Source organism: Phocoena sinus, chromosome 19, assembly GCF_008692025.1.
Source record: "Phocoena sinus isolate mPhoSin1 chromosome 19, mPhoSin1.pri, whole genome shotgun sequence".
Taxonomy (NCBI): Eukaryota; Metazoa; Chordata; class Mammalia; order Artiodactyla; family Phocoenidae; genus Phocoena; species Phocoena sinus.
The window spans coordinates 832,250-976,428 of record NC_045781.1 but is presented as its reverse complement, the minus strand read 5'-3'; the positions used below and the strand labels follow the sequence as shown (position 1 = coordinate 976,428).

The 144,179-nt window shown below is 42.5% G+C and overlaps 6 protein-coding genes and 1 long non-coding RNA gene across 10 annotated transcripts; 1 reads left to right on the top strand and 6 right to left on the bottom strand.

The window, feature by feature from the left end:
• Window positions 1-11,409: 11,409 nt before the first annotated feature.
• On the top strand, window positions 11,410-18,720 carry LOC116744171 (zinc finger protein 154-like). The gene is made up of 3 exons (XM_032613551.1): window positions 11,410-11,870; window positions 13,393-13,519; window positions 14,875-18,720. The coding sequence occupies exons 1-3, from the start codon at window positions 11,838-11,840 to the stop codon at window positions 16,206-16,208; spliced, it is 1,494 nt and encodes a 497-aa protein (XP_032469442.1). The 5' UTR covers window positions 11,410-11,837; the 3' UTR covers window positions 16,209-18,720.
• Window positions 18,721-39,564: 20,844 nt separating this feature from the next.
• LOC116744170 (zinc finger protein 211-like) lies at window positions 39,565-68,726 on the bottom strand. Of its 4 annotated transcripts, XM_032613548.1 has the most exons (5): window positions 68,461-68,726; window positions 52,209-52,299; window positions 46,172-46,496; window positions 43,737-43,863; window positions 39,565-42,460 (listed from the first exon to the last, which is right to left on the bottom strand). In XM_032613548.1, the coding sequence occupies exons 3-5, from the start codon at window positions 46,202-46,204 to the stop codon at window positions 41,163-41,165; spliced, it is 1,458 nt and encodes a 485-aa protein (XP_032469439.1). In that variant the 5' UTR covers window positions 46,205-46,496; window positions 52,209-52,299; window positions 68,461-68,726; the 3' UTR covers window positions 39,565-41,162. The 4 variants fall into 4 exon arrangements, with proteins under 4 accessions (XP_032469439.1, XP_032469441.1, XP_032469440.1 ...); XM_032613550.1 differs by lacking the exon at window positions 43,737-43,863; XM_032613549.1 differs by having other exon boundaries at window positions 39,565-46,496; window positions 68,461-68,723.
• A 15,897-nt stretch (window positions 68,727-84,623) lies between these two features.
• LOC116744173 lies at window positions 84,624-87,252 on the bottom strand. The gene is made up of 3 exons (XR_004346979.1): window positions 86,997-87,252; window positions 86,322-86,360; window positions 84,624-84,670 (listed from the first exon to the last, which is right to left on the bottom strand). It is a non-coding gene; the product is annotated as an uncharacterized LOC116744173 (long non-coding RNA).
• Window positions 87,253-101,951: 14,699 nt separating this feature from the next.
• Window positions 101,952-115,370, bottom strand: LOC116743914 (zinc finger protein 286A-like). Its single transcript, XM_032613051.1, has 3 exons — window positions 115,096-115,370; window positions 113,715-113,841; window positions 101,952-107,473 (listed from the first exon to the last, which is right to left on the bottom strand). The coding sequence occupies exon 3, from the start codon at window positions 106,206-106,208 to the stop codon at window positions 105,456-105,458; it is 753 nt and encodes a 250-aa protein (XP_032468942.1). The 5' UTR covers window positions 106,209-107,473; window positions 113,715-113,841; window positions 115,096-115,370; the 3' UTR covers window positions 101,952-105,455.
• On the bottom strand, window positions 106,243-115,128 carry LOC116744024 (zinc finger protein 211-like). Its single transcript, XM_032613310.1, has 6 exons — window positions 115,096-115,128; window positions 114,959-115,051; window positions 113,715-113,841; window positions 106,885-107,473; window positions 106,489-106,802; window positions 106,243-106,376 (listed from the first exon to the last, which is right to left on the bottom strand). Exons 1-6 carry the CDS (start codon window positions 115,126-115,128, stop codon window positions 106,243-106,245), a joined length of 1,290 nt encoding a protein of 429 aa, XP_032469201.1.
• Window positions 115,371-132,289: 16,919 nt separating the features above from the next.
• Window positions 132,290-133,735, bottom strand: LOC116744023 (zinc finger protein 135-like). The gene has a single exon (XM_032613309.1). The coding sequence runs from the start codon at window positions 133,733-133,735 to the stop codon at window positions 132,443-132,445; it is 1,293 nt and encodes a 430-aa protein (XP_032469200.1). The 3' UTR covers window positions 132,290-132,442.
• Window positions 133,732-134,470, bottom strand: LOC116744022 (zinc finger protein 154-like). The gene has a single exon (XM_032613308.1). It carries the CDS (start codon window positions 134,449-134,451, stop codon window positions 133,732-133,734), a length of 720 nt encoding a protein of 239 aa, XP_032469199.1. The 5' UTR covers window positions 134,452-134,470.
• Between the last annotated feature and the right edge of the window lie 9,709 nt (window positions 134,471-144,179).

Sequence of the window (144,179 nt, the reverse complement as noted above, 5' to 3'; positions counted from 1 at the left end):
CTTACAAGGTTCTTTTACAATGGTTCCCATGTGACACAGTCACTTGATATAAACATTGGGATAAGCCAAGTTGGAAACAAAATCAGTCAGCTTTTTTTTCAAGGACTGTAGCTTTTCAGCAGAGAAATGGTTTAATCCAGCCTGAAAACAGACAATAACTAAAACATAGTCAAATTGCATGGAGGGTAGAAGCTGGATACAATCCATCTGAAGGTGTTCAAATTCTTCTTGGTGGTGCCTGGGCAGGCAGGTCATGCATGCATTCCCCCCATCACCGCCTGGGGACTGTCCACTGGGGATCAGGGCTTAAGTAAGAGCCAGCTGTAAACCCCATCCACCCCCTCACCCCAACCCCCAGCCCCAGTGGCACTCGGCCCCTCTCTCCAAAGGCACGGCTGCCTCTATGCTCCCCTCCCCTCAGGACGATCAGGACTCTAAGACTAGCTCCTCACTCCAAGCCCCTTCCCTAGGCCTACGAGCTATTAAGCATCCTCCAACAGCCCCTGAGGCAGGTCTGCTCCCTCTCCCCATTTCGTACTGGGGGAAACTGAACCTGGGGTGGGGGTTAGAGGGAGAGTCTCTTGTTGCAACCCCCAGCGAGGGGTGGGGATCCAGGAATCAATCCCAAGCCCACAACCCAGTGTCTCAGGGAGTCTGACCCACTGTGTCCCCCTTCCCTCCTGGCCTGTTTCCACCCCAAGAAAGCCCTTCCTTCTGGTTCCCTCAGGCTCCTCTGAGTGTCCTTCTCAGCCTCCCCCCCTCCCTGGGGTGCCCTCAGACCTTCTCCTTCCTGGATGCTGATGGCCCCTGTAATAGTTTGCTAAGGTTGCCATAGCAAAGTACCGCAGACTGCGAAGCTTAAACAACATTTTCTCACAAACATGGAGGCTAGAAATCTGAGATCAAGGGGTTGACAGCATCATTTTCTCCTGATGCTGCTCTCCTTGGCTTGTATATGGCCATCTTCCTCCTGTGTCTTTACATTGTCTTCCCTCTCTGTGTGTGTATCCTAACTTCCTCTTTTCTTTCTTTGGCTGCATTGGGTCTTAGTTGTGGCATACGGGACCTTTCGCTGTGGCACGCGGGCTCTTGGTTGTGGCGTGTAGGCTTCTCTAGTTGCAGTGCGCGGACTTCTCTCTAGTTGAGGCATGTGGGCTCAGTAGTTGCCCTGAGGCATGTGGGATCTTAGTTCCCCAACCAGGGATTGAAACCGAGTCCCTTGCGTTGGAAGGCAGATTCTTAACCACTGGACAACCAGGGAAGTCCCTAACTTCCTCTTCCTTTAAGGACAACAGTCACGTTGGATTAGGGTCCACCCTAGTGACTTTATTTTACCTTTTTAAAGACCCTATTTCCAAATACAATGACATTCTGGGGTACTGGATGTTAAGACTTCAATATATGGATTTGGGGACATACAATTCAGCCCATAACTGCCTGCACCCTTCTTTTCATAGGGAGCTAACATTGAGGAGCTGTCCTGAGGAGTTCCTCATTTACCAGCCCCCAAATTATCCAGCAGAGGAAAAATTTATTACTTCCACTTCTCAAAGGAGGGAGCTGCAGCTGAGAGAGGATGACTTTGACAAGGGCACACATCTGCCAAGTGGCTGAGTTAGGGAAGATTTAGTGAACACTGCTCTGATTCAACTCACCTACTTCCTTTGTTTTTTCGTTTTTTTTAAGATTTTTAAGTTTTTACAATTTTTTATTTTTGGTTGCGTTGGGTCTTCGTTGCTGCACGCGGGCTTCCTCTAGTTGCGGCAAGCGGGGGCTACTCTTCGTTGCAGTGCACGGGCTTCTCGTTGCGGTGGCTTCTCTTTTTGCAGAGCACGGACCCTAGACACGTGGGCTTCAGTAGTTGTGGCATGCGGGCTCAGTAGCTGTGGCTCGCGGGCTCCAGAGCACAGGCTCAGTAGTTGTGGTGCACGGGCTTAGTTGCTCCACGGCATGTGGGATCTTCCTGGACCAGGGCTCAAACCCGTGTCCCTTGCATTGGCAGGCGGATTCTTAACCACTGTGCCACCAGGGAAGCCCTCACCTACTTACCTTGTATCCGCTCCCTGACAGAAACATCTGGGGACTCCAGCCACACCCCCAGATACCTCTCCTGTGAGATCATCTGCTGAGCACTGAACCATCACACCCCGACATTTCAACCTGAGGAACCCGGCCCCTTCCCCATGGGCATGCAGTGCCTTCCCTGTAAACTCACTTCTCTCCTGTGAATAGTATTCTCATGGACAGCAGCACCATCACCCTGGTATCCCTAACAGGGTCATCAATGTCACCCCACACACATCACTGGCCCTCACCTGAAACTAATATTGTAAATCAACTACAGTTCAAAAATATATATATGAAAAATTTTCACTTCCTAATCATTTCACATTTCATTATTTTCTATATTCTTGAGGTTATGTGTGGCTACTGAATTAGTATGGTGGAAATAGACTACATTTGTGTGCTACTGACAACTTTTTCCAACTCCACGGTCAGTGAGTTCATATTGACAGTTTTAAATTGGCCACTGATGGGAATATATACACCAGAGAAACTGGCAACACTACAAAGTATGGCTTGATTTATGGGGGTTTTTTGTTTTTTGCTTTTTGTTTTTTTTGCTGTGAAGTTTGCAGGATCTCAATTCCCCTACCAGGGATTGAATCTGGGCCACGATGGTGAAAGTGCGGAGTTCTAACAACTGGACTGCCAGGGAACTCCCTTTTATTTATTGTATTGTTGAATATTTAGACTTAAAGTAATGGAAAATATATTAAAAATGCAGATTAAACTTAAAATTAGCTGTAAGTTATATGGGGTCATTGTGATGTACCAAAGAAAATAAATAAATAAGGTAGGGTAGATATCTTCCAATATTCCAGAATAGTAAATACAATTATTCCTTAGTTAAGAAGTCACATCATTGAAGAATGAAGTTGCAACATGTGTTTATTGTTTCACTATCTTCTAATTGGTTAATGAAAAGAAAAATAGCCAAAATTCATTTTTAAAAAACAGGCAAAGGATATGAACTTTCTTACCAGACATACAGGTGGCAAATTAACAAATGAAAAATGCTCAACATCATGAAACATCAGGGAAGTGGAACTAAAACTACAGTGAAATACTGTTACACACACTTATTAAAAGGGTCAAAATTGAACTTTGGCACAGTGGTTAAGAATCCACCTGCCAATGCAGGGGAAACAGGTTTGAGTCCTGGTCCAGGAAGATCCCACATGCCGCGGAGCAACTAAGCCCGTGTGCCACAACTACTGAACCTGCACTCTAAAGCCCGCAAGCCACAACTACTGAGCCCGTGTGCCACAACTACTGAAGCCCGCACACCTAGAGCTCGTGCTCTGCAACGAGAAGCCACTGCAATGAGAAGCCCGTGCACTGCAACAAAGAGTAGCTCTAGCTCACTGCAACTAAAGAAAGCCCGTGTGCAGCTACGAAGACCCAATGCAGCCAAAAATAAATTAATTAATTAACTTTTTTTTTAAAAGCTTTAAAAAAAAAAAAAAGGGTCAAAGGGCTTCCTTGGTGGCACAGTGGTTAAGAATCCACCTATCAATACAGGGGACACAGGTTCGATCCCTGGTCCGGGAAGATCCCACATGCCATGGAGCAACTAAGGCTGTGCCCCACAACACTAAGCCTGCGCTCTAGAGCCCGCAAGCGACAACTACTGAGCCTGTGTGCCACAACTGCTGAAGCCCGCGTGCCTAGAGCCGGCTCTGCAAGAGAAGCCACGGCAATGAGAAGCCCGCACGATGAAGAGTAGTCCCGCAACTATAGAAAGCTTGTGCACAGCAATGAAGACCCAACGCATACAAAAAAAAAAAAAAGTCAAAATTTAAAAAGTCCCGCCATACACACCATTGGCAAAGATACGGAATAACTAGAAGTCTCTCACTTTTGGCAGGAATACAAAAGGGAACAATTGTGCTAGGTCACAGTTTGATTCTTCCTGAAAAGTTATACATTTATCTAACCTGTAAACAAACGCGCTCTGAGGTATTAGCACAAGAGAAATGAAATATATGAGTATTGAAGAATTGTACTAAAATGTCTATAGCAATTTTGTTTGATATAGCCAAAAACTGGAAACAATTCAGATATCCAAAAAACAGATGAAGGAATAAACAAATTGTGATATATCCAAGTATATAGTGATATACTCCTCAACAACATAAAAGGAATGAACTACCCACATAAGAACCACTGCTGAATCTCAATAAATACACTGCCTGAGGAGGACACCCGGGGGAAAAAAGACTAAATATTTTATAATTCCATTCATATAAAGTTATAGAAAATACAAAATATTTTATTATAGAGTATATCAATGCTTGCCTGGAAGGCCAGGGAGGGCAGAGAGAAAGAGATTATTAAAGGGCATGAGGTAAATACTGGGTAATGCATAGCTTAATTATCATGATTATTTGATGGTCTCATGGGTTTATATGAATGTCAAAACTTATCAAATGGTACAGTATAAATATGGACAATTTATTATTTTTTTTTGTGGCTATTTTGAGTCTTTGTTGTTGCACATGGGCTTTCTCTAGTTGCCGTGAGTGGGGGCTACTCTTTGTTGCAGTGCACAGGCTTCTCATTGCAGTGGCTTCTCTTGTTGAAGAGCACGGGCTCTAGGTGTGAGGGCTTCAGTAGCTGTGGCACGTGGGCTCAGTAGTTGTGGCTCCCGGGCTCTAGAGTGCAGGCTCAGTAGTTGTGGCGCACGCGCTTAGCTGCTCCGTGGCATGTGGGATGTTCCCAGACCAGGCTCGAACCTGTTTCCCCTGCGTTGGGAGGTGGATTTTTAACCACTGCACCACCAGGTAAGTCCCAATTTATTGTTTATTAACTGTACCTGAAAAGCGTTAAGAAACAAAAAAATTCTTACTGTTTTAGAAAAATAAAGTTTAGCAAGCCTATGTTAACACCACCATATCCCTTGTAATGCCCTGGGATTGGTGCCTAGCCTCAGTAGTAGCAAATATTGGTGAGCAATGAAGACCATTTACAACTGAGTCAGTAGGAATGCAGGCTGGGTCACAAAGGCCACATCATCGGACTAAGAGATCTTCCGTCATTCCCTCCCTGTTTCCCTGTCTGTGCAGCAATGGCCTTAAGGTGAACAGCCCAGAGAAGCTGGGCTGTTTATAGGAATCCATAAAACCATTAGATTATTTTCTGAGAAGGCCCTCAGCTATACAAGATACACAGTTCTGAAGGTCCTGAGAATTTCTGCAGTTTCTCATCCTTCAAAATCATGGTGCCTGGAACACTGTGGATACCCTTTTAAAAGAGGCATATTCCAGCCAGTTTGCTGCAGTCTTCTGTGATCTCTACTAATCAGCTGTTCCTGTAACTATTATCATTCCCCCTATAATCTTTCAACCAGGGATACTACCACACATACAGAATTCTGGATGTTAGGGCACATGGCTCCACTGCAGGATCTAGGGAACAGACTTCCCTCACTAGTGCTGAGCAGGATGCAATATCTCCTGTGAATAAGAGAACAATTTCATGTTGTTCCCAGAAGTACTGGAGGTTGTCACAACTGCTCCCTCCTCAGGATAAGCTCTGTCACCACAAAAAATACTAGCATTCAGCCTCCAAATTAGGACCAAGCAAGCAAACCAGGCCCAGACCTGCAGGAGCACTGCCACCATTCCATCCACCCATGAGGCATACGAGGGTCAGGATCCCACAAAATCTGTTTCTTTTATTCTGGCAGAACCCAGTTGTTCTCAAACTACCCCTTAAAGGGAACAGAACCCTTGAGATTAAAAGTGACGGAAACCTTAATGCCTTTGTTATAGCAGAAAACCAGAACAATGTAGGCAGGCTGTTCCTGGGTCAGTGACTTGGAGGCTGGAAATTCCATCACAAGAGTCATGTGAGACCAACAAAATCCCCAGAAAAGGTAGTCCATCTTTACAAGTCACCAGCAGAACTCAAATGGAGTCCTCTTGGTCACAACTGGGTCAAGCCCCTGCTCTAAATAATCAGAGAGAAAGGAGAGTACTCCAGCTTCTCATGAAGTCCCTGAGAGAATGAGAAGACACTGAGGTTTCCTGCCCCAAACACACTGGGTTGGGTACATGATGTACAATCTGGGCACCTGCCAGGTGGTGGAGGTGAATGGCTTCTGCCTTAGATCTGACAGGACAGTAATCTGACAAGAGTTCCAGTAATCTTGAAGGTTAAAACATGAAGTGCGCCTTCCACATATCTGACATTTATGTTGATGTTTGGATGTATGAGGTTCACTTCAGGCAGATGGCACCCTCAAAAGGCACCTCCTTGAGTGTTGTTATACTGAAGGAGGACATATGACGTTTCTGCATGTCTAAGTTGCTTTTCCTGTGTGAATTTTGTGGTAATCAAGAAGGTAAGGCCTTTGGCTTATGGCTTCCTCACATTTAACACACCCATAAGGCCCAATCCTGTATGAACTCTGGTGTTGAGTGAGGTTGGAGCTGTGGCTAAAGACGTTCCCACATTGGTCACACTTATAAGGTCTTTCTCCTGTGTGAACTCTCTGATGGTCACTGAAGTTGGAGTTTCAAATATGTGGGGTTTTTAACACCAAGCAATTCTCTGCACATGCCAACTGGGTGTCCTACAATTTAATTCAGTTCTGAAACTAAGTGCTCAGACTTAGCACAGACCCCACAGCTTAAGGGCTCCATCCTACAAGACTGCCCAATCCAAGGTGGATCCCTAGGTTACCCACACTTCTGTCCAAATTGACTACAAATCAGGGGGTTCCCATGACCAGCCTACCTTGGTTTTGATAATCTGCTAGAATAGCTCACGGAGCGCCAAGGAAACACTTTTACTTACTAATCTGTTTATTACAAAGGCTATTTCAAAGCATACAAATGAACAGGCCAGACAATGAAGTACAGAAGACAATGTCTAGGAAGGTCCCAAAGCAGAAGCTTCTGCCCTGAGAAGCTTGGTATGCGCACCCTCCTAGCCCATTGATGCATTCTTGCTTACCAACCAGGAAGTTCTCTTAACCCCATCCTTTAGGGGTTTAATGGAGGCTTTGTTATCTAGTCATGATTGATTAAATCACTGACCATTGGAGTTTAACTGAAACTCCAGGTTCTCTTCCAGGAGGTGGGGGGAGAGAGGGCTGACAGTTCCAAACTCTAATCACAAAATTGGTTCCTCTAGCAACCAGTCACCAACCAGAGCTTTCTAGGGGCCTTTGAAGGGGTCTCCTCTTTATCATGCTCCAATATGAGAGGCTTGAAATGTTCTCTTCAAAATATCATCAGGTTATTTTTATCCGCCCAGAGTTTGGGAAACATAACTCCAGGCCACTCAATGTGATGATCTCACACTTAGTTTTGAACCACTGGTCATAAGAAACAAAAACAGCATGAAAAGCTTCTCCAATTACAGGACAAATTCCACTTCACTCTGTTATCAAAGCTACAACATATAGTAAATCCCACACAGTAGATTGTCCCAGGCCCCTTACATGTTTGTGACTAAATCAGTAATCTGAGGTGGGCAGGAACATTAAGGGCATCATGCCTCACAGCAAGTTCTTACAAAAGGATTGCTCCAAGATACATAGTTTTGTTTTGTTTTAATAGTATAAATGCTCTTACATATGGAATCTCATCTCTTTTCCCTGCTTTTTTTTTTTAATAAATTTTTAAATTTATTTACTTTTGGCTGCATTGGGTCTTCGTTGCTGCGCTCATGCTTTCTATAGTTGCAGCGAGTGGGGGCTACTCTTCCTTGCAGTGAGCAGGCTTCTCATTGTGGTGGCTTCTCGTTGTGGAGCATGGGCTCTAGGTGCACGGGCTTCAGCAGTTGTGGCATGCGGGTTCATTAGTTGTGGCTCGCAGGCTCTAGAGCACAGCAGGCTCAGTAGTTGTGGCACACGGGCTTAGTTGCTCCGCGACATGTGGGATCATCCCAGACCAGGGCTCGAACCCGTGTCCCCTGCATTGGCAGGTGGATTCTTAACCACTGCGCCACCAGGTAAGTCCTCCAAGATACACAGTTAAGTGAGAAAAGCAAAGTGCACATCTTTATATGAAATATGACTTTATTTTTACTAAGAAAAGCAGCTTGTATAGGACTATATTTTAACATATAGATAACACACAGATAGCAATCCATGTGCAGAAGCAATCCTAAACTGATCCTATACTGCAAGCTTTGTTTTTCCTCCAAGAGGTTTAATTATCTGACACTTATGACATTCTATTTTATAATTGTATATGGTGTAGGACATCTTCATAAACACTACAAAACATTTTATACTTTTCTTTTTTTAGGAATCAAATACGTACTGATCCAGTTTTTTTTTCCAACTTCAGCTAAAAAATCCTACGTATTTTGACAGAACACCTGTAAATTGCAAGAAATGCAGGTATATGTCTCTGCAGAATACACAGCAGAATGATACATATTTCTTGAGCATGTATCATTATCACTTGGAAGCTTGTTAAAACACAAATTCTTTGGCCTGGCCCACAGAGTGCCTCATTCAGGTCTGGGTTCAGAATTGAGCATGTGCATTTTTTTTCTCTTTTTTTTGTGGTACGCGGGTCTCTCACTGTTGTGGCCTCTCCCGTTGCGGAGCACAGGCTCCGGACGTGCAGGCCCAGCGGCCACGGCTCACGAGTCCAGCTGCTCCGCGATATTTGGCATCCTCCCGGACCAGGGCACGAACCCGTGTCCCCTGCATCGGCAGGCAGACTCTCAACCACTGCGCCACCAGGGAAGCCCCATGTGCATTTTTAATGAGTCCCCTGGTGACACTGATGGTGAAGGTCCTGGGATCAAACTCTGAAAATCAGGGTTCTAGGAAAGGTGAGCATGCCTGGTTTCAGGTCCCAGTTCAACATAGTGGAAATTTTCAAGCTCTGAGGGGCAGAGCCAAGACTTTCTACCCACATGCCCTGAGTGTCTCTGCAGTGAGCAAAGGAGAGGAATGGCCAGCTGGGCTGGTGTCCTGCACTCTGCACTGCTGAGGAGACCTGTGAAGCCTCCACCCACTGAACAACCTGGTCACCTGCTTCTTCTCCCCAAAATTTATTGCAGAAGTACCCAGCGGGCTCATCTCTTACGTCCTTCAAGTGTTTTCTCAAAGGCCCTCTTATTAAAAAGATTTCCCTTTCTGTGCTGTGTAATATTATACTCCATACTGTACTTCTCAGGATACTCACCTTGCCGCCTTCTCCCAATTTGTCTGCCACATTATAACATATTATACAATTAGTCTTTTCTGTTTCTGGTCTTTCTTCCTTGAGTACAATGTAATTCCTATGAATTCAGGGTTTTTTGTCTCTGTTATGACCCAATGTCTCCCATGTACCTACAGTAAATACCTAAAACCAACTGTTTGCTCATTGATCATTAGTGAGACCAGGGACTAAATATGACATCTCAGCTTCCCTGTATATTTTTACAACTCTGGTTATTCTGAATGTCTCCTTTAACTCTCTCCTTCCATGCTGGTATTGCTCAAAAATTTCAAGAATAAAAGAGTCAGGACTTCCCTGGTGGCGCAGTGGTTAAGAATCTACCTGCCAGTGCAGGGGACACAGGTTTGATCCCTGGTCCGGGAACACCCGACATGCCGTGGAGCAACTAAGCCCGTGCGCCACAACTACTGAGCCTGCATGCTGCAACTACTGAAGCCCATGCTCCTAGAGCCCGTGCTCCGAAACAAAGAGAAGCCACTGCAATGACAAGCTCACACACTGCGACGAAGATTAGCCCCCGCTCACTGCAACTAGAGAAAGCCCACGCGCAGCAACGAAGACCTAACACAGACAAAAAATTAATTAATTTTTAAAAAAGAATAATGGTAGTATTTAAAAAAAGAATGAAGAAGAGTCACATTTTGGAGATAAAACCTTCAGAGTGACCATTCTAGTCATGTAGTCATAGGCTCAGCTTAATTCTATGTCTTCTCAGACATCACATGTAAAACTCTTGAGGCCTGACCTTTTTCCATCATCCACTGATGTTTCACCAAAACTATTTCTGCTACTACTTTGAATCACTACATAGACATTATGAATGGCTATTTGTAATTTGCAATTTACAACTATTTTTCTGAGATAACATCAGTTCTTCATGCAAACAGTCCCTGCATCAAAAAAGAAATGATAATCATTTCCCAGCAATGAAATTGTAAATTTAAGATACTCCCAGTATCTCCAGGGCAAGAGTGACCTTTGTATACATCCTCCAACTGTGAACACTGCAGCCATTGTACAGTAAAAGTAGCATGTTTCTCATTGTCCTCTTTTTGAGATTGATGGTAGATTCCTAAAAGGAACTGAATATATGTCAGCATATCAAGTAAGAGATATTAAATGGTTAAAAGTGTTGTTCAATGTATTAGACAGAATAATTGACTCTAAAGGCAGGAGAGATGTTTTCTTTGGAAACCACAGACTGATCTGTTAAAGAAAAATTACTCAGACGCTTGTAAAAAAGTTGGGATTTGTAGCCAAGGAGGAAGGGGGGTGGTGTCAGTGGATAAAAAATTACTAAGAGAGCAGGGAAATTCTTCCTAAACTGACCTAAACAATTCTTCCAGAAGGTGTAGGTCAGTGTGATCAGTTATTACCTGTGTGATGGTGAGAGATGAGGAAATTTCATCAGATATCAGTGGCTATCAGACATTTAGGATGGGAAATTCTTGCCAAACCCACTTAGCAGAATTCTTGCTTTTGAGGACAAGGCCCAAAGACTGGGTCTAATAAAATAAAAAATAAAATAAAATAAATAAAGAGAAAAAGCTTAGAGGGGCTTCACTAAAATTTAGTCAAGGAGAGGCTCTGTTAGATCTATTTTTGTACTCCTGATTGAGGGTGGCCCAATATCCTTCCTCTGTCTTCCTTGACAGAACACGATCTGGAGTATTTTCTCTCTTGCCCCTGACCAAATGTACATAGACTGGAAAACTAACTTTATGCTTTGGAGTGCATGAATTTGAATTGAAATAAGATAATGTTTATTAGCTTCCGCTGACAAACACATTTTGTGTCTGATTCTATAAAAATATGTTCGTTTGGTTTTGTAGCCTTTGGGGCATCTGAAATTGTTTGAATCTCTCTTCCCCACCCTCCCCCACCCCACCCCCGCCCCCGTGCCGTGCCCCGCGGCTTGCGGGATTTTAGTTTCCCCACCAGGGATTGAACCCGTGCCCTCAGCAGTGAAAGCCAGAGTCCTAACCACTGGACCTCCAGGGAATTCCCTGAAATAGTATTTTTAGCTTCTGGGAGCATGCCAATCTTCACCGAGTACGAAACTATAAGTCTCCAAACACTTGGGTGATCAGCTGCAGAGAGCATTTGGCAAACATAGGATCACGATACCTTTAAAGGTGGGGTGAAACTCACCTGGATATATCTTTTCCCAACTCCCCTCCTGGCAAAGCTAGTCCTTTCCAGCAGGAAGCCCAGTCTCCTCAGTGTGTGGATCTGTTGGGACTACATTACCCAGAATGCTCAGTATCGAGCGGCAGGAACGCTACCCAATGAACGCTTAGAGACAGGAGGCCGCATGATGTCAGGGCGGAACTTCTGGCTTCCTTTTCACAGCGGCCATGTTAGCTACTCTTGGTTTTGTTTGACCAGTGTGAGATTTGGGAATTGTGGGTCCATCTCGAGGTGACGGAATTGAGAAGGTCCGAGAGGAGGGGCTGTCTCCGCGGCATAGAGGCGGGTCTGAAGTTCGGCGACGCCGCCCGGGGGCCCCGCGCCAGGCCCAGGAGAGGGTCCGCCGTCCCTGCGTCCCGCCTCTCCCGGCCCCGCTCCGCCCAGAGTCTGATGGCGGCGGCGGCGCTGAGGAACCTGCCTCAGGTAAACGCTCGTCCTCCGGCCCTCACCGCCCTCACCGCGCCAGACTAAAGCCCCGAGTGCGGGGCGCTTGCTCACGTGCCTGCAGCCCAGGCCGCGGTGTCCGGGATGGTGGTGGGGCGTGGGCAAGTGTGACAGGCGGAAGGACACCTGTTAAAAGGAGAACCGATCACTGAGGAACAGAGGTTGAATAGCTACCCTGAGTCCCAGTCTTCAGGGTCAGGCAGGGGTATAGGGAGGTCTGAGCCCATCGAACCCCGCCATAGACTCATTCCTCAAGACTTGGCTTTTTCCACGTTTCCCACGGCTGCAGAGGCGTATTTTGGAAACAACACAGCCAAGTGGAGGGTGCCCCATTCCCTCACTGTCCCTGACCTCCACCCACATGTTCTCTGGATTGTGGTTTCTTGCGACTCGTAAGTGCCGTGCCCCCAGTTTGGGGTCTGGAAGCCCTGGAGAAACCCTAAGGCCAGGGTTATGTGAAGGTGTTTCCGTTTCTGGCAACCATTGTAAACAGGTGTGAAAAGTTATCCTAGAAACTGGTAGCACATGTTTGAGGTAAAACTTAACTGGGAATTTCCAGGAAAGGAAAAGTCCCTTTTCTTTCAGGTGGGAATAAAGATCAGGGGACAGTAATTAGGACTGGAATGACTGCTGAGAAGTTGGTGATTGATGGGAGGTTTCAATCAGAGGGGGGAGGTAGTATTACCAACGTCTTAACTGGCTACATCTGGCTGTTGCATGAAGTATATAGACTGTGGGTTAGAGGAAGGAGTAAGGAAGATGGGTATGGAGGCTACTGCCATAATCCAAGTGAGGGTCAGTGGACCAGAGTCATGGTTTAGGAGGTATGATTGGATTCTGGATGTGTGTTTTTGAAAGTGACAACTATATTTTCTGATGTGAACCATAAGGGAGTAAAACAGGACTCAGGGATATTCCTAGGGTTGTTTTTTTGTTTGTTTTGTTTTTTTAGCAGGTGTGGGAATAGAAGCTCTATCAACAGAGATGAGGAAGTTGGTAGTAGGAGTAATATTCCCCAGAGATATCAGGAGCTTCTGAGATGTTTCCTAGAGCATTAAGTGGAGGCATTAAGTGAGCTGCTAAATACACAGGTCTGGAAGTCTGGGGTGTGGGACAGTGAGGTGGTGACCACCATAGTCATGGGCTGTGGGATCCAGTCTCAAGGGTTATGCGTACTTGAAGAGGGAGTATGCTTGATGACCCCAGGGCCCTGGTATTGAGACTTTTGTGACCTTGGCCACACCAGTGGAATAGCCTGGCATGAGTGTGTGGATCCATCTATGCCAGGTCCACAGCTTAGATACCTACTTGCCAACGCACCTCTTGTTGATGGCTGGTTCCAGTGATCAATGGGACCGTTTGAAGACAGTGACACCAATGGTTGCCAGGGCCTGGTTTCTCCTCTGAGTTGGAGAGCTTGGGAGGAGAGTGGGCATGGGGCATGGATTGTTGTCCCTGAGAAAGGGGCTGTTTGTGGTTTCATCTGTCTCCATCTTGCCAGGGCAGTGTGACCTTTGAGGATGTGGCCGTGTACTTCTCCTGGGAGGAATGGGATCTCCTTGATGATGCTCAGAGATGCCTGTACCACAACGTGATGCTGGAGAACTTGGCACTTATAACTTCCTTGGGTAAGGCTGTCAAACCTGCCTCTGTGCCTTGAACTAGTCTCTGCCCTTCCTTTTTTCCCCAGGAGCAGTCTGTCCTCACATCAGGACCATGGGCACTGCTTCCTTCCTTAGTTCCCTGGGTTGGTGCTGTGGTTCATTGGGCTGAGGTTTGTGCACTTCCCTCTCCTTCCTTTAGCATGCCCAACATCATCTTCCCTGTTGACTTAACAGTTCTTTTTTTATTATTATTATTTTTTAAAAATTCTTTATTTTCCATTATGGTTATCATAGGATATCGAATCCCTTGCTTCTTGTATCATTAAGGTGCCATGTATTTGATCAGTGAGGGAGCGGGATTGGGTTGGAGAGCCCACAGAGGTTCACAGTATGTATATGAATCAAGCAAGATGACTTAGAGGGAGCCTGGTCCTGCATAGAGGGCATGATGACAATGCCGTATTCAAATCATGCCAGAAACTTACTGTGTTTGACCAGAATTTTGATGCCAGTGGCCACACTTCATTTCTGTCTTCCTTCCCCTTTCTTGACACTTGGCCAATTCGTCATTTCTATTGTCACTGCTACTATTAATTTCCAACCTGAGGTTAACCTCACATCTCTGGACTCCTCTCTCACCCGTTTTTCTCACTACTCCAACTGCAGTGGCCCCTATGTATTCTTTTTTTTTTTTAACTTTAAAAAATTTATTTATTTATTTTTGGCTGTGTCAGGTCTTCATTGTGGCGCACGGGCTTCTCTCTAGTTGCGGCGGCACATGGGTTTCTCTCTAGTTGTGACGTGTGGGTTTCCTCTCTCTCATTGAGGCGCGCAAGCTCAGTAGTTGTGGCGTGTGAGCTTTGTTGCTCCGTGGCATGTGGTATCTTAGTTCCCCGACCAGGAATAGAACCTGGGTCCCCTGCATTGAAAGGCAATTCTTTACCACTGGACCACCAGGGAAGTCCCCCTATGTATTGTTTCATGAGGTGTGCACACATTCTTAAACAGTCCTTAAAGACTAGCTGCCCTACTATAGTCGTATTTTCTTGGGTCTTGGCACAACCCCTTTATACAGTGTTCATGTGTCCCCAGCAGACAGGTTCCTTTTCAAAGTTCTTTGTAGAAGAAGGAATTGCAGACCCTGTCTCTTCTTTTTATGTCCACCACAAGGTTGTGTCCTTCACCTCATGAGACCTCTCCCATTATGTGATCTTTATAGCTCAGTAGTGCTAAGCAGCCCCATCCTCAACTGGAACCAACTCCTTGCTCCTGCAAACAATCCCATGGACAGGTTCCTAGGTTTGTTATACACACTTTTGTAGTAGCTGTCCCCTCCGACCAAAGTCAATGTGCACTTCACCAGCATTACTTGCTTTCAGGTTGTTGGCATGGAGCAGAGGATGAAGAGGCACCTCCTGAACACAGCATTTCTGTAAATAGAATGTCACAGGTCAGTACTCCCAAGGCAGATGTGTCCACCCAAAAGGCCCATTTGTGTGAGATATGCGGCCCGGACTTGGGAGACATTTTGCACTTGACTGAGCACCAGAGGCAGAAACTGTATGATATTGGGGCATGGGAGCAGCAGTTGTATTTCAGTGCAAAACTTCAGCACCAAAAGCAGAACATTGGCGAGAAATGCTTCAGAAGCAACATGGACAGAGCCTCATTTATGAAAGACTGCAAATGTTTTGTGTCAGGGAAGTCCCTTTCCCATGGGGAGTCCACATACACCAGGGAGAAGTCAAACAGGGGAACTGAGTGTGGAGCTGCCTTTCACAGGGGGAAAACTCATTATAACTCTGGAGAATGTACTGAAGACTTTAGTTGCAAACACATGCTTTTTCAGCACCAAAGAGTCCCCACTAGAGAAAAATGCTACATGTGCAGCGAATGTGGGAAATCTTTTAGCAAAAGCTACAGCCTCAATGACCATTGGAGAGTTCATACTGGGGAAAAGCCTTATGAGTGTGGGGAATGTGGGAAAACCTTTAGGCAAAGCTCTAGCCTCATTCAACACCGGAGAGTTCACACTGGAGCGAGGCCTCATGAGTGTGACGAATGTGGAAAATTATTTAGCAACAAATCCAACCTCATTAAACATCGGAGAATTCATACTGGGGAAAGGCCATATGAGTGTAGTGAATGTGGGAAATCCTTTAGTGAAAGCTCTGCACTCCTTCAACACCGGAGTGTTCACACTGGAGAAAGGCCTTATGAGTGCAGTGAGTGTGGGAAATTCTTTACCTACCACTCCAGTCTTATAAAACACCAGAGAGTTCACTCTGGATCAAGGCCCTATGAGTGCAGTGAATGCGGAAAATCCTTTACTCAAAACTCTAGCCTCATTGAACACCGTAGAGTTCATAGTGGAGAAAGGCCTTATAAGTGCAGCGAATGTGGGAAATCTTTTAGCCAAAGCTCTGCACTTCTGCAACATCGGAGAGTTCACACTGGAGAAAGGCCTTATGAGTGCAGCGAATGTGGGAAATTCTTTACTTACAGCTCCAGTCTCTTGAAACACCAGAGAGTTCACACTGGATCAAGGCCTTATGAGTGTAGTGAATGTGGGAAATCCTTTACTCAAAACTCCAGCCTCATTAAACACAGGAGAATTCACACTGGAGAAAAGCCTTACGAGTGCAGCGAATGTGGGAAATCTTTTAGCCATAGCTCCAGCCTCATTAAACACCGAAGAGTTCACACTGGTTAAAGGCCTGATGAGTGCAGTGAATGTGGGAAATCTTTTACCCATAGGTCCAACTTCAGTGACCACTAGAGTGTTCATATTGGAGAAAGGCTTTAGGTGCATTTGAATGTGGGAAATTCATCTCCAGACTCCTAAAACACCATAGTGTCACATTGGAGCAAAGCCTTATGAGTATGGCAGATGGGGAAAATCCTTTGGCCAAAGTCTAGCCTCAGTACACTCCAGAGAATTCACAGTGGAGAAAGGCCTTATAACTTATAAATTCAGTGAGTGTGAGAAAGCCTTCCGCTGAAGAACATACCTCATGGGATACCACAGATTTCAAATGGGAGAACTACCTTCAATATGCAGGTATATATGATTTCTTTGTTCAGTGCAACAACACAGGAGGAGATCCCTTATGAAGATGCCATTTGCCTGTATCGAACCAGATACATCCAAACATCCACTTAAATTCCAGGTATGTGGGAGCTGCATTGCACTTTTTAACCTGTCCAGGGCCCTTGCCAGATTTATGTCACTGCCAGTTCTGTAGTAGAAGTCATTTCACCTCTAACCACCTGGCAGATGCCCATAGTGTGCAACATTCACCCAACCTAGTGTGTTCAGGGAAGGAAACCCCAGTGCTCTCCCACTTGTGGGATGATTCATGAGTAGCTTGAACACTTAGTCTTTCCCAGTTTTTTTTCCTCCCTTATGAGTTAAATCATGGGCCTTACCCAGTTTTGGCCTAGAGGACTCCGTTGGTGATTAAAAGATGGACTACATTTTTCAGTAATATTATTGATCTCATGAGACTCTAGTGATGGGATTTTCCACCCTCCAAGTCACTAGCCTGGGGAACAGTCTGCCTCCCATTGCTCTTGTTTGTATAATAATAAAGGTCTTATTGTTTAAGACACCATTAATCTTAGGGGTTCTGTTCACTGTATGGGGTGGTTTGTTGTAAACTGGGTTTGTTGGCTTGAGATGAACTGCTCTGGTCAGGATCCCAAACTGTGTGCCTCGGCAGGGACAGTATGACGACAGAATATGCCTCTCCAGTTTTGGCCTAGGTTGCATTGCTGCTCAAAACCTTCAAGGAAAGACTGCAGGGCTTTGTGGTGTTAATTTTCAGACGGCATACCATGATGTTTTGTAGGTTCAGAGTTCAAACTGAGGAGGGGGCTGTTTCTGGTTGCTGTGACAACCTTTAGTGCTTTTGAGAGCAACATAAACTTATTCTCTTGTTCACAGGCGACATTTCATCGTGCTCAGCACTGTTGAGGGAAATCTGTTCCCCAGGTCCAGCAGCAGAGCTATGTGCCCTGATGTCCTGAATTCTGTAGGGTAACATCAATGATTTTAAGATTAAAGGGGCCAGGGAAGTGATAATTGTTACAGAAACACTGGATTAATAGAGAGTGGAGGAGACTACAACATAATGGTTAGAATGTGCCTCTTTTAAAAGGTCACTCATGACGTTTAGTCACTATGGTTGTGAAGGATGAGCAGGTACAGAAATTCTCAGGACGTCCAGAACTGTATATCCTGTGTAGCTGAAGGCCTTGTCAGAGAAAATCAAAACGTTTTGTGGGGCTTCCCTGGTGGCGCAGTGGTTGGGAGTCCGCCTGCTGATGCAGGGGACGCAGGTTCGTGTCCCGGTCCAGGAGGATCCCACATGCTGCGGAGTGGCTGGGCCTGTGTGTCCAGAGCCTGTGCTCCGCAACAGGAGAGGCCACAGCGGTGAGAGGCCCGCGTACCAAAAAAAAAAAAAAAAAAAAAACGTTTTGTGGATTCCTGTGGCTTCTCTGGGCTGTTCATCTAAGGCCATTGCTGTGCAAACAGGAAAACAAGGATAGAGAGAAGAAAGATTCTTAGTCTAGTGATATGGTATTTTTGACCCATCCAGTATCCCTGTTGAATGAAGTGGAAATAGTCTTTGTTTTCACTTCAAAAATTTCCCACTTATTTTTGCTGCCCCTGAGGCAAGTACTGAACCTGCCCATTGAGTCAGTATGGTTGCCAAAACTGATTTTCTAGAGTAGGAAATCCAGAATTTTAAGTTGAATCATATTTTTAAAGTTTTAATAAGGTATAAATTATATGCAGTAAATATCTATATTTAAACTATAAAAGTTGATAAATTTTGATATCTATATAAATCCATGAAACCATCAATCATTATAATAAACGTTTCTGTCACTTCCATACTTATCTTTAATAATCCTTTAATAACCTCTTTGTCCTCCAAGCAGCCATTGATTTGCTTTTCGTTATAACAAATTAGTTTGCATTTTCTAGAGTTTTATATGATTGAAGTCATAAAGTCTTTTCTTTTTTTTCCTTGGGTCCCCTCATGTGGCATATTTATTTTGCAGTTCATGGTGCTTACATGAGTAGTTCATCCTTTTTATGTTATTGAAAAGTGTGTTGTATTGCTATTGCACTATTTATTTATTTATTCATCTGTTTATAGATGTTCTAATTGTTTCCAGTTTTGGCTATTGCAAATAAAAGTGGTACAGAAATTGGATACAGTTCTTCGTATTGACATATTTCCTTTCTCTTGTGTTAACACATCAAAATGCAATACCTGAATCATAGTGTAGGTAATATATAACTTTTAAAATTTATTTTATTTTCTTTGGCTTCATTTGGCTTTCGTTGCTGCGCAGGCTTTCTCTAGTTGCAGCGAGTAGGGGCTACTCTTCCTTGCGGTGAGCGGACTTCTCATTGCGGTGGCTTCCCTTTGTTGCAGAGCACAGGCTCTAGGGCCCGTGGGCTTCAGTAGCTGCGGCACATGGGCTCAGTAGTTGTGGCTCACTGGCTTTAGAGCGCAGGCCCAGTAGTTGTGGCACATGGGCTTAGTTGCTCTGTGGCATGTGGGATCTTCCCGGACCAGAGCTCAAACCTGTGTCCCCTGCATTGGCAGGTGGATTCTTAACCACTGTACCACCAGGGAAGGCCCTATAAAACTTTTTAAGAAACACCAAATTGTCCTCTAAAATGATTGTTTCCTTTTGTATGCCTATTAGCAGTGTATGAGAGTTCCAGTTCTCCCATATTCTTGCTAAAGTGGATATGGTTAGCTTTTAAATTTTTGACTTTTTTAGTAAATATATAGCATTATGTCACTGTGGTTTTAGTTGCATTTCCCTGATGTTTCATGATGAGCGTAGCTTGTATACAGGAAATATGGAAGAAGAGTGAGCATGTTAAACATTTTGAAAGACTCAATAAACCAAATTTAGATTGTGGCAAATTCTAATGAACAAATGGCTTAGCAGCTTCATCAAGTGAATAATATGAATTTAAAAATGGTAAGTGGTACATAGAGGTTAAAAAACATGCAAGACACACCTAATTATTGCCTAAGATAAATTTTGTATCCAGATTGCAATCAATCTGCATCAAATAATACAGTTGACAAAATTCAGCACTTACAACAGTTTATCATAATTTTAAGTATTTTGATTTTTTGCAACAAAGTTATTGGAGTTATATAAGGGCCTTTACATTTTAGAAACACATCCTGAAGGGGTTATATGTGAATTGACATGATGTCTGCGATTATAAATAAACCACTAAGTGCATTGGGATATAGAGAATAAGAACAACCATGAAATAATAAATAATGACAGAATCATTACTTCTTACTAGTCTTTTCCATTCTGGAATATATTTGAAAATAGCCATTACAAAGGGTAGAGTATGTGCAGGTAGGGTAATTTCATATGGTGAGAAGGATAAATTTTTTTTTTTTTTTTTGAGAAGGATAAATTTAAAAGGCCAGGAGGAAACTTTTAGTTTTGATACTCTAAGTGGATATTTTAAATATGAGCAGTTTAAGTCAATCGTGTCTGAACTAAACTGTTTAAAAAACAAATCTTCAAAACTTGTCACTCCCTAATCTTTTTGTTTTCCTTTTCATAGATATTTTTGTATGTGTGTCTGTGTGGCCATATTCCATTTTATTTGATCTGATATAGAACATCCTACATAGGTTCTTTTTGTTTGTTTTGTTTTTTTATGGTACGCGGGCCTCTAACTGTTGTGGCCTCTCCCGTTGCGGAGCACAGGCTCCAGACGCACAGGCTCAGTGGCCATGGCTCACGGGCCCAGCCGCTCCGCGGCATGTGGGATCTTTCTGGACTGGCGCACGACCCTGTGTCCCCTGCATCAGCAGGCAGACTCAACCACTGCGCCACCAGGGAAGGCCCTACATAGGTTTTGAGGGTGTTTGTAACTTTAAAATAGAAACAATTAGCATTATCCATAGAAAGTTAGAACAGGAAAAAACCTTAGATATCATGAGACCCATTTTTCTTCTTTCGCAGATAAGTAAATTAGGGCCCAGGAAGGGGAAGTGAGTGACTTGCACAGCTAGTTAGTAGCAGGATTGGAAGTAAACCCAGGTTTAGTAACCCTTTGGTCCAATGTTTTGTTTTGTTTCATATTTACATTTTTAAATTTTTACTTAAAGACTTTATTTTTTAAGAGCAGTTTTAGGTTCATAACAAAATTAAGAGGAAGGTGCCCTGCCCCCACACATTCATCACCTCCTTCATTATCACCATCCCCTACCAGAGTGGTACTTTTGTTATAATCTTATAATTGATGAACCTACATTGATACATTTTTATGACCCAGAGTCTATATAGTTCATATTAGGATTTACTGCTGGTGGTGTATGTTCTGAGTTTGAACAAATTTATAATGATATGTTGCATCACTATAGTGTCACACAGAGTAGATTCACTGACCTAAAATTCCTCTATTCTCTGTATTGATCCCTGCTTTGTCCCCACATTACCTGGGAACCACTGATCTTTTTTACTATCTCCATAGTTTTGCTTTTTCCAGAATGCCATGTAGTTGGAATCATACGGTATATAGCTTTTTCAGATTGGCTGTTTTCACTTAGTAACATGCACTTAAGGTTCCTCCATGTCTTCTTATGGCCTGGTAGTACATTTCTTTTTTAAAACTGAATGATATTCCATTGTCTGGATATGCCACCATTTATACATTCACCTACTGAAGGAGACGTCTTGGTTGTTTCCAAGTTTTGGCAATATGAATAAAGCTACTATAAACAATTATGTACAGGTTTTTGTGTGAACATAAGTTTTCGACTCCTTTGGGTACATACCAAGGAGCAAAATTGCTGATAAAAGTATGTTTGTTTTCTAGGAAACTGCCAATGTCTCTTCCAAAGTGTCTGCACTATTCTCACCAGCAATGAATGAGAGTTTCTGTTGTTACACATCCTCACCAGCATTTGGTGTTTTCAGTGTTCTAGATTTTGGATTCTAATAGATGTGTAGTGGTAGTTCATTGTTGAGGATTTTTGCATCAATGTTCATGAGCAATATTGGTCTGAAATTTTCTTGTAATGTCTTTTGTTTTGGTATTAGGGTAATGCTAGTCTCTGAAAATGAGTTAGGAATTATTCCCTCTGCTTCTAGCCCCTGAAACAGGTAGTAGAGAATTGGTATAATTTCTTCCTTAAATGTTCACTAGAATACACCAGTGAACCCATTTCAGTATGGTGTACTCTGTCAGGGGAGGTTGTTAATTACTGATTCAATTTCTTCTGTTGCTTTATCTTTATCTTTTCCCGTTATTCCTGTTACTCATAATTTCTAGCTTTTGTAGTTGTCTAACAGTTCTTGAGTATTCTGTTTTGTTTTTCAATCCTCACCCCTCCCCGTTTTGGGGGTTTCTATTGAGATATCCTCAGGTCAGATTCTTTTCTTAGCTGCGTCCAGTCTACGAATTAAGCTCATCAAAAGCATTCCTCATTTTTGTTACAGAATTTTTACTCACTAGCATTTCTCTTTGGTTCTGTTTTAGAATTTCCATCTCAGTTTACATTGCATGTCTGTTCTTGCATGCTGTCTACTTTATCCAATAGAGCACTAAGCATATTAATCATAATTGTTTTGAATTCCTGGTCTCATAAGTCCACATCTCTGACTTGTCTGAGTTTGGTTCTGATACTTGCTCTGTCTCTTCAAACTTTCTTTTTCTTTTTTCTCTTCAAACTTTTAAAAACATTTTTATTATACCTTACAGTTTTTTCTTGATAGCTAATAAGTATGATGTGCTCAGTAAAAGGAACTGCTGTAAATAGGTCTTTTAAGTGATTTTAAGGTGTGGGGAGAGGGGAAGTGTTCTATAGTCCTATGATTAGGACTCAATATTTCTTTTTCTTTTTGCATTATAACTTCCTCTTTAACCTATTAGGTCTTTAGAAATGTTTTCTTAAAAATTTCCAAACTTTGGACGTTTTGTTTGTGGTTTTAAGTTTTCTGTAAAAAAAATATTTAAACTTGACACATAATGTAGGACCCAGTGTTTTAGTGAGGTTCTCCTACTGGACTGTGAACTTCACATGTGCCTTTTCAGTCTCTCCTCTATCTTAGGTGGAAACAGGATGGCTAGAGTGGGCTCGAGTTGGGTATTTTCCTTCCCCCCAGTCATTTAGGGTCTGATAAAACCTAAGGCTCTGCTTTAAAATTTTCTCCTGGAGCAGACTTTGCATAAAGAACAGAATGCTTTGGCATATTTGAAAATGGTTCCTTTTCCTTTCTCCCTTCTGGGAGTATGACAGGATTTTTCTCGGATATTCACTGCGAGAAACAGGTAGAACTCTAGGAGATAAAACTCAACAGAAGTGTGGGTTTTCTTCCCCATGACTGGGCTCCCCTGGAGTTCTTCTCTCTCAGATTTGTCCCCACTGAGAGGAATTTGTCAATTACAGTTCAGGTTTCCCTGTCCTGGCATTGGTTACCACAGTGATTTCAGCTTGTGGGTTTCTGCTTCAGTAACTTGTGATTCTCTGTGTTACCCTTTCAATCTCTCCAATTTGGGGACAGTGGTTTGCCCTGTGACCACACTTCATTTAGGAATCTAAGAAGAGTTGTTTTTTTTTTCAGTCTGTTTAGGCTTTTGCTTGTTAGGATAGAGTGGCAAATGCCAGCTTTTTATATCCTTGACCGGAAACCAGAGGTACCTTCCTACCCTTTTTATTTCATCCTTCTGAACGGACTAAATTTCTGATGCACTGGCACTGCTATGATCTGAATGTTTGTGTTCCCTTCAAATTCGTGTTGAAATCCTAAGCCACATAGGTGATGGTATTGGGAGGCTGGGCTTTTTGGAGGTGCTTAAATCATGAGAGTGGGGCTTCCCTGGTGGCGCAGTGGTTGAGAGTCCGCCTGCCGATGCAGGGGACACGGGTTCGTGCCCCGGTCCGGGAGGATCCCACATGCCGCGGAGCGGCTGGGCCCGTGAGCCATGGCCGCTGAGCTTGTGCGTCCGGACCCTGTGCTCCACAACGGGAGAGGCCACAACAGTGAGAGGCCCGCGCACAGCAAAAAAAAAAAAAAAAAAAAAAAAAAAATGTAAAAAATCATGAGAGTGGACCCCTCATGAATGGATTAGTGGCTCATAATAGAGGCCCCAGGGAGATCCCTAACCCCTTACACCTTGTGAGGACAGAGCAAAAAATCAGCAACATTGAAGAGGACCCTCACCTGACCATGCTAAGCACCTTGATCTCTGACTTCCAGTCTCAGTACTGTGAGAAATAATTTATCTATTTACAAAACATCCAGGCAGTGATATTTTGTTATAACAGCCAGAACAAACTAAGACACATTCTATCTTTTGTTACAGCTATTTTCAAATATATACAGAAATGGGAAAAACTATATCATGACACCAAATGAAGGCTTCCTCAATCTTCCACCATTATTTATCATTTAATGGCCATTCTTGTTTTGTCCATCTTCACATACACTACTGGATTGTTTATGATCTCAGACATTACATCATTTAATGCATAACTTCTTGAGAATGCATTTTTTTAATGTGAGGGCTATTTCATAACCCCAATAGCTACCACACAAAAAATATTTTAAAATATGATAAATATGTTATCACTGCTCAATTATCTCAAACGTTTTGTGTTTCCTAAGTCAGATTAATCACAGTTAGGATCCAAAATGTATTATGGCTTTCAGAAGCTGTCTCATAAGTCTCTTCACCTATAAGTTCCATCTACCTTTTTTATTCTTATTATTTATTTGTTGAAGTTGCTGAGTTATTTGTCATTTTCTAGGTGTAGTTTGTTGAATCTCTGATTCTGTTTAATGATCACCCTTTCCTCGTATTTCCTGTACACAAGATATTGATGAGATGAGTGATTGAGATTTCATCCCAGCAGATAGATTGTGATGGTGAATGTTGGGGAAATAAAAACAAAATCTCCCAACCCACAGATCCTGTCCAAAAAGGTGGTAGAGACAGAAAACACTTTCATTGTTTGCAGTGTGTGTTTTCTAACCTCACCAAGCAATCAATTCTGACATTATCTCCCTGGAGGTAGCATGAGATCCCACAGGTGAAGGACTCAGTCCCACAAGTCTTCCTCCACTTCAGATATCTTTCAAAAGTCCAGATTGTTACCTCTGCTTCTGAGAGACTGGCTATAAATCAGAGGTTCCCGTGACCCCCTCCTGGAGTTTGATTATTTTGCTAGAGCAGCTCACAGAACTCAGGGAAACATGTACTTAAATTTAATAGGCAGATGAAGAATTATATAGGGCGAGTTCTGGAAGGATCTGGAGCACAAGAGTGTCTGTCCTCATGGAACTGAAGTCTGTCACCCAGTACGTTTAGAGACTTGGAAGCTCCTTAAATCTTGTTCAAGAGTTTGTATAGAGCTTTAAACTCCAGCTCTCTCCTCACACCCCCTTCCTGGAGGTCAGTGGGTGGGGCTATTTAGGACCCCCAACCTAAATCACCTCTTGAAGCATAAATTCAGTTGTGCTCAAAAGGGACCTCTTGGGACTTCCCTGGTGGTCCATTAGTTAAGAATCCGCCTTCTGGGCTTCTCTGGTGGTGCAGTGGTTACGAATCCGCCTGCCGATGCAGGGGACACAGGTTCGAGCACTGGTCCAGGAAGATCCCACATGCCGCGGAGCAACTAAGCCTGTGCACCGCAACTACTGAGCCTGTGCTCTAGAGCCCGCAAGCCACAACTACTGAGTCTGCGTGCCTAGAGCCCTTGCTCTGCAGCAAGAGAAGCCACTGTAATGAGAAGCCCGTGCACAGCAATGAAGAGTAGCCCACACTCGCCGCAACTAGAGAAAGCCTGCATGCAGCAACAAAGACCCAACGCAGCCAAAAATAAATAAATTAAAAAAGAATCTGCCTTCCAATGCAGGGCACACGGGTTTAATTCCTGGTCAGGGAACTAAGATTCCCACATGCCGTGGGGCAACTAAGCCCACATGCCACAACTACTTGAGCATGCAAGCCACGCCTAGAGAGCCCACGTGCTGCAACTACAACAACAGAAGGGACCTGTTATGAGTGACAAAAGATATTCCTGTCACTCAGGAAATTCCAAGGGTTTTAGAAGTTCTGCCAGGATCTGGGGACAAAGGCCAATTAAATTTCTCATTATACCACATTATTGGGTTAGTATTAAAGCAGGATGTGATGTGCATCCAAAACCATCTGCTAAGAAATTGCAAAGACAGAAAAATAACCAAAAAAGCCTCCCTTATATAGACAAGCACATAGAACCCATTATTTACATGTTTTCAAGATAAATATAACTAGTCTTCAAGTAACAGGACTTGACAGCATTGTGAAAGATGAAATAAAATCGAGTCGCTTATGTCAAGGGGTTTTTAAACGGAGCTGAGAGGCCATTAAAGAAGTGGGTCTTACGCACATCCTCACCAGGTGAAACGTGACCTGGAATGGGCCAAACCACAAGTGTTTCAAGAACTCTACAAAAGTACCTTGCTCCAGTAACATTTTTGCTTAGTGACACCTTTAGCAACCAAACATGCTTAGCCAAGACTAGCTTTCTGCCGCCAGCAGCAATCAAAATACTTTGAATTATGTAGACATTCCGCTTTTTGTCTTTAAAAACCCGACTTTCACTCCCTAGTAGGACACTATTTGGGTTGCTACCCGAATCTGTGTATCCTGAGTTGCAATTCTTTGACCCAAATAAACGCTTCTGCTTGATTTTGCCTCAACATTTTCTGGTTGACAGCATCATTTGTCACAGATTGTTTAGCCTAACTATACCTGGTAATTGGGGTGACCATCTGTGTTAGCAAATTGGCTTTATCTAGAGGAAAGACAAACTACTTTGGGAAGTTTTTTCAAATTGGAACAAGGAACCCACCGAGGTTAGGCTCCTACCCTCCCTCGGGTACCGGGAGATAGGTGAGCTAGCTCCCTTGCTGTTTGCATTTCAAGAAGCTGGGTCTAAAGATGTTTCCATTTTAAAGAAATGGCTCCTAGGTTCTTAAAAAAGACTATTCTGGGTCATGAATCTGAAAAACAAAACAGCCCAACTGACAAAAGTCCTATCTAGTATTCAAATAGATGCATTTTAAAGAGATAAGGATGTGCTTAGAAGTTCTCTAAGCTAAATGCTCTGACAAAAGACAAGGGAGAATCTCCCCATTTTCAACAGGAAGAATTAAGCCTCATAATTAATTTGTATTTCACACATGGGGAAACACAGTGTAATTGACATTACAGTGTAATAGATGTGGATTGAAACACAGTGTAATAGACATGGATCTGCCTAACAAAATACCCTTCGCTAAAAATTCAGGGAGGCAGTCAGAGTCCAAATGGCATTTGGAATCCTCTTCATACGAAGTATAGAGAGAGGGCCATTGGTTAATCAGATTTTTATCTCTTTTTTGTCTTGAAAATTTAAAGTATTACAGTGCCCACTTAGGGAACTATGGCTTTATAAGCTTAAAACTTCCTCACTAGGGAATCCGCCTAAAACCTGTCCCCCTTTGTCCTGTTTGTAGCCCTCTCTTCCATTCTTTTGCTTCCCTCTACAGTATTCTTAGTTGGCTGAAATACCTCAGTGTCCCTTGAGTTTGCAACTTCCTTGTGAAGGAGACACATTCCTGGATAATGGATGTTCAGCCTGGCTGTGTTCAAATTTCTGACATTGTCAGACTTCTCAGATTCCAGATGGGAAAAGAAAAGTCTGTTAAATCATTCATTTTTCTCCTGTGCATACACAGTTCCATGGATTAGTCACTCCATCTTTTGATTGAACCAAGAGTTGCAAAACATGGTTTGAAAAAGTCTGCTAGACCTGAATGAAATAGATTTGGAGGTTAACAAAACTCATTTAAAAAGGAAACAATGGGACTTCCCTCGTGGCACAGTGGTTAAGAATCTGCCTGCCAATGCAGGAGACATGGGTTCGAGCCCTGATCTGGGAAGATGCCACAGAGCAACTAAGCCCATGTGCCACAACTACTGAGCCTGTGCTCTAGAGCCCACGAACCACAACTACTGAGCCCACCACAACTACTGAAGTCTGTGCGCCTAGAGCCCGTGCTCTGCAACAAGAGAAGCCACCACAATGAGAAGCCCGCACACCACAAGGAAGAGTAGCCCCTGCTCGCTGCAACTAGAGGAGCCGTGTGCACAACGAAGACCCAATGCAGCCAAAAAAATGATAAATAAATAAATTTTTAAAACTTGTGAAAAGTACTTATTGATAATATCTGGGAAAAAATTGTCCTAACGTAGGATGAAAGAAAGATAACCATTAATCTTCTAATGCTTTACAGAGGTTTGGCTCTTTTTATTTATCCTTTATTGAAGTACAGTTAGTTTACAGTGTTGTGTGGTTCTGCTCTTTATATTGCTACATAAAATCTTGGTGAAAGGTGTTTTTGAAGGAAAAATTGTTGAACTGTGATTTTGAATAATGGCCTTGACTTTTAGGTTACTAGATAAGAAGAAGGAGAGCCTCAGAGATTTGCTTTCAAGAGACTTTAGACATTTGATTTGTGTATGTAGATGTTTACAAATTATATGTTTTTAAAATTTGTATAATGTCCTTATCAATTTGGCTTTTTGAACAAATTAAATTGATTGAATAATTTTATTTGTGAAATGGAATTACATCTTCTTGCTGATTTTATCACCATGTAAAAAAATGTCATCACAGTATTGTAGTTTAATAAGACCTAGGATTTAATTTCTAATGACTTCGAATTTATAAATTGAGTACATTGGATTTATGGGTCAGCTAAGTTATTATTTCCACAAATTATTTCTTTTTGCTTGTTTGTTTTTTGGTCGTGCCGCACAGCATGCGGGACCTTAGTTCCCCAACCAGGGATCGAACCCGTGCCCCCTGCACTGGAAGTGCAGAGTCCTAACCACTGTACCACCAGGGAAGTCCCTCTACAAATTATTCTGTCTCCTTAGTTCAGAGTCTGGACATGAAGTATCCTTTATTGTGTCTCAGCCCCTTCTGTCTTTCCTGAGTGTTCACACAGCTTCCCAGCACCAACCCTTCACAAGCACTTCTCTCTCTCACTGGAATATTCTTCCCAGAACTCAACATATAGTAAATTACTGCAGAATATGTTTTTCATAAACAGAAATACATTCTCAAGGTATCTTTTCTTGAGCCTTCAGACTAGGTCAAGTCCAGTAGTTGTATTTGGTCATAATCACCTAAACTTGATCTCCCAGCATTTACAGTAATTTAAGTTGTGTAATAATTTGTATAGATGTATGCTTAAAGACTGTGTCCTGGCTAAACTATCTTTTTTTTTTTTTAAACCAAAGCTAAGATACCACCAAGTGTAAAACAGACCATTATTTTATAGGCATTTCAGAAAGAAAAGTGCCGTGATAAGGTGCCTTAATGATAGTTTTATATGATACAGAAGTCAGTCATAGAGTCCTTTGTTACTTTCAAATTGCTTACATTCTGAAGGATTTGGCAACTTCTGCTGTGATTTGCCACACTCAGTTGAAGCACTAGGACTAGGATGAAGCCTATGAACTCGATATCACAACTGCTCAGCCACAAGTATAAGATGCTATTCAGTATATAATACCTCCCAATTTTAGAGCTGTTAGAAGGAAGAAAAATGTGTGTCCTAAGATCATTGAAATATATCGCAATCCCTGTGAGGGCTGGAGCTACTGGTCTAATTTAGGTAATTGAATTACCTAATAGTACTTGGCCCATAGTAGAGGCTTAACCTTACCTAGTGGATGAATGGACATATGAATATTTTGTAAAGAACAGAAACCGTCTGGTCTTGTGACAAATCTAGAGAAAATTACCTTTTGCCCCAGCAGAGGAAATAGAGCCTAGAGACAGAGTTGTTGTTATTGATGAGCACAAAGGGAAAACATTGGGGAAACATGACTCCAAAAATGTAACAGTATTTATCAGACATACCCTTGGATTATCAAATAGCACCATGCAAAGAACCAAGATGAAGGAAAGCAAGTAGAAAATGACAAAGGTGCACATCAGGATCAGGATGGTTTGGGTGGCTCTGGTCTCGGGAGAATCTGGGGCAGTGCTGGGTGCTGTGAATATATCATACTTGCCTCTTGTGCCTGTAGAAGATGCTCACTGTGGAGCCGTTAGACCAGGCCGTAAGGCCCAGACACACATCAGTGAACACATGTTATATTTTTATATCGTGAGGAGAGAACAGTTATCCCTGAGAAGAGGGTGAACCAAAATATGTCACCTCAATTTGGCACATTGATTTTTTTCTTTTTTAATATATTTCTGGCCATGCAGCGCGGCATGTGGAATCTTAATTCCCTGACCAGAGATCGAACCCGCACCCCCTGCAGTGGAAGCGAGGAGTCTTAACAACTGGACCGCCAGGGAAGTCCTTACATTGATTATTTTGAGTTCAAGGCACTTAAGCAACAGCAGGCGCAAGGACACTCTGACTCTTTTTCTTCCTTAAAGCAGGACATAGAACTCCCACGTGGATGTTATCTTCCCTAGAGAAGAAGGAAAGAAGACATTCTTATCAACCCAGACATGGCACCAGAGGAATCTGCAAACAATACCTTACTCCATTAGTTTCCCTCCATATATTTCCCTTCCCACAGTTTGCCCCCTGTGGAAGCCTAAAACTGCTTTCCTCTCTCTTGTCATTTCTCTATGACTTTATTGTTCTTTGTTGAAGTTGCTATAAAAGCTGGAGTTCCGAGCCTCCATTTTGAGTTACTTCTAGTTTAGGTTTCTCCCACAGGGTGTGCACTGCACTCATTCATAAATTGCTTTTCTCTTATTTTTTATAAATTTATTTAGTTAGTTATGGCTGTGTTGGGTCTTTGTTGCTGTGCGAGGGCTTTCTCTAGTTGCGGTGAGCGGGGACTACTCTTCATTGCGGTGTGCAGGCTTCTCATTGTTGTGGCTTCTCTTGTTGCGTAGCACAAGCTCTGGGCACGCAATTTTCAGTAGTTGTGGCTTGCGGGCTCTACAGCTCAGCTTCAGTAGGTGTGGCGCACGGGCTTAGTTGCTCCACGGCATGTGGGAATCTTCCCGGGCCAGGGCTCGAACCCGTGTCCCCTGCATTGCCAGGCGGATTCTTAACCACTGCGCCACCAGGGAAGCCCCTGTTTTTCTCTTCTTGATCCGTCTTTTTGTTACAGCCAAAAACTCAGAAGGTTCTAGAGGGAACATCATTTTCCTCTCTTACACATACTAAATATGGACATAAACTCCAAAATTCTTCTCCCACCCACCCCAATCTTAACCTCATTTGGGTCACACACAGTCTGCAGACATGGACACCAACAAAAGATCTGGCAACAGGCTCAGTTACTCTGCAAGTTTCCAAGCACTGCTTGACCCAAGAAATTACACATAATTTGTAGTGTAAATACTTTGAAAGGTGGACAGTGTATGCTTTTAAATGCTAAAATTAACCCCTACCTTTCCTTTTTGAATTATAGCATGTCCAACTACTGTCTTTTACAATTTTTATTCACCTCAAGAGGAAGAAAATATTTCTATTTGCTGACCCCTGGTTTTCCACACTGCCAATGACTCTGATAGACCCAGGAACTCCCTTAGTCTGAGTCAGGGAGAGGGTGTTCTGTTTTGAATTGTGGTTAAAAATATGTATCACATAAAATTGATCATTTAGTTATTTATAAGTGGCATTAAGTACATTCGCATCCTCCTTGTGTAAACTCATATTAGTTTAGTCTTTAAAACAACCCTGGGTGGGGGCGGGAATTCCCTGGCGGTCCAGTGGTTATGACTTGGTGCTTTCACTGCAGAGGGCCTAGGTTCAATCCCTGGTTGGGGAACTAAGATCCCACAAGCTGGGCGGCCCAAAAACAAAACAGAAAGTAAAATTAAAAAACCCTGGGATCACAACTTAGAGTCACAATTTGCCCAAAGAGAGCACCCGTCTTGATTCAGGGGTGCCATTTGTGGGGTTCAATCATGTTTATCTATCTTCCTTCTTCTTTCTAGTGGTGACGAGGTGGTGTGTGACAGCCAAAAGTGGCTAGATGATAACACTGTAAATTCAAAGTCCTACACACCAAATCTGCCGTACACATCCAGAAATCTTAGGTTCATGTGCTGGAGACCCCGGCATCTATAACTAATCTTCTCCATGTTTTTCTAAGCTTCACTTTCCCTTTTTACGCCTGGTATCTTCCCTGATCGTTCATGGAGAAATTAGATCTCAAACAGCAAGAGTCATATTCCCACCACATAAGAAAGGAATATGCATGGGCCTGCACCCATCTTATACTTCAGCCTCCCCAGCCCCATCGTTTCAGAAAAATGTCCCTCTTTCTGTCAAAAGCCAAACATGAGGTAAAAGACATAAGTGTAGGAGGAACTAGTCTTGTTTTGAGCTACAGACAAATATATATATATATACACACACACACACACACACACACACACAGCCGCCGCCGCCAAAAACAGCAGAAACCTGCACGTGGACATTAACGGTGGCCTTTTTCATAGCTACCAGGACTGGGAGGCAACCGAGATGTCACTCAGGAGTTGAACGGACACAGATGGATACATTCGTGCAAAGGAATTATTTGGTGCTAAAAAGAAGTGAGCGAGCTATGGAACTGTGAGGCGACAGAAGGAGAACCTTAAATGCATATTACTCACTGAAAGAAGGCAATTTGAAGAGGTTACATACCTTATGGCTCCAACTATGTATGACATTACAGGATAGGCAAAAGTTTGGAGAGGGTAGAGAGATCAGTGTGTTGCGAGGCGTTGTAGGGGGTTGGCGGTTGGGGGTGGGGGTGAATAGGGAGAGCACAGGATTTTTAAGATGGAAGTTATTCTCTATGATACTATAATGGTGAGATAGATTGGTCAAAACCCACAAAATGTACATCAAGAGTGAACCCTAATGCATGTAGAGTCAACACACTGATGTGGCATGTTGATAGGATAGTAGAGAAGGGGAAGGCTCTGAGGTCACTCTCTCTCTCTCTCTTATTTGTGGGGTTGGTGGGAATCAGCGATGGCAGAGGAGGGGGCATATTGGAATAAACTGTACTCCAGTTTTGCTCTGAACCCAAACTGCTCTTTAAAAAAACAAACAATAAAGAGTTGAACTTTTGTGAACACTTGTCTGTTTAACATATAACCTTTCAATATCTTCACCTCACACCTCTTTATTTCACTGTATACACAGTTTCCCACCAGATGGCTCCAAATACTGCTCTCTTTTGCCATGGACACCAGTGACTTCTTTGGTGAACATCTAATGCTCACTTTCCATTTATCACCTTACTGGACATTCTAACAGCTGTAGGGAAGGGAAAATTCTCCTCTTCCCTCTTTTTAGGGTCTCTGACTGGGCCTAAGGTTGAAACTGACAAAAGACAGATTAATAGAAGAAGAGCACACACATTTTATTAAATGTTTACATGTACATGGGAGATTTCATGAGAGATCGAAGACCCAAAGATGTGACAAGAACAGGAAGCTTTTATATCTTTTAGACAAAGAATCAATTTGTGAAGAATTGACAAGACAAAGGGGTCTGGGCTGTGGGTAGTTTACAGTGAACTAGGAAGATAGGCATGAGATTAGTCAGGTTTTGTTGGTACAAACTGCTCAGTCCCCAATTCTCCCACTCACATTTCCTGTCTCTGGTGATTAAGAATGTCTTCCTCCTGGTACAGGGAGGGTACCTTTCACATGGGAGTTTGATCTCCTGCTCTCAGGAAGAAAAAGTAGTGTCAGAGCATCCTTCCTGCATCTGCTGTGTCATAAGTGCCTGGAATTCAAAATAATTGATGTGCCAAACAGTGGGTGATATTTTGGGGTGACATGTCCTGGTTTCCTTCAAAGCAGTTCAGGTAAGTGGCTCACTTATCTTGGTTTCTTGGAATGCTGTTATCTCTGGCTCCTGACAACCAGAGGTTTCTCATTTCACTACTACCTTCCTTGATGCTCCTCCACAGCACTGTTTACCAGCATAGGCTCCTCTGCATGGGTGTTAACTTGAAGCACATCTGTTGCTCCACGCTGGGCCCTACAGTCTATTACCGATATGATTAAAAAAATAAATAACCTCTGAGTGGTCTAGTCCATTTCTAAGGCATTAAGAACTCTATGCTTATAAACCCCATATTTCAACTTTTTCCAGAATTAGATGTACGACCACCTAGTTGGTTTTCTGACTTGGATACCTCACAGAAATGACATATTAAAAGTGGTCCAACCCTAAAATCTTGTTCTGCTTCTTCTTTACCCTGGCCACGCCCCAGACTTCCCCCTGTCTGGATTTTACCACTGTTCACGTAGTGAGTCTTTTCCAAACTCCAAAAGCGTTTCCTCATCCTGTATGTCCCCATGTCATAGATAACTCATTGTCCAGTCCTGTCCATTCTTCCTTCGCTATGTATATCCAAACACTTCTATTTCCACGACTACCCCTGCCACCAACCATTTCTGTAACCAGTCACTCCTTGAAGGAATCCGTGTTGTTTCCAGTTTGGGGCTCTGATGAACAGAGGGGCTGAGACCATTCAAGTCTAGGATTTTTCGTGAACATAAGTGTTGTCCGGCGGGGGAATAGGTGGCGTCCTCCAGACCACCCTCCGATTTGATGCTTTGCTCCCTAGAAGGACTCACAGGACCCCATAAAGCTGACTTCCTGGAGCTCAAACTGATACCGCGTGGCCCAAGGCCCCTGCCATAAATCACACTGTTAGCCTCAACTATCTAAGTCCCTAACTAAATAAGGACATTCATCAGGCATTCCAAGGGCTTCCCAGGAGCCAGGCAAGGCCCGACGTTTCTTTGGAATGTGCTGGTTCTGAACATTCTAGACCTGCTGAGTCAATCCTTTACTCGACAATCTATTTTTATTTGACTGGGGGTTGAGTTTCTGGATTGTACGGTACTTGCAAAGCTTTTTGTTTTTTGTTATTTGTGTGTTTGGAAGCCACCACAGTGACTGTACCATTTTACATTACCACCAGTATGGGTGAATGACTGGGTTTCTCCTCTACCTCATCAGCATTTTATTACCGTTCTGTATGTTGTTTAAGGCGTTCTGATGGATGTGTCCAGGTATCTCGCTATGATTTTCACTTGCATTCCCAGGAAATGCCTCATATCTTTTTACGTGCTTATTTGCCATCCAATCGTATCTCTTCCTCTTGGGTGAAATGCCTGTTCTGTGTTTTGTCTATTTTGTATTTGGATATTTTTTAAAAAGATAATAGTTTTGAGAGTTCTTTCATATTCATATCTGATGTGTGGTTTGCTTATGTTTTCGCCCTGCTTCAGTCCTTGATCCTTTCATCCTCTTCAGGTGTTTCACAGCCTAGGTTTTTAATTTTGAAAACTTCCAATGTCTCTATTTCTTTTTATGGATCACACTTCTGGTGTCAGATTTTAAAATCTCTTTGCCCGACCCTAGATACCCATTTTTTTTTCTTGGAATATTTTCCTCTGAAGTGTGTTCTAGTGTTAAATTTTACATTAACGTGAGTGATCCATTTTGGATTTGTTTGTAGGAGGTGTGAAGTTAAGGTGTTTAGGTTAAGGTTTTTTTGTTTGCTTGCATGCTTGCTTTTGTGTTTTGTTGTGGATGTCCGATTGCCCATATCATAGAGAAGCCATTTTTTCTCCAGTGAATTGCTTTTGCACATTTGCCAAAAATCACTTGGGCTTAGGCATATTTGTTTGAATCTCTGTTGTGTTCCATAGATCAACGTGTCTAACTGCAAACATCACATGGTCTCTATCAGCTCTATAAATAAGCTTTAAATTATGGGCAACTTTATTCTTGGATTTTGAAATTGCTGTAGCCGTTCTAGTTCCTTTGCCTGTCCATCTATCTTTTAAAATAGAAATACATGTACTTAAAACACACACACACAAAAAACCAAACCAAAGGAAATTCTACACCTTAAAAAAAAATTTCATGGAACAGTTCACCATCAACATTAACCTCACTTCAAACACACACAGTCTCTCTCTTTCATACTGTTGCATTGTACAGATATGCTGGAAGTTTATTTAGTAAAAGGCTATTAATCCTCCCCTGTTTTTTATGGTAAGTAATGATGAAATCAGTATTCTTATCACTCCATGTACATTAGCACCAGTGTTCCCCACATCCATTTTTTGTCTTTGAACTTTTTTATGGTCAATGCAGAGACAGATTTTGTTTAAACTTCTGTGTGGTCAAGTTATAAATTATTTCCTTCATGTCTTCTGAGCTTTTTTTTTTTTTTTTTGCTTTAGAAAGACCTCTGCTCAAAATGATAGAATTAAAATATTCGGGCAGTCCCTGGCAGTCCTGTGATTAGGACTCGGCACTTTTACTGCCAAGGACGCGGACTCATCCCCCTGATCCGGGAACTAAGATCGCAAAGCCACACGGCTCAGCCAAAAAAAGAAAAAAAAAAAATTTTCACCCGTTGTTCTCCATGAATCTTTGTATGGTTTTCGGTGTACACTGCCTGCTGCAGAATTTTTCTAAGTCCTCCCGGGAACTCGCTGGTGCCATTCTGGGCAGCCCGAGTGACGGTCCCAGGCTGAGAGATGCGCTCCGAGGTAGGCCTGGACTAGGTCCAGCACCCCGGGGGGCCGGCGGTGCGCCCTCGTCGGTCCGGGATCCGAATCCGTCCCGCTGACTTTGGCGCCGGTTGTCGGGCGCCATTTGGCAGCCACGTTTATATTGTCCCTTCCCTTCCGGAGCTCGGGCAACATCTTCAGGGGATGGGATTCGGCCGCGGTGCCTGCAGACGAGTTCCGGGAGGCCGGCGGGACTGGCGGGATCGTCCCGGTTCTGCCGGGCGGGCGCGCCTCGTGCTTCCTCCGGAGATTGTACCTGCAGACTAACGGGGAAGAGGCCGCGGCCGCCCGGCCAGAACGACCAGCCTCCGCCGGGGCTGCTCCGGCTGCTGAGGGGAGCTGGAGTGGGTCTCCCGGCTCTGGAGGTGGGAACCGGGCCAGACTAGGCTGTGCGGGCAGGCCCACGGAGGGCCCCACGGTCTAGGCAGTGGGCTCGCGTGAGGTTCCGGTAGGTGGACACCACCCCACCTCTCCCTCCCGCAGCCAGGACACTGTGGCGGCCGGCGGGCAGTGTGCGCTCTGCGTCGCGGGGGAGGCGGGAACTCGTGGGCGACTGTGGGCTGTTCGGCTGGTTCCTTAAGGTCGTGCTGCACACCCTGGCTTCAAACCCTATGACTCCTCAGAGGTCTCCTCGCACCTCCTGACCCGCAGCCTCTGGAGCGGGGCTGGGGGTTCCCCGCCAACGAAGTTTGTCTGACTCTTGGCGGTGGGGTCCCTCTGCTGTTGAAGTTATGAACAACGCCCCTAACTGCGAAAATTCACGTGAATTGCGGGTTCTGGTGGTCACTCACAGCTTGAACTCACTTGTGGACCCGGCTTCCTCCTGGGGCTATGCCTCTCTGAGCGTTGCTTGACGATCCGTTGCTGTGGGGCGTAACTCCCGTGTGGCGGTGCTGCCACAGGGCCTATTCCACCACCTCTGGGTAAGGGGGCATCCCTCTCTTCCCCTTGGCAATTCGCCCCTTCCTGCGTTCAACGGTTCGTGAGCTGGGTTCCCTATTGTGTGCTTCCCTTTGACAGGATGTGCTCTCAAAGTACGATGACCCCAGCCAAAAAATAAAGCTCTTTTCTTCGAAATCTGAATCCTTGCAGCGGAACAGTGTCTTATCTGTGGCCCAGTGACATCTCTGACCTCTGCACTGGCCTTCTTTTCCTTGAACAGCTGAAAGTATATTTTGGCCTCAGGCATGTTACTATGGTGTTTCCTCCCACCCCCCAAATCTCATGCCCTCATCTTCATCAAATGTGGGTTTGGAACATCCTTTGCCCATGAGGCTTTTTAAAAAATAATAAATTTATTTATTTTTTGGCTGTGTGTTGGGTCTTTGTTGCTTTGCGTGGGCTTTCTCTAGTTATGGCAAGCGTGGGCTACTCTTCCTTGCAGTGTACAGGCTTCTCATTGCCGTAGCTTCTCTCACTGTGGAGCAGGGGCTGTTAGGCGCACAGGCTTCAGTAGTTGCGGCATGTGGGTGCAGTAGTTGAGGCACACGGGCTTAGTTGCTCCCTGGCATGTGGGATCTTCCCGGACCAGGGATTGAACCTGTGTCCCCTGCATTGGCAGGCAGATTCTCAACCACTATGTCACCAGGGAAGTCCTACACATGAGGCTTTTTTCCACCACCCCCCCCAAAGTTTAATTTAGAGCCCAATCCCCTGCACTTGTTACTCTAAGTCAGCCTTTCTACTTAGAAACTTTTATCCTATTAACAATTTTATTTTCATAATTAAAAAAATTTTTTTACAATAATGTGTGGCACACACAGTAGGGATTTTTAAGTAGGTGTGTTCAAAAGCGACAAATACTTTGATGTGCATTTCCCCCATTTTGAGCCAGTTTCATGAAGCTGGTTTTTTTCTTATTCTCCCTTCCAAGTTTCTACTGAACAAGTTAAGAAAGTTTGAGGGCTGAAGGAAATTCAACACAGCCATGTGTGGGGTTACTTCTCAGGTCTCAGCATCTTTTGATGACTCTTCCCTGACACCAAGTAGTTTTCAGGGATTAGATGTTTTCCCCTAGCTAATCCTGGCTGACTAAATCCATCTATCAAATCCCCAGGGCACTTTTTAAAGCAAACATATAAAAACGTACGTTTTTCCCCCTTGTACTTTCCCAATCCCCCTTCCTCCTCATTCAAAGATATCACTGGATGGAGTTGAAGTTAAACTTTGTCATCGATTTATTATGTATCCTGCCAAAGATATTGTGATTTGCTTAGGGATATTTCTCTTAACAAATGTTTATTTATCAAAATTCCAAAGTTTCCCAAGTGAAGTGGATTTATACCTATAACAGGGTGAAGAGTGTTTTAAAGAAAACATTCTAGGGTGACTAAAAATACTGTTAATGTGACAATAATAGAAATATTCCATAAGAAGTTTCCTATGTCGGATTCTATTCCACTTTACCACTACAGTTAAAGTCTTGCAAAAGTCAGGGTTCAAATATTTCCCTTGGTGCACTTACTGTGCTTTTACAAAAAATTACATACAGATTGTTTTTTTTCTGCTTATAGTTGTGGAGTGCTCTCTGAGGGGGTACTTTTTTAGTACCACATGAAGTAACAGGTTTTTTCACTCCTTTCAAGTCACTTTTGAGGCTAGTATGTTCTGGTTCCCATCCTAGTGGCAGTAGTGACTCAGCTGAGATGCCCAAGGCTCACCTGGAAAAGACACTTATACCTACATCAGGGCCAACCAACACTGTGGTTGGGCCACCCCTTGCAGTTATCTTAGTTTTTTGAAGTGCTTCCTATCTATGATCCTGATAAGAGAACTGCAAGAGGTGGTAGGAAGCACTTCGAAACTATCAAGCTTGAGGAACATAATTCACAGAGCCTGGAGAGGCACCCTGGGGGCATGCCACAGTGAGGTTGTGGGTGCAGGGAGCATGGACCTGAAGCTCTGCCTTTGTTAGGGTCCAAGGAAGGATGGGGGTGTTCCACGGTTTCACCCTTCCTTCGCAAATTTACACCAGAAGAGTTGGGAATTAATTAGGGTGTAGGAAGGACAGTTCCTCACACTCTTGCACATACAGTACCTGAAAAATTTCCTGGCTGTGTGGAGCTCTGGTAGTAAAAACAATGCCACAGATGTGCACCATCAAGACACTTCAACTTGCCCACCCTAATCTCTTCAAATTGGCGGGATGGTCAGCATGTTAAATAGTTTGAGAGACCCAACAAACCACATACAGAGTTGCAAACATGTTGCAAACTCTAGTGGAATGATTGGGGAACTTCAGAGATGTAATAGCTACCTACCTATAGGTTAAGAGATTTTATGAAACTAAGTGGGATGTCTGAGCACCGAGCACCGATATTGGACCTATGAAAGGTTTACATCTTAGAAAATGTGTTACATAATTCAGTAATATAGTGTGGCGAGATGCAACAAGTACCCCTAACATGAACAAAACAAAGAGGCTTCATCGCCTGTGCCTTTCCACTGTGTATATACATAAGGCTTTATTTGTAACAGCCGAAAGTTGGAAACAAGCCAAAATGGCCATTAACAGAAAAGTGGGTAAACAAATTGTGGTTCATCTAGACAGGATATATAGTACTCAGCTATAAAAAGAATGAAGTATTTACATAAGCAAAGATTTATGAATCAGAAGATAATTATGCAGCATGGAGGGAAAACACAATTTTTAAAAAGTAAACAAAAGTCTATGAAACAAACTAATTTACTGTGAAAGTAAATCAGTAGTTGTGAGGGCAGAAAGAGATTTTAAAAGTGTATTCTCTGGTAGCCGAGGGGTTAGGATTCTGGGCTTTCACTGCCACGACCCAGGCTTGATCCCACAAGCTGTGTGGTGTGGCCAAAAATACAAGGGAGTAACTATGAATTACAGATATGATAACCATCAGCATTATTTTTAATGGTTTCATGGTTTTTACACTATGTCAAAACTAACCACACTGTACAATTTAAATCAATTATATGTCCATAAACCTTTGTAAGTATTTGTTTAAATAGAAATCTAATTCATTTTTTTTTCATAACCAGATGTTTAGAAAGCTTGGGATGCAGCCCTCCAACAGGGCAGAAAGTATTCATAAAGATCATTTCTGAGTTGGCAGGAACAGCTGCTAGGTCACAAAAACTGTTATCTCTGGGTTTAGATCTCCCTTCTATTTTCATTTTCTTCTCCATGCAGCAGTATCCTTAGAGTGAGCAGCCCGGAGGCTACACAAATATACAAAGCTTTATATGCTCTGACAATCACCGCAGCTACAGGAAGAACACATGGCATGTACACCTCATCCAACACAATGTAGCCACAGTCACTGAATATTGTGGAGGCACATTTAGAAGAGGCACACCTCTCTCACCTCCACAGCCTCCTCCAGTGCATATGAATCACATCCACTGTGTGTGAATTTAGGTTCCAGCCTCACCCGTCTTACAAACAACACCAGAAAACCCAACTCTAGACGTGAAGGCACGTGATTCCTTTGCAGTACCCGGGGAACAGCTTCCCCACAGTAGTGCTCAGCATTATGTGATATCCTTGGGAAGAGGGAACTGATTTATACTTCTCACAGAGGCACTAGAGGTGCTTCCTCCCTTAAAAATTACTCCTCCTTACTGTTCTGTAAAGAATGGGACAGAGACATCTGCCTTCCCTGATCACTGCAAGGGACATACATACTACTGGAACCTGGAAAACTACTAAGTGGTAGAGGTGAGGCTTCTGCCACAGAAACTGGAAGGAACATAATTCAGGCAACAGAGCCAGCAGTAGAATATGCAAAGAGGATCCTAAAAGCTTTCCACAAACCTAGAACTCCTGGGGAACCTTCCCACTCTGGATGCTCAGCTGTATAAGGTTCAACGTCAAGCAGATGGCTCCCTCACAAAAACACTCTAGTTCTAGTACACTGAAAACCCATGTTCCCTGTAGGTCTCAGAGACCTTTAGATGAAGGTTTCCCCAACTTTGCTGCACAAATAAATTTTATCCAGGCTGTGAACTTGTTTAATTACAGACCATTGGCTGTAACTGATTTTCTCCCAGTCACTGCATTCATGAGGTTATCTGGTGTGAAGTTTTCTGTGTTGAATGATGTGGGAGCTTTGACTAAAGGACTTCCCACATTCCCCACACTCATAAGGCTTTTCTCCTGTGTGTACTCTCCGGTGCTGAATGAGGTTGGACTTTTGGCTAAAGGATTTCTCACACTCGTCACACTTATATGGTCTGGCTCCAGTGTGAATTCTCTGGTGTTGATTAAGAGTGGAGCTGTGGCTAAAGGATTTCCCACATTCCCCACACTCATAAGGCCTTTCTCCAGTGTGAATTCGCAGGTGCTGCACAAGTTTGCATTTATAGCTGAAGGATTTTCCACATTCACTACATTTATAAGGCCTCGCTCCACTGTGAATCTTCTGGTGCTGAATGAGGTTGGAGCTTTGGCTAAAGGAATTCCCACACTCACCACACTTGTAAGGCCTTGCTCCAGTGTGAACTCTCTGGTGTTTAATGAGAGTGGAGCTGTAGCTAAAGGACTTCCCACATTCGCCACACTCATAAGGCCTCACTTTAGTGTGAATTTGTAGGTGCTGCACAAGTCTTAATTTGTAGCTGAAGGCTTTCCCACATTCATTGCACTTATAAGGCCTTGCTGCAGTGTGACTTCTGTGGTGTTGAATGAGTCTGTAGCTTTGGCTAAAGGATTTCCCACATTCACTGCACTCATAAGACCTTGCTCCTGTGTCAGGTCTCTGGCAATTAATAAGGATGGAGCTTTGGTTAAAGGGTTTCTCACAGTCATAGTAACTTTCTCTAGTGTGAAGTTGCTCATCCTGAAAAAGTGTGTATTCATAGCTGAACAATTTCTCATACTCACTATACTTGTAATGACTTTTTCCGCTATGAAAGGACTCCCCACACCTGAAGCTGCTCTGTGGCTTTGCCCCTTTGAGAGTGGCCTGATGCTGAAGAAGATTCAACATAGCCAGGAAGTCCCTCCCGACTTCTTCGCAGGTGAAGGTCTTCCCTGAAACATGGAACCTGTAGCTCGTCACAAATGAGGCCCTATCTATGTCCCTTTTGAATGGCTTCTCATCATTGTGCTTCTGGTGCTGGTGACTGTTTGGACTGAACCAAAATTGTTTTCCACATGCCTCACAGGAGTATGATTTCTGCCCAGGATGCAATCCTTGGTACTCAGGCAGATACAAAATGTCTCTCCCGGCCATGACACACTTCTCACAGGGGTGAGTCTTCTGAATGGATGGATCTGGAGTTGGAGTCTTGCCCAGTGACATTGGTTCTACAGAAACACTCTGCACAGAAAATGCTTCCTCATCCTCCATTCCATACCAACAACCTGAAAGCACAGAAATGCTGGTGAAATGCATGTTGTCTTTGGTGGTGGTGGGGCAGCCCCAACACAAATGTGTCAGACACACCAAAGAATGAGGCCATTGGATTGTTTTCAATATGAGGTTGATGAAAGAGCTGCTTTGCAGTACTGGGACTCTGAAAGCCCTAAGAAGTAGGGAGCCCCCTTGCAAGATGGAGGCTGTCAGGGTGGCATGCAGCACAGGAAGAAACATCTCCAATTCACTTCTCTGCCAACACCCTTCTGGAGGGCCTTGGCTGCTGCTGATATTTGAGTGCTATGTTCAAGTATCCAGGCCCAGGAAGATATGGTTGCAACTGACTACATGGTATTCACAGTCTATTTAATGATATGTGCATGCCTTGCAATACATTATGTGGGACCTAGTCTTGGGGAACATTGTAGGGGTAAGAGTAGAGAAAAGGTGACACATGAAAGTAGAAAGGTGGGGACAGCCAGGGAGCCAGAGAAGAATCAGAAGTTATAGAAGTGTCCACAGTAATGAAGGAAAGGTAGAAATGAGGTGTGGTCACTGACATCACCATCAACACACTGGTGGACACAGGACAGGTTCCATATGATCTGAATACAGTCTTGATGTCATGCCCTCCGTCAGCTGCCATTCACCAAAGAGAGACCTGCTCTGAACCCATCTCGCCATGGCTGGAGTCATGTCCATCCCAGCACTCTTCTTTCTGAACCCCCGTTGAACAACTGCCTGGGACCTGAGTCCTAAGGAATGACAGGACAGGTGATGGACTAGCATTGGCCCAGAGCAATTCTGCATATTATAAGAATAGCCCATGGGAATTCCCTCGCAGTCCAGGGGTTAGGATTCTGCACTTTCACTGCCAAGGGTCCAGGTTCAATCCCTGGTTGGGGAACTAAGATCCCACAAGCCATGGGGCATGGCCAAAAAAAAAAAAGCCCATCATCCCCAAAGGTAGTCAACGTATTATCAATGGCAACTGCTGGCACAGACAGGAAGAATGTCAACAGAAAGGAGACAGAAAAACCTGGGCAGGAGCCATGGATCTGGACAGTTACCCAGCCAGGGAGAGGGCAAGTAAGGTGTGATCCATCAGGCTCACTGGGGCAGCACACCAGTGGCTGCAGGTTCAAGAAGAGGGAAGTCGCTCAGCCCAGCCCTGTCGACCACAGCACCCAGCCAGGGAACTGGGAAAGGAGACAGAACCTACTGTTCAATTGTGAGAAGATCAGAGTCTAGCCCAAGGTACTGGGATGGGTGTGAGGGCCTTACCCAGTGAGGTCACAAGTGCAAAGTTCTCCAGCATGACATCGTGGTACAGGCATCTCTGAGCCTCATCAAGGAGCCCCCACTCCTCCCAGGAGAAGTACACTACCACGTCTTCAAAGGTCACACTACCCTGCCATGATGGGGAGAGATGAAATCACAAAAAGCCTCTCTCCCAAGGACCCACAACCCATCATTCACACATCTACCCCATGCTTACCCTCCTCCCAAGCTCTCCAACTCGGAGGCGACACCAGACCCTGGTGCCACTAATGTCACTCTCTCCTCATGGTCCTGCCTGCAGGGCCCCACCAGCCCCCAGCCAGGCCATATCCCTGGGATACCCCAGAGCATACCTGCCAGGTACAACCAAATGTAGACTCAACCTGCACTCTTAAGTCCCTAATACCAAAGATGTAGAATCATCAGCTCATGCTCCCACTCTGTGTGCACATCTTTCTTAGCACCTCTTGCATCTGTGCACGCCATAAGTGCATCCCCACAGCCACAGGGATTCCATTTGTCTCTCCGTTACTCATCATACAGCATTAAGAGTGCCCTGCTACTACAGACCTCTGCAGGACCCCACCTCCTGCTAAGGCTACCACAACAAAGTACCACATAGTGGCTAGCTTAAACAACAAAAATTCATTTTCTGACAGTTCAAGTGTTGGCAGGGTTGGTTGCGTTTACAGCCTCAATCCTTGGCTTATTGATGGCTGTCATTTCCCTGTGACTTAACTTGGTCTTTCTTCTGTGTCTGAGACCAAATTTCCTGTTATTACAAGGACACTGGACATGTTGGATGAGGGTTCATATTAATAAAAAACCCTATCTCCAAACATAGTCACAGGCCGAGTTACTGGGGATTAAAACTTCAACATAAGACTTTAGGGGGTCATAATTCCGCCTGTAACATGAGGCCGAGTAACTCACAGGTGTCCTATTCATCCCTAAGCTCATCAACCAGCCTTGGAGGATCCACAAAAGGTCACCACAAAATTCTGTTGAGTCAAGAATGGTGAATAAGCAGCAGCCCCATCCTCAGGGTCATCCTGCCTCAGTTACTCCTAAGCCTCTGCATTCACCTCATGTCCACTCTTCCCTTGGAAACCGTGGCTGCTAGATTATCCTCTCCTCCCTCAATGGCTACCTCTCTTAAAACATTTTACCTATGTCTGAGAGACCACTTCCTCCAACCTGGTGCCCAAGAAAGACACCCAGAATTGACACCTACTCTCTTCTTCCTGATTTGTTAATAATATTACCACCAGGACAAGAATTCCCCATCCTAAACGTGACAGAAAGCCCCACCCAATCCACCAGTCACCACCCATGTGTGTCTAATGCTGAACTCTGTCTCAAATTTCTAGACCTTTCTTTTCTGCAGCTAGATGGAACAGGTTAAGGCATGTGTAAGTTCACATCTTATGACCCAATCTCCCCCACTGCTCCTACCACCTCCAAAATCAACACCCACTTCTCAGGGAGACATTCCAGGCCTGAGTCCTACCTCCCTACTCTGTTCTCATCAGAAGAAGACTTACATTTCCCTGAATATTTCCAGCTTGGCCTCATTTTCAAGCATCTGGCACATACTGGTACCTATGCCCTTGACGACTTTACTAATTTCTGGAATTGGGAACACCTCCATATAATCTCCAGCCTCGGTTGACGTTTCTCCAGGGTCCCAGACTAAGAGCTGGGAGAATGGCAGGTGAAGGGTCCCATGATACCACAACCCCAGATACCACATGCATAGGGTCATGATCAGTGAGACCCTGGGACACCCCCCCCCCACTTGTGTAGATTCTAAAAGCACTTCAACTGTTATGGGAACCACTGGGCAGAGGTCAGTGGAGGCAGACAACCATGCTGGAGCTCAGTGGGCTCTGGTCTCCATTATAGCTCTGCTCACCACTGGAGCAAAGAGACCTCAGGCTGTCTAAACTCTGGGGTTCAGTCCTCAGTGCTGACTCTTAGCGGCTATGTGGCCTGCACAAGGACTCAGTCTCCCTGTGCTTCACTGTCATCAAACCTCTCCAGTCTGTTCTTCCTTTAAAAATCCTCTTGGAAAACTTCATTTGTCTTCTTTGTTGAAATTCCCCATGGTTCCCAGGGCCTTCAGAATGAAGAAACAACCCCCTGAGCCTGCCAATCCAGGGGCCACTCCATCTCAATGCTCTGTTCCCTAAAGAAATAGATTTCCCGAATCCTCTGACCTCCAAACCTATACACCTGCTGATCCCTCCACCTGTGACCCTCTCCCACGCACCATCACACTGTCTGTCAGAAACAGGGCCCCAGGCCCCCACCCATGGCCGCCTCACCATCCTGGACACTGGGGCCTGGGCTGCGGGCACAGGAGCAAGTGCCCCACACTCGGGGCTTTAGTGTCTTGTGGAGTGAGGGTGGTGAGGGCCTGGAGGATGAGCGTTTACCTGAGGCGTGTCCCTCAGCACTGCCGCCGCCATCGGAGTCTGTGGGTGGAGCAACCCAGTGCTTCAGATCCAACTCTGTACAGCAAGGACAATTCCTCTTGGTCGTGTCTCCTCTTTAATTTGGTCACCTCGGACCAGACACAGAGCTGTGGAACCTCTGAGTAGGAAACAGACTGCCACTAGGAGAATGCCGGAAATCCCGCCTTGACACGATGGCACACATGGAAATGCCCCAGTCCTGGACCTTCATTGGCTCCACACTGACGTGAATTTGTTGGCTCAGGGTCCTCTGGTCAATGTAGTTCTCACAGCAGTGAATAAAACACTGAATTAAAGAGTAAATAAAACACTGAATTAAAACAGTTAATAAAACTCCTCTGTATATTTTATCTACTTAATGAGTTTAAATAGATGAAAATATAAAATCTTTAAGGATATTTTGAGGTATTTACTTTTTTGGCCATGGCTTGCAGCTTGTAGGATCTTAGTTCCCCAACCACGGCTGGAACCCCCGCCCTTGGCATTGAAAGCACAGAGTCCTAACCACTGGACCACCAGGGAACTCCCTTGAGGTATTCACTCTTGAATTGAGCTGCCAAAGACCACACCCCCTCTCTGTGAGAATGATTTAGTGACAATGACTTGCTAATCTACATGGATATAAATCATTTGGTATGAAAGATACTAAGAAGTTCTAACTAAAAATACCATGTAAACTGACAAGGGACAAGCACTCCCTACAAGTGCGTGCACAAACAATTGTGTGACTTCATAAACACTAAGAACATTTCCAAAATATGTGAATTCTTGAAAAAATACAATAACTGCACCAAGGAAAACTTTTGGGATCTTGATTTAGAAAACATTACAAAGCTCATAATTTTCTTGGGGAAACAACAGGTTTTATATTCCACATAATGGAGCCCTATTCAAAGGACCATCTAGGTAAGCCACTAAGTGCTTACACAGAGCCTCTGAAGACTGAACATTAGATAAACCCCACAGAGAAAACATTCAGATCCTCAGTTGATGAGATGATAAGACTCTCCCTGCAAAGAAGCAACTCTTACTATGAGAGAGAGTGTTTCTGCTGAATTTATCAGATACAAAGGCAGGGGACCAAAATATGCCACATTGGCATAGGGATTATCTTGAGCTGGAGGCAGATAAGAATCAACACATGCAGAAAGACATCTTCCAAGAACATCCTTTGGAGGAATGAGGAGTCAGACCTGAGCTCCCCAAGACCTGGCTCTACTCAACAGCCTACAAACTCTAGTGCTGGATACCTCAGGCCAAACAACCAGCAAGACAGGAACACAGCCCCACTCATCAAAAAAAAAAAAAAAGAAAGAAAGAAATGACAAAAAAATATATGTCACAGACGAAGGAGCAAGGTAAAAACCTACAAGACCAAATAAATGAAGATGAAATAGGCAACCTATGTGAAAAAGAATTCAGAATAATGATAGTAAAAATGATCCAAAATCACGAATTGAGAAAATAGAAGAAATGTTTAACAAGGACCTAGAAGAACTAAAGAGCAAACGGGATTCCCTGGTGGCACAGTTGTTGAGAATGTGCCTGCCAACGCAGGTGACAGGGATTCGATCCCTGGTCCAGGAAGATCCCACATGCCGCGGAGCAACTAAGCCCACAGGTCACAACTACTGAAGTCTGTGCGCCTAGAGCCCAAGCACCACAACAAAGAGTAGCCCCTGTTTGCTGCAACTAGAGAAAAGCCTGAACACAACAAAGACCCAAAGCAGCCAAAAAAATTAATTAAGTAATTTTTTTAAAATAAAGAAACTGTCTTGCAATGCAGGGGATGCTGGTTCGATCCCTGGTTGGGGAACTAGGATCCCACATGCTGTGGGGTAACTAAGCCCGCACGCTGCAACTACTGAGCCACACACTCAAGCCAGCATGTCAAAACTAGAGAGAAGACTGCCAAAAATAAATAAATATTTTTTTAAAAGAAATGAAAAGGAGAAATTACAACTGACACCGCAAAAATACAAAGGATCATAAGAGACTACTACAAGCAACTCTATGCCAATAAAATGGACAACCTGGAAGAAACGGACAAATTCTTGGAAACATACAGCTTTCCAAGACTGAACCACGAAGAATTAGAAAATATAAACAGACCAATCACAAGTAATGAAATTGAAACTGTAATTAAAAATCTTCCAACAAACAAAAGTCCAGGACCAGGTGGCTGCACAGGTGAATTCCAACAAACATTTAGAGAAGAGTTAACACCTATCCTTTTCAAACTCTTCCCCAAGCTCATTCTACGAGGCCACCGTCACCCTGATACCAAAACCAGACAAAGGTATCACAAAAAAAGAAAATTACAGACCAATATCACTGATGAACAGTGATGCAAAAATCGTAAACAAAATACTAGTAAACAGAACCCAACAACACATTAAAAGGATCATAAACCATGATCAAGTGGAATTTATCCCAGGGATGCAAGGATTCTTCAATATACACAAATCAATCAATGTGATACACCATATTAACAAATTAAAGAATAAAAACCATATGATCATCTCAATAGATGCAAAAAAAGCTTTTGACAAAATTCAAAACTCATTTATGATAAAAACTCTCCAGAAAATGGGCATAGAGGGAACCTACCTCAACATAATAACAATCATATATGACAAACCCACAGCAAACATCATTCTCAATGGTGAAAAACTGAAAGCATTTCCTCTAAGATCAGGAACAAGACAAGGATGTCCACTCTTGCCACTATTATTCAACATAGTTTTGGAAGTCCTAGCCACAGAAATCAGAGAAGAAAAAGAAATAAAAGGAATACAAATTGGAAAAGCAGAAGTAAAACTGTCACTGTTTGCAGATAACATGACACTGTACATAGAGAATCCTAAAGATGCCAGAAAACTACTAGAGCTAATCAATGAATCTGGTAAAGTAGCAGGATGCAAAATTAATGCACAGAAATAGAAATTTTGGAAACACTCCCATTTACCATTGCAACGAAAAGAATAAAAGACCTAGGAATAAACCTACCTAAGGAGGTAAAAGACCTGTACTCAGAAAACTATAAGGCACTGATGAAAGAAATCAAAGATGACACAAACAGATGGGAAGATATACCATGTTCTTGGATTGGAAGAATCAATATTGTAAAAATGACTATACTAGCCAAAACAATCTACAGATTCAACGCAACGCCTATCAAATTACCAATGGCATTTTTCACAGAATTAGAACAAAAAATGAATCAGACTCCCTGACCTCAGGCTACACTACAGGGCTACTACGGTAATCAAGGCAGTATGGTACTGGCACAAAAACAGAAATATAGATCAATGGAACAGGATAGAAAGCTCAGAGATATACCTACACACCTATGGTCACCTAATCTATGACAAAGGAGGCCAGAATATACAATGGAGCAAAGATGGCCTCTTCAATAAGAGTTGCTGGGAAAACTGGACAGCTACATGTAAAATAATGAAATTAGAACACTCCCCAACACCATACACAAAAATAAACTCAAAATGGATTAAAGACCTAAATGTTTGACCCACCTCCTAGAGTATTGAGAATAAAAACAAAAATAAATAAATGGGACCTAATAAAACTTAAAACCTTTTACACAGCAAAGGAAACCATAAACAAGACAAAAAGACAACCTTCAGAATGGGAGAAAATATTTTCAAATGAAGCAACTCACAAAGGATTAATCTTCCAAATATACAAACAGCTCAAGCAGCTCAATATCAAAAAAAACCCAATCAAAAAATCGGTGGAAGACCTAAATAGATATTTCTCCGAAGAAGACAAAGATGGCCAACAAATACATGAAAAGATGCTCAACATCACTAATTATTAGAGAAATACAAGTCAAAACTATGATGAGGTATCACCTCATAGTGGTCAGAATGGCCATCATCAAAAAATCTACAAACAATAAATGCTAGAGAGGGTGTGGAGAAAAGGGAACCCTCCTACACTATATGGAGAAGAGTATGGAGGTCTCTTAAAATACTAAAACTATGGGCTTCCCTGGTGGCACAGTGGTTGAGAGTCTGCCTGCCAATGCAGGGGACACGGGTTCGTGCCCCAGTCCAGGAAGATCCCACGTGCCACGGAGTGGCTGGGCCCGTGAGCCATGGCTGCTGAGCCTGCACATCCGGAGCCTGTGCTCCGCAGCAGAAGAGGCCACAACAGTGAGAGGCCCGCATACCACACACACAAAAAAACAACTAAAACTACAACTACCATATGACACAGCAATCCCACTACTGGGCATATACCCTGAGAAAACCATAATTCAAAACGAATCATGTACCCCAATGTTCATTGCAGCACTATTTACAATTGCCAGGACATGTAAACAATCTAAGTGTCCACTGACATTTTATCCATGAATGGATAAAGAAAATGTGGTACACACACACACACACACACACACACATATATATATAATGGAATATTACTCAGCCATAACAAGGAATGAAAGTGGGTCATTTGTACAGATGTGGATGGACCTAGAATCTGTCATACAGAGTGAAATCAAAAAGAGAAAAACAAATATTGTATATCAATGCATGTATGTGCAATTCTAAAAAAATGGTACAGATGAACATAATTCTAGGGCACAAATAGAGATGCAGATATAGACAATGGGTGTGTGAACACAGAAGGGGAAGGGGACGGTGGGATGAACTGGGAGAGATTAGGTTTGACATGAATACACTACCATGTGTAAAACAGATAGCTAGTGGGAACCAGCGGTATAGCACAGGGAGCTCATATAGCACAGGGAGCTCATAAAGCACAGGGAGCTCAGCTCGGTGCTCTGTGATGACCTATATGGGCGGGACCTAGGAGGGAGGGAGGGAGGGGATATATGTATACATAGAGCTGACTCACTTGTACAGTAGAAACACAACATTGTAAACTAATTATACTACAATTAAAAAAAAAAGATAAAGGAGTAGATTCAGAGCCCTTCCCTTAATAATTAAAGAACTGGGGTTATTTAAAAAAAAAAATTCAAATCAGCATGGGATTTCTACCATCAAACTCCCAAAACCTGAAAAAGCCATACGTTACTTTAGAGTAACATCTTTGAATAACTCTTTACACAATAGTTTCGTTAGGGAACCGGTGACCAAAACCTTGGCCAGGCCCGCTTGCCTGAGCTGTCTCACAACAGGAGGTTTTGATAAGGAACAAGGTGCGGCAGCAGAAAGCTAACCCGAAAACTAACTGGGCTCTGGGAGGTTGGTCGACTCCTCCCTCTTTTGGGAGGGGCCAAAAGAGGGAGGAGTCGACCAACCTCCCAGAGCCCTTCTCACTAGATCCATCTTGGCTGAGAGATGTGTGAGCCACGAGGAAGGACCCTAAGTCAGACTATGGGCCAAGCGAGATGACTGGCCAGAGACAACCTGGAAGCTAACCCCATCACCATAAAACCTGAGACTGTGAGCCACGTGGCAGAGCAGTTCTTCCTGGGCTCCCTCACCCTGCCGCTCTCGGCCCAGGCGTCAATTCCCAATAAAGTCTCTTGCTTTGTCAGCACAGGTGTCTCCTCGCACAATTCACTTCCTAGTGTAAGACAAGAGCCCACTCTTCGGCCTTGGAAGGGTTCCCCTTTCCTCGACAGTTTCTTTTGTATCCTACAACTACTATGAGTTATTTCAATTATTATTCAATAGTGGATGCAAAATTCCCAACAGATTAACTGACACAGTTTATAAGACTATAAACATAAAAAGAAAAATTTATTAAATACACGATTGAATGTCCTGGAGGGAACTTAGAGCCCAGAGGCCGTATTTGGAAAAAAGGTGTTTGCCTTACCCAGCACACAAACAGAACTTAGAGACAGGGTTGTCACTGCTAACCAGCACAAAGGGACAAAAAGTTGAGAAACAAAGACGCAAGTGAAGAAACGTTTTCATCAGCCAACAGCTTGGGTTTACAACTAGGGCCATCTAAAAGGACAAAATTGATGTGAATAAGTAAAAAAGCCAAACATGCTCACCAGGATCAGGATGGTGCATGTGGTTCTGGCTTCATAGGAAGGTCCAGAAGGTGGTCTATTGCTGAGAATGTATTGGACTTACTGCTTGTATCTGTAAAGAACAAAGACAATAGAGTCATTAGCCCAGACCGCAAGGCTCAAACACATTACATCAATATCACAGATACAGACGATATCTCCTCTCAATCTATCTGGAATATCCCAGGAAGATATGCATATGTTTCCCCCCGCCCCCATACTTCTGTTTCTGCTCCTCGCTACTCTCACAGGAATGTTAATATATACCAGGAGTTTCAGGATACAGTCGAGGAAATAGGAGAAGCCAATGTACTCAGTGGATGAAGCTAAGAATTTGATCCCCAAAGAGGTACTGAGACAAAGGTTAATGGCCTAGAAACTACTCAGGAAGCAAGTCATGCTGGGGGAAAACTCCATGCCCTTTCTGTGTAAACAGAAGACATGTTGACTTCCAGCATCATTCAATCCAAAACATGCCATTGGTAGATGATCCCTTTAGAGAAAGAACCAACTTGCTAGCAAAGACCAACTGACCCACAGAGGTCTCAACCCATGCCCCAATTTGAGTTACAAAGCTATAAAGAGTGAGGAATTTCCAAGGATCCCAACCCAGTCTGAATGAAGATAATATGCAAAGTAATGTTAGTAGAAACTACTCCATCAATTTAGAAAGTATGTTAGAGACTGATTTTATTTCAATCTACCAGAAAATTGATTTGCTCACATAGCAAATTGTTTTAATTTAACAAGAAGAACAAGTCTTTTGTAATAACAAACCTATTTAGTATCGATTGTTTTATAATAACAAAGATTAATCAACGTAGTATCTATCAATGGGAGACTGGATAAATCATGCTGCATCCTCATAATCAGGGAAGCCCCAGAGTTCTTTTAAATTGGACAATGCCCCTGGTCACACAGAAACCAATGAGTTCAACACCAAAGGCCTTAAAGTGGTCTACTTGCCCCCAAACACATGCCTCTAATTCAGCCTCTAGATCAGGGGATCATAACAACCTGTAAGCCTCATTACATACAGTACTCTATGGAAAGATTATCAATGCTATGGAAGAGAATCCTGATAAAGAAATCATCATGGACGTTGGGAAGGTTTACACCATTGAAGATGCTATTGTTGCTATAGAAAAAGCTGTGAAAGCCATAAAGCTTGAAACAATAAATTCATACTGGAGAAAACTGTGTCCAGATGACTTCACAGGATTTAAAACAAAGCCAATTGGGCTTCCCTGGTCGCGCAGTGGTTAAGAATCTGCCTGCCAATGCAGGGGACACAGGTTCGAGCCCTGGTCCAGGAAGATCCCACATGCCGCAAAGCAACTAAGTCTGTACGCCACAACTACTGAGCCCGCGTGCTGCAACAACTGAAGTCCATGTGTCTAGAGCCCATGCTCTGCAACGAGAAGCCACCGCAATGAGAAGCCCGCGCACCGCAACGAAGAGTAACCCCCACTCGCTGCAACTAGAGAAAGCCCGCATGCAGCCATGAAGACCCAACACAGCCAGAAATAAAATAAAAATAATAAATAAGTTAAAATAAATAAAACAAAGCCAATCAAGGAAATCATGAAAAATATTGTGGATCTGACCAAAAAAAAAGGGTGGGAAAGTGAAGGGTTTCAATATATGGATCTTGGAGAAATTCAAGAGCTAACTGAACACCACACCAGAGGAATTCACGAAGACGACCTGATGGAGACGAGTACTTCCGAACCAGTGCCAGATGACGAGGAAGATGATGTAGAAGCATCAGGGCCTGAAAATAAATTGACATTAGACAATCTAGCAGAAGGGTTCTGACTATTCAAGACTGCTTTTGACTTCTTTTACAACATGGACCCTTGTATGATACAGACACTGAAACTAAGGCAGACAGTGGAAGAAGGATTGGTACCATACAGAAACATTTTTAAAGAAATGAAAAAGTAAAGAAGTCAGACAGAAATTACGTATTTCTGTGAAGTTCGACCAAGAGTGCCTGCCTCTCCGGCCTCCCCTTCCACCTCCTCCACCTCTATCGCCTCTGACACCCTGAGACGGCAAGACCTATCCCTACTCTTCCTCCCCCTCCTCAGCCTACTCAACATGAAGACACCAAGCATGAAGACCTTTATGATGATCCACTTCCACTTAGTGAACAGTAAATAATCATCATGACTTACAGTTAATAAACTTATCTGTTGTGTATGTGTGTGTGTCTTTGTGTGAAAATCTAATAACTGTATGGTAAGAACTGTATGAGAATTTTTGCGTCATCATCATCATTGCCTAAGTATTCATCATGTAGAAACTGTGTTCAAGACTTGTATTGAGGTATCCCCTGGCGGTCCAGGGGTTAGGACTCCACGCTTCCACTGCAGGGGGCATGGGTTCGATCCCTGGTCAGGGAACTAAGATCCCACATGATGCGTGGGGCAGCCAAAAAAAAAAAAAAAAAAAGACTTGTATTGAAGTGGATAGCCCATCCTTACATAGGAATAAGGTGAGTGATATTTAATATAAAATTAATAATGTGTTAGTTTTTTTACTGTTTTATAACTTTGCTTTCAAAGAATTATATTATTATATAGTATCTCTCTCCTTTTCTCTTAATTGGAGAAACTGCATATCTGCCTGTCATCACAGGTAACTCGTATGAATAGAACTGTAATACTGTATACCATAAAAATATTATGATCATTCATTAGTGTACAGGCTAGGCTATCATGAAGCAATCATACTGCTGCTTTATTATTAACACATGAATTATTATACCTATAAATATGAATTTCTTTTTCACGTTATCTTATTTTTTAATTAAGGTAGAGCTGATTTACAATAAGCTTCAGGTGTACAACATAGTGATTCACCCTTTTTAAAGGTTATACTCCATTTACAGTTATAAAATATTGCCTATATTCCTTATGTGCAATATATCCTTGTAGCCTATTTTATACGTAGTAGTTTGTACGTCTAAATCCCCTACTTCTATCTTGCCCCTCCCCTTCGCTCTCCTCGCTAGTAACCACTAGTTTGTACTCTATATCTGTGAGTCTTTTTAACACATTTTTAGTCATTTAATTTTTGGCTGCATCAAGTCCTAGTTGTGGCTTGAGACCTCAGCAGTTGCGGCACGTGGGCTCAAGTGCTCAGTAGTTGCAATGAGCAGGCTTAGTTGCCCCGTGGCATGTGGGATCTTAGTTCCCCAACCAGGGATCAAACTTGAGTCCCCTGCATTGGAAGGCGGGTTCTTAACCACTGGACCACGAGAGAAGTCCCTGTTTCTTTTTTGTTATCTTCACCAGTTTGTCTTCTTTTTTAAATTCCACATATAAGTGATATCATACAGTATTTACCTTTCTCTTTGAATTATTTCACTAAGTATAATACACTCCAAGTCCATTCATGTTGTTGCATATGAAAAACTCCATTCTTTTTAGGGCTGGGTAGTATTCTATTCTATTAAATATATACACATAATATATATAATACATATATCAAAGATATATACATTTATATATCCCACATCTTCTTTATCTAGTCATTTTTGATGGACACTTAAGTTGCTTCTATATCTTGGCTACTGTAAAAAATGCTGCTATGAACACTGGGGTACATGTATCTTTTCAAATTAGTGAGGTTTTTTTGTTTGGATAAATAGCCAGGGGTGGCATTGCTGGATCATATGGTAGTTCTAGTTTTAGTTCTTTTGAGGAACCTCCATATTCTCTTCCACAGTGGCTGCACCAATTTACACTCCCGCTAACAGCATAGGAAGGTTCTCTTTTCTCCACATCCTTGCTATTTGTGGTCTTTTTTAAATTTTTTATTTATTTTTATTTTTGGCTGCATTGGGTTTTCTTGCTGCACATGAGCTTTCTCTAATTGCAGCGAACTGGGGCTACTCTTCGTTGAGGTGTGCGGGCTTCTCATTGGTGGCTTCTCTTTGTTGTGTAGCACAGGCTCTAGGCGCTCGGGCTTCAGTAGCTGTGGTACATGGGCTCCATAGTTGTGGCTCACGGGCTCTAGAGTGCAGGCTCAGTAGTTGTGGTGCACGGCTTAGCTGCTCCGCAGCATGTGGAATCTTCCCAGACCAGGGCTGGAAGCTGTGTCCCTTGCACTGGCAGGCAGATTCTTAACCACTGCGCCACCAGGGAAATCCTGTGGTCTTTTTGATGATAGCCATTCTGACAGGTGTGAAGGGTTATCTCATTATGGTTTTGATTTGCATTTCTCTGATGATTAACAATGTTGAGCATCTTTTCACATGCCTGTTGGCCATCCATAAATACAGTACAATACTGTAAATGTATTTTATTTTCCTTATGATTGTCTCAATTTTCTTTTCTCTACCCTTAAGTATAAAATACATATAACATAGAAAATATGTGTTGGTCAAGAGTAGGCAATTAGTAATTACGTTTTGGAAGAATCAAAAGTTACACTCAAATTTTTGACTGTGTAGGTGGTCGACACCCCTAACCCCCACAGTTTAAGGGTCAACTGTATCTACAATGGATTAAAGAATAAATTTGTAAAAATCCTTTACGCTTACTACTACTAAAAAAAAAAACCCCTCAATTTGGAGAATGGCAAAGGATCAAATCATCACACTGAGAAAGGAGAGATAAAAAGAATCCAGTTTTTTTTTTGTTTGTTTGTTTTTTTGTGGTACGTGGGCCTCTCACTGTTGTGGCCTCTCCCGTTGAGGAGCACAGGCTCTGGACGCGCAGGCCCAGCGGCCATGGCTCATGGGCCTAGCCGCTCCGCGACATGTGGGATCTTCCCGGACCAAGGCATGAACCCGTGTCCCCTGCATTGGCAGGCAGACTCTCAACCACTGCACCACCAGGGAAGCCCGAATCCAGATATTTTTGCATATTTTTTTTTCTATCTGAACTTCTCCTCCAATACATTTCTTGTCTGTAAAAAACATGTTCCACCTAATACAGGAAAAGGGAGGGTAGAACCATGACCTACATTGATGGTACAGGCAATAATTATCAATGGCTGCTAAAGCTCTTAGATTACAGAGTGACTCAGGTGCAGTTGACACACTGACTACATTGATCATAATCCTACAAAAGAGAAAAATGAATAATTCTGAATCTGATCTCATCTCTAAAATAACTACCTTTTTGCAGGAAATATTAAGCATGGGAGGTCACATTAAAAGACATCATGAGAATGCAGTAAGCCAAATCAGAGTATCAGAAAATTCTACATGGATTATGATCTCTTTCAAACAAAAAAAAAATTAATGTATAAAAGGGAGTTATTGGGCTTCCCTGGTAGTGTAGTGGTTAAGAATCTGCCTGCCAATTCAGGGGACATGGGTTTGAGCCCTGGCCTGGGAAGATCCCACATGCCGTGGAGCAACTAAGCCCAGTGTGCCACAACTACTGAGCCTGCGATCTAGAGCCCACGAACCCCAACTACTGAGCCCATGTGCCACAATTACTGAAGCCCGTGCACCTAGAGCCTGTGCTCCGCAACAAGAGAAGCCACCTTAATGGGAGGCCTGCACAGAGCAACAAAGAATATCCCCTGCTCGCCCCAACTAAAAAGAAAGCCTGCGCACAGCAACGAAGACCCAACGCAGCCAAAAATAAATAAATAAATAATTTTAAAAAGGGAGTTATCCATAGAAGATTATAAAATCAAGAGATGTAAAATATAATAACAGATAAGAAATGATTTCATGTTTCTTTAAACGAACCTGTCAAAATATAAACATTTAGGAATATCTGAATACTGTTTGGTACTGGATAATATGGAAATATTATTGTTTATAGTTACATATGATAAAATACTACAATTAAGTTAAACAAAAAAAGTTCTTGTCTATTAGATACACATACTTAAGGGTTTTTTTTTCTTTTTTGGGGGGCCACACCACATGTTTTGCGGGATCTTAGCTCCCTGACCAGGGATTGAACCCACACCCTCCGCAGAGAAAGTGTGGGGTCCTAACCATTGGACTGCCAGGGAATTCCCTTACTTAAGTATTTAGGGATGTAGTGATACGACTTCTGGAGTTTGTCTTAGCATAAACAGTTGCTGGAGGGAGATGGAGCAGGATTATAGACGAAATGATTTCAGCTGTGAGTCAGTCCATTTGTAGCTGTTTGATTAGTTCTTGTGGGTTTTTTTCCTATTACCCTCCTCACTTTTCTAGGATTTTTTAATATTCTGTACTACTATTTTAAAAAGTTTTATATTAACAATTAGTCATGTTGAGTTTGTTTTCCATTTGCTATGTTTTCCGTTTATTCTGGAGTATAACATATCTCAAAACCTCTCATGTTCAGATAATATCACACTGGATTATAATATTATTCTTTCTCATCATTTTTCCTTAGCAAAATTAAAAATACTGAATCCCTTCAACCTCAGGAGAGGCTGACCTTAGTCAGCCATGCTGGCAGAGGTGTAAAGTAGAGAAGAGAAGACCCAACTCTGTGGGTTATTTCACAGTTCTCACCAAGTTTTCACTTCTATTACCACCAGGTCATCAAACTCAGACTGTTATTGAACCCTCCTACACTGTTGGTGGGAATGTATTGAGTTGGCCAAAAAGTTCATTAGGGTTTTTCTGTAAAACCGGAATGAAATTTTTGGCCAACCCAATAGAATGGTACAGCCACTATGGAGAACAGTATGGAGGTTCCTTAAAAAACTAAAAATAGAGTTATCATATGATCCAGCAATTCCACTCCTGGGCATATATTTGAAGAAAAGCATGGTTTGAAAGGATACATGCACCCCAATGTTCATTGCAGCACTGTTTACAACAGCCAAGACATGGAAGCAACCTAAATGCCCATTGATAGAGGAATGGATAAAGAAGATGTGGTACATATATACAATAGAATACTACTCAGCCATTAAAAAGAATGAAACAATGCCATTTCAGAACGCAGATGGACCTGGAGATTACCATACTAAGTGAAGTTAGAGAGAGAAAGACAAATATCATAGGATATCACTCATATGCAGAATCTAAAAAAAAAAGATACAAATGAACTTACTTACAAAATAGAAAACAGACTCACCTATTAAGAAAACTAACTTATGGTTACTAAAGGGGAAAGGTGGCCAGGGTGGTGGTGGTGGTGGTGATAAACTGGGTGTTTGGGATTGACATATACACACTACTATATTTAAAATAGATAACCAACAAGGATCTACTATATAGCACAGAGAACTCTGCTCAATATTCTGTAACAACCTAAATGGGAAAAGAATTTGAAAAAGAATGGATACATGTATATGTATTACTGAATCACTTTGCTGTATACCTGAAACTAACACAACATTGTTAATCAACTATATTCTAATATAAAATAAAATTTTTTTAAAAATTCAGACATCAAAAATAACAACTTTTAATAGAGTTTCAATTAAAACACCTTGCAGGCAAATATATATCTATTATTAGGAGAAGCTTACGGACTTCCAATATACCAAAACTGTCTCAATATCTGATATCATTCATGGATAAAAATGCAGTATGGCACCTCATGTATAACTTTTGTTCCTTCCAAAATTACAGGTTTTCAAAAAGTATTATCATGGTTAAATATTAAAAGCATGTGCAAATTGTTCTGAAATAAGACATAATGCTGCGTACCACCAAATATGACATGCCTGAAAAGATCAGGTGAAAATGACAGGTGAGGTCTGAGTAGTGAGAGAAGAAATCTGTGCAAAAGGTCTGGCTCTGTTTAAGGCCAATCTGAGGAGTTTTTCCCCTAAATATTATTCAGTTTTCATTTTGGAAAACCTTGCAAAATTATAGTCTGGAAGGGAGAGGAAAAGAAAAAACCATTTAAGTAAAACCTGCCAGAGTCTTAGAATTGAATATGAAGAAGGGGGTCAAACCCATATTCGCTGCCTCAATAAATATGTGTTAAGCACCTAAATTATGTCAAATTATTCTCAGTAGGTGAGCTATGTCAGGAAATTAGACTCATAATTAGAGAACCAAGATAGCTAAGAAAGGTGGACATTTGATAATAATTAAAATAAACAGGGACTTCCATGGTGGTGCAGTGGGTAAGACTCCATGCTCCCAATGCAGGGGGCTCGGGTTTGATCCCTGGTCGGGGAACTAGATCCTGTCTGCGCGTGCAACTAAGAGTCCATGCCACAACTAAGAAGTCTGCATGCCTCAACAAATATCCTGTATGCCGCAACTAAGACCCAGCACAGCCAAACTAAATTAAATATATTTTTAAAAAGGTACTTAAAAAATATATATATATACAATATGTAATAAGATAAAGGTACCTTAGCAGAAAAAAGGAGCCCAATTAGTGGAAGGGATGCAATATTAAATGTTAGTAAGGGAAGATCTCATTGACAGTTGGATATTTCAGACAACACTTGAAGAGGTGAAGGAATAATCCATGTGAATATTTTGGGCATATGATCCAAGCAAAAGAAACAGCCAGGGTCATGTCATGTCCCAGGCAAACTCAGGTGCCCATGTACATGAAATCAGTTGAGTGAGGCAGAAAGTTTAAGAGAGGAGGCCAGTGGGAAATCCCTGGTTGTCCAGTGGGTAGGACTCCACACTTCCACTTCAGGGGACCTGGGTTCAATCCCTGGTCAGGGAACTGAGATCCCACAAGCAGTGCGGTGCAGCCAAAACAACAAGAACAACATAAACAAATAAACAAACAAAACAGAGAGAGAGGTCAGAAAGGAACATGAAGCTCCAAAGGGTCCTGGTAAGGATTTTGAATTTTCTCTTAGGAAAATGGTAGTCATTACAGAATTTTGACCAAAAGACTGACATTTTCTATCTCATCCACTGAAAGGTCGTGTTGTCTGGTAAGCTGAGAAAAGACTGCAGAAGAATAAGGGTGGGAGCATAGAGACTACTATTGAAGAAATCCAGGTAAGAAAGGATGTTAGCTCTGACCAGGCTGGTAGCAGAAGTGGTTATGGAAAGTAGTCAAACTCTGGATAAATTTTGAGAGAACCAATAGGATTTCTTATGACTGCATATGGAGTGTCAGAAAAAGAATGCATCAAGGATAATATCTAGATTTTTGGCCTGCCTCAGCAAATGGAAGAACGGAATTGGCACCAACTGAGATAGGGAAAGCTATGACCAGGAAGGATTGGAAAAACGCTCAGGATAAATTTTTTTTTAACATGTTGAGTTCGTGATGTCTACTAGAATTCCAAGAAAAGGTCTGTTATACAGATAACTGTGGTGTTTCAAAGTAAGGTATGTTATGGACATGTACACTTGCAAGTTTGGGGCTTATAGTGCTATTTACAGTCATGACACTGTATGAAATCACAATAGAACGTGAGTGAAGATTGAGAATTTAGACATGACTGAGCTCTTGGGCAGTCCCATATTAAAGGGATGGGAGAAAAAGAGGACCCAACAAATTCAAATTAAGAAAAAAAATGTCAATTGTGGCAAAAGCTTCTGAGAGGACATTTAAACAAAATCTCAGAAGTTACCATTGGACGTAGGAGTTTGTTAATGACGATACAGCTGTGAGGCTAATAAACCAAACCTGAGTGAGTAGAGCTACATAGCTGAGGTAATCGGAATAGAGAAAAAAAAAAGCTCTTTAAAAGTTCAGTTGTAAAAGGTGAAAGAGACAGAACAGGAAATGTACTGGATCACTAAGAGAGAAAAAACGATTTTTATTTTTTTAAATTATTCATTCATTCATTTGGTTGTGCTGGGTCTTAGTTGCAGCAGGCGGGCTCCCCAGTTGTGACATGCGAACTCTTAGTTGCGGCATGCATGTGGGTGAATTATTTCACTTCTATTATTAAGAATTAATTGCTCAATGTTAATTCTGAAATTTTATTTTGAGGTTTAATTTTCTGCTTTTACTCAACTTTTATTTAAAGTTAGGATCTGAACATTGCATTAGCTGAGCAAATCTATGGGATCTAGCTCCCTGGCCAGGGATTGAACCTGGGCCCCTGCACTGGGAGCAGAGTCTTAACCACTGTGTCACCAGTGAAGTCCCAGAAGAAACTATTTTTAAAAGGTATAAGTGTTTATAATGTTAGTTTAAAAAGAGACTGAGAGAGAGAGCAGTAATAAACAGGTCACCAGTCATGAGATTTGATAAAGAACCAGTCCACAGAGAAGTTAAGACATGGGGGCATGGTCCCTAACTGGCATTAGAGTTAAATGATTTGTTTTAGGTTAGGAGGCAGAAAGTGTTTTCAAATGGTGATTTCTTTTTTCTTTCTGAGGGGGGCAGGGGCAGAATATCAAGATAGAGGGGAGTAATACTGGGGAACTTAATGAACTAACAATTAAGATGTACTGGTCTTGCCAAAAGTTTAACAAACATGTTGAGCCAAGAACTGCAATCTGGAGAGGAAAATAACAGGAGATGGAAAAAGGCTGCTGGTCCAGGGGACAACATATGTGCACAGGAGTTCAAGTGAAATCTGTGAGCAGGGTTTGGGAAGTTTTAAATGACAGATCTATAATGACTGAGCTCTTTTCCCTGAAAGTACTGAAATATTTATAATTATTAAGACAGTTCAGGGGAAGATGTCCTAGATTTTCCAAATGTTCCCCAACTAAGTGAAGGTGGTAAGGCTAAAAAGGAAATCTCCATATGGAGTCTTTTTAGTCAATGGGAACACTGAAATCTTAGAACAGTGATGGTCGAACCCAGGACCTGACATCTCTAAAGAGCAGAGAATGTGTCTGAGACCCGAGATGGTGATTCTGAAAGTCTTCTCTCTTTAAGCCAGCATATGCTCCAGGCAGTAAGTGAAACTTTGCCAACAGTCACTGGGGTAGAATGCAATTCTAATTCCCTAATTGGTGGTTGTGGTATAAGGAGAGTTTCAGTTAGAAATATAAATAGGAATTATGACATCTGCTGCAAACAGCTTATGATATACCATGGAGATGATACTGCATCCATCTAAAATTGAAGTGTGGTTGTGTATAAAGAAAATAGAAAGATCTCCCAAAGCCCTAGCATTATGGATGTCAAATCAAAATATTGTAAATTTGAGAAGACTACTTCTGTTTCACAAAATGTATTCTCCTTAAAATTGTTTAAAAACCCACTCCTGGACATATATCTGGAGAAAACCATAATTTGAGAAGATACATGCAGGGGAGTTCCCTGGCAGCCTAGTTGTTAGGATTCCTGCTGTGGCAAGGGTTCAATTCCTGGTGGGGGAAGTGAGATCACGAAAGCCGAGGAAGGCAGGAAGAAAGGAAGGAAGGGAGGGAGGGAGGGAGGAAGGAAGAAAAGATACATGTATGCATGCACCCCAATGTTCACTGCAGCACTGTTTACAATAGCTAAGACATGGAAGCAACCTAAATGTTCACAACAGAGGAATGGATACAGAAAATGTGGTAAATATATAATGGAATATTACTCAGCCATAAAAAAGAACAAAATAATGCCATTTACAGCAACATGGATGGACCCAGAGATTATCATACTAAGTGAAGTCAGACAGAGAAAGACAAATATCATATGATATCACTGAAATGTGGAATCTAAAAAGATGATACAAATGAACTTATTTACAAAACAGAAACAGACTTTGAAAACAAACTTACGGTTACCAAAGGGGAAAGGTGGGGGCGGGGAGAGAGGGATAAATTAGGAGTTTGGGATTAACATATACACACTACTATATTTAAAATAGATAACCAACAAGGACCTATTATATAGCACAGGGAACTCTACTCAATATTCTATAATAATCTATATGGGAAAAGAATTTGAAAAAGAATGGATACATGTGTATGTATAACTCAGCCACTTTGCTGTACAACTGAAACTAACACAACATTGTTAATCAACTATACCCCAATATAAAATAAAAATTAAAGGGACTTCCCTGGTGGCACAGTGGTTAAGACTACATGCTCCCAATGCAGGGGGTCTGGGTTCAATCCCTGGTCAGGGAACTAGATCCCACATGCATGCTGCAATTAAGAGTTTGCATGCCACAACTAAGGAGCCCACATGCTGCAGCTAAGAAGCCCATGGCTGCAACTAAGGAGCCCCTGAGTTGCAACTAGGGAGCCCACCTGTCACAACTAAGGAGCCCACATACCGCAATTAAGGAGCTGGTGAGCCACAACTAATGAGGCTGCCTGCCATGACTAAGACCCAGCACAACCAAATAAATATTAAAAATAAAATAAAAATAAAAAAAATTTTAAATTGTTTTAAAAAAGAGAAAACTAGTCCAAAATGGAGTCACTTGAACTGAGCTTCACTCACCAAACCAAGACTTAACACCTAACTTAATTACAGTTTCAGCCTCCCCTAGAAACCGAATCTTAAATCAGTCAATCTGGAATTAACCTGGTCAGCACTAGTGAGGTAATCTGCCTGATAGACCCCTGCCTGCTGTCGCCTAAAGAAAGGTAACCTTGGGCTTCCCTGGTGGCGCAGTGGTTGACAGTCCGCCTGCCGATGCAGGGGACACGGGTTCGTGCCCCGGTCCGCGAAGATCCCACATGCCGTGAAGCGGCTGGGCCCGTGAGCCATGGCTGCTGAGCCTGCGCGTCCGGAGCCTGTGCTCCGCAACGGGAGAGGCCACAGCAGTGAGACGCCCGCGTATCGCAAAAAAAAAAAAAAAAAAAAAAAAGAAAGGTAACCTTACCACAAACAATAAGCTCTTTTATAGTATAACTTTCTCATAGCTCTTCAGAGTTCCTTTCTATTCGTTAGATGGGATGCTGCCCAATTCATGAATTACCGAATTAAGCCAATAAGATCTTTAAAATTTACTTGGCTGAATTCTCTTTTTAAAAAAACCAAATGGGACTACTTTGATGTTACCTAAGCAAACACCAGAGAGCTTTATAATTTCAGATCTCTCTGCCTGAATTTCTTTGTTCTCAAATAGCCACATGGCTTGCTGCACAGTCCTTTCAAGTTACCGGCCTAATGTCTTATTAGAGTCCTTTCATGACAACCCTATTTAAAATAATAATAATAATAATAACTCTCTGACCTTTGTCTTAATTTTCTGTAGTACATACTGCAAAATGTACTCTTTCTAATGTACAATTCAGCATCTTTTGAGAGCATATATAACATAAATACATCACTAAAATATACAGAACTTGGGAATTCCCTGGTGGTCCAATGGTTAGGACTCAGCTCTTTCATGGTTGTGGCCCAGGTTCAATCCCTGGTCGGGGAACTAAGATCCTGCAAGCTGCAGCCAAAAAAATAAAAAGCAGCAAGGGAAAAGCAACAAATAACATACAAGGGAATCCACATAAGGTTATCAGCTGATTTTCAAGCAGAAACTCTGCAGGCAAGAAAAGGGAAAAACCTACAACCAAGAATATTCTAACCAGCAAGCCTCTCGTTCAGATTCAACAGAGAAGTCAAAAGCTTTACAGACAAGCAAAAGCTAAGAGAATTCAGCACCACCAAACAGTTTTACAACAAATGCTAAAGGAACTTCTCTAGAAGAAAAGGCCAGGACTAGAAACAAGAAAATTACAAATGGGAAAGCTCACCGGTAAAGGTAAACATACAGTCAAAGTAGGAAATCATCCACACACAAATGTGATATCAAAACCAGCAATCATGAGAAGCAGAAAGTACAAATGCAGGATATTGGAAATGCATTTGACATTAAGAGACCAGCAACTTAAAACAATATATATATATATAGACTGTTATATCAAAACCTCATGGTAACAGCAAAACAAACTTCCATGTACAAAATAAGTAAGTCACAGGGGTGTAGTGTACAGAGTAGGGAACATAGTCAATAATATTGTAATAACTTTGAATGGTGACAGCAACAAGACTTATCATGGTCATCATTTTGTAATGTACAAAAATATCTAATTACTATGCTGTGCAACTGAAACTAATAGAAGTCAATTATATAATACTTCAGGGAAAAAAACCCACTTGGATTCATCTCTGAATCCTCTGTTTCACTCTCTCACTATTATAAAACTGAATGTTTATGTCCCCCCAAAAATCATAGTTGACACAAAACCTCCCAATCTCATGGTATTAGGAGCCGGAGCCTTTGGGAGGAAATTAGGATTAGATGAGGTCATGAAGGCAGGCCCCACGTGAATGGAATTAGCACCCTTATAAATGTCACGAGAGAGCTTGCTCCTCTCTCTGTTCTCCACCATGTAAGGACACAGTGAGAAGATGGTGTCTATGAACCAGGAAGCAGGCCCTCATCTGAACCTGACCATAAAGGCATCCTGATCTTGGACTTCTAACCTCCAAAACTGTGTGAAATAAACTCCTGCTGTTTATATGTCATCTAGCTTACGGTATTTTGTTATAGCAACCCAAGCAGAACAAGACACTTTCCTTCCACATTAAGAAATCTAGTTAATCCTTAATAAAAACACATTCAGAATCCAGCCACTTCTAAGCTACCACTCTGTTCCATGAACCCTCAAGTGGCCCAATATAATAGCCTCCACCCTGGTTTTCCTTCCTCTTCCCTCAGTCTCACAATCTGTTCTCCACTATGCAGCTATATGCAGCCTGTTAAGACCTAGGTAAGGGACTTCCCCGGTGGCGCAGTGGTTAAGAATCCCCCTGCCAATGCAGGGGACATGGGTTCGAGCCCTGGTCCGGGAAGATCCCACATGCTGCAGAGCAACTAAACCCCGTGAGCCACGACTACTGAGCCTGCGCTCTAGAGCCCACGAGCCACAACTACTGAGCCCACGTGCCTAGACCCCATGCTCTGCAACAAAGAGAAGCCACCGCAATGAGAAGCCTGCACACCACAATGAACAGTAACCACCGCTCGCCACAGCCAGAGAAAGCCTGCACGTAGCAATGAAGACCCAATGCAGCCAAAAATAAATAAATGAATAAATTTATTTTTAAAAAACCTAGGTAAGATCATTCCCCTCCTCTGATCCAAACTTCCTATCACCTCCAGAATAGATACTCAACTTCTTTTATTTTTTTTTAAATTAATTAATTTGTTTTTGGCTGTGTTGGGTCTTCGTTTCTGTGCGAGGGCTTTCTCCAGTTACGGCGAGCGGGGGCCACTCTTCATCGTGGTGCGCGGGCCTCTCACTGTTGCGGCCTCTTCTGTTGCAGAGCACAGGCTCCAGACGCGCAGGCTCAGTAGTTGTGGCTCACAGGCCTAGTTGCACCGCAGCATGTGGGATCTTCCCAGACCAGGGCTCGAACCCATGTCCCCTGCATTGGCAGGCAGATTCCCAACTACTGCTCCACCAGGGAAGCCTGATACTCAACTTCTTAGGCAGACATTCCAGTCCTGAATCTTGTCTTCCTGCTCCTTCTTCCCACCTGATGGAAAGGAGATCTTAATGATCTCAACTCAGCTCTACCTCTAAACATTTTTACATCCTGGTATTGAGATAACCTTTCCACATCCGTTTACATTCGGTGCCAGAAATGTTAATACCTCAATATAATCCTTCGTAGACTCGGGATCCTGAGCTTGGGTCCTTAACGAATACCACGACACCACAATACAGAGAATATATGGGTGGGGGTAGGGATCAGTAAGGGACTGGGACACTCTACACGTACCGGTATAGGCCCCATAAGCGCTTCTACAGCCATGTTTTAAGAGACAGATTACAGATGAATGAATATAACCATGTCAGGTTTCAGTGGGTTCAGGGCCCTGTGTGCCCACGCCTGGCCCTTGAGCCTGGTGAACTAGGGCTGGATACCTAACCTCCGTGCCTCAGTGTCTCACCTTACTAGCTCTGTGTGCTTGAACGAAGATCCAACCCCCTGGTGCCCTAATACTTCATCCTCCTCCTTCAGTCTGTTCCTCCGTTGAACAGCCTTTGGGAAACTTTTAAAATCCTAATGTAGTCTGTGTCCCCCCTTGGTTTAAAATTTTCCGCAGCGATCAGAGTTCTGAGAATATAGGCAGAGGCCTCAGCCTGCTATTCCAGGCGCGACTCCGCCTCAAACTTTGTTCCTCGCCAGGCACAACGGAGCCCAGGTTTTCCGAATCCTCACGGCTCAATCGCAACTCCAAGCCTTTGTACATGCCGGTTCCTGTGCCTGTAACCCTCTCCCATGTCTAATCACACCCCCGATAGTAAAATTAAACAGGAAAGCTGAGGTGTTGACCACTGTCAGAAACAGGAGTCCATATACTAGCGCCTCACCGTCCTGGACACCGGGGCCTGGGCTGCATGGACGAGAGCATTTGGGGCTTTAGTGTCTGGTGGAGTGAGTGCCCGAGGACGAGCGTTTACCTGAGGCGGGTCCCTCCGAGCGGCCGCAGCCATCCAGGCCTGTGGGCGGAGCGGGGCCAGGAGCGGGCCGGCGGTTCTTAAACCGGCCCTGGTGCGGATCATCTCGGGCGGCGCCGCGGCCGAGCCTCAGACTCGCCTTTGTGCAGCGGGAACAACGACTGCCCCGTCACTTTCTCGGTCCTGTCCCGTCAGCCCCACTAAACGCTCCAAAACTTCTGTCCGTATGAACACACCCGAGCAGCCAAAATGACCGCCCGGAGGAGGACGCCGGAAGTCCCGGCCCACGCTAGGCAACCCTTACGGAAACGCCTCTGTTCTGAGCCTTCATTGGCTCAACAAGGCGGCTGGTCGACGCAGAGCATTCTGGGTAATGTAGTTCCCACACTTGGGGTAACCTGCGCGTGGACTTAGACCCCTGCGGGGCTCTGGGAAATGCAGTCAGCGGACCAAAGGACTTAGAAGGCGCTTGTCCTTGTTTTAAAAAAAATTTATTTATTTATTTATTTTTATTTTTAGCTGGTTTGGGTCTTCCTTTGGGTGCGCGAGCTTCTCATTGCGGTGGCTTCTCTTGCTGCCGAGCACGGGCTCTAGAGTGCAGGTTCAATAGTTGTGGTGCATGGGCTTAGTAGCTCCGCAGCATGTGGGATCTTCCCAGACCAGGGATCGATCCCATGGTCCCTGCATTGGCAGGTGGATTCTTAACCACTGTGCCACCAGGGAAGACCCAGGGACTTGTCCATTCTTAAGGGGTAGATCTCAGGGTTTCTGGGGGATGTTGTGTTGCCTGCAGACGTTCAGCCAAGGTTGATGTATTAGTTCAGACCCTGTGAACTTCATCATGCTCCCTGAGACTAAACATATTGTTACAGAAGCTCCCACAGGACAGAGATCCAAATGCACATATCATTCCTAGTCATTCAGACACAAAATGTGTCCACTGGTAGCAGAAGCTAATAAACATTTCATGGGGGATGGGCAAAATAGGGGTATGGGATTAAGAGACACAAACTGCTATTGCTACCAAACCAAATTTGGGCTGTTCACCTGATGCATAGCAAAGCCAATCCATTGACACTCAGTTGTGGTGAAGGAAAGTACAGGGCTTATTGCAGGCACCAGCAAGGAGAACAGGCAGCTCATGCTCAAAAGACCTGAACTCCCCAATGGCTTTCTTTTTTTTTTTTTTTTTTTTTTTTTTTTTTTGCGGTACGCGGGCCTCTCACTGCCGCGGCCTCTCCCGTTGCGGAGCACAGGCTCCGGAGGTGCAGGCTCAGCGGCCATGGCTCACGGGCCCAGCCACTCCGCGGCATGTGGGATCTTCCCAGACCGCGGCACGAACCCATGTCCCCTGCATGGGCAGGCAGACTCGCAACCACCGCGCCACCAGGGAAGCCCCCCCAATGGCTTTCAAAGAAGGGTTTTTTTTTTTTTTTTTTTTTTGGGCGGTACGCGGGCCTCTCACCGCTGTGGCCTCCCCCGCTGCGGAGCACAGGCTCCAGACGCGCAGGCTCAGCGGCCACGGCTCACGGGTCCAGCCGCCCCGCGGTATGTGGGATGTGGGATCTTCCCGGACCGGGGCACGAACCCGCGTCCCCCGCATCGGCAGGCGGACTCTCAACCACTGCGCCACCAGGGAAGCCCCAAAGAAGGGTTTTTAAAGACAGTGTGAGGAGGGAGGGTGGCAGGATGTATGATCAGCTTGTGCACAATTCTCTGGTTGATGATGAGGTAATGGTGATACTTTCGGAATCTCAATTATCAGTTTTCTGGCTCCAACTGGTCTGGAGTCTATGTGCTGGTTGTCAGCACGCAGTTAACTTCTTCCACCTGGTGGTCGTTTTAGTTTCTGCAAAACAATTCAAGGATATGGCTCAAGATATTATCTATAGCCCTTGAGGAGGAACTAAAGGTCCTTGGCTTTGTTTTATGGCTAAACTATTATTATTTTGTCTTGCTTGACTGCTTTCCTTTGTTTCTGCATTTTCTCACTTCTCTGATTTTGCTTTTTGGAATTCGGGAAAGGCTTAGGAGGCTAAAACTTTTCTATTAACAAGAGTCAGGTCGGGAATTCCTTGGCAGTCAAGGGATTAGGACTCCACGCTCTCACTGCTGAGGACCCAGGTCCAATCAATCCCTGGTCGGGGGAACTAAGATCCCACAAGCTGTGCAGCAAGACTGGAGGAGGGGTGGGGGGGGAAAGTTAGGAGACATGGGGATTGGGGGTGTCTGCCCCAGGGAAGGCCCAACAGGGTCCTGCTCAGTTTCACTATGTATAAAATAGATAAGCAACGAGGATATATTGTATAGCACAGGGAAGTATAGCCACTGTTTTTAATAACTTTAAATGGAGTATAATCTATAAAAATATTTAATTTTAATTATTTATTTTTGGCTGCATTGGGTCTTTGTTGCTGCGTGAAGGCTTTCTCTAGTTGCGGAGAGTGGGGACAACTCTTCATTGCGGTGCGCTGGCTTCTCATTGCAGTGGCTTCTCTTATTACAGAGCACGGGTTCTAGGCGCACGGGCTTCAGTAGTTGTGGCTTGCGGGCTCTAACGTGCAGGCTCAGTAGTTGTTGCACCCGAGCTTAGTTGCTCCACGGCATGTGGGATCTTCCCGGACCAGGTCTTGAACCCACGTCCCCTGCATTGGCAGGCGGATTCTTAACCACTGTGCCCCAGGGAATCCCTATAAAAATATTGAATCACTATGTTGTACACCTGGAACTAACTAATATTTTAAAACAACTATACTTCAATAAAAATAAATTAATAATGAAAAATAAACATTACCATGTTGGAATTAAATCTATACACTATGAAGTGTTAGACTCAGTTTTTTTTTTTTTTTTTTTAGACTCAGTTTTAACAGTCTCTGTATGTTTGGTCAAGGAGAAGAGAAAAAACACTCCAGATGGTCCATGACAGGAAAGACAGTAGAGGGATGCTGGGCTACTCAAAGCAGGAGTACACAGGTGGATCTCTGTAGTCAGTTCAGAAAATACTTCTAACAGCATAGTAAATTATTGTGCCCAATTTAGTAAGCAATATTTTTATCCATTTAGTAAATTTTTGGATAGCTTGATAGTTAACTTCTTTTTGGGAATCTGACATCAATCTCAAAAATAGAACAATGAAAGATATGCTGTATTGATATGGGACAATGGGGGGGTTCACAGGTAGAGCATGTATGAAAAAGATGTTCTGAACCCCAAAATAAATGGGGTAACTTAAACCATGATCTCATATCATTGTTGGGAAGTGGTTATCATTTCCCCTGTGATTACAGAGACTGTTCTGCATGAGGAATTGATATTATCTGGGAAAAAGTTATAAAATTCAAATTATAGAAAGCTATTAATGACTATGTAGTGATTCAGAGATTGTGTCAGAAACGTTTCAGAGAAAGTATCAGTGTATGGTAAAAAGGTGAAAATCTTAGAGAAGTTTTAGCAGTGATGTCTGAGAAGAGGTACAATTAAGCTGAACATGTGACTAGAACAATCTCTCTGAACACTGTCTCCAAAATGTGATTCCTCTTCATGCTTGAAGTCATTATGCAATATGAGCGTTCAGGAAAAGTTAAAGGGGACATTGAGAGTACATGGAATTGCAAAAATACACAGGGAAGCTGAAGCCAAAGTGTCTTGTTTAGTCACTGTTCTGGTAAATGATAAATGAGTAAATATTTGGCTTCAAGAACTTATTGTAGATGCGTGGGAGACATTGGGATACAAAAGCGACAAAGACTCCTGCCCTTCTAGGGGTTATATTATATTCAGGAGGACACAGGAATCATGAAAGCAGAAATGTTAAGTCATATAGTATGTTCAGTGTAGGAGGCATAATGGAAAGAACATAAGGTAAATGTACTTAGGGATAGAGTGTGGTATGCAGATTACAGAGCTGAGTAATCACTGCGCAAAAACGTGAAGGAGATGAGGAAGAACTATATGGGAATTTTGGGAATAAATTCTAGCCAGAATAAGCACGTGGCTAGATAGCTTTGGTGGGTGGAGCCTCACAGGGCTTCTTGGCAGTGGAGGGCCTGGCTAGGACTTTAGCCAAGTTGGCCATTAGCCGGACTTGCTCACTGCAAAGACACTCAGGGGATGTGTGAGAAACCTTGGCTCCGCCTCTGGGCGTCTGCAGACTTCCTCTATGGTGGATTGAATCCTGGAACCAGGAAGTGTAATTTTTCAACGAACCCTGGTTTTCAAGTCTGATCCCTGGACCTTCACCATGAAACGCTCATTTTCATTTCAAAACCCAACCTAGTGAAGCAGACATTTTGTGGGTCAGGCTCTAGAATCTGTGTTTTAATAATCTTCCGGGTGATTCTGATACATTTTCAAGAATATTCCATTGCACCATTGAAGTTTCTGTGGACCAGGTCACTGTGTTTCTTGCAATAACAGAAGTCCCCCTGAATCACTATGCTGTACATCTGGAACTAATGTAATGTAAAGCTACTTTCTCATTTTACACCCAATATTTTCTGATACTTCCTTCTCTCAAAACCTTGTAGACCTAAAGCTACCTCCTTTTAAAGACTGCCTTGCATTTTGTCTTCTGCATGTACCATGGCTGGCCAGCTGCTGTGAGCTCATGGCTCGTGGCTACTCTCACTTCTCAGTCCCTGTATGGGCCCTTCTCCAAGGCCAAAGAAAATTCTTCAGAGGTGACCAGAGTCCTCAAGTGCCAGTCCAATCCCAATGATGTTCCCTATGGGCAGAAAAACCAGACCAAGTAGTGATGGCCTGAAGGTCTAGAGGCTGATAATTATGTCCCAGGAGTCAGGTCCAGCTGAGGTTACAAATGTGGAGTCCAAGAAGCCACCCCCTGACCAGAGGGCAGGCCCCTGAGATGGCATGGACACGTGTGCAAGAGAGGGGCCAGCATTGCTTAGGTGCTACAGGTGGGGAATCAGCTTCTGGAGTAGGAGGAAGTGGGGCCTCAAGTTTTGAGCCAGAGGTGAGGACATTGTCTCTGGAGGGGGAAGCTGGGATGCAGTGACTGGTGGCACCTGTCCATACCTGACCTCTGATTCAAGAGCAAGGGTCTCTGCTCCTGGGAGGTCCGGCCTGAGGTTTCAGAACACCTCTCCCTGGGTAGGGCCCCCTGAAAAGATGCAGCCACGGAATTTCCAGCTGCCTCTGCAGCCCTGGGCTCTGAGCTCTGGTCCCTCCACCTCTGCTTTCTGGGCTCCATTTCCCCGTGCAGATTTAGAAAGTGCCCTGGCAGGAGGATGGGAGGATGCGACCTCACCCACTGTGCCGTCCTTCCCTCAAGCTCACAGCCCCGTGCTGTGTGCCATCCCACTCCTCAAAGCAGAAACTCCGCGTATTTTGCCACTTTTATAGTCGTTTATGGTAGGGGTGTGAGTCAGTCTGTTACTGTATCACAACCAGAACCTACAACACACTTGAAAAAACCCAAAGTGGTTCTGAGGGTTTCAAAAACTAAAACTCAGTGTAGGACTTTATTAAACACTTTTACAAATTGGAGTTAGGTTTTGGATTCTAACAGACGCCATCACAAAATATACATCTCCAAACCCAATTTCCTTATCGTTATGTAATAATAAGCTGACTTACAGTTATGAGAGATTTCCCAAGTGACACTGATCAGGACGCTAGCCATATCCTCTGAAGGTGAACGTTTTTAATTTTCATTTTGTTGCTAATGTAGAACCCACTGACAGATAGTGTAAGAAGAAACACGTGCAAGGATTGCAAAGAACAGATAATGGAGAGTTAGAAGCACTATGAGCTGTGTTCATTCCTATACTGAAGTATGGAGTGTGTTCAGATCAAAGAGTGAAGAAAATTGCTTTATTTTCTTCAGATGTCTTTTACATCTATTAAGATATAGAATCATAAAACAATTTTGAAGAATGAATCATTACCAAAGATGATATTCAGTCTCTGCAGTAATGAGTTTTGACATTGATTTTTTAATTCGCATATATTTAAGTGACCACAAGTTTCTCACTGTAAATACCATGTAAAGTTGTGGAAACAGGAGAGGATGAGGCCCCTTACAGATCACTGCACTATAATAGGCATAAAAAAGTTCACATAATATTTATGCTTTTGAAAAATATGGTAAGGGAACAACAGATAATTTTGAGGATCTTAAATTAGGACAGATTTCAAAGTCAACATTTGTTGGTGAAAAGAATAAAAAGACTCAACATTTCAAGGTAATGGCACCACATTCAAGAGACCATCTAATAAGTCACTGAGCAATTACTAAAAAGTTTGAGTCTGTAAATAATAGGAAACCGTCAAATTAAAATATTGAAAAAAAATCCATGCAGCGTCTTAATTTACTACAGGAATATAAACTAATGTTGAAAAGAAAAACTCATTCTGGGAGGTAATGTTACTATGATGCTTTATTAGTGGTAATAAATATAACTTATTTCAGCAAAATTTATCATTAATAACAACCACATTACCTAAATATTCTAGATTGAAATAATATTTAGACAAGTTATGTGCTTCATATCTGCACACATTAAAAAGCATTTTACATGATTAAATATAAAAAGATTAAAACAATTTTCCAATCAATTTGAAGTAAAGCAGACACCACAGAACTGCAGAATTACACATTTAGCCACAGGTAAGACTATTTTTCAATTACCAAGTACTGTTTATAAGTTACTCATAATAAAAGACAAATGATTATTAAATATGGACAATAAAGACTACATGAAAATGTAGGTCTTTGAAAGTTGCTCTTAGGTGCTAATGGCTGTCAAATTTTGCTAAAAATTACTTATATTTCATTAAAAATATTCGTTTAGTACTTAAAACTAAAGTTAAATGGTTAAAAAATACAATCCTTAAAAAATTATTTTAATTGAATTTTTTAACGACTCTTATCATTTCTCCTACATAAATAAACACTCAAGTGACCCATTAGGTCTCCTCTGAAAAATTTCTCACCTTTCACCTACTACAACTACTACTGTAGTTCTCAGTACTGAGCATTTGGCCAGGTAGCAGTTTCAAAAATAAGAAAATGGGTTACATGGGGACACACACAATTCTTGAATTTGCTTCAGTTCTTCCAGTCTTCAAAAGCCTCTACTGCCGATGCAGACGACACGGGTTCGTGCCCCAGTCTGGGAAGATCCCACATGCCGCGGAGCGGCTGGGCCCGTGAGCCATGGCCGCTGAGCCTGCGCGTCCGGAGCCTGTGCTCCGCAAAGAGAGAGGCCACAATAGTGAGAGGCCCGCATACCGCGCAAAAAAAAAAAAAGCCTCCAGAAGCCCGCATATCCCTAGGACTTTTTCCTCTGCATTTGAAAGGAACTTCATCCAACCAATATGCTTAGAAAATTCAAATAGGTGTTTCCCCGGTGGCGATGTCACAGTGGTTAAGAATCCACCTGCCAATGCAGGGGACACAGGTTCGAGCCCTGGTCCTGGAAGATCCCACATGTCGCGGAGCCACTAAGCCTATGTGTCACAACTACTGAGCCTGCGCTCTAGAGCCCGCGAGCCACAACTACTGAAGGCCGCTCCCTAGAGCCCCTGCTCGCCGCAACTAGAGAAAGCCCACGTGCAGCAACAAAGACCCAATGCACACCCAAATTTTAAAAAATAAATTTTAATAAAAAGAAAATGCAAATAAATCTTTTGGGGATCAGCTTAAAGTTCAAATTAGCAGTGAGTTTTGTAACAGTAAATACAAATTTATAAAAGAAAAATAAATCCGCTGAGGCTAAAAAGGAGAGTTTCATCACCGCATTCACTTTCTCTTAGGGCATTTACTTGAAAAAACTTGTTTTTTTTTTCCTTTGCCCATTATTATATAAGAAAATATTTTTAAAGGCTATATATGCCTTTTGTCAGTTTTACAATCTGGGAATCTTTCTCTCCAGGACCTGAGAGAGAGACAGCTCTTTGAAATTCAACCATCACGGAAGACAGCACCCTTATGTTTCAGTTTTTGTGGAAGAGTAGGAGCCTAACTTCAGCAGGTGCCTGGGTCTAATTTATAAAACTGCCTCCTGTCATAAAGGTAAAAGAAATTTATATTTCTTTTAGATAAAGACACTTAGCAGATGCCAATGGCCACCCCAATTACATGGTAAATTTATCATGAACTATATGAAAACTGGTACTGTCAAAAATCCTCTAACTTGAGAACTAGTTCTCATTTATCTCAAAAACACCTATGTAACGGATTGTATTGCCTGGCTATATAAAAGGATGAGATTTCTTACTTAATTCACAGTCTCCTTACTAGATTGCCTGTAATGCACATCACATTCTGCTTTAATGCTTATTCAACAGAAAAAAACGTTTTCTTTCTCTTCTATTTATGTGCAGAGGTTTTCTGGGTTAACAGGACATTTTATTTATAATTATGTTTCCACAACACTTCCAAACTCAGAACTCCAAAACACTGAAAATTTCCTAAATGGTATTATCAGGAAATCCCTGAACTTCATTAATAAATAACACACACATTTTAGAAAGTCATCTTTGAGTAATTATTATTTTTACATTTTTTATTATGGTAAAATATACATAATGAAAAATGCACCATTTAAACGATTTTGAATATACAATTTGGTGACAGAAAGTACATTAACATTGCTTCGCGACCATCAAGACTATCCACCTCCAGAATTCTTACATCATTCCAAACTGAAACTCTGTACCCATGAAACAATAACTTCCTATTTCCTCATATCCCTAGATGTCGGCAACCACAATTCTACTTTCTGATGACTCCCAGGACCTCATGTAAAGTGAAATGATAAATCATACAATATTTGTCAGACAGAAATGATGTATTTCTGTGAAGTTCCACTGAGTGTGCCTGCTTCTCCAGCCTCCCCTTCCACCTCCTCCCCCTCTATCACCTCTGCCACTCCAAGACAGCAAGACTGATTCTTCCTCCGCCTCCTCACCCTACTCAACATGAAGACATCAGGAATGAAGACCTTTATGATAATCCACTTCCACTTAATGAATAGTAAATAACTATCATGCTGTACAGTTAATAAACCTAGCTGTCGTGTATGTATGTGTGTCTGTGTGAAAATCTAATAACTGTACAGCAAGAACTGTAGGAGACTTTTTTGTGTCATCATCATCATCGCCTAAGTATTCATCGTGTAGAACATTGGTAGATATTAGGCTTATGTGCTAGGTCTCTTCCTAATGAGGTCCCTATCATGAAGGGCAAGAGTAAGACCTAAACACACAGGCAGCATCAGTATCAATTCTTCACAGACCCAGAGAGTGAGCCCCCAGGTTAATATCATGAGAAGAGCAAAAGATTAGCCTATAAAATGAAAATAAATAAGCAAAATAAAGACCTTACTCAAAATGATACATTTAATTTCAAAACAACAAAAGCAGAGATCATCAGATGTACTTACAAGCAAACTGCTGCTTAATCACATTGTGTTGAACATGGAAAACCTGGAGTTTAAGTCAAGTTGTGCCATACAATGGTAGTTGCAGTTATATGTGGATATTTATCTCATGGTTGAGTTGTGTGGATAAATTATGAGTAGATTTATATAAATAAAATAATGTCAGACTTACTATTGAGAAGATAAAGTGTGAAATCTGCTATAAAACCCAAAGGTGAATTAGGAAAAGAGACTGTGGTTGGCAGAGTTTTGATGGCTGTGAACTTTGACTCCTGGGGTTACTCCCATGAATATGTTATGTTACATGGTAAAAGAACTTTACAGATGTAATTAAAGTTGCTAATCGTTTGACTTTAAAATAGAGATTACTCAGGTTGGCCTAATGTAATCATATGCACTCTTAAAAGTAGAGAACTTGTTCTGGCTAAGACAGAAGTGGAAGTCAGGCAGATCTGAAGTGTAAGAAGAAAGACTGCAACTGACAATCTCCTGTTGCGGCTTGAATATAGAGGAAGTCAGATGGAAACTATGAGAAGGAGATAAATTCTGCTTTGTGAGTGTGAAAGCGGACCTAGAGTTCCAGATGAAAAGAAATAAATGAATCCACTATTATATTTGGGAGACTTCAACACCCGTCTACCAGAAATGGACAACTCCAGCAGTCAGGAGTGAAGGAATAGAAATCATACAATGTCTGCTCTCAGACCAGAATGGAATTCAAGTAGAAATCAAAAAGAAAAAGATAGCTGGAAAATCCCAAAATACATGGAGATTTAAAAAAATACTTTTAAATAACACATACGTCAAGGAGAAATTTCAAACTATTTGGAACTAAATGAAAACACAACTTGTCAAAACTTGTAGGTTGCAGTGAAAGCAGTGCCTAGAGGAAAATTTACAGCATAAAAGGAAAATACAAAATCATTAGTCTAAACTTCCATCCTAGAAAACTCTAAAAAGAAATCCAAATTAAATCCAAAGCAGAAAAAGAAATAATAAAAATTAGAGTAGAAACTAATGAAATTGAAAACAGGAGAGCATGGGTGTTGGATTTTCTCAAATACTTTTTTTGGCATTTATTAACTTATTTAAAAGATATAGGCTGGGGACTTCCCTGGTGGTCCAGTGGTTAAGACTCTGTGTTCCCAATGCAGGGGCACAGGTTCAATCCCTGGTTGGGGAACTAAGATCCTACATGCTGTGTAATGAAGCCAAAAGAGAAAAATAAATGAATTTTAAAATAAAATAAAAAGACCTATTCAGATTGCCTATTCTTACTTTCTACTGAAGACTTTGAATCAATAATTAATAAACTTCAAAAGCAGAAAGCACCAGGCCCAGATGGGTTCACTGGTGAATTCTGCCAAATATTTAAGGAAGATATTATACCAGTTATCTACAATCTCTTCCAGATGAAATGTGCCGAGGAAATACTTCCTAACTCATTCTATGAGGCTAGCATTACTCTAATACCAAAACCAGACAATAACATTACAAGAAAACTACAGACCAATATCTCTCATGAGCACAGAAGCAAATCCAACAATGTGCAAAAAGAATTATACACCACAACCAAGTGGGATTATCCTAGGTATGCAAGGCTGGTTTAACAGTCAAATACAAATTAATGTAATCCATCACATCAATAGGCTAAAAGAAGAAAAATCACAGTCACATCAATAGATGTAGAAAAAACATTTGAGAAAATCCAACAGTGATTTATGATAAAAACTCTCAGCAAACTAGGAATAGAGGGGAACTTTCTCAATTTGATGAAGAAAATCTACAAAAATGTAACAGCTAACATAATAATTACTTGTGAGAAGCTCAAAACTTCCCCACTAAGATCAGGAACAAGGCAAGTATGTCCTGCTACCCACTGCTTTTCAGCATTGTCCTGGAAGTCCTAGCTAATTCAGTAAGACAAGAAAATAAAATAGAAACGTATACAGATTGGGAAGGAAGAAATAAAACTGTCTCTGTAAACAAATGATACAAATGTCTATGTATAAAATCTGAATCAAAACAACACAAATCCTCAATCCAGTAAGCAATTATAGCAAGGTTGTTCCTATACACCAGCAATGAATGAATGGAATTTGAAGTTAAAAATACATTACCATTTACATTGGCACCTCTCCAAAATGAAATACTCAGGTATAAACCTAACAAAACATATACAAGAGCTATTTGGGAAAAACTATAAAATTCTGATGAAAGATATCAAAGAAAAACTAAATAAATGGAGAGACATTCCATGTTCATGGACAGGAAGGTGCAATATTGTCATCCAAGTGTATGCTGAATCTAAGAAGAGTTTTAGAATATAAGCTCATGATTCTAGAAAGAAGGTGCAAGAGGATTCTAGTCACATACATTGAGATCCCCAGTGCATAGCCCTGCCATGTCTTCTGTACAGTAAAAGAACCTCAGATGTCCTGATGGAAGGGGAAATGCCAGGTTCACAGCCCACATGGACTGGGATTCAGAGAGTAACACCCCATCATGGAACACAGCAGTGTCAGGTCGTTCCTATTACTGCTGTTTTTGAATGAACTTTCTTCTCTTTGTGAATTCACACTGCTTCTAAACACTGCTCCTATCAATTCTCCTAATATCATGGCCCAGGGAGAGTTTGTTGGCTTAGCAAAATAAACCTCTATTAGAATTCTATTTTGATTATCCTCCTTTGAAGTCCATCTCACTTCAATTGTGTTAGAAAATGTACTTTCCTTCAGTTCCTGACTTGCAGTTATGTCAGTTCTTAATTTTCGTTGTTGAAGACATTATACTGTCCCATCTGTCTAAGAATCTGGATTTTCATGAATATAGATTGTAGTTTCGCTCTATATAGCTTCCTCCCTATTCTTGCTAATGAACTGCTTCTCATTCTCTACACCTTGAGGAAGTAATTGACTTAAAATATTATACATTAATGCTTTCCATGTTCAAAAACCATATATATAACTCTAACAGTCTCTCATTTTCAGAATTGTGCCACTTCCTGACATCTATGTGTGATTTCTACCATAAATCATAGCTCATTTTCTCTCTCTCCCACTTCTCTCTCCTTTGTTTGCTATATTACTCTCTTTGGCTTTACCCCATGTGTTTGTTCTCTATCTTTCTGATCCAAGAACATACCTGGCCACAGATAATTTACTAAATGTATGCAGTGACCTTGTACTAAACTTCCATGAAAAGGGAACACAGGAGAATGATGAGCCATCTAGAGTGGCTTCCCAGACTTGGAATCTTCTCCATATGGATTTACTCCTGGCAAAATGAAGAGGAAATGTTACTGAGCTGAAGTCAAGACAGGTCTTAGATGTCATCTTCTCTCTCTCTCTCTTTGTACTTCATATTATTTAGTGGAACCCAGAAGAAGGGATATGTGTTTTGATAGTTATGAAACCTAAAATTTATAGGGCAGTTGTATTTCTGTCTTCTGCTCTTCCAGCTGCCTTCTGCAAACCTCATGTTGCCTCTTCACACTGCAGAGCCATGTATATTTTTATAATGCATTCTTGTAGATGATGGTAGATAACACAGTATGTGGCTGGAGAGGGCCACCAGAACACAAGAGTGTCTTTAACAAACTCAGGACAAGTCCATGGGATTGTTTGCAGGACAAGGGAGGTGATGCATGTTGAGGATCAGGCTACTTTGCTGTACTAGGGAATAAAGAGCACAGAATGGGGAAGGTCTCACAAGGTGAAGGATACAACTGTGGGATGGGATATCTGGAGGACAGCAGGGCCTACAACTGGTTTCTCTGCAAATAACTTCCAACAGGTTCTTATTTGCTGGTGACACATGACCACTAAATAGAAGGGTAAGTCCAGGACCAAGAATATCCAACTGCAATAGAGTAGCCTGTGTTCAAGGACTATTTAAAGATATATGCACACCTCACCCATGACACAATATGTAAAGCTCAATGTTGGAGAACACTGCAGATGGAGCAGTAAGAAAAGCAGGTAACAGTCCAGAGAGATGAGGATTACTCCTGCATGGGAGGTAAAAGTAGAAGTGACAAGTAGAGTTGACAAGTCAGCAAAGTGTCAAGAATGGGGAAGGAACACCAGAAATGAGGTATGGCCACTAGAACTGGCACAAAATACTAATCAAACACAGTTGAGTTTCTCCTATAACTTGAACACAGCCCTGACGTCATGCCCCCCACAAGGTGTCACTCAAAACCAGCAGCCTCCTGACCCATCTTGTTGTGGCTGGATTAATAGCCATTTGTGAACCACTGAAGGCTCTCTAACCTACTCCCAAGATGAGCAAATATACATGGCAACCACGTGATGCAAGTATTTAAAGACATTACAAAAGTGCAGCCAGTACTAGGCCAGAACAACTCAGCACACAACAGGCCACAGGAAAGAAAACTATTACAGAAAACTTTGGAGAGTCTTGCAAGAAAAGATCATGGTCCACGTAATTAGTAACGTCAGTGATGGCAATTCCTGGCATAAGCAGGCATGAGGAAATGTCAGCTAGAGGAAAGAAATAGGATCTGGGGTACAGGGGTGCCTTAGATCTGGACAGTTACCTGGCCAGGGAGAAGGCAAGCAAAATAGGATCTATTGGGCTTCCCTGGTGGCACAGTGGTTGAGATTCCGCCTGCCGATGCAGGGGACAAGGGTTGGTGCCCCGGTCCGGGAGGATCCCACATGCCGCAGAGCAGCTGGGCCCGTGAGCCATGGCTGCTGGGCCTGCGCGTCCAGAGCCTGTGCTTCTCAACGGGAGAGGCCACAATAGTGAGAGGCCCGCATACCGCAAAAAAAAAAAAAAAAAAAAAAAAAAAAGGATCAATTATAGTGACCAGTAGATGCCTGACCCTGAATCATTCTTTGTGAAGCTGCAGGGAAGGTGTTGCGGCTTTTCAAGGAGAAAAGAGGGCAGTGCACACACCTTATCCCAACCAACCACAGCACCTACTTAAGGACTTGTGGAAGGAAGCAGTTTCTGTGGTTCTGATGTAGGAAGGGCAGATCAGGCTCTAGGATAAAAAGAGAGAGCAGGGAATACCTCACAGTACAGAGGTGGGTGTGAGGACCTTACCCAGGGAGGTTTTAAGTTTAAGGTTCTCCAGCATCACATCACAGTACAGGTGTCTCTGAACCTCATAAAGGAGACTCCACTCCTCTCAGGAGAAGTACACAACCACATCTTCAAAGGTCACAGTGCCTTTTCATGGTGCTGAACAGATAAAACCATAAACAACTTTTCTCTGAGTACCCACAATGCATCCCATACACATCTACCCCATGCCCATCCTTCTCCCAAGCCCCCCAACTCAGGGGACAAACCAGGCCCTGGTGCAACTTGTGCTGTTGTCTCCTTATGGGCTCACTGGTCATGAAGTCCAACAATCAGCAACAAGTGGCAGATGGAGAAACAGGTGTCTAAGCTGTGGGCCTGGGGAAGATGCATCCACCCACTCCTGTCAAGCTATTCCCAATACAACCAAAGACACAGAAGTCTCAACACCAGAGCCCTGGGGCCATCAGACACACTCCCTCTCCAAGTACACATGACTTGCACATCCCTCAACACCACAGCCACATGCCCATGGCCACCACGCCTCACTGCCCCAGCGCACAGGCATCTCCCTGGCCTCTCTATATGTTATTTTTGTTTTAATCACCTCCTCTTTACCCCACTGGAATTCCTGTCTTAGGGTTATGGCGATGCAGAAGACACGACACCTGACACTGAACAGATGAGATCAACAACAGTTTATTAATTAGAGATATAGCCTGGGAGAGGAGGACATCACATACCATACAGGGCCACATGAATGTTGTACGCTGGAAAAAAGAAAAAACCCCACCAGGGGTTGTGCGGCGGAAGTTTTTTAGGATCAAGAGGTCGGGGTACAATCTGGTTCCTAGAGGACGATGCAAATGGCTTTTCTGAGTAACTCTGCAGGCCAGTAGAGAACTGAAACCCACTTCAAAAAAGATTAGCAATGTTAAAAAGGAGATGGAAGGTGAAAACAGAATCACTGTGCTAAACCCCACATAAGCAAACCAAGACTTAGTATTCAATACCTAACCTAACTGTGGTTTCAACCTCCAGGAAAGTAACCTTTAACTAATCAGCCTGGAATTTCCTGGTCAGAACTAGTGAGGTAATACACCCAATAGACCCCTTTCATTCCCCACTGGAGGGCAACCTTGCCTGAGACAATGCATTCTTTGCTAATAATTTCCTTTTTCCACACCCTTTCCACATTTAAAAACGTTTCCTTTTCTACAGCTCAGTGGAGCTCCTTTCTATTTGCCAGATGGGATGCTACCCAAAGCATGAATTGTTGAATAAAGCTAATTTGATCTTTCTTTTTTGGGGGGCCTGCCACATAGCTTGCAGGATCTTAGGTCCCCGGCCAAGGATCGAACCATGCCCCGGCAGTGAGAGTGCTGAGTCCTAACCACTGTACCGTCAGGGAATTTCCGCCAATGTGAGTTGAGTTTTTCTTAAGAGAAGGAACTGCTCTGGTCCCCTTGATAAAATGAGAGACCCTATCCAAGATCACCAATTCGAGAGGAGAACTTACACTCAGGCCATTTGAGCCACTCTAGGTTTTATTAGATGTCAAGGTAGCATATGATAATGGGCCTTTATTTTAGGCCTTAAAAATACAACTTTGGGGCTTCCCTGGTGGCGCAGTGGTTGAGAGTCCGCCTACCGATGCAGGGGACACGGGTTCGTGTCCCGGTCGGGGAGGGTCCCGCATGCCGCGGAGCGGCTGGGCCCGTGAGCCATGGCCGCTGAGCCTGCGCGTCCGGAGCCTGTGCTCCACAACGGGAGAGGCCGCAACAGTGAGAGGCCCACGTACCGCAAAAAAAAAAAAAAAAAAAAAATACAACTTTGCAGAAAGCACCCAGAGTTGCCTGGCAAATTCAAACAAGATTCAATATTAGCTTAGACCTCCCATGGCTCCCACTGCGGGTGGAAACGTCTAATCCTTCTATGAAGGCCTCCCTCCCTGTATGGCTATTCCTTGCCTAAGACTAAGCCACACAGAACCACCTGTCGACGTTGGATGCCCATGGCCCTCTTGCATTTCTGTGCTGCTCTTGCTGTCCCTCAGCTATGACAGCCTTCTCTGTCCATCTAACCCTCATTCAAAGCCCAGTCCCACTTACCAACCACCCCAGTCCTATTAATTATCACAAATGACCATACTTGCCCTGACCATATCCACCAGGCTAATTGAAACATTCCAGGCCCCAGCAAAATCCTCACAGAATCTTGGTGAGTCCATAGTGTGGTGAATAAGAAATAGCTCTGGTCTGCATGTCATCTTGCCTCAAACACTCCTATGCCTTGACATCCATCTCATATCTACTCTTCTCTTGGAAGCCTTGGCCACTTGCCAGGCTCTCATGTCTGATACACCCTACCTTTATGGCCACATACCTCCCTCAATTGCACTTAAGAAACCCAAAACCATCACTCAGGTACTCAAGCAAGAGAATAAGTAGTCAGTCTCTATCCTCCACTTCCTGCTTCCTGAACAGCTTTAGGACCGTAACATGAAGATTATACCTCCTGTGACCACAGGTCACTTACTTGGGTCCACATAGTACCTACCACTTTTTGAATGTCTCCAACTTGAACCCCTCTTTTGATTTCCCAACTTGTGAGTCCAGCTGACAATCTGATGCCTCCACTTACTGGTCTCTGAAATACCTCAGACTCTTAACATGGTTAAAACAAAGCTCCTGATACCCCCAGTGATTATTACTCCTACTACCAACTTCCTCATCTCAGTTGGAGCTTCCATCCCTACAGCTGCCAAGACCAAACACCCTGGGGTTATCCCTGAGTTCTCTGTTTCACTCTCTCATCATCCATACTATAAAACCTAGTTGCCCCTTTTTAGAACATGCATCCAGACTCCAATCACATCTCCTAAACCACAGCCCTGGCCCAGTAACCCTCACCTAGACTATGTCAGTAGCCTCCACCTTGCTCTTCCCTCACTCCCACAGTCTGTTCTCCACTTTACAGTCAGATGGAGCCTTTTTAGATCTTGGTAATATCACCTCCCTCCTCTGATCCAAACCTCCCAATACCTCCAAAATAGATGCCCCATTTCTCAGGCAGTCATCCTATATTCCTTTCCTTTGTTCATACCAGAAAGGGAGACCTGTGGTTCCTTAACACTCCCAGCTCAGTTTTAACACTAAGTATTTGCATAACCTGGTAGCAGCTCCTGGGTTAACCTTCCACACTAGTTTACACTAGTCGCCAGAAATGGGAACACCTCCATATCACCCCTGATATAGACTCAGAACCCTGGGCTTGGGGTTTCTCTAGGGTCCCCAGACCCAAGGACTGGGAAAATGGCACATAAGAGTCCCAGGACACCACAAACCAGAAAGCATCCGAGTGAGGGTTGGAGCCAGTAAGGTACTAGGACACCCACTACCATACCTGTTTTGTTTCCATAAGTACTTCTGCAGCCTTCGGACTCTGTGGGAAGAGACAGGCCTTATAAGAATGTAACTGTGGGTTAGAAACGTTGAAGCTCATGCCACCCTGTATTCTTCCTTGCCTGGCTTTGGAGCCAGACGACTTCAGGTTGGTCGTCTGACCCCTGTTACTCGGTGCTCTGTATCACCCTTTACCAGCAGTATGGACTTGAACAAAGATTCAACCTCCTAGTGCTTCCATGTCCTCATCACTCCCCTCAAATCTGTTTTTCCTTTGAAGGGCCTTGGGAAACATTTAAAACGCTAATGTAAATCCTGTTCCCCTTTTGTTCAAAATTCTCCATGCCTTCTTAGGTCCTCACAATGAAGATACAACCCTCAGCCTGACAGTCCGGGTATGACTCCGCTTCACCTTCTTTGTGTCCTGCAGACATCAGATGGACCCCAGGTTTCCCGAATCCTCCCGGCTCAATCCGACCGCCAAGCCTTTGCACCTGCGGGTCCCTCCACCTGTCACTCTCTCCCACGCGCCATCACACTGTCGGAAACAGAGCCCCACCCACGACCGCCTCACCGTCCTGGACACCGCGGCCTGGCCTGCGGGCGCATGGGCAGGTGCCCAGCATTCGGGGCTTTAGTGCCTGATGGGGTGAGGGCCCGAAGGACTACCGTTTACCTGAGACTGGTGCCTAAGAGCCGCCGCCGCCGCCATCGGACTCTGTGAACGGAGCGGCGCCGGGAGCCGCGGGAGAAGTGGGACCAGGGCACGGCGGACCCTCTCCCGGGCCTGGCGCGGGGCCCACGGGCGGCGTCGCCGAGCCTCAGACCCGCCTCTGTGCAATGGGGACTATGCCTCCACTCGGACCTTCCCAATTCCGTCACCCCGTTTCTAACACGGATCTCCGGAACTGACCCATAGCAGTTAAAATGGGCAATAATGTATTGAGGAGGAGGCCGGAGGTCCCGCCCCTACAAGTTGCGCCTCAAACGGAAACTGCCTATTTCCTGAGAACTCATTGGTTACTCATACTGCCCTTTTCCGTTGAGCATTCTGGGTAATGTAGTTCATATGATGAACGAACCTACCAGGTTTTTCAGGAGAAAATTCTAAACTCCACAATGAGCGGTGCTGGAAAACAGGAAAACAGTGGCTCCAGTTATACGGACAGATTTTGTTCTTCATAAAAGGACCATACTAAAATCTGTGGGAGTGCTGCTGTTTGTGTTACCAAACGGAACTTAGTCCGCTGGCTTCACAAAGCCAATCTACTGCCACCTGGTTGTGGTTAAGGCAAGAACAGCATTTACTGCAAGGCACCAAGGAATGGAGTGGAAGACAGGTCTCAGATCCACTCCCATGCGGTCTTTGAGTTAGGGGTGGTGTTTTTGTTTGTTTGGTTTTTCTTTTTTGGCCATGCCACCCGGCATGTGGGATTTTACTTTCCCCACCAGGGATCGAACTTGCACCCCCTGCATTGTTAGCGTACCTGCATTGGAAGCGCACAGTCTTTACCACTGGACCACCAGGGGAGCCCCTGAGTTAGGGGTATTTTTTAAAGGGGAAGAGGAAGAGGCCAGGATTAATTATCTTGTGACATTTCTTTTTTTTTTTTTTGCGGTACACGGGCCTCTCACTGTTGTGGCCTCTCCCGTTGCGGAGCACAGGCTCCGGACGCGCAGGCCCAGTGGCCATGGCTCACGGGCCCAGCCGCTCCGCGGCATGTGGGATCCTCCCGGACCAGGGCATGAACCCATGTCCCTTGCATTGGCAGGCGGACTCTCAACCACTGCGCCACAAGGGAAGTGCTGTGACACTTCTTAATCGTGGATATGGGAATCAGGATGTTTCTGGTTTATAATTCTCTGGCCACGTGGTCCATGGCTCCGGGGTCTGTTAGCTAATCTTGCTTTAGATAAACAACCTGAGTTTGTATGTTAATGATATCTATAAGAGCATTTTTAGTGCCTACGGTGATGTTATTGACAACAGCAATTTTAGTCATCTGATTCTGGTTGATTAGTGTTCAGTTAGCCCAGGATTGAGGTTATAGGGGATAAGAAAGGGAATAAGGTTTTGGATAGAGAAATTAATCATAAACTTTGTAAGGGAACTCCGTTTGAGGGGGACTCAGTTTCATTTGGAGACATTATTTCAGACTCAGTGAAGCAGCCCAGCATGTGCCCAGAATCTAAAAATATCATTTGAGATGCTCTCAGTGGTCACAAATCTAGAGGCATGTATCATTCCATACAGTAATTAAGAAATGAAATGACTCCACTGGAAGCTGAAGCTAATAAACATTATTGTTTTGTAGTTCAAAGGTATGCATTCTCAAGCTTTAGATTCATATTTTGACAGTCCATGTACATTTGGTCAGGGACAAGAGAAAAACAACTCCAGATAGGGCCAGAACATGGAGGATAGAAGAGGGATGTTCACCAGCCTGAAGCAGGAGTGGAAAGATGGATCCCCATCAGTGATTCCTGCATAAAACATTTTTCTCCTCCATTATAATTAATAATTGTATCCAATTATGAAACACTTATCTACTGAATACCTCTTAATCCATATCCTGACACATATTCAATTCCTTCAGGAATATGAAATCAATCTCAAACAGAGAATAAGGAAACAAATGTGGAACATATAGCAAAACATGCTCTCAACACCTTGTTAGAGAAAAACCACAGGCCCAAAATGACATCACTTGTGCTAAAGACCATAATTCCAAAACTAGATTTAATACCTAACCTAATTGCAATTTCAACCTTTCTGAAAAATGTAATTATAATCAACCAGTTTGGAATTTCTTGGCCAGCACCAATGAGGTAATCTGTGGGCCCTCTCTATATCCCCCCTGAGGAAGAAGAGGCAATGAGCATGACAAAACCTGTGCCATTCCTTTCCCCACCAAAGATATTTCAGCCTTAAAATAATCCTTTTCTTTTTTTTTTTTTTTTTTAATCCTTTTCTTTTTGGCAACATCCTTGCCCCACTCCACTTCTGCCTATAAAAACCTTCCATTTTGTGCAGCCCCTTAGAGCATCCTTCTAGTTGCTAGATAGAATGCTACCCAATACATGAATCACCTAATAAAGCCAATTAGATCTTCAAATTTACTCAGCTGACTTTTGTTTAACAACTGAAATATTGGGAATATCTTAAACAGATGATTTCATCTTTTTGCTGGAAAATAATGATGATTTTTCTAGTCATTACTGGGACTGACCTCCACGTGGAATTGAAATTATCTCAGAAAAGCAGCTGTATGGGACTTTCCCTGGTGGCGCAGTGGTTAAGAATCCGCCTGCCAATGCAGGGGACACGGGTTCGAGCCCTGGTCCGGGAAGATCCCACATGCCGCAGAGCAACTAAGCCTGTGCGTCACAACTACTGAGCCTGTGTTTTAGAGCCCGTGAGCCACAACTACTGAGCCTGCACGCTACAACTAGTGAAGCCCGTGTGCCTAGAGTCCGTGCTCCGCAACAAGAGCAGCCACTGCAATGAGAAGCCCGTGCACTGCAATGAAGAGTAGCCCCCGCTCGCCGCATCTAGAGAAAGCCCTAGTGCAGCAACAAAGACCCAGTGCAGCCAAAAATAAATAAATAAATTAATTAAAAAAAAAAAAAAAAAAAGAAAAGCAGCTGTAAAATGGAAATTATAGAAAGCTATTAATAACAATTAAGTAGTGATTCAAAGATGGTAGCAGAAACAGTTCTGGTGAAACATCCATGAATGGTGAAAAAAGTTAAGATCTCCGAGGTGTTTTAGCAGTGATGTCTGAGAAGACATGGAATTAAGCTCAGTACCCGACAAGAATGGTCACTCTGAAGAGTCTGTCTCCAAACTGTGATCCTTCTTCATTCTTGAAAACCAAATTGACCAAATCCCAGTTGGAGGAAGAGTTAAAGAGGACATTCAGAGTAAAGAGGATTGCAAAAATAAATGGAATAGCTGAGGTCTGCACTATAGTATTATCCTTTTAGAATTGTGTCTGCATTTATGTGTGTCATTCTGTGTGTGTCTGTGTTCAGATATTTTCCTATAAAAGTTGTTGGCTCAGGAAAAACAAAGTCATACGTATTTTGTATACAGATCTGTACTTTCCTTTTCTCACTTAGCAATGTATCTCAGACATCCTAAGCCTACTTCCTCATTTCACACTTGATGCCTCCTTGTTGCCACACTTAGTAGACCTCAAATTCCCTATTTTGCATTTCATTGTCCGCATGTTCCATGGCTGCTACAGGAGGGCAGGAGCCAGGCCAGAACTGATCTCCCCTTGCTCCCTGCAAGGTCCCTCTTCTAGGCTATGGGAAACTCTGTTGAGGCACCTGGCACCATCCTAGGCCAGTTCTTCAGCATGCGAGGTCCCCCAGGCCAAATCCCAGTACAAGGTATTGCTGGTATTAAGTCCAGGGCATAAGGAAGCTGTCCCAAGACCTGGGATCCAGATCCATCTGGTCATGCAAGTCGGGGCTGCATTTGGCCTTCTAGCCCACCATGAAGTCCAGGAGGCAGCAACAAAAGCCCTATCATCCTGGCTGTGTTCTGTCCTGGACTGGTCTCTGAGGTTGTCCTGACATTGGAGTTGGCACTGTTCAGGTGCCATAGAGGGTATCAAACGCTGGAGGAAGGAGTGGAGACTCGGCCTCTGAGGCCAGTGATGAGGATGCCTCTGCTGGAGGAGAAAGCTAGGATTCACTGGCTTTCTGCACCTGACCTCTCATTACAGCCCTCAAGGTTACAGCCCTATGCTATCCACCGTTCAAGGCCTGAAATTAGTTGCTTTGTGTATTTGGTCTAATCTGAGTGAATATTGTCCTTATTATCCCTAGGAGATAAAAAAAATTGCAGTCGAGATGCATAAAACATAAATTAATTCATTGGCTACAACAGATTCCTTAGGACATTTGTGCTTTATTTTCTAAGGGACTCGAGAAAATTTCGATTTCCACAAGAAGGATTAGGAAGATACCCATTAGGGAGTTAGATACCCATTAGAGAGTGATCATAATAAAGTTTGTTAGAATAAGTCATCTCATGATTTCTAGATGACACATTAAAAATCTATATTGATTCAGGGTCACCAGAAATCTTTTTAGAGAGAAGGGAGCATAATATTAATAGTAATGAAGATACTATGCACATATAAAATATGTTTTCATACATGGTAACATTTAGAGATTCTTTACATCCCTGCTTACCTTACTATTTTAACTTACATTCTTTTGTTCACATGTTTAGGTGTATTCTTCCTTTCACAAAATGGGGCAGGAAGTTTTTGCTCTTGCATTCTTCAGACATGTTACTAAAATTCTCCTAAGGATCCATTTGAAAATCATCCACCCAAAAGACTAAAATATGCACAGCCAGCTATTACTAAAAAGACACTGCATGTCCACAAAAAATTACAAGTAAAACAGTCGCTCTTCACTTCATGTGGGATTAAGTTATTATAAATAGACGTTATGAGGTTCAGTGTTTAGTCAGTGAAAAGAGGCAGAAAAGTACAGGTTATGAGAGGAAACATGGAGGAGAGATACTAGGCAGCCCTAAAGCAAATGGATGAGGTGGGGCCATGCCTCCGGGACCCTCAGAATACATCCCTTCTGCCTCTCTTTGTCAGTATTTATGTTCCAAATCCAAAAATCTGAATTGTTTTTCGATACAGCATTTATTATTTAATTTTCTGAGATAGGGTCTATCCTTCCAAGAATGTGACACTTACCTGGGAAAAGTGGTCACTTCCCAAATTTACATTTGCTGCCAGGATGGTAGCTGCAGTGATAACATATGTGCAGATATGGAAAGTGGATGTCTGAATACTGAGGTTAAGGTTTTGGATTCCACAATCACTGCCTTGATGGGTAGCGATTATCATTTCACCTGTAAGAACAATGATGTTGTCTGCATGGGGACTAGAGATTATTTCTGGAAAACAAGAGGAGGGTGAGTTTTATATTTTATTTATTTATTTATTTATTGGCTCCACCACATGGCTTGTGGGGTCTTAGTCCCCAACCAGGGATTTAAGAAGGGTCCCCTGGCATTGAAAACACCAAGTCCCAACCATCGGACTGCCATGGAATTCCTGAGTTTTATATTTTAGATTCCACATATAAGTGGTATCATACATATTGTCTTTCTTTGTCTTGGCATAATACCCTCTAAGTCCATCCATATTGTTGCAAATGGCATTATTTCACTCTTTTATGTGGCTGAGTAGTATTCCATTGTATATATGCACCACACCTTCTTTATCCATTCATCTGTTGATGGGCACTTAGGCTGCTTCCATATCTTGGCTATTGTAAATAGTGCTGCAATGAACAAGGGATGCATGTATCTTTTTGAATGAGTGTCTTCTTTTTTGGATAAATACCCACGGGTAGAATTACTGGGTCATCTGGTAGTGCCTATTTTTATTTTATTTTTTTTTTTTGCGGTACGCGGGCCTCTCACTGTTGTGGCCTCCCGCTATGGTGGCCCTCTCGCGTTGCGGAGGACAGGCTCCCGGACGGAGCAGGCTCAGCGGCCATGGCCCACGGGCCCAAGGGCCCAGCCGCTCCGCGGCATGTGGGATCCTCCCAGACCGGGGCACGAACCCGCGTCCCCTGCACGGCAGGCGGACTCCCAATCACTGCGCCACCAGGGAAGCCCCTATTTTTAGTTTTTTAAGGAACCTCCACACTGCACCAATTTGCATTCCCACCAACAGTATAGGAGGGTTCCCTTTTCTCTACACCCTCTCTAGCCTTTATTATTTATAGACTTTTTGATGATGGCCATTCTGACCCGTGTGAGGTGATACCTCATTGTGGTTTTGATTTGTATTTGTCTAATAATTAGTGATGTTGAGCATCTTCTCATGTGCCTCCTGGCCATCTGTATGTCTTCTTTGGAAAAATGCATATTCAGGTCCTCTGCCCATTTTTTAATCGGTCTGTTTGCTTTTCTTGATGTTGAAATGGATGTATGAGCTGTTTATATATTTTAGATATTAACCCCTTAATGGTCATATCATTTGCAAATATGTTCTTCCATTCAGTAGGTTTTCTTTTTGTTTTGTCAATGGTTTCCCTTGCCGTGCAAAAGTTTTTAAGTTTAATTAGGCCCCACTTGTTTATTTATTTATTTATTTTAAATTTCCTTTGCTTTAGGAGGCAAATCCAAAAAAAAATATTGCTATGATTTATGTCAAAGTATTCCACCTATGTTTCTCTTCTAGGAGTTTCTGGTTTCCAGTCTTACATTTGGGTCATATAGTGTTACTAACTCTAGCCACAAGGCTGTATATTACAAGCCAAGGAATTATGTATTTTCTAACTGGACATTTGTATCTTTTGAAAACCTTCACCCACATCTTCCTCATTATATCCAACCGGCTGCAGTTTCCTTCACTCCCTATTATTCCCCTGTTGCTGTACCAATTATGGTTGCCCATGACCCTGTGATCGTAGAACCAGTGAACATCACCTGCTAAACTCTGGACGTCAGGGGACACGGCTCTTGGCAAGACCTGAAGAAGACATTCCCCTCATCAGTGCTGTTAGGCCCTGTGAACAAGCGGGGAAATTCATGCTGCTCCCAGAAGCACTTGAGATTGTCACACTGACCCCTCCTCTGAGTCTTCTAAAACTCATGGCATCCAGGCCCCAAAAGAGGACCACAAAGCCCAGCCCTCTTTCCCAGGAGACCCATGAACAGCAACCTATTCTTGTCCAAAACTGGGAACCTATTTTCCACCATCAAACTGTCCCCTCTGAGGCACAGAAAGTTTGAAATTCATATGAAAGGCATTCACCCTTCTTGCATATACAGCCTAAATCTGTTTTATTTTATTATTTAAAAAAAATATTTATTTAGGGACTTCCCTGGTGTCACAGTGGTTAGGAATCCGCCTGCCAATGCGGGGGACACAGGTTCGAGCCCTGGTCTGGGAAGATCCCACATGCCATGGAGCAACTAAGCCTGTGAGCCACAACTACTGAGCCTGTGCTTTAGAGCCGGCAAGCCAAAACTGCTGAGCCCGCATGCCACAACTACTGAAGCCCGTGTGCCTAGAGCCCGTGCTCTGCAACAAGAGAAGCCACCACAATTAGAAGCCTGCACACCACAACGAAAAGCAGCCCCCGCTCACTGCAACTAGAGAAAGCCCACGCGCAACAACAAAGATCCAACGCGGCCATATGTCAATAAATAAATTTATTTTAAAAAATTAAAATAAAATATTTACTTATTTGGCTGCACCAAATAGTTGTGGCATGCATGTGGGATCTAGTTTCCCAACCAGGGATCGAACCCGGGCCCCCTGCATGGGCAGCGCGGAGTCTTACCCACTAGACCACCAGGGAAGTCCCAACAGAGCCTAAATTTGTTTTAAACACTAGGGTTCACACTGGAGAAAGGCCCTATGAGTGCAGGGATTGTAGCAAATCCTTTGCTTCCAACTCCAGTTTCCTAAGACGTCAATTTTTTTTCTTTTAACCGTGCCACACGGCATGCGGGATCTTAGTTCCCTGACCAGGGATTGAACCCGTGCCCCCTAAATTGGAAGCCCAGAGTCCTAACAACCGACGACCAGGGAATTCCCCCTAAGACATCAGAATGTTCACATGGGGTAAAGGCCTTTACCTTCGTACTGTACTGTGTTATAGACTGAATTATCTCTCTCCTCTCCCCTGCCACCATTCTTATTTGAAGGCCTAATGCCCAATTTGACTATATTTGGCGATAGGGCTTTTAAGGAGGTAGTTCAGGGTAAATAAGTCCTGATCTGACAGGACTAGTGTCCTTATAAGGAGAGGAAGAGACAGCAGAGAGCGCTCTCTCTGTGCATCTACGCACAGAGGAAACTGGCTCTGGGTCTGGAAGCTAGAAGACGGAGTTCAAGGCGCCACAGAGGATGGTTTCTCCTGAAGCCTCTCTCCTTGGCTTGAAGATGGCCACCATCTTGCTGTGTCCTTACGTGGCTTTTCTCTGTGTGACTGCCTCCCTAGTGTCTTTCCCTTTCATTATAAAAACGGTAATTATGTTGTGTTAGAGCCCCACCCTAATGATCTCATTTAACCTTAATTACTTCTTTGAATGCCCTAAATCCAGATACAGTTGGATTAGGGTTAAAGCTTCAACTATATATTGGGCCATGGGGCACAAGTCTATAACAATTTTTTTAAATAACAATTGTTTTTGAGAACTGAAGACTATATCCTCAATGTTTTGTTCTATTCATAACGTAACAGCCACAGACATCGTACACTTTAGTGTAATCTGCTCTATTAACATATTGTTCATCACTTTCTAAAGTCTAAACATCAATAGAACAAGCCCGGGTTGGTAGTGTTTGTCAATATCCCTCATGTAAATACTCCCTCCAGGGCCCATCTCAAGCTGTCACATCACACAACATGGAATTGGAAAGAGATGTGCAGAAACACAATTTGGTATTTTGTTCCCTGATTCGGGAGTCAAAACCTCAGGAACATACATAATGGTAAAACACAATATAACGATTAGGAATAAGAAATGGTGAGAATCACCTGTGCTTTAAAAATAAGTGTATTAGCAGGAATCCCTTGGCAGTCCAGTGGTTAGGACTCCACGCTTTCACTGCTGTGGCCCCAGGTTCAATCCCTGGTCAGGGAACTAAGGTTCCCACCACCTGAGCAGTGTGGCCAAGAAAAAAAAAAACAGTACTAAAGTGCAGTCAGGGACTTCCCTGGTGGTCCAGTGGTTAGGACTCCATGCTTTCACTGCGGGGGGCGCAGGTTCGATTGCTGGTCAGGGAACTAAGATCCCGCACGCCACGTGGTGAGGCCAAAGAAAAAGCACAGTTACTTCTCATTATCATGGTAGCTATGTTTTATAAAACTACCATTATTCACGGAAGTTATGTTCTCAAAAGCAGTCTTTTCGTTGCACTAATTAAGAGCTTGCACTACCGATTTCTGCATCGAAAACCATTGCTTTTAGAGGAAATACAAATTTGGGTTCCCAAGAACCTTGGGTCACAGCTTGTTTGCCAACTGATCAATATATAACATTGTTTCATGCGTGTTCCTATCCAAAGACACCTTGCTATGTATTGTTGTCATATGAACACTGAACTCACAGTCAACAGTTCTGTAACTCATGACTCAACAAAACCGATCTAACACCTATTTTCTAAGGCACATCACAGCCTTGTGCTTAGGTTAGGAACACCACACAGCACATAAACACTACACTTAAGCGCCATTTTCAACGGTGAAATCACCACCAAAAAGCATTAATGTGGTACTAAATAGATCACAGAAAGGTCATTGTTTACAGTATGACAGCTGAAAGGAAAAGGAGACCTTAGCTGTGATAATCGTTACTAATTTTATTCTCTTTAAACTGATGTACACCGTCTTAAATAGATTGTATTCTTTTTTTTTTAGATTGTATTCTAAGAAGCATATTTGCTTCTCTGTTAATTAGGGAAACAAGCCTGACTTCTCTCAAATGAAGTTCACCATGAAAATACTCATGAAATCAAAATAATGCTCCACCATCTCAGGGAGCTCACGGGTCTTGTTAGGCCTGCTGCCTCTGCTGAAAAGGGAAATTAGTAACGGGGGGGGGGGCATAAGAGACTCAGCATCACACAGAGGCTTTCTCTTGACAACCAGGAGGAAACAGAAAGGAAAAAGGAAGGGCTTTCTCAGAGTGTTCTAAACAACGTCCAAGGCAACTGTCAAAGGAGTCTGGGGCCGTCTATGGAGTTGCCGACAAGGGAGTGGCTGGCAAATGATAACACTGGCCTCCTCCGTGCGAGTGAAGGTTCTAAATACACCTTGGTTTGTGTGGACACTGTGTCGGGTTTAACCCAAGCTGCCTCCTGGTGCCAGGGAAACCAGTTGCCCACTAGCAGGGAATTGGAGGGGCTGAGTCACATGCATGCATACTCTAATCCAACAGATGGTGATCAGGGGTCACATCTCAAAGGTCGTGATGTGCAAGACTGAGCAAAAGAACTTGGCATTGAGTGGAGATTCTATCTCCCCTGTAACCCGCAAGCAGCAGGTAGAAAGGAAAAATGGAGTATTAAAGCAGCAGATTAAATCACTAACAGGTGATGGATAAAGAAGATGTGGTACATATATACCGTGGAATATTACTCAGCCATAAAAAAGAATGAAAAAATGTCATTTGAAGCAACATGGATGGAACTAGAGACTGTCATACTGAGTGCAGTAAGTCAGACAGAGAAAGACAAATATCATATGATGTCACTTATATGTGGGATCTAAGAAAATGGTGCAAATGAACCTATTTACAAAACAGAAATTGAGTCACAGATGTAGAAAACAAACTTATGGTTACCAAAGGGGAAAGGGCTGGTGGAGGAGGATAAACTGGGAAATTGGGATTGATGTGTACACACTACTATATATAAAAGTTAACTAATAAGAACCTACTGTATAGCACAGGGAACTCTATTTGGTGCTCTATAATGACCTATATGGGAATGGAGTCTAGAACAGAGTGGTTATATGTATGGCTGATTCACTTTGCTGTACAGCAGAAATGAACACAACATTGTAAAGAAGCTATACTCCAATAAAAAAATTAACATAAAAAAACAGGTAAATGTAAAACAATAAACAGAAGCCTTAATTAAATACAGTTTGGAGACCAGAAAGGGGAGCTGTCACGCCCTGCAATGTCCAACAGGAAGAAGAAAGACTCCTCTCCTGGCAAAGACTCAGCCAATGAAAAGCCATGGACTCTTTGTTTACTACAGCCCTCCCAACACCCTTTTCCTGTCTATAAAAGTGTTCCGGGGTTACCCTCGTGGCTCAGTGGCTAAGAATCCGCCTGCCAATGCAGGGGACACGGGTTTGAGCCCTGGTCCAAGAAGATCCCACGTGCTGCGGAGCTACTAAGCCCGTGCGCCACAACTACTGAGCCTGCACTCTAGAACCCGCAAGCCACAACTACTGAGCCCAGGTGCCACAACCGCTGAAGCCTGTGTGCCTAGAGCCTGTGCTCCACAAGAGAAGCCACTGCAATGAGAAGCCCGCGCACTGCAATAAAGAGTAGCCCCCGCTCGCCGCAACTAGAGAAAACCCACACACAATGTGCAACAAAGACACAATGCAGCCAAAAATAAATAAAATAATTTTTTTAAAACAGTGTTCCCTTGCCCTTGCCATGCAGGAAATAGCATGTGCCTTGCCATAGTTATGGACCCTGATTTGTAACTCTCTGCTGATCCCAAATAAGCCCATCTTTATTTTTTTTAATTTATTTATTTGGCTGCGTCAGGTCTCAGTTGTGGCATGCAGGATCTTCACTGCAGCATGAGGGCTTCTCTAATTGTGGTGTGGGGGGCTCCAGAGTGTGCGGGCTTAGTTGCCCCGTGGCATGTGGGATCTTAGTTCCCCGACCAGGATCGAACCTGTGTCCCCTGCATTGGCAGGCGGATTCTTAACCACTGGACCACCGGGGAAGTCCTTAATCCCATCTTTATTGAAGAAATATCTGACAGTCTATTTGTTTCAGGTCAACAATCTGACATTATCAATACTGATCCAGAGACCTGGACTTTGGCATACACGACCCATGACAATGGGTAAGAGTATTCTTTTTCTGTCAAAATACACAGGCAGCCTGTCAAACCGACTGCAAGTATCATTTAAAACAACAACAACACATTATTAGTGCCATGGGTGGCTGTGTGCAGAATGGGAGGGGTTTATGTGACTTACCCCAGGTTATGGACATCTGAGCACCCAGACAGCCCTATGCTGGAACAGAAAAATCTAAACAGAACCAACCTAATGAGGCCAGGGATAGGGGATGGATATCACTGGAACTGTGCAGTCACTCCATCATATTGAAGTACAGCAACTAGATTGTCACTGACTTGTTGCACTGGCCAAGTATTCACTGGGTGGCCCTAAATGGGACCTGATGGTTGTGTGGCACTAATCTTTGGCCATGGCTTCCACCTGGGTGGCAGGTTGCTGTACCCTGGGTTTTCCCTGGGCACAGGGGAGAATCCACCCCACAGGAACAGTTGCTAACCTCCCTCTCCACAATTCTAGGTGGGTACATTCTGTTTCCCACTGGTGTGATCCGCCTCCATCGGCCTGGAAGGTGTTAAAGCACACATAGCAGCTCTTAGAAAATCCACCCAGACAGCCTCAAATGACAGCCAACAAAGCCTGTCTTTATTGAAAACTCAAATATCTCTAAACAGAAAAGCTGTCCTCCAAAGTAGGCAGGCCATGGACGTTACTACTACCACTCAAGGAGGCGCGTGCACCATTAACTACAGAATGTGGCATGTTCATACCCCATGAGTCGGCTAACGTCATATTGAAGTCACACGATGACAGAGGCCAACTTTCACGAGTTCTTGGTGGAAAAACATGACACTGAGTTTGGAAACACTGTCAGTCTGTTTCTTCTTGCCTGTGCCTCTACTGCTGCTTAGGTATCTGCCTTCAGCACAGCCAGGTATCTGCCAAATGAGCCACCTCCATGCAACAGTAAGCCATGGCCGACGGATGTGGGCAAGCTGTGGAAGAGGGGAGCTCGGGAGATTGCAGAGCCGGTCACGGGGTGGTGGGTAGTGTAGGAGGAGGTCATTGAGAAGACGTGACTGCTGGGTGATCCCCAGGCTGGACCTGGGCAACAGGAGGCCCCTCAGTCACTCTGCTGTCCTTGTAATGTGCATTCACTTGCCTTCTCCACTTCCAGAAGCTGCTCCAAGGATACAGCCTTCAGACAGAAATGTGGTGTTGAGACTATCTAGACAGTGTATGTGGCTGAATCCAGTTAGGGAGTCCATACTAACTTTTAAGATTTGGTGGGTGGGGACTTCCCTGGTGGTCCAGTGGCTAAGACTCTGCGTTCCCAATGCACGGAGTCAGGTTCGATCCCTGGTCAGGGAACTAGATCCCACATGCCACAACTAAGACCTAGCACAGCATGCATGAAAGAAAAGGAAGGAAGGAAGGAAGGAAAGGAAGAATAAAAAGAAAGATCTTGTGGGTGTATGGGGAAAACCACACATCTTGTAGCCAAGACAAGACCCAAGACAAGCCTCATAAGTTCCCTTGCCCATTAAAACTGCCACCTACTTATATTGAGTGGTCTGCCTCTTTGGTCTCTCTTTTTTTTTTGGCCGCATCGCACTGCAGGTCGGATCTTAGTTCCCTGACCAGGGATCAAACCCGTGCGCCCTACAGTGGAAGCACGGAGTCTTAACCATTGTACCTCCAGGGAAGTGCCAGTCTCTTCCTTTTATTGGTCCTCACAAAGAACAAGTTAAATGCCATCATTGCCTGTACATCTGTCAGGAACTGAACCTGAAGGAGTTCCAACAAGTCACCTAAAGATTCTCTGGTGGGAAACCCACGTGAGACCTCAGTGCCCTGCAGCACTGGCCTCCTGAGGGTGGCTCCATGGCATCAGCTCGGGCCGCTAGTCAGGAGGAGCGCAGGGTGGCTGGGCTCGGTGTGTCACCACAGGCGTACCCACCTCACGGGGAATGGGAGCCTTGGCTCTGCAGCTCATCTAAAGGCCAGGGGACAAGACGCTCCTTATCCCTGTCTACAGAGGGTTGGGGAGGAGAGAAGGTAGGTGACTCATTTATCTGTGAGTCAAGGCAACAGGATCCAGGATGTGAATCCAACATCTGGGCTACAAACCCAGGTTGCCTGACCCAGGCTTGGAGAGTCTGATCCCTGCCCTTCTAGCTCCCTCCATATCGGGCTTTGGAGACTCAAAGAATGTACTGTTCATCCTGATGTCATTTAGTCTATCTAAGAGTCCGGCTCCAACCTACCAACCCCCATAAAGGAGCAGGAAAATGGACAAACACTACAAAGCAAGGTCATTATTCACTGTCTGGACTTCAGAAAGTGATGGACAACATAGTAGGGTAGATTAATCTTTTTCTTCTTTTCCCCTTGGCTGCACTGAGTGGCTTGTGGGATCTTAGTTCCCAGACCAGGGATTGAACCCAGGCCCTAGCGGAGTCCTAACCACTAGACTATCAGGGAATTCCCAGGGCAAATTAATCTTAAAAGTGTATGGTAACATGTGTCCATTACACCGTGCATAACAAAAAAACTGAAAAAACTCAGGGCATGCCCTTCCAGTACTGAAAGCTTTTCTTCCATAAAACAGTCACATTATTCAACAAGTGAAAATGGATGACACTCCAATACACATCTTTGTTGTTTCAATGTCCTACTTGTTAAAAAAAAAGAAAGAATATAGCCAAAGTTCATAAAATAGAAGATAAAAATGGATATTTTACAAAAGAGAGAAAATGACAAAAGGGATCAAACATCCGAAAAAATGCTAATCATGAATTCTTATGGAAATACAATGAAAACAACAGTGAGACAGAGTAACAAACTTATTAAAAGGGTTAAAATTAAAAACGACTGACCAAATAAGTATTCACTAGGATATGGAGAAAATGGAACCCTCATACAGTGCTGGTAAAAATGTAAAAAACACAATTATTTAGTCAGAATTTGTTAGTTTCTTCAAAAGTTAAATAGTCACCTACCTCATGATTCAGACACTGCAATCTAATTTTTTGAACAAAAGATAAATGAAACAAATATCCATATTAAGAACTGTACACAAATGTTTGCACCAGTTTATTTTCTACAGTCAAAATCTGGAAATACCCAAAATGTACATAAACAGGTGAATGGATAAATAGCAGTATATCTAAAGATAAGAGTACTGAACCAAAAAAGAACATAAAAGGGAGGGATGAACTACTCACATAACATCTGTATAACAAATATAACATCAAATAACAAAATAATTATAAAATATAAAAGAAACCAGAAAAAAGAGAGTAAACATTTAAGGATTCCATCATATAAATTATAGAAAACATAAACGTATCTATTCTAATGGAAAATAAATCAATGGGGGCTTGGAGGGCTGTAAAGGGTAGGGACACAGAGACTGCAAAAGGACATCAGGCAAATACATGGTGACAGATATGGTCATTACCATGACTGTGATGATGTTTTCACAGGTATCATGTGTATGTCAATATTTACCAAATACTTCACTCTAAATATGTGTACTTTACTACATGTAAATTACACCTAAATAAAGCTTTAAAAAAAACACATTAAGATAAACAAAATCTGTATGCCCCACTTTTTTGGAAAATAGATTTGACAGCCCTATAGTGACTCCACCATCTTTTTGTCATGCCCTCTGGGTGTCAGTCTTGCCTCAGTGGCAGCAAACACTGGCGAGTAATAAAGGACATTTCCACTTCAGTCCACAGGAATGTTGGCTGGCTCACAAGAGCCACATCCCTGGACTACTTTCCTCTACTTTTCTTTTTTCTGCCTGTGCAGCAACGGTCTTAAGGCGAACATTGCAGGGAGGTTACAAAAATCCACAAAACTTTTCAATTGTCTTCTCTGACAATGACCTCAGCTACACAAGATAAACATGCCTGAAGGTCTGAGATTTGTGTACACGCTGATCCTGCACATAGGTCATCGTCACAAAGACATCGGTAGATGCACTTTTAGAAGGGGCACATTCCAATGAGCTGGCTGCTGTCGCCTCTGCTCCCTACTAACCCAGTTTCTGTATCAGTTTCAGTTTCCCCTGACCCCTATAGTCTTACAACCAGTGACTGTCACCCATGGAATTTTGGACATCAGGGCACATGCTCTTTGCAAAACCAAGGGAGGAGATTCCTCTCAACAGTGCTGACATCTCTCGTGATATCCCCTGTGAACAGGGGAAAAAATTCATGCTGCTCCAAGAACTTGAGATTGTCACATCTTACTCCTCTTGAGGGTGATGTCTGAGTCTCCTAAAACTCACAGCATCCAGGCTTCAAATGAGGACCAAAAAGCCCTGCCCTCTCTCCTACAATTTCATTGGCACCAATGCAAATTTGACCAAAAATGGCAAGCCAATTTTTGCCATCATACTATCCTCCCTGAGGCCCATGCCTGTGGAGCCCAAATCTCCTTATAAAAAACCTCTAGCAGTACAAAGAACTCCAAAAACAAAGTAGGCCTTAAACAGTAAGGCATCCGTATTATACAAACCAAAACAATGTGTGGCACACAGTTTGGGCTGGTGACTTGCTAGACGGAAAAACTGAGCATTTGAGAACATGTCCCTGGAAAATATTGTCCTTCTCTGCACATTGTCAGCTGAATTCATATGACGTTCTCAGAGCCAACATTACTTCAGGCTTTTGTACACGTAGTCAGAGAGAGGGGAACACCAACCCCAAAGGGACTGGGCTACTACTCCTGGTTTGCTCCAACACTTGGAAGAACAGAGGTCAGTTTCCCTGAGCACACTGGGCTGGTGACTGATGCCCATGGTGTGGACCTTCCAGGTGATAGAGGTAAAATGGCCACAGAATTGGGCAGTGACATAAATCTGGGAAAAGCCCTGGACAGATTACAAAGGGCAATATAGCCACACATGCTTCCCACGTAACTGAAACTTAAGGGGTATCTCCCCCTGTGGAAAACTGGATATATGAGATTGAATTCAGATGGGTGGCTCCTCAGTTTCTTCCAACGTCATTACCCTGAACTAGAAAATTGCACATTTCTTTGCATGTTCAAGGCCTTTCTCCAGTGTAAATTCTACCATGTATAATGAGGAACTTTTTTTTTTTTTTTGCGGTACATGGGCCTCTCCCGTTGCGGAGCACAGGCTCCGGACACATAGGCTCAGTGGCCATGGCTCACGGGCCTAGCATCTCCATGGCATGTGGGATCTTCCCTGACCGGGGTACGAACCCATGTCCCCTGCATGGCAGGAGGACTCTCAACCACTGCACCACCAGGGAAGCCCCAGGAAAGTTCTTTAGGAAAGGATTTCCCAAATTCTTGGCACGAATAGGGCTTTTCCTGTGAACTCTCTGATATGAATAAAGGGTGGAACTAGAGGTAAAGGATTTACCCACATTCACCAGACACTTGAGGCCTCTCACCTCTGTGAACACTGATGGTGAAGGACTGCAGAGCTCTGGGGAAAAGATTTCCCACGTTCACTACCCTCATATGGCCTCAATCCTGTGTGAATGATGATAATGGAGGCCGGACTTAGACAAAAAAGACTTCCCACATTCACTGCATTTATAAATCTTTTCTCCAGTATGACCTCTACAGTGTTCAATGAGATAAGAATTTGCCCTAAAGGACTCCCCACTTTCAGTGCATTCATAAGGCCTTTTGTTAGTGTGAATTCTCTGATGTTCATGGAGAATGGAACTACAAATAAAAGATTTCCCACATTCACTACACTCATTTGGCCTTGATCCTGTGTGAACTCTGATGTTAATGGAAACCAGACATAGATGAAAAAGATTTCCCACATTCACTGCACTCATAAGGCTTTTCTCCAGTGTGAACTCTCAGATAATCACATAGGCCACACCTAGTAGTAAAAGATTTCTCACAGTCACTACACTGATAAAGTCTTTCTCCCGTGTGAACTCTGGTGTATTAGGTGACATCTTTGGATAAAAGATTTCTCACATTCACTGCACTCATAAAGCCTTGACCCTGTTCTGATCGTAACACTCTGATGATAACAAAGTCTGGACCTAGATGAAAAAGATTTATCACATTCACTGCATGCATAAAGGCTTTACTGCATTGTGAACTCTACAGTTTTCAGTGAGATAAGAATTTGCCCTAAACGATTTTCCTTATACAGTGCATTCTTAAGACCTTTTTAAAAATATTTATTTATTATTCTTTTTTTAAAATTTATGGCTGAGTTGGGTCTTTGTTGCTGGGTGTGGGCTTTCTCTAGTTGTGGCAAGTGGGGGCTACTCTTCATTGTGGAGCACAGGCTCTAGGCATCTGGGCTTCAGTAGTTGTGGCTCATGGGCTCTAGACGCAGGCTCAAGAGTTGTGATGCACAGGCTTAGTTGCTTCACGGCATGTGGGATCTTCCCAGACCAGGGTTTGAACCCATGTTCCCTGCATTGGCAGGCGGATTCTTAACCACTGAGCCACCAGGGAAGCCCCAATAAGACCTTTTGATTACATGAATTCTCTGATGATCCTGGAGGGTGGAACTATAGATATAAGACTTCCCACATTCACTGCACTCATAAGGCCTTTATCCAGTGTGAACTCCCTGATGATAATGAAGGTTCCTCCTAGTGGTAAAAGATTTCCCACATTCATTACACTTATAAGGCCTTTCTCCTGTGTGAACTCTCTGGTGTATAAGAAGGTAAGATCTTTGAATAAACGATTTCCCACATTCACTGCACAAATAAGGCCTTTCCCCTGTGTGAATTCTCTGATGATTACTGAGGTTGTAACTAGTGGAAAAAGATTTCCCACATTCACTGCACTTGTAAGGCCTTTCTCCAGTGTGAACTCTCTGGTGTATAAGAAAGTGACATCTTTGGGTGAAGGATTTCCCACATTCACTGCACACATAAGGCCTTTCTCCTGTGTGAACTCTCTGGTGTTTAAGAAGGGAGCACCTTTGGATAAAGGATTTCCCACATTCACTGCACACATAAGGCCTTTCTCCTGTGTGAATTCTCTGATGATTACTGAGGTTGGAACTAGAGAAAAAAGATTTCCCACATTCACTGCACACATAAGGCCTTTCTCCAGTGTGAACTCTCTGATGATTACTGAGGGTGGAACCAGAGGAAAAACATTTCCCACATACAGTGCACTCATAAGGCCTATCTCCAGCATGAGTCTTCTGATGATAACACAGGGCAGAGCTGGAGGTAAAACATTTTCCACACTCACTGCACTCATAAGGCCTTTCTCCTGTGTGAACTCTCTGATGATAACGAAGGCCAGAGTGAGAGGTAAAAGACTTCCCACATTCACTACATTCATGCATTTCATAAGGGCCTTATTTCCTACATTCAATGCATTCATAAGGCCTTTTTCACTATGAACCTTCCAGTGTTGAGTGAGGTAAGATTGATGACTAAAGGATTTCCAACACTCACTGCACTCATAAGGCCTTTTTCCTGTGTGAACTCTCCGGTGGAGAATGAGTATCGAGCTATTGGTAAAAGATTTCCCACATTCACTGCAAGCAAAAGGCCTTTCCCCTTTATGTACCCGCTGGTGTAGGACAAGCACCGAGCTATTGGTAAAAGAGTTCCCACACTCACTGCAATCGTAAGGCCTTTCTCCTGTGTGAACCCTCCAGTGTACGATGAGGTAAAATTTTCGTCTAAAAGATATCCCACATTGAGTACACTCATAACGCCTTTCTCCAGTGTGAATTGTCCGTTGTCGAATTAGGATGGATCTACAGCTAGGAAACTGCGCACATTCACTGCACAAGTAACAATTTTCTCCAATGTGTCTCCTCCAGGGATAAATAAGGACAAAGTTTTGGTTAAAGGATTTCCCACATTTGCTGCACTTGTACTGCCTTGCCGCAGTATGAATTCTTCGATGCAGATTGAGGGTTGAGGTTCGCCTGAAAGATTTTCCACATTCACGACACATGAAGCCTTTCTCCAGTATGCACTCTCTGGTGCACAACAAATGAGGATTTGTACCTGAATGTCTTCCCACATTCACTGCACACAAAACAATGTCTTCCAGGGTGGACACCCTGGTTCTGAACAAGTGCATGTTTCGGACTGAAGGCTTTCTTGAATTCTCCCCAGCTGTAATGACTTTCTCTGCTTTGTAAAGTTGCCTCACGCTGGGCAATCTTGTTTGGCTTCTCCCTGGTGTGAGTGATCTGTTGCTGGAGATGTCCCAAGGTGGCCAGAAAATCTTTCCCTACTTCCTCACAGGTAAAGGGCTTCCTTGACACATGGCATTTGAAGCTCTTCACAAACAAGGCCCTGACTACAGCGTTTCTGAAGGATTTCTCTTCCATATCCTGTTTCTGGTGTTTCTGGAGGTTTGCACTAAAATGATATCGTTTCATACATATTCTACACCCGAACACTTTCTGGCTGTGTTGTGTTTCTTCATGCTCAGCCAAGTGAAAAACACCTCTCAAGATCAGACTACACTTCTTACAGGGGTGGCTCTTCTGGGAAAATGAGCCTTCCCTGTGAGTCCTGGCCTGTGACATGCTTATAGAAATGCTTCGTTGAAAGGGTGCTTCGGCATCCTCTGCTCCACAGCAGCAACCTGAATGCAAATAAATGCTGGTGAAGTACACGTTAACTTTATAGGAAGGAGGCAACATCATCATAAATGGATGTGTCACATCTAAGAATGAGTCAGTGGGATGCTCTTCCACACAAGATTTGAAATTCCATTGGGGAAGTGGCTACTTATAAAAGGTCATAAGAAACTACTATGAACAATTAAATACCAACAAAGTGGATAAACTAGAAGAAACGGATAAATTCTTTGAAACAGACAACCTACCAACAATGAGTCATGAAGAAATAAAAAATATGAATAGACCAATAACAAGTAAGGAACCTGAATCATTAATAAAAAAAAATCTCCCAACAAAGAAAAGTCCAGGATGAGATAGATTCACTGGTGAATTCTACCAAAGATTTTAAGAAGAATTAATGTCAATCCTTCCTCAACTCTTCCAAAACACTTAAGAAGAAACATTTCAAAACTCAATTTCTGAGGCTAGCATTACCCTGATACAAAAGCAAGATATGCAAACTACAAGAAAGGAAAATTACGGGCCAAACTCCTTGGTGACCATAGAATGAGAAATTCCTAATACTCAACAGCACGTTCAAGAATCTTACACTATTGAATAAATAAAAAAAAAAAAAAAAAAAAATTAGGTAACTCCCTGGCAGTCATCCAGTGGTTAAGACTTGGTGTTTTTACTGCAGAAGAAGAATCTTACATTATTATCATTATCAAGTATGATTTATCCCTGGGATGCAAGGATAGTTCCTCATATACAAGTCAAAAAACATGACTTACCATATTAACAGAATGAAGGATAAAAATCATATGAATGTCTCAAAAAATGCAGAAAAAGCACTAAACAAATTGAGGATAGTTTCATGTTAAAACCTCTCAACAAATTAGGTATAGAAGGAATGTATCTCAATACGATAAACCCATACACAATAAGACCACACTAATATTATACTCAAAGTTTAAAAACTAAAAGCCTTTCCTCTGAAATCCAGAACAAGCCAAAGATGCCCACTGTCCACATTTCTATTCAACACAGTTCTGGAAGGCCTAGCCAGAACACATAGTTATCAGAAGAAAAAAAAAAAAAAGGCATCAAAATCACAAAATAAGTAAAACTGTCTGTGTTTGCAGTAGGTATGCTCTTATATAGAAAACCCCAGGGACTCCTCCCACCCAAATCTGTTAGAACTATTAAACAATATCAGTAAAGCTGCAGGATACAAAATCAATATGCAAAAAGCAGTTGCATTTCTATACACTAACAATGAAATATCTGTGTTCTGAAAACTATAAGACAACGATGGAAAAAACCGAAGAAAACACAAATAAATGGAAAGACATCCAGTGTTCTTAAATTGGAAGAATACTGTTAATTTTACTAAGAGCAACTTACAGACTGAAAACAGTCCATATCGAAAGTCCAATGACATATTCCAAAGAAATAAACAATCCTAAAATTTGTATGGCAGCACAAAAAATCCCAAATAGTCAAAGCAATCTTGAGAAAGAAGGACAAAACTAGAGGCATCACACTTCCTGATTTCAAAATATTACAAAGCTATGGTAATTAGCACATGATGACACTGGTATAAAAAGAGACACATAGACCAATGGAACAGAATAGAGAGCCCAGAAATAAAGGCACACTTATATAACTCATCTTTGATAGGCACCTCAAGAACACACAATGGATAAAGGACAGTCTCCTCCATAATTGGTGATGGGAACACTAGATATCCACATGCAAAAAAAAAAAAAACTAGACCCTTATCTTACACCATTCACAAAAATTAACTTGGATTGGATTAAAAAATTTAAATGTAAGACTAAAATTGTAAAACATTTAGGAGAAAACGTAGAGAAAAATCTCTTTTACACTGGTGTTGGCAATGATTTTTTTGGATGACACCAATAGCACAAGCAATGAAAGTAAAAATAAACAAGTGGGAGTATATCAAGCCAAAAACCTGAACAACAAGGGAAACAAAATGAAAACACAACCTAAGGAAAAGGAGGAAATATTTGTGAAGGGTTTATCTGATAACGGGTTAATATTTAGAAAATATAAGAACTCATACAATTCAACAATAAAAAACGAAAGAATCCAATTAAAAATGGGCAAAGGACCTGAATAGATATTTATCCAAAGACATACAAATGGTCGTCAGGTACATGAAAAGGTGCTCAACATCACTAACATCAGGTGAATGCAAATCCAAACCACAATGAGGTATCACCTCACACCTGTTTGGAATACTACTATCAAAAAGACAAGAGATGGGCTTCCCTGGTGGCGCAGTGGTTCAGAGTCCACCTGCCAATGCAGGGGACACGGGTTTCGTGCCCCGGTCCGGGAGGATCCCACGTGCAACGGAGTGGCTGGGCCCATGAGCCATGGCCACTGAGCCTGCGCGTCCAGAGCCTGTGCTCCACAACGGGAGAGGGCACAACAGTGAGAGGCCCGCGTACCGCAAAAAAAAAAAAAGACAAGAGATAGGTGTTCGCGAGGATGTGAAGAAAAGGAAAGCCTTCTACACTGTTGGTAGGACTGTAAATGGGTACAGCCATTAGGGAAAACTGTATGGAATTTCTTAAAAATTGAAAAAAGAACTACTATATGGTCCAAAAATCCCAATTCTATGTGTATATCCAGAGGAGACAAAATCCATACCTCAAAGAGGTATTTGCACCCCCATGTTCATTTCAGCATTATTCACAATAGCCCAGGTTTAGAAACAACCTAAGTACAGCCATACCTTGTTTTAATCTGCTTCAAAGATAACACATTTTTTTTCAAATTGAAGGTTTCCAGTAACCCTGTGTCAAGCAAGCCTATTTGCACCAGTTTTCTAACAGCATTTGCTCACTTTGTGTCTGTGCATCACATTTTGGTATTTTTTGCGATATTTGAAACTTTTTCATTATTATTACATTTGTTATGGTGATCTGTGATCAGTGATCTTTGTTTTGGGGTGCCACAAACTGTACCCATATAAGACAGGAAACTTAATAGATAAACATACGTGTTCTGGCTGCTCTACCAACTGTCCAATCCATCTCTCTCCCTGTCCCCAAGCCTCCCTCTTACCTGAGATGTAACAATACTGAAGTTAAGCTAATTAATAACCCTACGATAGCCTCTAAGTGCTCAAGTAAAACGAAGGATCACACATCTTTCACTTTAAATCAAAAGCTGGAAATGATTAAGCTTAGTGAGGAAGGCAAGTCAAAAGCCAAGATAGGCTGAAAGTCAGGCTTCTTGGACCAAACAGTATTAACCAAGTTGTATCAATAAATACAAAGGAAAAGTTCTTGAAGTAAATTAAAAGTGCTACTCTAGTGAACACACAAATAAGAAAGCAAAAGAGCCTTATTGTTGATATGGAGAAAGTTTTAGTGATCTGTATTCAACATCAAGCCAGCCACACATTCCCTTAAGCCAAAGCCTAATCCAGAGTCAGGCCCTAACTCTCTCCAATTCTGTGATGGCTGAGAGAGGTGAGAAGCTGCAAAAAAAAAAAAAAGTCTGAAGCTACCATAGGTTGGTTCATGAGATTTAAGGAAAGAAGCCGTCTCCAGAAAATAAAAGTACAAGGTGAAAAAAAAGCACACGGTGAAGCAGCAAGTGCTGATGTAGAAGCTATACCAAAGTTATCCAGATGATCTAGCTAAGATAATTAACGAACGTGGCTACACTAAACATTTTTAATGTAGATGAAACAGTCTTATGTTGGAAGAAGATGACATCTAGGACTTTCACAGTTAGAGAGGAGAAGTCAATGCCTGGCTTCAAAGCTTCAAAGGACAGGCTGACTCTCTTATTAGGGGTAATGAGGCTGGTGACTAGAAGTTGAAGCCAGTGCTCATTTATCATTCTGAAAATCTTAGGCCCTTAACAGTTCTGCTAAATCTACTCTGCATGTATTTTATAAATGGAACAAAGCCTGGATGTCAGCACGTCTCCTCATAACATGGTTTACTGAATATTTTAAGACTACTGTTGAGGCCTACTGCTCTGAAAAAAAGATTGTTTTCAAAATATTACTGCTCACTGACAATGCAGCTGGTCACCTAAGAGCTCTGATGGAGATATATAAAATTAATGTTGTTTTCATGTTTACTACTACAACATCCATTCTGTAGCCCACGGATCAAGTAGTTTACACTGTCAAGTCTTAAGAAATACATTTCATAAGGCTACAGCTGCCATAGATAGTAATTCCTCTAATGGATCGGGGCAAAGTAAATTGAAAACCTTCTGGAAAGGATTCACCAATCTAGATGCCATTAAGAACAGCTGTGAATCATGGGAAGAGGTCAAAATATCAACATTAACAGGAGTTGGGAAAAACTTGATTCCAACTCTCTGGATGACTTTGAGGGGTTCAGGACTTCAGTGGAGGAAGTAACTGCAGATGTTGTGGAAAAAGAAAGAGAATTAGAAGTAGAGCTGGAAGATCGCTGAATTGCTGTAATCTCAGGAGAAAAATTTAACAGATGAAGAGTTGTTTCTTATGGATGAGAAAAGAAAGTGGTTTCCTGAGATGGAATGTACTCCTGGTGAAGATGTTGTGCAGGTTGTTGAAATGATGACAAATGCTTTAAAATATTACATAAACTTAGTTCATAAAGCAACAACAGTAGGGTTTGAGAAGATTGACTCCAATTTTGAAAGAAGTTCTACTGTTTTAAAATGCTATCAAACAGCATCGCAAGCTACAGAAGTCATTCATGAAAGAAGAGTCCATCAATGTGGCAACCTTCATTGTTATATTATTTAAAGAAATTACCAAAGCCACCGAAACCTTCAGTAACTTGATGAGTCAGCACCCTGATTAGTCAAAATCAAGGCAGGAACCGCCATCAACAAAAAGATACAACTCAGATGATGGTTAACATTATTTTAGCAATAAAGTATTTTTTAACTAAGTTATACACGTTGTTTATTTAGACATAAGGCTACTGCACACTAACAGGCTCTGTACAATGTAAACATAATATTCATATGCACTGGGAAACAAAAAGTCTGTGTGACTTGCTTTATTGTGATACTCACTTTACTGTGGTGGTCTGGAACAAAACCTGCAATATGCCTGTATCTGTCTACAGATGAGTGGGTAAATAAAGCCTGGTATTTATATGCAGTGGGGTATTATTCAGCCATAAAAAGGGAAATCATGCATTTGTGACCTGGAGGGCATAATGCAAAGTGAAATAAGCCAGAGAAAGATAAATACTGTATGCTAAAACTTATATATGGAATCTTGAAAAAAAAAATAGTTGAACCCATAGCAACAAAGAGTAGAAGGCCAGGGGCTCAGGTCTAGGGGAAATGGGGAGATGTTGGTCAGTTATAAGATGAAAAAGCTCTGAAGATCTAATACAGCATGGAGCCTATACTTAATAATGCTGTATGGTATACTTCAAATGTGCTAAGAAAGTAGATCTTAAGAGTTCTCACACACACAGGAAATGTAAATATAATATGTGAGGTACTGGATGTGTTAATTAACTTGATTGTAGTAATCATTTCACAATGTGTGTGTGTGTGTATATATATAATCATGACACTGTATACTTACTTTAACGTTTTACCTTTTTTTTATTCTTTGGCCACAATGCACGGCTTGTGGGATCTCAGTTCTCCTACCAGGAACTGAACCCAGGCCACGGCAGTGAAAGTGCTGAATCCTAACCACTAGACCACCAGGGAACTCCCTGTACACTTTAAATATATACAGTATTATTTGTCAATTATACCCCAATAAGCTGGAGAAAAGAAAAAAGAAAAGAGATCTAAACACTACAAGTAAAACCATGAAGGACAGCCTTGGAAAATAGCCCATGGTCCAAGTAAGTAATGGTCATGACAATACCTTCAATTCCTGGCATATGGAGGCAGAACGAAATGTCAGATGATAAAAAGGAACAAAACCTGGGACACAGAAGTGCCATGGACGTGGATACACCACCTGACCAGGGAAAGGGCAAGTATTAGCCTCACTGCAAGACTGCTGACCTCAAATCTACCCCTACGAGCGTTGAGTACAGACTGTATTGGGGCTATGGGGAGAGAAGGGGGCAGTGCAAACAACCCAGCCCTACCTATCACAGCAACTACCCAGAAAGCTGGGGAAACAAACAGTGCCCAAGGTCCATATGTGAGAAGGACAGAGCACACCTTGGAGAAGAGAGGGTGAGGCAGGATACAGAGCCTAGCCCAGGTCACTGGGGAGGGTGAGTCTCTTACCCAGTGAAGATATAAGTGCAAAATTCTCCAGCATCACATCATGGTACAGGCGTCTCTGAGCCTCATCAAGGAGCTTCCATTCCTCCCAGGAGAAGTACAGGGCAATGTCCTCAAAGGTCACACCACCCTGTCATGAATGAGATAGATGAAACATAAACATTCTCTCTCTGAGGACCCACAATTCATCTCCTCGCACATGTCTTCCATGGTCATCCTACATCAGAGCTCCCCACGTCAGGCCTGGTGCCAATGATGCCTGATCTCTCCTCACTGTGTTCAGCCCTCAGCCACAAAAGGCGGTGGCCGGGGGGATAAACGCCATCTAAACTCTGGGCCTGGCCTACAGGGCCCCATCCCTCCCCCGAAGTAATTCCCCTGAGGTCTCCCACATTGTGCCTCCAAGACACAGCCAAACATGGGCTCATCTTTACCCTTAATCCCCAACACCAGGTCCTGTGGGCCCTCAGCTCACAATTCCCCTTGATGTGCACGTCATTCAGTTGACCAAACCTCTTTCACATCTTCAGACCTCACAGTTGCACTCCCACAGCTCTACCACCTCCCTGTCCCACATCACAGGCATCTCTCTGGACTCACCCAGGTACTTGGAACATGGCATCCACAGAATGCTTAACAAAACCAAACATGATCTGGTACAATCCCAGTTCTCTGAGGGAGCCCATAGCCAGGAAAAGCCCTGCCTGCCTTGCTTCTGATCTCTGTTTCAGTATTAGCCACCGAGAACCAGTGAGGGACTGGGACACCCTCTCCTGCCTTACATAGGTTCCATAAGTGCCTCTTCAACCTTCAGAACCTGGGCGTAAAAGGAAGGCAACCATGGCTGGGCTCCATGTGTGCAGGACTCCCTTGTATCGCCACCCAGCCCTGGAACCTAGTGGCCTCAGGCTGACTAACCTCTGCTGCCTCTCATCAGATCCTGTGACCTTGGACGAGGACTCTTTTTGTCACCCCCATTCCAATCCGTTCGTTCTCTTCTCTGAGCAGCTTTTTGAAAACTTTTAAAGCCCTCACATACACTGTTCCTCGTCCGTTCACAGCCCTCTGTGACTCCCAGGTCCCTCAGAATAAAGGAACAACCTCTCTCTCTGCCGGTCCAGGCGTGATTCCACCTCACACTCTCTTTACTGCAGTCATAAGATGCACCCCAGGTTTCCCGAATCCTCCTGGCTCAGTCCGACCTCCAAGCCTTTGCACCTGCCGGTCCCTCCGCCTGTCACCCTTGCCCACGCGCCGCCCACGGCCGCCTCACCGTCCTGGACATCGCGACCTGGGCTGCGGGTACGTGAGCAGGCGTCCCGCACTCGGGGCTTTAGTGTCTAGTGCAGTGAGGGCGGTGAGGGGCCGGAGGACGAGTGTTTACCTCAGGCGGGTCCCTCAGGGCAGCCACAGCCATCGGACTCCCTGGGCGGAGCGGGGCCGGGAGCTGCGACAGAGGAGGCGAGACGCGGGCACGGTGGTCACTCTCCCGGGCCCTGGCGCAGGGAAGCCGTGCTGCGTCGCCGAGCCTCAGACGCACCCCTGAGTAGCAGGGACAGACCCTCCTCTCGGACTTTCTCGGTCCCGTCACCTAGAACCTGACACAACACTCCGAGGCCGAACCGACCAAAGGAAGCGAAAATGACCGGAAAGGAGGACGCCGGAAGTCCCGCCCCGACACGATGCGCACGCGCGGGAACTCCTCACCCTGATTGGTCGTGGGTTTGTAACTGCGGCCTCTCGGCCAGGCCTTCTGGGGGCCGCGGCGAAGTGAGTTGATACAGTTCAAACCGAGCGTTAGTTTTACAGCCCCCTGAGCAGGTGGACCAGCAGGAGCTGAGCCTCTGCTGGTTCCCATAAAAAACGGCTCCCTTGCTTGTATTATCAGTCATTTTCAGAAGTGGAAACAAAAATCAACAGGATCAACAGAAGTGGAAGTAAAATAGGAACTGCCAACCTAAATGTCCTAAATTGTATAAAAGCTAATTTTTAGTTTTGTGGCCTTTTTAGAATTGTTAACTATTGTGTCCCCTAACTATACACACACACACACATATATGTAAATTTTGTTACAAAATTAACCCATTTATTAAAGGGTAGCAGCGTTTCAAATGGTGCTGTTTCTACTGGTCCTTCAATTCCTTCAATCTTCTCATGGCCGATTTTACTGTGATGGCAGGAGTGGTGTTGTAAATATAGTTAGGCCTAACTATATTTTTTTGGGTGTTGAGCTCATTTATTTATTTGGTGACAAGAAAATATTGAATGAGAATTGTGTTAGTCTGCTAGGCTTGCCATAACATTTGAATACTATTGAAACTGAGGGTAGTCATAAGCTATTAATAAAAAATAAATTGGAACCTGCCTTCACTGATCAACCTCACTTTGCTTTTACAAAAACGTGCACGTACTCCCAAGCATCAAATAGCCTAAACAATAAGATCTTTGCCAAGTTGCTTTTTAGGAAATTGGGGTCACCTGTGTCCAGTTTGAGCTCAAGTTGGTTAAAACTGCTAAGACCACTGACTCTCCACTGGGCATATGCAAGTGTTTGGCTAGGTGACTTTCTTTTTTAGTTAATTAATTAATTAATTTATTTTGGCTGTGTTGGGTCTTTGTTGCTGCATACGTGCTTTCTCTAGTTGCTGCGAGCGGAGCAGGGGCTACTCTTCGATGCGGTGCGGAGGCTCCTCGTTGCCATGGCTTCTCTTGTTGCAGAGCTTGGGCTCTAGGTGTATGGGCTTCAGTAGTTGTGGCATATGGACTCAGTAGTTGTGGCTCACAGGCTCTAGAGTGCAGGCAGTAGTTGTGACACCCAGGCTTAGTTGCTCCACGGCATGTGGGATCTCCCACACACCAGGGCTCAAAACAGTGCCCCCGCTTTGGCAGGCGGATTCTTAACCACTGTGCCACAAGGGAAGTCCCCAACTAGATGGGTTTTGATGTCAGAGGGCCAAAAGCCCACCCTCAGAACATGCTAAGCCTGCCATTTTCTGAACATGTATCTCATGAAGAAGTCTGTAGCTTACTTTTACCTGTGCAGAATGACAATTACTGCACCTTTTCCGTATCTTCAATCCCCACCCTCACCCCTGCCAAGCTTTATCCCATAAATATTCCTAGCCCCTTGCCTTTGGGGAGATGAATTTGAGATTTGCCCTTCCTTCTCCTTGCTTGGCTGCCTTGTGAATAAACAGTTTTCTGCTGCAAAGCACAGTGTCTCAGCGTTTGGCTTGTTGTGTGTAGGTCACATGAAACTGGTTCAGTAACAGTTTGGACTGGGTGGCTTAAATAACAGAAATTTATTTTCTCGCAGCTCTGGATGCTGGAAGTCTAAGAGGAAGGTGTCAACAGTTTTAATTTTTCCTGAGGCCTCTGTTTTGGCCTTTGGGTAGTCCACTTCGTGCTGTGTCCTCACATGGCCTTTTCTCCCTGTGATCATACTCCTGGTGTCCATCCCTCTTCTTATAAGTGATGAAATAAAATTTACATTTTAAGGAAGGACAAGAAAATTTAAACATAAAATTTTCTGTTTCGGCCTCCCTACCTCCTTAATGTGCAGTGTGCATCTGCATTACACACTGTTGCAGTTTATCTTATGACAGGGCCGAAAGCAAGCTCATCACATGAGATGAGTTGTGCCGAAGCACAGCAGTAGAGGGCTGCCGCTCGCTCAGGCAAAACAGCGCCGTCTGTCCTGCTGTGGTAGCTTTTATTTAAGCATTATCTATGTTTACATTTTAAGACTTGTTTTCTTAACATTCCAGAAATGCCAAAGCAGCAACATATGTTTTTTATTGATTATACAAGCAACAATGGGCTTTCTTGAAAACATGCTGTGCTTCGTCCTTGAGCGCAAAAGCAGCACAAGGACATTGCCTTGTGTTCCCACCATTCTGATTATACTGAAGTAGCACAAGAACATTTCCTTGTGTTCCCACCTTTCTGATTATACTGAGGACATCTTATGGATCAGTGCCCGAAGCACTCAATGCTTATTCGCAGGCCCCCGGTTTGCCGGGGGGCGGGGGGCCTCAAAGCATTCAGGACTGTTTACAGTTCTGGCTTATTCGCATGCCCCCGGTTTGCCGGGGGTGGGGCTCAAAGCCATCAGGACTGCTTGCAGCTCTGGCTTATTCGCCAGCCCCCAGTTTGCTGCGGGGGGAGCTCATGGGTCACGTCTCCTTTCCATGTCCTCAATTATTCCACTACATTTCCCCCTTTTTGTTTTGCAGCTTGTGCAGCATCAAGGAGAACACGGCAGCTTGTTGCGATGTTGCATGGCGGGTAGCTTTCACTCGTCGTCGGACTACAATTAAACATATGATTATTATTATAATGAGCATTAGTAATCCTGCAGTAGAACCAAATAAAGCATGTAATTTAGACATGGGATTTAGATTATTAAGTCCTTGAATAATTCCAGTCCATACTTCTTGTGAATTAAGTCGTTGTAATAATCTCTTCTGAAAAGTTTGTTGAATTTTCCCTTGTAAATTCACGATTTCTTCTGTCAAATTTTTGTGATGTAATAAATGCTTTTTTATTTTTGCCCAGGGGAATGCAGACTGATTATATGGAACCGAAGTGACACAAAAGGCACTTTGATTCCAGTCACAACGTAGCTTCATTTGTCTTTGTAAATTTACAAGTTGGTCCCCCAACATAACCACAGCTTGTAAGTCTGCTATTTCCGAAAGTATTTCCGAATCAATTTGTCGTTGAGAGGACCAAAGCATTTCAGAATTTTTATGCCAATCAGTTATATAATCAACGGTCTGAATAGATTGTTCTAAAACAACTCCAGCTACTGCAGCAGTAGCTGTTATGGCTATAATACCCATGACAGCTGCAATCAACATTCCTACAAATCTTTTATTTCTTTTTAATGCATCAGCTAAATATTGCAAAACAGCTATAGGAAGAGATTCTTGCCATTCCCTTCCAAGATTGACAGGAAGCCAAAGACCTGTCCGAGCTCGTAAGATACACAAACTTTCAGTAGATATGTTAAAAGATATACTAGACTTAATGCAGGTATACAGAGAGCAACTTTTACATATTATAATACCTTGAGTCTCATTCCATACAGCTGGTCCCTTTAACAATATATAAGGTAATTTCACACAACTACGCGTATACCAAGTAACATTTTTATGGAAAGTCAAACTATGATTTTCAGATTTGTTAACCATATGTCCTACCCAGGCATTAATCTTTTTCAAAGCTGTCATAAGCTTCCACAAGTCCTTTTGGATAGGATATCCATTTAAATGAGGACCTGGAGGAGAAAACCCTCCAGCATGCCATACTATGGTATCATTAATAGTATTGCTATAAATAGTGTTATCCTCTCTATGCCAGTGTAAATTCTTCAGACCCCTTTTTCCTCGGGTGGAGCCAAAATGTCTCCAATCAATGACGCTTCCCCAAGAAGTATTAACAAGAACCCGAGGCATTTCTCCTCGGCATCGAATCCAATGGACCCAATCTGATAATCTATCCACAAGAAGCACCTGGCATGAGGCAAGTAAGGTGCGGAAACATTCTCATTAAGAGTGGAATTAGAACTTTTAAAACTATAAGCACTCAAAAGATATAACCCATGATATCTGTTTTCATTTTTGACAACACTTAACCATGCCTGATAATTCATTTTAAGGCAAAGATCTCCCTTTCCCATACAAATAGGAGGTCCATTAACACCCACCGTGTAATTCTCTATTATCCTTCCTTCTTCCGGCTTCAAAGGGCCTCTATCATCAAAAGGACCAGACAACTATCCAGACTCATTTACATATACAAGAATTGGGGCATCCCACCAGGTAACCCCCATATTAAAAGGAGGGTTAGGAATATAAGTCCAATAAGTATGGTTAGTACAATTTATCTCATTGGCTGATATGCTTATTACCTGTGCAGACATTGCCAACATAGCCACAAAAAGACTGGTGCTAGTGAGGGGTTTACCCTGTGAAATGACAAGATTTTCAGCAGTGCCTGCAAACTTTTTCACTTGCCCCCAGGTCAATGGAGACGCCCTCTTTGTTCGATCCAATGGCACACGGATTGCTCTCTTGCTCAAATCCATCTCCGCAAATCCCTTCGTCATTACCGTCACATCAAAGCTATGCTTAGTTGCCATCCCGAAGCTTTATCTTCTTAGCCGGCACCCAATAAGATTCAGCTCCTGCAGAAACAAAAGCATATCCCCGGTCCCAACGAAGAACCTCGGCAGGTTTCCAAGTGTTAGTATTTTCACTTAATATAGAAACAGGCTGTCTAAGTTCTTGTGTACTTATTTGTGTCCAATGTCTGTCAGCTGCACTAAAATCATCTTCTCCATGATTCAAAAAATTAGGAGTAAATAAAGCAATATGTATTCTTTTCCTAGGACTTTGTACCTCATCTCCCCCTTTTTGTTTTATAAGCATTTCTTTCAAAGTGCGGTTTTGTCGTTCAGTAACCGCTTGTCCCGTACTGTTTCCTGGGATACCTGTAACATGCTGTATATTATGTGTGGCAAAAAAAGTCTGACATTTTTGAGAGTGATATGCAGAATCGTTATCGGTTTTTATGCTGTCGGGAATTCCCATAACAGCAAAAGCTTCTAATAAGTGAGTTATTACAGCATCAGCTTTTTCAGAAGATAATGGAGTTGCCCATGAAAAATGAGAGTAGGTATCTACAGAATGATGAATATATTTTAACTTTTCAAAACCAGGATATTGAGTTACATCCATTTGCCAGATAGCATTAGCAGATAAGCCTTTAGGGTTAACTTCGATATTCAAAGAAGGTTGATTAATGGCAGCACATTGCGGGCATGTACGGAGAATAGTTTTTGCTTGTTTCCATGTAAGATTAAATTTATTTTTCAATCCTCTGGCATTAGTATGATATCTGTGATGTTCTGCTGTAGCTAACTGTACGGTACCCACTAAAGTATCAATAAAATCATTTCCATCTACCAATGGGCCGGGTAAATGAGTATGAGCGCCAATATGAGTAATATAAAGTGGTGCAGTACGTAGTCTAATTATATGTTGTATTTGCAAAAATAAAGAGTGCAGTTCTGATCCACCATTTGGGATAAAAGCGGTCTCAATATTTTTAACTGTAAATTCCACATACTGAGAGTCTATAATTATTCATTTATGGCAGCTGCAAGTAAATTGGCATGATAAGTAGGAGATCCAATATCATGGCAAGCTTTTATATACTCCTCAGGTGGAGCGTTTACAGCCCGTAAAGGTCGCAATGCCTTCTGGCATTCAGGATTTGCATACTCAAAGGCCAAAGACTGTAATAATAAATCTTGCACCTCTATTTGTGCTACAGCTCTTTGAATGGCTGCACGCAGTCTAGACAAGAAATCAGTGTAAGGCTCACCAGGCCCTTGCATTAACTTAGTAAAAGATTGTGCTGTTTTTCCAGGGGGTTCCACGCATAACCATGCTCGTAAACAACACATACGTATTTGAATGATTCGTAAATCATCAAATTGAGCTTAAGCTTGTAGATTACAAAATGCGCCTGCTCCTATTAATTCATCTAAAAGTGGCTCTGGAGGATTATGGGCTGTATTAGTCCTTGCCATGTTTTCAGCGTCCTCTCTCCACCAAGTTTTAAACTGCATATATTGTCCACGTTCAAGAACAGTTTTGGCAATCGCTTCCCAATCATGAGGAATTAACATGTTTTCGGTAGCATACCCAGACAAAAGTCCTTGAACATAATTAGAATACATCCCATACGCGTTAATGGCTTCTTTTAGCATTTAAAAAATTTTTATATCATGATGGTTATACTCAACATTTACATATCCATTCGGAAATTGATCATTAGCAGGCATAGCTTGTCTAACAATAGGGAAAGCAAAAAATGATTCAGAATATTGCTTTTCTTCCTTATTCATCTCTTCTTCCAAGAATAGTCTATTAGATTCAGGTTTTAGAGGAAAGCGAAACTGACGAGAGGCTCCAACAGGATAAGCTGCTAATTCTAAAGGAGGAGCCGAAGGAATAGTAGGACATGGCTCCTGACATGAAGGGGTGGCAGCATTGTTTTTATTTTCTTCCAATTTAGTCATCAAATTTTTCAACTTTGAAAATATATCAGAAATCTCATTCTGTTGAGAAAGTGGCATCTCATTTTGTTTGCTAGCTTGCTCCCGATCTTTATTACCATCAGAAAAAGCCCCTTCATCACTGGAACCTGAAAAATGCTCTCCTGTCTCAGACACAAGGGGAGGAGGAGGCGGAGGAAGGTCCTCTATAGGAGACTTACGAAACAGAGTACGAAAAGCAGCAGAATGATCGGGAGCAGAATTTGGACGCTGAGGGCGCGCCCCATTTTCACTTTCAGTTTCAGATTGTAATGGTTCCAGGGCAAGGGAAATTAATTTACAAAGAGATCAAACACGGACAGATATAGGGTCTCCATGCTGATGAGCTCTTCTTAAGGCTCGCATAACCTGTTTCCAAACTTTTAAATTTAACTGGTTATGACCAGTAGGTTGAAACCAGTAACAATGTTTACGAACCAGAGCAAACAATTCATCAAAACATTCTGGTTTCACTTTCACTCCTGAACTCCGTAGTAACTGTTTCAGGAGTCTAATGTATTGAAATTCTACTGAATGGGAATTCCCCATTACAGTTACTCTACTGCTCCCGAAGGTTTCGCTTACTCTTGAGCGGACCAATTTCCCCTTCGGTCCCGCGATCACGCGATTACTTACCTTCAGGTCCCTGTTCGGGCGCCAAATGTTGTAGTTTATCTTATGACAGGGCCGAAAGTAAACTCATCACACGAGATGAATTGTGCCGAAGCACAGCAGTAGAGGGCTGCCGCTCGCTCAGGCAAAACAGTGCCGTCTGTCCTGCTGTGGTAGCTCTTATTTAAGCATTACCTAGGTTTACATTTAAAGACTTGTTTTCTTAACATTCCAGAAATACCAAAGCAGCAACATGTTTTTATTGATTATACAATCAATAATGGGCTTTCTTGAAAACATGCCGTGCTTCGTCCTTGAGCGTAAAATCAGCACAAGGACATTGCCTTGTGTTCCCACCATTCTGATTACACTGAAGTAGCACAAGGACATTTCCTTGTGTTCCCATCATTCTGATTATACTGAGGACATCGCATGGATCAGTGCCCGAAGCACTCAATGCTTATTCGCAGGCCCCCGATTTGCCGGGGGGGACGGGGCTCAAGGCATTCAGGACTGTTTACAGTTCTGGCTTATTCGCATGCCCCCGGTTTGCCGGTGGGGGGGGGGGCTCAAAGCAATCAGGACCGCTTGCAGTTCTGGCTTATTCGCCAGTCGCCAGTTTGCTGGGGGGAGGGAGTCACGGGTCACGTCTCCTTTCCATGTCCTCAGTTATTCCACTACACACACTAACTAGTCCTCCTCAAAGATGGGAATGCTTTCTTGAATGTAAAGATCAATTTTTTTTCCCTTTCTTCTGATGCTAGCAATGGAACTTCTTAAAAGATTAGCATTCTTTCCAAACTCTGTTGGGGGTCATGCTGACTCACTGCTCGCTTTGTACATGCTTACTTGGCCTATGAACTTTATGTAAAATGTCAGTATGTCATTTTTTTGCACAATCCTTTGAAAAATGTAAATAATTGTGCCTTCAACTTCTAAAAGGCAGAACAGACCTCAGAGATTCTGAGAGTCTGTCTCCTGGGTGATAATCCTCAGTTTGGGTTGAATAACATTCACTTTTTTCTTCTTAACTTGATTGTTAATTGAGTTTTTGTCAACAGAAGGAAACCAGTCTTAATGGGATACAGCCACACTCTTATGATCTCACTTATCCTTAATTACCTCTATAAATGACCTATGTCCAACTACAATCCCATTGTAGGTTAGGGCTTCAACCTATGAAAAGTATTCTTTTAATATATGTTAGTGGTAATAAAAGGCAAGTGGTTTACTAAAGCTAGGTAATAAAGAGGAAAAGAATATTCAACTTTTAAAAGTATCCTCCAATTGCCAATAGATCACAGTAATTTCTGAAATTGCCTTTATAAAAGCATAATTTCCAAAATATGCCTATTAAATACTGTAAATGCATCACTTCTTTTTTAAAATTTACTTATTTTATTTATTTTATTTTTGGCTGCATTGGTTCTTCGTTGCTGTGCGCAGGCTTTTCTCTGGTTGTGGCGAGCAGCAGCTACTCTTCATTGCAGTGCTCAGTCTTCTCATTGCACTAGCTTCTCTTGTTGTGCAGCATGGGCTCTAGGCACACAGGCTTCAGTAGTTGTGGCACGTGGGCTTCAGTAGTTGTGGTTTGCAAGCTCTAGAGCGCAGGCTAAGTAGTTGTGGCAAATGGGTTTAGTTGCTCTGAGGCATGTGGGATCTTCCTGGGCCAAGGCTCGAACCTGTGTCCCCTGCATTGGCAGGTGGATTCTTAACCACTGCACCACGAGGGATGCTCGTAAATGCATCACTTCTAAGAACTATTTCAAACAAACACAAACTTTCAATTAAAATATTCAATGATGCAAAAATATAGTTTAATAAATTCACTTGAATACTTACACTTGTTATCATATATAACACTGATTATTATCCCACCTGACTAATCCCTCACAAACTCATCATCTTCCCTACAAAAAGTTCTGATCATTCTGATCACTGAGATATCCTCTGATACCTGGCAAAAGAAGCCTTCACCTGCTTCCTCTGCTTCTTTTCTCATCACTCTTCCCATCACACACTATACCAAAAACACATTGATCTTCCTTCAGTCATAAATTCCATGAGACTTTACAACTCAGAGTATTCCCAGGTTTTTTTCTCTCCAAATGAAACATCTATTTTCCCCACTATGCTTTGTAAATTCAAATAAATCTTTTAAGTGTCAACATAGTTTAACGTTTAAAGTGCTGTTATAATCTACACTCTTAAATCTTGAATATTCTCTGTATTACCATAAAATTCCCTGGACCTGTAGTGAATAACAGTATAACATTTTAGAAAATTGGTTTTGAATAATTATGAGTATCTGCTGTTTTTATACTCTACATGTAATATGAAGCAGAGTTATTATCACTGTTATTCGATTTTGAATCAAAATATTCTGAAAGATGAAATGATATAAAATGTGAGCCTACAAATATATAAAGTTGATTAAATAAATGGTAGGGTGTTCCAGAGAGAATTTATAGCCCAGGAGCTACACTTAGAATATTTGTGCTCCTTGCCCAGAAGGCAAAGCAAAATAGAAAGCTGAGTGTCACTACCAAAGATAACAAAAGGATGAATCTTGGTAAGCCTGAAAATACCTTTGCAGAGGTGTTCATTAGACCATGTTGTGGGTTCATAATCAGACTTATCCAAAAAGATAAAATAGAAGAGAACAGGGTAAAAGGAGACAGCATATTCACCAGGATGAGAATGGTGAACACGGCTTTTTTCCCAGAGAATGGTGCTTTGGTCTCATGGGAAAGTCTAGGGAAAACGCTGTTGCTGTGAATGTGTTGGATTCTCTTGTATTTTGTAGTTTTACAGTTGATGACAACAAGAGGATAAGTCAGACCCTGTTACTCCATTACAGCTGTAAGCCACAACACACTGTATGAAATAAGAGTGATTCTGAGTTTTAAAGTCTGACTCTCACTACTGGGCTTCTCTGGGGACTTTGCAAAATTGGAGCTAAGTTTTGGTTTGCAGCACAAGTGGAAGCAAAATAGGAAACTCCATATTAAATTCCCTTCCCTCCCAAAGCTAATTTATAGTTTTTGTACCATTTTTAGAATTATACCAATTGTCTCTGCTGTCCTTTGCATGTTGTGCCTCACTATTTATTTGGGAAAGAGAACACATTAATGATGTTTGTGTTAATCTGTTAGAACTGCCATAACAAAGTACCATACAAGGATTGGCTTAAATAGAAATTTATTTTCTCACACTTCTGGAGGCTGGGAGTCCGAGAGGAAAGTGTCAACAGGTTTGGTATCTCCTGAGGCCTCTCTCCTTGGCTTGGGAAGGCCATCTTCTCACTGGGTCCTCAAATGGCCTTATTTGTCCCTGTGGGCATACACCTAGTGTCTACTCCTCCTATGAGGAAACCAGTACTAATGAATTAGGGCCCCACCCTTATGACCTCATTTAACCTTAATTACCTCCCTAAAGGCCCTGTCTCCAAATACAGTCACTTAGGCGTTAGGACTTTAACATATGTATATTACTAAGTTAATATAACTGTTAGTGGTAATAAAAGGCAATAGAGTTACTAAAGCTGTGAGATAAACAGGCAAAGAGAATTCAACTATTTGAAAGTATCCTGCAGGTGCTAATGGCTCACAGTAATTTCTAGAAGTGACTTTTGTAAAAACATAACTTCCAGGGCTTCCCTGGTGGTGCAGTGGTTGAGAGTCCGCCTGCCGATGCAGGGGACGCAGGTTCGTGCCCCGGTCCAGGAAGATCCCACGTGCTGCGGAGTGGCTGGGCCTGTGAGCCATGGCCACTGAGCCTGCGTGTACGGAGCCTGTGCTCCGCAACGGGAGAGAACATAACTTCCCAAAGCTGCCCACTGAATACTCTAAATTCCATAAATGCATAATCACTACTAACTTTTTAAAACAAATAGAAAGCTCCCAACTGAAACAAACATTAAAAGGTGTTAAAATATAGTTTAATAAAATAAATTCATTTCAATACTTAGCACCTTTTATCTTAAACAATTATGATTATTTGTCCTACTTGACTAATCCCTCACAAAGCCATGGTCTCCCCGACAAAAAACTGTGTTCATTCTAATCCTCGAGATAACCTCAGATACTACTTTCTCTGCTTCTTTGCTACCCACTGTCCCCATCACACAATACCCTAAACAGAAGATCTTCCTTCTGTTCTTGAACTCCACATGTACCTTTCCAACTCAGAGTATTCCCAAGTCTTTTCCTCTCCATTGAAACATATTTTTTCCTACAATGCTTTGTAAATTAAATCTTCTAGATGTCAACATAAATTTCAAATCAGCAGTGGTTTTCTACCCTGAACATTCCTATATATATTATAAATTCTTTGAACCTCTAGTGAATAACACTATACAATTTATATAATTATGTTAAAATAGTTATTAATACCATTCATGTTTCTATACACTATATGCAGTATGAAGCAGTTATCATCATCGTTATTCAATTTTGAATCAAAATGTCCCAGTTGGGTAAACAGCATAAAATGTGAGCCTACAAATATATAAAGTTGATTATGTAAATATTGAGATCTTCTAGAATGAACTTATAACCCAGAGACTACACTTGGAACCTCTGTTCTCCTTGCCCAACAGACAAAACAGAACTGAGAAACTTGTGTGTCACTGTCAAAGAGCAGGAAGCAGATGAATTGCCAGAAGCCTGAAGACACCAGTGCACAGGTGTTCGTCAGACCATGGTGTGGGTTTATCATCAAAGTTATCCAAAAGAACAAAATAGAAGACATCAAGGAAAAGGAGACACACATAGTCATCAGAATGAGCCAGTGCTTATGGTGCTTGTCTCACCTGGATGAGAGCAGCACTCTGGTCTCATGGGAAAGTCTACGGTAAGGCTGTCGTGGTGAATGTGTTGGACTCTCCGTTAGTGTCTGTGCAGAACTAGCCCATCTTCCCCTGCCCTCAGACACGAGAGCTCATGGATCTTGGCCCTTTGCACACTGGGATTTACACCAGCAGGCCCTTGGTTCTCAGGCCTTCGGTCTTGCACTAAATGATACCAGCAGTTTTCCTTGTTCTCCAGTTTGCAGACAGCAGGTTGTGGGACTTCTCAGCCTCCATAACCAATTCCTATAATAAATGTCCTCTTAACATAGTCATCTCTCAGGGGATGTATCCACAGGGACCTGGTTCCAGCTTCCACCACGTGGATATCAGAATCCTCAGATGTTCAATTACCTTACATAAGATGGCCCAGCACAGTTGGCCCTCTGGATGTAGGGGTTCTGCATCTCGGGTTGGCTGAATCCTGGGATGCAGAACTTGCAGATATGGAACTGTATCTATATATCCTACTGCTTCTGTTTTTACGGAGAATGCTAACACAGACAATACAAATTCCCAACTGTAGAAAAGTCCCTGCAATCACAAAGGAAATAATAATCACGTCAATTGAAAGCTGCTCTTTGGCCCCATTCCTGTTTGCCCATTTCTGTCCCCCCTCACCTTGGAAGAACCTAATTAAAGGAATGAGGTCAGTAAACAATTTAAACTAACTCCTGACTTATGCTCTCCTGAATGCACACCATACCTTGCCTGACCTGTTCATTGTTTTCCTAGATTAAAAAGAATTAAGTAAAGAATGACTAGCTCTCTACCCTCGACAGATCCCTAAGCAATCCTACAGGCAAACCCCACAGGGGTAACATCCGAAGTCAGCCAGACTGAATGCAATGGAAAAGTTGCAGAAACTAACCTCCTGCTTTGACGATTCACTGAGATTCTTTCCCCTTTTTCCTTTTAAAAACTATCATGGCTGGGAATTCCCTGGCAGTCCAGTGATCAAGACTTCATGCTTTCACTGCAGTGGGCATGGGTTCGACCCCAGCTCATGAACTAAAATCCCACATGCTGCAACGTGTGGCCAAAAAACAAAACAAAACTGTCATGGCTGACCAGAATGTTCAGAGTTGGTCTCGGGTCATGAGTCCACCTTCTCTCCGGACTGCCAGCTTTTCTGATTAAAACATCTTTCCCTCCTGACACTTCCTTCTCCATTATTGGCTTTTCAGCCGTGAGCAACCAAACCTGAGTTTGGTAATACAATGAGAAAAAATTCTGCATTTATGCTACTCCCAATAGTTCAAGACTCAGGAGACCATTCACATACATGCTTCAACTTTGAACAACGCAGCCACTGTACTATACTAAAATAGCATGTTTCTTTGTTCCCTTCTGAGACTGATGGTGTCAGAGATAAACACAACCAGATGTTAGTTGAAATGATAAAAACAACAATGGAAAAAAACGTTTTATTCAGTAACTACTGACAGCAGGAAAGAGTTGAACTCCATGGTAATTTCTGCAGAGGTGATCAGGTGTTTTAAACGGAGATTGAGAGGGACTTCCCTGGTGGCCCAGTAGTCAGGAATCCACACTTCCACTGCAGGGGACAGAGGTTCAATCCCTGGTTGGGGAACTAAGATCCAGCATGCAGTGTGGCACAGCCAAAAGAAAATAAAAAACAGAAAAAACAACCAAAAAAACAACCAAAAAACCCTGTGAGATATATATATATATATAAATTTTTAAATAAAGGGAGAATTTTTAAATAAAGGGAGAATGAGAAAACAGAAGATGGGAGTTCAGTAGTCACAGAACTGAAACATTATAAAGTGTTGGGAAATGTAAACAAGATTAGTGCAGCTGTATTTGATAGGCAGTAATTATGAAAACTAGGATTCTATCCTATCCAAAGAGACTGAGAGACACCAAAAAGACTGAGAGAAAGAGGCCTAATTAATCCTGATGACTACATTTCAATGGATTAGCCTCAGCTCTTTGAGAAACATACATATAATTATAAACTCTTCTTAGTAAATGCTGAAAAAAAGAGGCTGGTGGAGGGGTGCCATTCATCAAGTTTACTTAGAACTAAGTAAATTCTCCTGGCAGATTAATCTGAAACTGTAAAGTACATGTCTCCATTACATTGTGTGAAACAAAAGGATTGAAAAAACTCAAGATATGTTCTTCGAGTACTGAAAGCAATTATTCCATAAAGCAGTAAAATGGGTATCTTTGTTGTTTCACTGTCCTACTCGTTAAAGAAAAGGAAAATCGTCAATGAATCAAAGAATAAGCAGAAAAGGAAATTCCCTGGTGGTCCAATGGTTAGGACTTTCACTGCAAGGGCCCAGATTCAATCCCTGTTTGATGAACTAAGATCCTAAAAGCTGTGCAGTGTAGCCAAAATAAATAAATAAATAATAAAGCAGAAAACAAAATGAGACATTTAACCAAAGATAGCAAATATAAATCTGAAAAGATGCTAACCATGAATCCTTAGGGAAATTCAATTAAAACAGTGAGAGAGCACAGCAAACTCATAAAAAGAGTTTAAAAAAAAAAAAAAGACTGACCAACTAATTATTCACTAAGATGTGGAGGAAATGGAACCTTCATACAACTGCTGGTATGAATACAAAAAAATACACAACACTGTAAATCAACTAGATTCCAATAAAATTTTTTTTAAAAAAAGAAAAAGAAAAAAATACCATGTTTAAATAGCAATTTGTTAGTTTCTTCAAAAGCTAAACGTTCACCTAACTTTGTGATTCAAACACTGCAATCTAATTTTTTGGCCAAAAGATAAAAGAAACAAATATCCAGATTAAGAACTGTACACAAATGCTTGCACAAGTTTATTATCAACCATCAAAACACGGAATTAACCCAAATAGCCATAAACAGGTGAATGGATAAATACTGTTATATCGAATGGTAAGAATATTACTTAAAAAAATAAAAAAGAGCTCCTCATTTAACATCATTGATGAATCTCAAAATAATTATAAAACACAAAACCAGGAGAAAACAAAAGTAAACATTTTACGATTCCATCAGGTAAATTATAGAAATCGCAAGGGTATCTATTACAAGGAGAAATAAATCAATGGTTGCTTGGATGGCTGTGAAGGGCAGGGACACAGAGATTATAAAAGAACATGGAGCAAATACACAGTGATAGACATGGTCACTACCATGACTGTGATGATGTTTTCACAAGTATCATGTGTATGTCAAAACTTATCAAATACTTCACTTTAAATGTGTGTACTTTACTACATGTAAATTACACCTAAATAAAACTTTAAAAAAACACTTCAAGATAAACAAAATCTGTATGCCCCACTTTTTTGGAAAATAGATTTGACAGCCCTATAGTGACTCCACCATCTTTCTGTCATGCCCTCTGGGGGTCAATCCTGCCTCAGTGGCAGCAAACACTGGCAAGTAATAAAGGACATTTCCACTTCAGTCCACAGGAATGTTGGCTGGCTCACAAGAGCCACATCCCTAGACTACTTTTCTCTACCTTTCTTTTTTCTGCCTGTGCAGCAACGGCCTTGAGGCGAACATTACAGGGAGGTTACAAAAATCCACAAAACTTTCCAATTATCTTCTGTGACAATGACCTCAACTACACAAGTTAAACATGCCTGGAGGTCCTGAGATTGTGTACACACTGATCCTGCACATCAGTCATCGTCACAAACACATCTGTGGATGCACTTTTAGAAGAAGCACATTCCAATGAGCTGACTGCTGTCTCCTTTGCTCCCTACTAACACAGTTTCTGTATCAGTTTCAGTTTCCCCTGACCCCTATAGTCTTACAACCAGTGACTGTCACCCATGGAATTGTGGACATCAGAGCACATGCTCTTTGCAAGACCATGGGAGATGCCTATCAACAGTGCTGACATCTCTTGTGATACCCCCCATGAACAGGGGAAAAAATTCATGCTGTTCCAAGAACTTGAGATTGTCACACCTTACTCCTCTTGAGGGTGATGTCTGAGTCTCCTAAAGCTCATAGCATCCAGGCTTCAAATGAGGACCAAAAAGCCCTGCCCTCTCTCCTACAACTTCACCGGCACCAATGCAATTTGACCAAAAATGACAAGCCACGTTTTGCAATCGTACTATCCTCCCTGAGGCCCATGCCTGTGGAGCCTAAATCTCCTTATAAAAAATCTCTAGCAGTACAAAGAACTCCAAAAACAAAATAGGCCTTAAACAGTAAGGCATCCATATTATACAAACCAAAACAATGTGTGGCACACAGTTTGGGTTGGTGACTTGCTAGATGGAAAAACTGAGCATGAGAGAATATGTCCCTGGAAAATGTTGTCCTTCTCTGCACATTGTCAGCTGAATTCATATGACGTTCTCGGGGCCAACATTCCTTCAGGCTTTTGTACACATAGTCAGAGAGGGGGGAACACCAACCCCTAACAGACTGGGCTACCACTCCTGGTTTGCTCCAACACTTGGTAGAACAGAGGTCAGTTTCCCTGAGCTGGTGACTGATGCACACTGTGTGGACCTGCCAGGCGATAGAGGTAAAACGGCCACAGAAACGGGCAGTGACATAAATCTGGGAAGAGACCTGGACAGGTTACAAAGTGCAATACAGCCACACGTGCTACCCACATAACTGAAATTTCAGGGGTATCTCCCACTGTGGACAACTGATGTATGAGACTGAATTCAGATGGGCCACTCCTCAGTTTCTTCCAACGTCATTACCCTGAAGAAGAAAATTGCACTTTTCCTTGCACATTCAAGGCCTTTCTCCAGTGTAAACTCTACCATGTATACTGGGGTGAATTCTTTTGTTTTTTAAATATTTATTTGGCAGTGTCGGGTCTTAGTTGCGGCACATGGGATCTTCGTTGCAGTGCACAGGCTCTAGAATGTGTGGGCTCAGTAGTTGAGGCTCGCAGACTTAGTTGCCCCATGGCATGGGGGATCTTAGTTCCCCGACCAAGGATAGAACGCACATTGCCTGCACTGGAAGGTGGATTCTGAACCAAAGGACAAACAGGGAAGTCCCACGAGATGAATTCTTTAGGAAACAATTTCCCAAATTCCTGGCATGAATAAGGCTCTTCCTGTGAACTCTAATAAGAACAAAAGTTGGAACTAGAAGTAAACAACTTCCCACATTCACAACACACATTAAGACCTTCCACCTCTGTCAACATGGACGTGGAAGGAGTGCAAAGCTCTGGGGAAAAGATTTCTCACATTCACTATCCTCATATGACCTCGATCTTGTGTGAACTCTCTGATGATAATGGAGGCCAGACCTAGAAGAAAAAGATCTCCCACATTCACTGCATTTATAAGGCTTTTCTCCAGTATGAATTATACAGTGTTCAGTGAGATAAGAATTTGCTCTAAAGGACTTCCCACATTCAGTGCATTCATAAGGACTTTGGTTACTGTGAAGTCTCTGATGTTCACGGAGAATGGAACTACAAATAAAAGATTTCCCACATTCACTACACTCATATGGCCTCAATCCTGTGTGAATTCTCTGATGATAACGGAAAACATACCTAGATGAAAAAGCTTTCCCACATTCACTGCATTTATAAGGCTTTTCTCCAGTGTGAACTCTACAGTATTCAATGAGAGAAGACTCTCTCCTAAAGGTTTTCCCACATTCACTGCACTCATAAGGGCTTTCTCCAGTGTGAGCTCCCTGATGATAATGAAGGTTCCTCCGAGTAGTAAAAGATTTCCCACATTCATTACACTCATAAGGCCTTTCTCCTGTGTGAATTCTCTGATGATTACTGAGGTTGGAACTAGAGGAAAAAGATTTCCCACATTCACTGCACACATAAGGCCTTTCTCCTGTGTGGACTCTGTGATGATAACGGAGGGTGGAACAAGAGTAAAAACATTTCCCACATACAGTGCACTCATAAGGCCTATCTCCAGCATGAGTCTTCTGATGATAACACAGGGCAGAGCTGGAGGTAAAACATTTTCCACACTCACTGCACTCATAAGGCCTTTCTCCTGTGTGAACTCTCTGATGATAACGAAGGCCAGAGTGAGAGGTAAAAGACTTCCCACATTCACTACATTCATAAGGCCTTGGTCCAGTGTGAAATCTCTGATGATAATGGAGGCCATGGCGAGACATAAAAGATTTCCCACATTCAATGCATTCATAAGGCCTTTTTCCACTATGAACCTTCCAGTGTTGAGTGAGGTAAGATTGATGACTAAAGGATTTCCAACACTCACTGCACTCATAAGGCCTTTTTCCTGTGTGAACTCTCCGGTGGAGAATGAGTATCGAGCTATTGGTAAAAGATTTCCCACATTCACTGCAAGCAAAAGGCCTTTCCCCTTTATGTACTCGCTGGCGTAGGACGAGCACCAAGCTATTAGTAAAAGAGTTCCCACACTCACTGCAATCGTAAGGCCTTTCTCCTGTGTGAACTCTCCAGTGTACAATTAGGTAAATTTTCATCTAAAAGATATCCCACATTGAGTACACTCATAACGCCTTTCTCCAGTGTGAAATGTCCGTTCTCGAACTATGATGGATCTGCGGCTCAAAGACTGTGCACATTCACTGCACAAGTAACAATTTTCTCCAATGTGACTTCTCCAGGGATAAATAAGGACAAAGTTTTGGTTAAAGGATTTCCCACATTTGCTGCACTTGTACTGCCTTGCCGCAGTACGAATTCTTCGATGCAGATTGAGGGTTGAGGTTTGCCTGAAAGATTTTCCACATTCATGACACGCATGAAGCCTTTCTCCAGTATGCACTCTCTGATGCACAACAAATGAGGATTTGTACCTGAATGTCTTCCCACATTCACTGCACACAAAACAATGTCTTCCAGGGTGGACACCCTGGTTCTGAACAAATGCATGTTTCGGGCTGAAGGCTTTCTTGAATTCTCCCCAGCTGTAATGACTTTCTCTGCTTTGTAAAGTTGCCTCATGCTGGGCAATCTTGTTTGGCTTCTCCCTGGTGTGAGTGGTCTGTTGCTGGAGATGTCCCAAGGTGGCCAGAAAGTCTTTCCCTACTTCCTCACAGGTAAAGGGCTTCCTTAACACATGGCATTTGCAGCTTTTCACAAACAAGGCCCTGACTACAGCATTACTGAAGGATTTCTCTGCCATGTGCTGCTTTTGGTGTTTTAGGAGGTTTGCACTAAAATGAAATCGTTTCATACATATTCTACACCTGAACACTTTCTGGCTGTGTTGTGTTTCTTCATGCTCAGTCAAGTGAAAAATACTTTGCAAGACCAGACTACACGTCTCACTGGAGTAGTTCTTCTGGGAAAACAAAGGTGCCTTAGGAGTCCTGGCCTGTGATATGCTTATAGAAATGCTTTGTTGAAAGGGTGCTTCTGCATCCTTTGCTCCACAGCAGCAACATGAATGCAAATAAATGATGGTGAAACACACGCAAATAAACATGTTGACTTTATAGGAAGGGGGCAACATCATCATAAAGGTAATGTGTCACATCTAGGAAGGAGTCTACAGGATGCTTTTCCAGAAAGGAGACTTGTAATTCCACTGGGGAAGTGGCTACTAGGCATGAATGAGCCTCTAAGGCAAAAGAATGATACACTACACCAGAGGAAGGACATTAGGATAGGGTGCAGCACCAAGTAGAGAGGCATATTCTAGAACTTGTTCATATGCCAGAGGATTCCTGCAGGACCTATTCTGCTAGTGACGTGACACTGTGTAGAAGCATATGTCCAAACCCAGCAGAAACCAACTACAGTAGAATAGCTGCTGTTCAAGGCCAATTTAAGGATGTGTGGACACCTCATAGCACATGCGGACCAAAGCTGCAGAGCAGGAGAGGAGGATATATGAGAGTAATGGCTGAGATTTGAAGTCCAGAGACATGGGTCTTGTCCCTGGGCTGGAAGTCAGAGTAGATATCACAGTGAAGTAAAACTGACTAGTCAGCACAGGCTTAACAGTGGGAAAGGGAAATACACATGGGCTGTGGTGTGGGCAACAACCAAAAACATACTGGCTAAATGAGAAACATTCCTGGTATGATCTGAACACAGTACTGATGTCACACCCTCCAGGTTCACCAGGGCAAGGTACCTGTGAGTTCACCTTGCAGACTTGGCTATTGAGAATCCCTATAATTTTTGGTGTCCCTGACCTCAGCTGACAGCTGCAGAGCCACTACATGGCTGGTCCCTTCTGACAGCCAAAACTGCCACACCCCACCTAGCCAATGATCTTGTAACCAACCCAAGTTAAGGTCTCTCCCTATCAAAACAAGTCTGAAAATCCGGATGATGTGACTGATCCATCAAATGCAGAAACATGAAAAAAAGGCTCCAAGAAACATGGAATATCAAGGAAACAAGACATCACCAAAGGAGCATAAGTTTCCAGCAAGTGAACCCAAAGAAATGCATATCTATAAACAACTGGACAAAGATTTCAAAATAAATGTTTTAAGGAAGCTCCAGGAGAACACAAACAGAAACTCAATGAAAGCAGGAAAAAAATACACAAACAAATCAACAGGTTCCAAGAATGGGAGTTCCTTGGCAGTCCAGTGGTTAGGGCTTCACACTCCCACTGCACGGGGTACAGGTTCCATTCCTGGTCAAGGAACTAAGATCCTGCATGCCACACAGTGCATCCAAAAATAACAAACAAACAAGAAAACCCAAGAAGTTCCGAGATAGAAAAAAAAAAAAGGAAAAGGAATTAAATTTTGCAGCTGAAGAACACAATGAATGAAATGAAAAATACAACAGAGAACAGCAAACTTGATCAAGCAGGAGAAAAGTCTGTGACCTTGAATCAGGTGATTTGAAATTATCCAGCCAGAGGGAAAAAAGACTGAAGAAAACCTATGTAAATTATGGGATACCATTAAGAGAAATAATATTCGTACTGTGGAAGTGCCACAAGAAGTGACAGAGAAAGGAGCAGAAAGCTTATTTAAATAAAAAATGGTGGAAACAATCAACCAAATCGAGAGAGGTGTGGACATGCAGGTACATTATGTGCATAGGTCCCCATCCAGATTCAATCCAACAAGATCTTCACTGAGATACAGTGAAATGAAAGCTTGAAAAGTCAAAGACAGAGAATTTTGAAAGCAGTAAAAAAAAAAATCCCATAACATATAAGAGAAGCCCTGTAAGGCTATAAGCACATTTCTCAGCAGAACCCATGCAACCTAGGAGAGAGTGGGACATTAAATTCAGAATGCAGAAGAAAAAAACCCTGGCAACTAAGAAATACTTTATCTGGCAAAGCTGTCCTTCAGAAATGAAGGAGTGATAAAAACTCTCCTGCACAAACAAAAGCTGAGACAGTTCATCACCATTCAACCTGCCTTATCAGAAATGCTAAACGGAGCTTTTCAAGCTGAAAAGAGAACACTAATTAGTAACAGGAAGATACACAAAAATATAAAGCACAGTGGTAAAGGTTAAGTATATACTCAAATTCAGAATATGCTAACACTGTAACATGGTGGTGTGGTAATCATTTAATACTAGTATAAATGACAAAAGACAAAAATATTAAAAATTACTACAGCCACAATTGGTTCTTAATAACTACAAGTATAAAAAGATATATACTGTCACACCAAAAACATAAATGCAGGGACTTCCCTGGTGGCGCAGTGGTTAAGAATCCGCCTGCCAATGCAGGGGACATGGGTTCGAGCCCTGGACTGGGAAGAAGCCACATGCTGTGGAGCAACTAAGCCCGCGTGCCACAACTACAGACGCCCACATGCCTAGAGCCCATGTTCTGCAACAAGAAAAGCCACTGCAATGAGAAGTCTGAACACTGCAACGAAGAGTAGCCCCCACTCACCGCAACTGGAGAAAAAAGCTCACGGGCAGCAACGAAGACCCAACACAGCCAAAAATAAAAATTTTCTTTTAAAATGTAGGGTTTCCCTCATGGCACAGTGGTTGAGAGTCCACCTGCCGATGCAGGCGACACGGGTTCGCGCCCTGGTCCAGGAGGATCCCACATGCCACGGAGCGGCTGGGCCTATGAGCCATGGCCACTGGGCCTGCGTGTCCGGAGCCTGTGCTCCGCAACGGGAGAGGCTACAACAGTGAGAGACCCATGTACCACACACAAAAAAAAAGCAAATGTAAATGCAAAAGGGGTGAGATACTAAAAGGGGATTTTTCCCCTTTTATTTATTTATTTTTATTGAAGCATAGTTGATTTACAATGTTGTATTAATTATTGCTATACAGCAAAGTGATTCAGTTATACATATATATACGTTCTTTTTTAAAATATTATTTTCCTTTATGGCTTATCAGAGGATACTGAATATACTTCTCTGTACTATATGGTAAGACTTTGTTGTTTATTCATTCTATATTTAAAAGCTTACACCTGGGAATTCCCTGGTGGTCCAGTGGTTAAGAATCCACCCTCCAATGCAGGGGACGTGGGTTTTATCCCTGGTTGGGGAACTAAGATCCCACATGCCACAGGGCAACTAAGACCGCGTAGCTCAACTAGAGACCCTGCGTGCCGCAAACTATAGAGCGCATGCACTCTGTAGTCCGCATGCCACAACTGTACAGCCCGCATGCTCTGGAGCCTGTAATCACAAATAGAGAGAAGCCTGTGTGCCACAACAAAGATCCCATGTGTCGCCATTAAGACCCAACGGAGCCAAAATAAACAAATAAATAAATTTTAAGGAAAAAACAGCTTACACCTGCTAACCCCAACCTCCCACTCCATCCCTTCCCCAACCCCCTCTCTCTTAGCAACCACCAGTCTGTTCTCTATCTCTGTGATTCTGTTGCTGTTTCACAGATAGGTTCATTTGTGTCATATATTAGACTCCACATATAAGTGACATCATATGGTATTTGTATTTCTCTTTCTGATTTACTTCACTTAATATGATAATCTCTAGGTCCATCTATGTTGCTGCAAATGTCAGACTTCCTTCTTTATGGCTGAGTAGTATCCCATTGTATATGCTGGGTTGGCCAAAAAGTTCGTTTGGGTTTTTCTATAAGATGTTATGGAAAAACCTGAATGAACTTTCTGTCCAACCCAATATATACCACATCTTTTTAAACCATTCATCTATTGATGGGCATTTAGGTTGTTTCCATGTCTTGGCTATTGTGAATAGTGCTGCTATGAACATTTGGGTGCATATATCTTTTTGAATTATAGTTTTATCTGGATATATGCCCAGGAGAGGGATTGCTGGATCATATGGTAATCCTTTTAGTTTTCTGAGGAACTTGCATACTGTTTTCCACAGTGGCTACACCAACTTACATTCCCAAGAACAGTGCAGGAGGGTTCTAGAATGGGACTTTCTGTATAAAACTGACATTAAGTTATCAGCTTAAAATACTGTTATGTTTCATGAAAACCTGATGGTAAACACAAAAGCAAAAACCTACAGTAGATATGCAAAAGAGAAAGAGAAAGGAATCAAAGAACACTGCTACCGAAAACCATCAAATCACAAAGGAAGAAAGTGAGAAAGAAAAAAGGAACTAAGGAACTACAAAAATTAACAATATGGCAATTAGAAAGTCCTTACAAAATTCTCTCCATTCAGAAGACACACAGTGACTGAGGATAAAGCCTTCAAGAGACTCACATCAGCTTTAAGGACATAAATAGGCTAAAAGAGAAGGAATTGAAAAAAAACTCCATACAAATGGAAACCAAAAAACAGTAGCTTATACTTATAAATAGTCTACATTTAGACAAGAAAAATAAACTTCAACTCAAAACCTACCACAAGAGACAAAAAAAGTCATTAAATAATTATAAAGGTGTTGATTCATCAAGAGAACAGAACATATTATAAGTAATATGCATCTAACACCAGAGAACTTAAATGTATAAGGCAAACACTAAGAAAGTGGAAAGTAGAAAAGAAAGCAATGAAATAGTATTAGCAGACTCCAATACCCATCTTTTGAGAAAGGGTAGATTAACCAAATAGAAAATCAATAAGGAAATATTTAATGACATTTTAGCTCAAACATTGACCAAATACTGAATGGAACTTTAGACCACCTCAACCTAACAAACATACACAGAACATGCAATTCAACTACATCAGAATACATTCTTTTCAAGAGGACACAGAACACTCTCTACGAAAGATCATATGTTAGGTCACAAAACAAGTCTTAACACATTTAAGAAGACTGAAATCATATCAAGAATCTTATCCAGCCATGAGGGTTGGAAACTACAAATCAGTAACATAATATATTTGTGAATGTGGGAAAGTTCAAACATATATGAACATTAAACAACACATTCCTGGGACTTCCCTGGTGGCGCAGTGGATAAGACTTCATGCCCCCAATGCATGGGGCCCGGGTTCAATCCCTGGTCAGGGAACTAGATCCAACATGCATGCCACAACTAAGGAGCCCATGTGCCACAACTAAGGAGCTGGCAAGCCTCAACTAAGGAGCACACATGCTGCAACTAAGACCCCATGCAACCAAATAAATAAATAAGTGAATATTTTTAAAAAACCCACCACATTCCTGAACCGTTAATGTGTTGAAGAAAAAAATCAGAAGGAAAAGTAAAATTATCTTGAGACAAAGTAAAATGGATCAAAACATGACAAAACTTACGCGACGCAGCAAAAGAATTTCTAAAAGCAAATCTGATAGCAATAAATGCCTATATTAAGGAAAAAGAAAAATCTAAAATACACAAACTCACTTTACAACACAAGGAACTAGGAAAACAAACAACTAAGCTCAAATGTAGAAGGAAGGAAATAACAAAGGTCAGAGCAGAAATAAAATACAGACTGAAGAAACAATAGGAATGTTAACAAAGCTGAGAGCTGGTTTTTGAAAAGAAACAAAATTGACAAACCTTCAGCTACATTAAATTAGAAAAGAGGAGACTCAAATAAATGAACTCAGAAATGGAGGAGATATTACAACTGATATTATAGATATACAAAGATCATAAAAAACTATAATGAACAATTAAGTGTCAACGAACTGGATAAAGTAGAAGAAATTATTTGAAACAACCTAGCAGCACTAAATCATGAAGAAAAAAAATCTAAATAGGTCAGTAACAAGTAAGGATACTGAATCATTAATCAAAAATCTCCCAACAAGCTAAGCAACAAGGATATATTTTACAGCACAGAGAAATACAGCCATTGTTTGCCATCCTTCCTTCCTTCCTCCCTCCCTCCCTTCCTTGGGTCTTCATTGCTGCATGCGGGCTTTCTCTAGTTCCGGTGAATGGAGGCTACTCTTTGGTCCAGCGTGCAGGCTTCTCATTGCGGTGGCTTCTCTTGTTGCGGAGCACGGGCTGTAGGTACACAGGCTTCAGTAGCTGTGGTATGTGGGCTCAGTAGTTGTGGCACACGGGCTTAGTTGCTCTGCAGCATGTGGGATCTTCCCAGACCTGGGCTCAAACCCATATCCCCTGCACTGGCAGGTGGATTCTTAACAACTGCACTCACACACTGCAACAAAGAAGCCCATGCACCTAGAGCCCATGCTCCACAACAAGAGAAGCCACTGCAATGAGAAGTCCGCTGACCACAATGAAGAGTAGCCCCTGCTAGCCACAACTAGAGAAAGACCGCACACAGCAATGAAGACCCCATGCAGCCAAAAATAAATAAATAAATTTATTTAAAAAAAAAAAAAAAAGATGCCCACTGTCCTCATTTCTATTCAGTACTGTTCTGGAAGGCCTACCCAGGACACTTGGTCAAGAGAAAATGGTAATAATAATAAAATCGTAAAAGAAGTAAAATTGTGTCTGCAGAAGGCATGAGCTTATATATAGAGTACCCTAAAGACTCCCCCCTAAAACTGTTACAAATATTAAACAAATTCAGTAAAACTGCAGGATACAAAATCAATATGTAAAAATCAGTTGCATTTTTATAAACTAAGAATGAAATATTGGAATAAGAAACTAGGAAAGCAATCACATTTACAATATCAAAACCAATAAAATACATATGAATAAATATAACAAAGGAAGTAAAAGATCTGGACTCTGAAAATTATAAGACACTGATAAAAGAAAGTGACACAAATAAATGAAAAGATATCCAATGTCCTTGTATAGGAAGAATTAATAATGTTACAATGTCCACACTGCCCAACACGATATACAGATTCAATGCAATTCCTTTCAAAATCACAATGCAATTTTTCACAGAAATAGAACATGAATCCTAAAGTTCATATGGAGCCACAAATGACCTCAAAGAGCCAAAGAAATCTTGAGCAAGAAGATCAGAGCTGAAGATATCAAACGTCCCAATTTTGAAATACATTGTGAAGCTGTAGTAATCAAAACAGTATGGTACTGTCATAAAAACAGACACATAGAGGAATGGAACAGGATAAAGTACCCAGGAAAAAGTCCCAAACATATATGGTAAACTAATCTTTGACAAGGGTGCAAAGAACACAGGATGGGGAAAGGACAGTCTCTTCAATAAAAGGTGTTGGGAAAATTGGATATTCACATGCAAAACAATGAAACTGGACCCCTACTACTACTAATAATTAACTCAGAGTAGATTGAAGAGTTAAACAGAAGACATGAAAATGTCAAACTCCTTGGGGGAAAAAAACAGAGAATACGCTATGTGGCAGTTGTCTTGGTAATGACTTTTTTTTTTTTTAATACAACATGAAAAGTACAGGGAAAAAAAAATAACAAGTGAAACTTCATCAACCGAAAAAGCTTTTCTGCATAGCAAAAGAATCAAAAAAATAATAGGGCTTCCCTGGTGGCGCAGTGGTTGACAGTCCGCCTGCCAATGCAGGGGACACGGGTTCGTGCCCCGGTCCGGGAAGATCCCACATGCTGCGGAGCGGCTGGGCCCGTGAGCCATGGTCACTGAGCCTGTGCGTCCGGAGCCTGTGCTCTGCAACGGGAGAGGCCACAACAGTGAGAGGCCTGCGTACCACAAATAAATAAATAAATAAATAATAATGCCGCCTACAGAATGGGAGAAAATATTTGCAAGCCATGTACCTAATAAAGGGATAATATTTTGAACATGTAATGTACTCATACAAATCAGCAGAAACAGAATAATCTGATTAAAATATGGGCAGAGGGTCTTAACTAAGCAAACTGTTTCTTGGTGTGCTTTCCCACTTGCTGTTGTGCTATGTCTCTAGCAATAAACTTTATACCTGTTTTACAAAAAATATATATATATGGGCAGAGGATCTGATTAGGCATTATTCCAAAGATGATATACAAATGGCTAACAAGTATATAAAAAATTGATCTTCCTCACTAATAATCAGGGAAATGTAAATCCAAACCACAATGAGATATTACTATATAACTGTTAGGATGGCTATCATCAAAAAGTCAAGATGGTAGGATGAATTGGGAGATTGGGATTGACATATATACACTATTGATACTGTGTATAAAGTAGGTAACTAATGGAGAACATACTGTATAGCACAGGTAACGCTACTCAATGCTCTATGGTGACCTAAATGAGAAGGAAATCCAAAAAATAGGGAATACATGTATATGTATAGTTGATGCACTTTGCTGTACAGTACAAACTAACAAAATACTGTAAAGCAACGATACTCCAAGAAAGAAAGAAGAAAAATAGAGAGAATGAGAGAGAGAGAGAGGAAGGGAAGAAAGAAAGAGAGAAAGAAAGAAAGAGAGAGAGAAAGAAAGGAAGGAAGGAAGGAAGGAAGAAAGAAAATGAAATGGGAGGGAGGGAGGAACAAAGACAGACAAGAGTTAAGAGTTGGCAAAAGTATACAGATAAGGGAACCCTTGTACACTTGTTAGCAAGATAAACTGGTACAGGCATTATGGATAAACAGTATGGCAGTTCCTCAAAAATTCAAAACAGAACTATCATACGATCCAGCAGTCCCACTGCTTGGATATAGCCCAAGAAATGAAATCCAAAGGGGAAAAGATAACCTGCACTGTCACGTTCACAGCAGCATTATGGATAATACACAAGATATGGAAACAACCTGAGTGTCCATCTACGTAGGGATGGATAAACAAGGTGTGATATACTCACACACACACATGCATGCCTTGAATATTATTTAGCCTTAAAAACAAAGGAAGTCCTGCCATATGGGACAACATGGATGAACCAGATGGACATTATGCCAAATAATGTATGATATCACTTACATGTAGAATTTAAAACAAACAAAAACGTTGAACTCAGAGAAACAGAGAGTGGAAGGCCGGGGCTGTGGAATGGGACAAATGGCAAGGTGTTGCTCAAAAAGCACAAATCTTCAGTTACAAGATGATACAAATCATTAAATATACTGCAGGATTACAGACCTCAAATTCTTCCCCATGAGGATCCAGTACAGCAAATATTGGGGTTGCAGGGGAGAGAAGAAGGAACTGTGAACAACCCAGCCATACTGACCACAGCAACTATCCAGAAAGCTGGAGAAACAAGCAATGCCTGAAGTCCACATGTCACAAGGAAAGAGCACCCCCAGAGAAAAGGGGGGTGAGCCAGAATACAGAGCTCCCTCCTGGTCACTGGAAGACTGCGAGAGTCTTACCCAGTGAGGATATGAGTTGTAAAGTTCTCCAGCATCACATCGTGGTACAAGTGTCTCTGAACCTCATCAAGGAGCCTCCAGTCCTCCACGAGAAGTACACGGCGATATCTTCAAAGGTCATACTATCCTGTCAACATGGGGACAGATGAAACAATGAAACACTCTGAGAACCCACAGTCCATCATCTACCCCACTATCATCCTCCTCCCAAGCTTCCCACCTCAAAGGAGATACCAGGACCTGGTGCTACTGATGCTCACTCTTTCCTCAGGTCCCATGAACCACTGCATTCAGCCCTCAGCAATAACAGTCAGGGAGACACATAGATGGTATATA

Coding starts and splice junctions, on each gene's coding strand:
- LOC116744171 (XM_032613551.1), top strand. CDS start 11,838: ATGGCGGCGGCGGCGCTGAGGAACCTGCCTCAG. Junction 11,871..13,392: donor CGCTGAGGAACCTGCCTCAG/GTAAACGCTCGT, acceptor CCATCTTGCCAG/GGCAGTGTGACCTTTGAGGA. Junction 13,520..14,874: donor GGCACTTATAACTTCCTTGG/GTAAGGCTGTCA, acceptor ACTTGCTTTCAG/GTTGTTGGCATGGAGCAGAG.
- LOC116744170 (XM_032613549.1), bottom strand. CDS start 42,689: ATGTTTCTTCCTGTGCTGCATGCCACCCTGACAGCCTCCATCTTGCAA.
- LOC116743914 (XM_032613051.1), bottom strand. CDS start 106,208: ATGCATGAATGTAGTGAATGTGGGAAGTCTTTTACCTCTCACTCTGGC.
- LOC116744024 (XM_032613310.1), bottom strand. CDS start 115,128: ATGGCTGTGGCTGCCCTGAGGGACCCGCCTGAG. Junction 115,052..115,095: donor CCCTGAGGGACCCGCCTGAG/GTAAACACTCGT, acceptor TCACTGCACTAG/ACACTAAAGCCCCGAGTGCG. Junction 106,803..106,884: donor GAATGTGGGAAGACATTCAG/GTACAAATCCTC, acceptor AAAATCTTTCAG/GCGAACCTCAACCCTCAATC.
- LOC116744023 (XM_032613309.1), bottom strand. CDS start 133,735: ATGAAAATTTACCTAATTGTACACTGGAGAGTTCACACAGGAGAAAGG.
- LOC116744022 (XM_032613308.1), bottom strand. CDS start 134,451: ATGAAACGATTTCATTTTAGTGCAAACCTCCTAAAACACCAAAAGCAG.